Source organism: Scardinius erythrophthalmus (assembly GCF_964197995.2).
Source record: "Scardinius erythrophthalmus genome assembly, chromosome: 5".
Lineage (NCBI taxonomy): Eukaryota > Metazoa > Chordata > Actinopteri > Cypriniformes > Leuciscidae > Scardinius > Scardinius erythrophthalmus.
In genome coordinates, this window is record NC_138225.1 from 52968963 (window position 1) to 53075077 (window position 106115).

At 39.3% G+C, this 106115-nt stretch overlaps 1 protein-coding gene across 1 annotated transcript; it reads left to right on the forward strand.

Moving 5' to 3' along the window:
* Positions 1 to 3204: 3204 nt before the first annotated feature.
* pappaa (pregnancy-associated plasma protein A, pappalysin 1a) lies at positions 3205 to 105858 on the forward strand. The gene is made up of 23 exons (XM_081366194.1): positions 3205 to 4141; positions 6816 to 7108; positions 8131 to 8900; positions 12788 to 12933; positions 14458 to 14751; positions 15950 to 16142; positions 18204 to 18325; positions 27721 to 28219; positions 39535 to 39663; positions 40748 to 40839; positions 48816 to 49012; positions 65435 to 65542; positions 66709 to 66844; positions 66956 to 67169; positions 77361 to 77529; positions 83361 to 83544; positions 84674 to 84875; positions 84999 to 85194; positions 86604 to 86751; positions 87901 to 88016; positions 93714 to 93785; positions 94850 to 94948; positions 105525 to 105858. Exons 1-23 carry the CDS (start codon positions 3754 to 3756, stop codon positions 105627 to 105629), a joined length of 4872 nt encoding a protein of 1623 aa, XP_081222320.1. The 5' UTR covers positions 3205 to 3753; the 3' UTR covers positions 105630 to 105858.
* The last annotated feature ends 257 nt before the right edge of the window (positions 105859 to 106115 follow it).

Sequence of the window (106115 nt, forward strand, 5' to 3'; positions counted from 1 at the left end):
GACTTTTTTTCTCGCAATTGCGACTTTATCACGCAATTCTGACTTTATATCTCAGAATTCTGTCTTTATATCACGCAATTCTGACTTTATAACACATAATTGCGAGTTTATATCTCGCAATTCTGACATCTTTTCTTGGAATTGTGAGATATAAAGTCCAATTCTAAGGGGGGAAAAAAAAGACAGACTTTTTTTTTTTTTTTACAGAATAGTTTATATCTCACAATTCTGACTTTATAACACGCAATTGCGACTTTATATCATGCAATTCTGACTTTATATCTCCCAAATGCGTGATATAAAGTCAGAATTCTGAGATATAAAGTCAGAATTCTGAGATATAAAGTCAGAATTGCGTGATATGAAGTCGCAATTGCGAGAAAAAAAGTCAGAATTCTGACTTTATAAGACGCAATTGCGACTTTATATCTCGCAATTCTGACTTTATATCTCAGAATTCTGACTTTATTTCACGCAATTCTGACTTTATATCTCGCAATTCTGAGAAATAAAGTCAGAATTGCGAGATGTAAACTCGCAATTGTGAGATAAAAAGTCGCAATTATCTTTTTTTTTATTATTTTGTGGCGGAAACAAGCTTCCATACTAACTTGTAAAACTAGTCTAAGCAGTTTATTTAAGCAACCACAGCCACTGTTTAGAGTTTACCCAACGGTATTGGACAAATTAAGCCACACTGCCATTGAATACGTAGGCCTGGTTTCACAGACAGGGCTTAGATTAAGCCAGGATTAGGCCTCAGTTAGAAACGTGCCTGATCTTGAGTCAAAACAATGGCACTGACATATTTTAAGATATCTCAGAGCAAGTTAAAACAGCTCAAACATGCATTTTAGTCTGGGACTATAGACTTAAGCCTTGTCTGTGAAACCGGGCAATAATGTTACATTCAGTGACTTAGAGAACCCAACACAGAGCCATTTAAGTTTGAACATTGTCTTTCATATTTCTTAATGAAGAGGTCATAACATGTTCGGAAAATATACATGTTCAGTTCAATAACTTGACTGAATCATGAACAGCAGCAACAGCAAAAGTGAATAGATTTGAAAATGTTTTACTTTAAAAACGATTATAAAATGCACAACAGATTAGTAAGTTCAATGTACAATCAGATCTGTTCAAAAAAGTTTTTTTTGTCTTGTTTTCCAGTTAAGAATATCTGAATATCCTTAAAACAAGCTAATAAATCTTGAATTAGGTTTATTGTTTTTTTTCTTCTTCTTTTCTTTCCAGATTGTAAGGCATAAACCTTTTCAAATGTTGTTTTGCTTAAAACTAGGAAAAATAATTTCCCAAACTTCATTCAAGATATATGATCTTAAAAAGGTCTGAATACGCTCATATTTTAAGCATGTTTAGCCATTAAAATACTTGATTGAGGACATTATGATTATTTGTTTGCAGTGTGTTGAAAGTTTAATGACATTTTTAATTGATTGTCCAAATTTTCATTGAAAGCAACACTCTAAAAAATGTTTTGGTCAAATATGAACAAACCCAGCCATTGGGTTAAATTTAATTAATTTAATTAATTAATGTTTTTTTTTTTGGTTGGTTATTTTTAAATAAAAATGTTAACCCAATGTTTGGGTTTGTCCACATTTGACCCACATTTGGGTTAAAACAACCCCCTTTTTTGAGTGAATTATGAAGTATTACCCCATACTTTGCGACATGGAATTTAGTGGAGCTGAAGGCTTGCTCTGAAGATCAGGCGGGGTGAGCTGACCGCTGAGACCCATGCCATTCTTCTGTTCTGTCTGGACAAAGAAAAAAAAGAAAGAAAGAAGTGGTCTCACCACTGCAATGTGACAAAACTGAGACAAATATTTAACATTGGTTTGGCCCTGTTTAATGGTAGGTAGCAATTTTCTGCTGTCTGCGTGTTCGTTTACACCAAACAAACAGAGAACAAAAGCTCTTGTGGCATTCCTCACCAGCTCTGTCTCCACGCTCCACACAGATGGTCTGCCATACAAAGGTGGACCACCTCAAAGAACTGAGGAAATCAACTCGCCAACAATTTATGCAGGATAGCGCAAATTCCTAGTCTTTGTCCTTCTCCATCCCTTTCTCACCGTCATATTTGTTCTTCTTTTAGAGGGGTGCGTGCAAACGTGAAGTTTTCTTTCGCACCGTAAATTAAGTCCAGTCACATGTTACAATGCATTCACGTGATAATGTACTACTGAGGGTTACACTATATTTTAAGGTGTCATTGTTAGTGTAGCACTGAGTAATATTAATTAACAACATGCATTGACTGTCCGGTTAAGATTAGGGTTTGATTGAGGGTTAGTTGCATGCAATTATGCATGGTAAGTACATGTAACTGTAACAAGGACACTGTAAAATGAATTGTTACCCTATACTGAGATATTATAATCAAGTACATGTGCTTAAGGAGTAAGCTTGTTATTTTTTTTATTTTAATTATTAAAATGAACCTAATTTATATAATGCAAAATCATTTTCTGTATAAAAATCTATTAAAGTAAATGTTTCCACTAGCTTGCCTCGTGTCATAATTTTTAATCAACGCTTTACAATAAAGTCCCATTATTGTAAAGCATTAACTATCAATGAACAAAACATTTGTTAGTTTGTTTAATAATCTTTTTTAATGCTATTTAAAAAAAAATATTTGCAATTTAGTGCATTATAGCAACTAATGGAATCAAATTGTAATGTATTATCATAAATCATATTTCTAATTTATGTAGTGCATTTTGGTTCATTTTGATTCCAGTTAGGCTATAATAACACTGTCAGGTAACCCACACTAAAAACAAATTACTTCACGTTGTAACTGGTTTTATTAAATTAAGAAATATTATGACTTATTCAGCCTGACCATATTAGACCAAATAAGTTTTTTTTTTTGTTGTTGTTTTTTTTTAAACAGGGCTACTGTACAAGTGATCCAGTGCGACTCTCTTGTACTGCAAAAACTTTCAAATGAATGAAATTGTTTGAATTGTAGCCGCTAGAGGGACACACGCACACACACACACACACACACACACACACACCCCTTCCCAACTCTGGAAACACTATCCAACACTCTTGGAGGAGCATGTGTGTAAATGCTCCTGCCGTCAGAGCTTTACCTGTGACTTCAGCACATCACGAGAGGAGGATCGCAAGGAGAGAAACTCATGTAGGACCGAAACATGGGCTGGTCTGCTTCCATCACAGTCTCACTCTTAAAAGACTGAAGGATCCCCACCAGAGCTCACAGCATACATGAGCAGAGATCCGCGATGCTCTGGACACCTCCGGACCTCCTGCAGACCCTCTCACTGACTTCAACTTCAACTTCAGCACAAACAGCATGTGAATGTGCTCCATCCTCAGATATGACAGCCCGTCATGTTTGGACGTGTTCTGCGCTCACGAATTGTTCTTAAACATTGTTTTGCGAGTAGAGAAAGACAGAAGTGCACAGAGAGTGAATGAATCTCCTTATTCATTGATTACTGATCGAATCAAAGAACTCAAAAGAAGACTCACTTTTGCCTGCAGGAGTAAAAAGAACAACTCCAGCTCGTAGAGCTTCATGGATTTGTGTATCTGGAACATTCGTCTTTGACAAAAGATTGTGAAAGAAGAGGAAAAGAAAAGAAAACAACAATAACAAGTGGAAGGACTTTGGAGAGGAAGAGTGCGTCCGTGCGCAATTCTCTGGCCACCCTCCTCATCACTATCATCTCTCTAGTTTTTAATAAAATGAAAGTTTGGACTTTTCTCCAGTGTCTCGCCATCCTGCTCGTCCTGTGTGTGGGGTCAGACTGCGGGACGGTCCTGAGAAAGATCCGATCCAAACGCGAGCTGGTGAAGATCAGAGAAGCCAAAGCGGTCTTCCCGGGGGCTTGTGCCACACGGCTGCCCCGGGGCAAGCGCTCTTTGCCGGCACTGGACCGCCGGCTCCCTCGCCAGCGCGGCCGCTCCTCTCCAGCGGAGGATGCGAGCTCCTCTCGGGGGAAAGCCGTGTATTTCACGGGCAGAGGGGACCAGCTGAGACTCAAGCCCGGCGTGGAGATACCAAAGGGCAATTTCACCCTCCAGATGTGGGTCAAAGCGGAGGGTGGGCAGCGTTCCCCTACCGTTATAGCCGGTAGGAACAGATTTATGCATTTTACGTGAGTTTGAATGTTGGTGGAAGCATGTGAATGATGGCGCTTGACCGGGTGACTTTGACAGTATTAACTTCCAGATAAATCAACCAGTTCCAGTAATCACGTCAACGCAGAGGCTCCATTTAACTCATTTCTAATATTAGCTAACGAGACAGGAACATTTTGCAGCTTAGGTTTGCTGTTTCAGATCTGAGCGCGGGAGTCTTTGCGCGTTTGAAGAGGCACCGGGTTAACGCGCACGACCCTCGAATCCCTGAAAGACCCCAAATCCCCCCCACCTCCATTCAGCTCGGGGGGAAACACATGAGAAAAGTGAAGCTGTTCTCAGCGTGCAGATGTCTTAAACGCGCGCATCGGTTACACAAATTACCAATTTGCATTTACGTTCTCATCCAGTAGCCGCAGACTTCAGAAAGCGCAATTCTGAGTTTGCAAACACAACTGTTCTGTACGTTGACGCGGGTTTTTCAGTGAGTAAGCATTACACCATCGCTTTCGATTCCGCTTTCTGCCGACAGAGAGCGTAAAAGACACAAAACTAGTCTTTTTCTGAAAGTCATGAGCAGAAAAAAAAAATGCTGGCTGCTAGACGTGAGTTTTTTTTTTCCCCAACGCTGTCACGCACGACTAGAAAAGACCAGAGTGAGAATCCACTAGTGATCCGGCAGTGGGCATCACTGATTTACGCGGGGCTTCTGATGTCAATGCACCCTCCCCAGTAACCCACCACACTGAGATGGGATGACATCATCTGTTTCAGGCTTGCAGTGGGTTTGCATTGGACTGAATGCCTGACCAGCACAGTATCTCCCACAAACACGCATGTATCCGATCCATAAATACATGCATGATGATGCTGTACTGTGACATAATCAAAATGTAATACAAAAGTCTGACATCACATTCAATATTTGTGATTTTTCCATTTATGTAAACAAGGATTTAGAAATTAAGCGTTATGGCATTACGCACTGTAAGAAACAAATCTATAGAAAAACGGATAATTACCAGCAACTTTTACGTTAAGGTAATGACCTTCAACCCTAACGCAATGTGTCATTTAAAGTAGGGGTAGCCTACCTACAACACCTGTGAAAAATCAAGACGAAAAAAAAGACGACTTTTCTTTGTGTCAATTAAGATTCTGCACTATTTTCACTGATTTCAACAAGCTCTCACTAAGCATATTTATGACATTGACCATGTGAAATTGTAGGTCAGATTTCCTTGCTTCTGCTCAAGACGTGTTTTAACTGGAACGTTTTCAAATCATGCTGTTATTATAACATGGATCGTCAAAATCAGCCTATTAAAGGGTTAGTTCACCCAAAAATGAAAATTCTGTCATCATATAGTCACCCTAATGTATGTTTTTTTTATGTGAATGGAATTAAATATGGATATCATAAATCCATGCATTATGATGTTTTGACTCATGTAGATTTATTTTTGGCTGTGATGTACAGCATGCATTGAACTCTATATAGACTGGCTCGCCCATAGACAGGGAGGGCTGCTACCTAATAACTTCATGTTGTGTTAGGATATTTAAAAGAAACAAAACAAAAAGAAGTGATTGAAGTGGACTCTGGCTTATGTAGTCATGCTTAATCTTTTAAATCTAATTCATGCCTCTGAGAATGAAGACATAAGGCACTTGTTTTGAGGGAGGCCAGTGCTTATTTTCAGCAATCATTGTTCTTGTTGTTGTTTTTACGCAGCGTTAGTCTTAATGTCAAGACTTAATGTTGTTATTGTCTTGTTTTGTTTTTTGAGTCATGTTTTCAATCTATAATGCAGAAGATTGAAGAGTGTGTGGAAAGAGGCTGCTGAATAGGAGCATTTGACAGCATTTGACGTAGGGAACATAAAGCTAAATTCAGCTCCACAAAACGCTTATAAATGTCCTAACGCCAGTAAGTTCAGCACCCCGAACAGCGCTGCGCTTGTGTCTGCGGGACGGATGGTAGATTTGCCTGAGTGCTCTATAGACCATGAACATTATTTACAGTCATGACTTGGCAGTTGAAGAAGAACCTGAGACGGACATCACCAGACAGCAGATTGGACAGAAGATCTAGCTGGTTTAGATTGTTGAGATGGAAACCGTACAGGAAAAACCAGATTGTCTTAATTTGAACAAAACCGAATGTCCCCAACGGTTCAACACGCTAGATTGGCGTGAGAGCAAGAAAAAAGTGCTTAGCTGACACTGATCTTCCATAATGATGAGATACAAAATAGCCTTGCACAGCAGATCAGATCTGAGATACATTGCAAGCTTGACCGGGTAGGTGACATCAAAGGAAGGACGTTTATGCTTCAAGACGGTCAAAACATGGCTTTACGAAGATAACATACTGTACTGTACTTTTTTGTTGTATAAACTTGTGTAATGCATATTTAACCCCCAAAATCCCTAACCCAAGATAATATGTAAGTGTGCCACATGCAAAGTATTCTTTTGATCTTGGACTGGCCCGAAAACAGCAACAGCCTAAATTGCACACACTAATGTCATTTCCTGATCCCATCCCTTCCTCAACTACTCTGTTATTTTCTGTCAAAGCAAATTTTGCATTATTGTTTCCTGACTTGTTGCAATTGTATTTCCCTCCTGATGCATTTGTTCTTGTACATTCTCAACCACAGGTCTCTTCGACAAATGCTTCTATGCCTCCAGTGATCGTGGATGGCTGTTGGGAATTAAAGCTGTGAGTGAGCAAGGAAACCGTGACCCGCGTTTCTTCTTCTCCCTTAAGACGGATCGAGCACACAAAGTTACCTCCATTCATTCGAATGCCCGCTACTTGCCCAGCCGCTGGGCACATGTGGCTGTGACTTACAATGGCCTCTATATGAAGTTATATGTCAATGGTGCTCAGACTGCTGTTAGCAGGGAACAGTCAGGTGATGTCTTCAGCCCACTTACTAAAAAGTGTAAGGTAAGTTTAATTCTTTCAGCCTTTCAGAATTTAACTTTTTGCACAATACCCTGAAGAGTCACACACAAGCAATTTAAAAAAAAAAAAAAATATATATATATACTGTATATATGTATATATATATATATACATGTTTGTTATTAGTTAATGGTGAAGTGTGTAATTTCTGTTTCTCTAGGTGAACCAAACAGAACTGCAGAAATATAAATATTTTTCCAAAAATAGGTTTCCAACCAGGCTCATTGGAAAAAAATGTGTCTGTGGCAACATTTCTGCAAAATATAACTTTGCTTCTTGCACATTTCGTGACATTTCCATTGTGTCTAGTAAGTTGCACTACATGTGCTTTCAATTTAATCCAATTGGCTGTTTGGAAATGAAACGTCTGATGAGTGGAGCAAAAAAAGTTAATACTCTATTGTGTTTGAAAATAATGTTCCACCTACCCTAAACCTAACCTATAGTGTTAAAGGGATAGTTCATCCAAAGAAATCTGTCATCATTTACTCACCCTCAAGTTGTTCCAGACCTGGACGGTATGAATTTCTTGAACCAAACAGTTGATGAGCACCATTGACTTCCATATAATATTTTTTCCATGGAAGTCAATGGGATCCATCAACTGTTTGGTTACCAACATTCTTCAAATATCTTCTTTTGTGTTCAGCAGAAAGAAATTCATACAGGTTTGGAACAACTTGAGGGTGAGTATAAGATGACAGAATTTGCAATTCAATGAAATCAGTGAATTGCAGTGAGTTTTGCAAAAATGTAGGCAGAAGCACCTTTTTCCAATGAGCCGCTGTTGCTGAATTGATGTCATTCCAGCTAATTTTACTGATAGCACCACAATATACACAAATCAAGGGCTAACATACAGAGCTCTCCACATTTAACACTGAAGGATTTTATCAGAAAAAAGTTACACTCTTCACCTTGCCAGATCTTACATAACGCACGTACTGTATGCAAATACAAGTTAACAGATAAATGTAACGAAGTGTTCTGATCTAAAACTCAAGGTGCTGATGGTGGGTGGAAATGCCTTGAATCATAACTACAGAGGCTCTGTGGAACGTGTCGGTTTGTGGCGACAGGCTCTCTCTCAGAGGCAAATCATGAGGGACATGCATGGACAAGAGGACCCTGAGGACCTGGTTGACCTGGTGATCCGCGAGACCTTTGAACACCCAGCGCGCAAATGGCTGGCAGTGAAGGACGGCAGTTTCCCGATACCTGATGAGGGTTCTCGTGCTGGGTTGTGGTCTTTGGACACCACCCTGGAGCCTCCAGCCTGCGGACAGACGGTGTGCGATAACACAGAAGTGGTGCGCAACTACAATCATTTCTGGAGCTTCCGTCGCCCCAAAAAAGTACGATACCGTGTTGTGAACGTGTTTGACGACTTTCAGCGTAAACCCACAGTCACAGATCAACAGATTCACCTGCAGCATCAGCATCTGAATGAAGCCTTTAGCATGTACAACATCAGCTGGGAGTTGACTGTGCACAACGTCAGCAATTCCTCTTTGTATAACCGTCTGGTGCTCGCCAACTGTGACATCAGCAAGGTGGGCGATGAGGATTGTGACCCTGAATGCAACCACACCCTGACGGGCTTTGATGCTGGTTACTGCAAGCCCAGGACGCGATGCCCTGAACATAAACAAGGAAATGGCATCTGTGATCCAGAGTGCAACTGTGAGAACTATGGTTACGATAATGGAGATTGCTGTAACCCTAGCATCACCAATGTGACCAAGACCTGCTTCAATCCAGCTTCTCATTTAAGGTAAGCTGTGATTTATGACGCCAACTTGTTTAGTAAGCTGCACAAATATTTCAGAGATTGTCACAAAATCACAAAGACATTTCATTGTTGGTTGGGGTGAGTAAAGAAGAGGGCAGATAAAGGGCTTTTATTTTACATTTATTTTAAAGGCTTTTATTTGATTTGAAGTCGTTCCTGTGTGGTTTGCTCCCTGTGTTTGTGTGAGTTTTCTGCTTCAGTTAAATGCTAAACGTGGATAATTGGGCATTTAGGTATTAGAAACATTCGCATTCTTCGAAAACAATGTGTATTGTGGAAAGCACTATACAAATTAAAAAGCAACTTGACTTAGGTTAAGGTACAGGTAGCGGTGGGGTCCGTTGGCCTACACAAGCTTCACTTCAAGTCCAGGCATAAGTGCAACTTTCCTAGCGGCTTGGCTTCACATTTGTCAGTCAACGCTGAATAGGCATGTAACAGTAGTCATATTTGCCCGTTTTATGTCTCCTTTTTATCTTCAGTGTATTGCCATAAAGAGTTCTGAAAAACTGGCAGTTTATTTTAGGTTAGAAGTTTTTCCTTTGAGTTTTCCACGTATAGACGACACCATTGTCAAAACAATGCCCATTCACACGGATCCGCGAAAACGACTAAAAACGCTGTATTCTGCTGTCAGGCCAGTAGATGGCGATGAAACACTATAGACTAAACACGTAATATGCATGTGCATGACATCATCGTTTTCAGAGATTCACGTTTTTGTAGTTTACACGGAGACCGTTTTCAAAAACTTGCACTTTGAAACCCATTTTAAAAAATTTGCGTGTAAAGGGACGGCCAAAACGCCTAAAAAGTTTGACGTTTTTAGTTGAAAACGGGGTCGTGTAAACAGCCCCTTAGTGTGCAGTCCGGTTCCAGGAGGGCCACTTTCCTGCAGATTGTAGGTCCAACACACCTGCCTGGAAGTTTCTAGAGATCCTGAAGACCTTGATAAACTGGTTCAGCTGTATTTAATTGGGCTAGAGTTAAGCTCTGCTGGATGGTGGCCCTCCATGAGCAGGAATGGACGACCCTGGAAAAGAGCAAAATGGGGGAGTTCAGATTCATACCACTGCTACCTCTTGGTATGATGAAGCTAAATATTTCTTTCAAATCTCCAGATCATTCTCCACACTTCAGTTGCATTAAAAGTTTATTGAAAGGGATAAGCTGAAGAGCATGTATGAATAGTGGCCATGTCTCTCTAGGTCAAGGGTAGCCCACCCTGCCATCCTGCAGAGTTTGGCTCCAACCCTAATCAAACACACCTGAACCTGCTAATAAATGTCTTCAGGATTACTCGAAAATGACAGCCAGTGTGTTGGAACGGGGTTGAAACTGAAGGGTGCGGGAAGGTAGCCTACCCCTACCCTAAGCCAGTGTTTTTCAAAAATCACTTTTTCGCGTTTTTTTTTTTTTTTTTTTTCATTGATCACCCCCAGTACAATCAGTACAGTCTCTATGAGTTGAATCAGGTATGTTAGATGAGGGAGACATCTAAAATTTGCAGTGGTGGGGGCCAGGACAGGTATGGGAAGCACTGGTCTAAGTAATCTGCAAAGGCAATTGCGGTTTATTACTGTCTCTCACAACTCTTAATTTATTACAGTTGGATATTCACTCCATGAACACTTCAAGAAAAATGTTTTTATCAAGGATTTTGTCTGGTCCGTTGTATGATGATTTGCTCCAAGCTTTAAACACCACTATTTTCGCCAAAAGAAGAAAAAAAAAAACGATCCAAGGAAATTGGATTTCTAAGTCTGAGTACCTGAGGCCACTGGATAGAAAGCACAAGATGTTCACAATTCCAGCAGAATGTAGATGGTCTGGTTTAACTTTCGCTCTATGTGAATTGTAGCAGTGTTCATTTGTTTCAAAAAACAGGTATTGCCCAAGGACACATGTAGCAATCCAAAGCTATGAGATTTGTTTTAAAGAGGATTTATTGGCTTTAGAAGTAGTTTTTTGGTGCCTTTTTTATTTCAGTTGGGTGGACTACAAAGTAGAAACCACAATTTCAAGGAAGCTTATTTCTTGTTTAGAGTGGTCTCCAAGCAACTATTTTGTTTTCAAATTGTAGTCATAAACGATTGTTTACAGAAGTGCACGCAGCTTCATGGGAAACGTTTAAACACTCCATGTTGTGAGAAAATAGTGAATGAATTGATAAGTGAAAACTACCTTTTACATCTTTGTTTTGATCTGTATGATTCATCCAAATATTCCAGTACTGTCCTTGAATTTCGTCACGCCTTAATTGAGCTTCTCGTTCAAGAGAAAGCAATGTTTTCTATTAGCCGTTTTGAAGGCTTTCCAGGCCGCAGAATCGCATCCAATGGTATTCCTGGAGCTCTTTAAATGACTCTGTGTGCGGGCTATGAGGTGACATCAGTCACAAAAAACACGCAGGTGGTTTTTCCCAAATATTATCCCATCGCAATCATCAAGAGACTGTTTATCACTGGATATCCAATCCAGTAACAGAAATCAGCAGTTGGCCAATCCTGAGCATTCAATGGAAATATTGCAACTGATGGATGAAAGATGGTTTAGAAAGATTAGAGTGAGAAGAAGCAGAAGAAGAATTTTCAGATAAGCACCCCAAGTGGTTGTTTATTTTGTTTTGATTATGGGATGTCTAGGGAGACAGACTGATGGCTGCACTGCGAACATTCGTCAACATTCCGTCTTAATTGTGGAATTCTGGAAGAACACTGCGCTACATGCGTGGCACAACAATGACTGTGTGGTCGGAGGTTTATTTTTGTAGACCCGAAGCCTGTTACCACTTTTCTTGTTTGGAAATCTAGCTAACAGGAGACATCGGGTTGGAGTCTCTGAAAAATGTGAATGATATCTGCTTAAGTTGTCTAACATGTTTTAGGCATGTGTTTTAAGTTATTTCTCCATGCTTTTTGAAGAATGTATACAGTGCCAGATTGTTATTGCAAGCAAACAGCCTGTCTATAGAGAGAGAGATTTGTGTTTTATCCTCACAAGCTCACTGATCGGATCTGACGGCATATACCTTGGACACAATTGTGGTTAACCCTGAGCTAAAGTTAAACACTTGTGTGAATCCTCACCATGTGCACATGCGGTGCGCAGTAATTCATCCCTGGGTTTGGATCACGTTGTAGATGTGCAATAAGAAAAATGTCTGTCACGACTTTGGTCCAAAGGTGAAAGGTGATACTACGTTATCATTTGGCTCTGTCTCGACGTCCATGCTTTCCCCTTGGCTGTTGTGTGTGTTGGGTTAATTGATGAATGGGGTTTTCTGAGCTGTCACACGGGTCATCTCAGGGAGGTCCTTCATCAGGTGCTTTACAGTCGTGTGAACTCTAAGTGCCAATGAAGCCCATAAACATAACATAACCTTAATGGTTTAGCCCTAATGGAGTGCTCTTGTGTAAAACGAGCTCTTAGCATGTTAAGTTAAAGGAGCTACACACTCATAAAAGCACCTGTCTCTGGAAAGACACTTACATGCGCACGCCTGGTTTGGTCTGCTAGCTTGCTGCTAAAACGTTAATGCGGACCAGACAAGGGAAGCAGAGAACAAGGTTAAATGGATTCTTGAAAGCGATGTTAAGAGTTGCTATACAACTTCTCCACAGGCATAGTAGAGAGAGTGCTAATGAAAGAACAAAACTGCTGATTGCTATTGCAGATAAAGATTTTGAAATGTAATGATAATTAGTGATAATTTCATTAATGAAACTTTTTTAGTCAAGGGCCAAGATTTGCTTTTTTTTCAGCCACTTTGCAGTGAGGGAAATGTAGATTTATGGGTGTGTCATAATGAGTGCCAAATATGCAGTGGATGCATCAACCAAATAAATGATCTCTGTCTCTGGCTCCAGGGCCTATCTGGATGTGAAGGAGCTAAAAGAGATCCTCAAGCTGGACGGTTCAACGCACCTCAATATCTTCTTCGCCAATTCCTCAGATGAAGACCTGGCTGGAGTTGCTACCTGGCCATGGGACAAGGAGGCTCTGACACATCTAGGTACTGAGAAATTGCTACATAAGCATAGTCCAGGTCAAGAGTTTGAATTGCATTCCTGCAGTCATTTAATGCTGAAAATATCACTGTCACAATCTATTCCTATTCCTATACCTATACCATTTCAGTGGTTCCTACTCCCAAGACTCTCTGTTTGCTCGTCATAAATTACATTTTTTTTTATAGAGGCCTTGTGTAAATGATTAACGGAAGTAAACAACGGAAGTCGACTAAACAATGATAGCTATGAAGAGCATGCAAAAGAATATGATGAAAATTCAAGTACATTTCGGCTACATATACACTGCAAGAAAGTGCACAGTTCAGGAGTTTCCCAAAAGCATTGTAAGCCTACGTTGATCATATATCCATTGCTACCAAGTGTCTCTTTTTGTCCTCCCTGATTGCAATTACTTACACAGCACTGTAATTACTTCTTATAAATATTGAACACGAACACGACCAAACATGATGTTTTATTGCATGTCGATGCTTTTAAAATATTTTAGTGGTCAACCAAACATCAGAACACTGCATACTGTATGATTGCAAAGGAAGACGAGAAAACATCTTACTTTTGAAATAAACAATGATCAGGGCTGCACATCTCAAAAGCATTGTAAGCCTAAGTAGATCGTAGAACCATTGGCACCAATGGTCTCTTCGATCAACTTAGCTCACAATGCTTTTGAGCAGATTGATTGAACAGATGAGTTGAATGTGAGACTCAAATCTGGATTTCAAAATATCAGATCTTCCAACAAGAGCTGATCTGTACCAGATACCAGTGAAAAAAATTGGATTTGGTTGACAGTGTAAATGCAGCCTTCATTCCACTAATTCAGATTCACTCTATATCACTTCAGTTTTCTACAAAAACAAAATCTGCTCAAAAAGACAAGTTGAAGGATAACCTGTTGTACAGTAGAACGCAATGCAAGTGCGGGTCTAACATTTCAAAGGATGTCATTTACATGACATACAAGTTTGACTTAAATACATTTGAATTTCAAATCACATAGTATAAACTACACTGTAAAAAATTTGCTGTAGTTTTGCAGCTGTTTGCCAGTAACTTACTGTAGATTTAAATTGATGTTATTTACTGGCAACAGTTTGTTCAAAGTTAAATGAACATTAAACATTAACAAGTCTTTGTCTTTAAAGAATAAAATTATAAAATAACAATCTAATGCAAAGCATTCTGTGAACCAGAAATCTTCATCAACCTTTTTCAGTTTTTTTCCTTCAGATTTTGGTTCCCAGAATGCTTTGCATGAGGATGTTATTTTAGTTTTATTCTGTAAAGATAAAGACTTGTTAATGTTTAATGTTCATTTAATTTTGAACAAATTTTTGCCAGTAAATAACATCAATTTAAATCTACAGTAAGTTACTGGCAAGTAGCTGCCAGTAATACTGTAATTTCTACAGATTTTTCTAACAGTGTACTGTTACAAGAGACAAGCTTGATTATTTAAGTACAAGCACATCAGGGTTTACACTGTGTTTCTTCTCTTTTCATAGGCGGTATAGTCCTGAATCCGTCTTTCTATGGTACGTTTGGCCACACTCATACCATGATCCATGAGATCGGTCACAGTCTGGGACTGTACCATGTGTTCAGAGGCATCTCAGAGATCGAGTCCTGCAACGATGCGTGTTTAGAGACAGAGCCCTCGCTGGAAACCGGAGATCTGTGTGCCGACACGAACCCCACACCCAAATACAAGCACTGCAGGGACCCTGAGCCTGGCAACGAAACGTGTGGCAACCTCAACTTTATTCACACGCCCTTTAATAATTACATGAGTTACGCAGGTAAGAACAAATACATGGAAACTCCCCTTTCTCAATCTGCCTTTTACTAAGTAAATCACAAAGCCAAATAGTAAACAGATAGAAATACTGCTATAATTAATACATTGACTTATTCTTATTCACCACAACAGTGTGACTTTTTATCGGTCAGAAACTTCACCCCACTCTCACCTCATACTTGTAGCCTGCTTGAAGAGCACTGAAGGCTTAAAGCATTGGTAGACATTTCCAAAACTACTAAATGGGATTTATGGGATGCGCGCAATAAAAGGACAGTACAAAGCATCCATACATTTTGAAAATAGCATTTGGTCACTAAAAGTAGGGCTTTTATCCTTTTTTTTTTAATAATCAGTCTAACATTTTGCCTAAAAAAAGTCAAGCAAAGATAAAAGCTGAGAGGGTAGAGCTGTCAGGTTGGAATAGCAGTATCATTTGCATATCAGTGATAGGAGCCATGTGTCTTTATGCTCAGTGAGCTTGTGTATGTCGAGAAAAGGAGGGGACCAAGCACTGAACCTTGAGGCACCCCAGTAATGTGACGACCTCTCCTGGAAACTTTAACAAGATCTTATGCTTTATAAGTCTTTATAAGACAAGATTTAAGCCATGAAGTACCATACTGGTGATGCTCAGGAGGATATCACATGAGGGCTTCTGTAGCTGTAATTTTGGGACTAAATTCCAAAAAATTGTCTTACTAATGCTAATATCATAGCTAGCATTTTATGTTCCGTTTACTAAATACATACTGTTAAATAATATTTTCATGCTTTTTGCATAATTGAAGACTTGTTTGTAAAAGACATAAAAAAGTATTCATATTTGCCTTTGATTTTTCTTAACATATTACATGTCTCATATTTCATCTCAAACAGTGACTGAGGGTCTGTGTAAAAATGTATATGGATTTTTTTTTTTTTACACAGTATATTTTTGTTTATTTCACTCTTTATTTTGATTATAATAGTTCTTCAAATGTAATTAATATTTTTGTAATATTTTAAATTATGGGACATTTGAATTAACTTTTTTACTCAAGTTTGTCACATTGCTAAAAGTTACTGTTTCACATGTCAGTTCAGATTGCCAACTGTAAAAAATTGTTCTTTGATCTTCTCGACAGGAATGCCTTTTCATGTGCCATGTGCTATCAGAAACTATGTCGAATATCTGAACTTACACATTTTTTCCCCAGATGACGACTGCACTGATTCCTTTACACTTAACCAGGTGGCTCGCATGCACTGCTATCTGGACCTCATCTACCAAACCTGGCAACCTGATTACCGGCCCCCTCCAGTCCCCATGGCACCCCAAGTGGTAGAACAGGAAGAAAACTTCATTACTTTAGAGTGGTTTCCGCCCATCTCTGGCCACTTCTATGACAGGTGAACTCAGGTTGCAATGGCATAGCACATATCCTAGAGACTATTTTAAGTATACATGTAGCAAAATATATATCAGCATTTGTTGTGCTCTCTGGGACGATGCAATCTGATATAGGAAAAGACGTGGAATATAAATGTGGACGTAGGCAGAGAGGAGACATGTCTAAGCATGTTCTGTTTAGTAAATATTGAAAGAGGAGAAGTCTGAGACATTTTGTAATAGTTTTTGAGTACAGTGAGAGGGATAGATTGCAGGAAGTGCAAAACAACCGAGAATTCTCAGCGTCTGCCAAATAGCTAACACATGCTATCAATTAATAGCGCTATTTCTAAACTGCGTTTAACTGGCTGTGTCGTAGATACAGTGGAATTGTTCACATTGCCTTCCAAAATCTTCTTGTTGGCACTGGATATCCACATTTCATGACTCAGATCTGTGGAACTTTGTTGGGTTGAGTCTCTTTGTTATTTTGCATCAGTTTCCTTAGAGCTGAATGCAGTCAGAAATATATATTTGTGGGCCTGCAGACGGTCCACGAGGGACCATTATGTGAGAGACAGGTGGAATTCACTAAGGCGAGCGGCAGGGGAATCCCCTCAGAGGAGCATGTCCAGACATGTCGATCTGAAACTCTCCACTTGGACCATGTGACATTGTTTACTGTATATCCATATAACATTCTAACACCACAGTCGGACTGCTTAAGCAGCAACCAGATTTGTCATTGCCCTCTGACTAAAAGTGCTTAATGAGTCATTGAGGCTGATAAGCGAATTCTCACACCAGAGCAGTCTTGGGGTGTAACATTTTTAAGTAGTGTGACAGTAGCTTAACCTTTTCCAAAAACAGTGTACAGTAGTTTTTCCAGTAACAACCTGCTTTTTTCAGACGAGTAGTGGTGTAGCACAACAAAAAAACTGTGATTCATTTGGAAGACGCTTTTATCCAAAGCAACTTAGGTTACACCTAGTATTAAGATGCGTTTTGGGTCGATCGGATCACAAGTAGACGAGGGAGACACATTTACACCTGGTGTTTTAATCTGTCTCTTTTGTCCACTTTCAACCACTTCTGTCCTGATTTCTTCGAGGGGAGGGTCTATGTGCGGGTGAATGTCAGGGTTTTTTTCAGATCTTTTAATCTAATGGACAAAATAAGCTTGTGCATTTTACATATGAACACGATCGGAGACGACGGAAAAACACTTGGAGAGCAGCGGCTTTCGTTCCTGCTCTGACAGCCGCAAGATCACGCTTGGTACGTTTGTCGTATTCAAACCAAACTTGGGTCTTAATGCCGACAAAGTTTAAATCCCATCTGGCTAGTGCGCTTCCCATAATGTATTTTGAAGCTGTTTGAACACATTCAACCACATGAGGGTTTACACTACGAAAGCAATCCGGTCTAATGAGTTTTCGACTACCTCTGGAAGTGGTTGAAAGTGGACGAGCTCAAAACGTTGTATACCCTGTTTGCTCCTGTATTTAGCGTCGTCCACTTGTGATCTGATGGACCAAAACACATCTCAATACCAGGTGTAAACAGGGCCTTACATTGCATTCAAGATTCACATTTTAGGCCTTGTGTAGAGCTTGTGACCTTGGCATTGCTAGTGCTCTATTGCTTGAGCTATAGAAATAGGAGATAATTCGTTTTTTCTTCATTTTTTGCTTTTTATAAATATTTAGTTAAAGGCTGCAGTATTATGTTTTCAAAGTTAGTGTAAATGTCACTGTTCAAATTCACTCTAATCGAGATCCTTATTTTTTGTGCTAGAAACATGGTTTTGATTAAATTATAACTATATTTACAAATACTTTAAGTGCAGTTTTCTGACTTTTGAAATTTGATTGTGTGGGGTCTTCAAAAGGGCAGCGTGACTACACTAAACTATTAGTGCTGATTATATTGAGTGCACTATTTTTGGTATATTTATGATTTCTCCCACTCTGGCATGCTTAACAGTTTTTGCCCCCTATTGAAGATACCCATCTAACTTGCCATCTACTTGAATTTGCTGTCTCTAAGTTGCATTCTGTCTGTCTCTGTTGGTTTCCTAGAGAAGTGGGATCAGTATGTGATAAATGTTCAGAGGGTCACGTCCTTCTGCAGTACGCCTCCAATTCTTCGTCCCCGCGCCCCTGTTCCCCGTCTGGCCACTGGAGCCCCAGAGAAGCCGAGGGTGAGTTTATGTACCACCACCATCACATCATTTCTTCTAAACACACTTGCTTGCCTTTGGCTAGTCTTGCACTTAGTCAATGCTTTTTTAGAGAATCGACGTACTGACTGCATCACAGGCTATTGCGTGTGTTGTGTCTAAGATGCAATTGCCAAAAGTGCCTGAATATTACACATTTTTTCAACTATCCCGATATAGAGAATGTGTCATAGAGTTGATTAACTCGTCTACTGTCTGCATTCCGGATAAGTGTGATTTAGACTCAAGCAAAAGCCTTGAGAAAATATTTGTGGTCTGTGCATGTCCCTGGACAGACGCTTGTGTGAATTTCTGGTCCAGAATTTGTAATGCTCAACTGTCTCTGCAACCAAAAAAGAAAACCTCAATGTCTTTGGCCCATTGAAACTCATTACAAAAAGGTCCGTATGTCTCAACGGGATACTTGCTTAGCAGAGTCAAACAAGTGTGCCGGCTCTCCTGGTCAAAAGCATGCGATTGCCAAAGTCTCATGAGTTCATGGCGGCAGCATCCCAAAGGAAATGTTTGTTGTCTGTTGCCATGGCAAATTTGCATCCCAAGAGCAAGATTCTCATTTAATATTCTTCTGGTGTAATAGGCTATCCAAACCTGTAGATCTACACTACTTTTCAGAAGTTTGGAATAATTGATTTTTTTTTATGTTTTTGAAAGATCTTGTGAAATAATATTATTAGAATTTAAAATAACTTATTTATATTTTAATATATCTTAAAATTTAATTTATTCCTGTGATGCAAAGCTGAATTTTCAGCATTGTTACTCCAGTCTTCAGTGTCACATGATCCTTCAGAAATCACTCTAATATGATGATTTGATGCTCACGAAACATTTATGATTATTATCAATGTTGAAAACAGTTTTTATTCAGCAAAGATGCATTGAATTGATCAGTAAAGACATTTCTAATGTTACAATGATTTCTAAATCATCACATGGCACCGAAGACTGGTCCAGTTACTCCCTGTTGGTTTACGTCCCTGTTCAGAATCCCAGTGAAGGATTTCGGACTATGTGTGTTCTTGTGGCGGCGTCAACGTTGCCATGATGGGATTTTCAAAGTCTGTGCCCATGTAGAAAAACGAGTGGCTGTTGTGTGCCAGCCGAGCAACTGCCATTGAAGTGAATGAATTGCATGGAAGGCTTTCTCCAGGTAACATTTAGCTCATTGAAACAAACAGAGGAATGTTCTGATAGTACAATGGTGAAATCAACCCACGGCTCATAGTTGGCTTGGTGATTTACAGTGTTCTTGTCCAGTGTAGTGAAGAATGATAATTCCTCACCATGTCAGGGCATTGTGACACTGGCTTCTCACACTGATCTCAGCAAAGCACACCCTAGATCTCTAACAACACTTTAAATCTTGGATGAATGAATGCATCCTTTTTCTCTATTTTCGTGTGTTTTTTTTTTGTTTTTTTTTGCCTCTCGATATGTCTTCTGCTTGTTCTCAGTGTAACTGTGAACAGCTAAGTGAAGAGTTAGCTGGCGATGGAAATTTTTTCCTTTATAAATAGTCTACACAGCTGTGCTGCTCCAGAATTTGCAGACAGCTGCTTTATTAATTATTGTTTGTGAGCATGGCTGGCATAAAATAGCATTGTGTTAGGTATGCTCTTACTCTGCAAATCAGAGCATTCTTGGTTCTTGTGGGAGTTTTGGCGGGTGATATATAGCGTATATGTTTTTGTGGTCAAGTCAATGCTGTTTTAAAAGCATCAAGGTCAGTGTTTGGAGGGGTGCTTTCATGAGACGATGCGTTTCTTTGCAATTAAAATTATTCCCATGGTCAGGACGCATTCGTTCATGCCTTTTTGGTCTTGCAGTTTTGAATCAAATAAATGCAGCCTTGGTGAGACTTCTTTCAAAAGAAAATAAAATAAAAAATAACGTAATTATTACAAACCTTGAGGAAAGTTACTTTTAAAAGTAATGCTGTTACAATATTGCGTTACTCCATAAAAAAGTAACTAATTGCGTTACTTAGTAACTTTTTATTGAAAGTAATATCACCTTTTCTCACCTGGGCTGGGCTTGATTACTTGTTTTAATAACAAAAACACAAAAGTTCTATTTTTGGCAAATGTAAAGGCCATTTCACGCCGAAGGTGAAATGAATAAGTCTCAGGCTGAAGGAAGTGCAAATTCACACCAGTACTGTAGAGGGCGCCATTCTGGATTACAGAAGAATAGGACACGGGAGTGGAAATTTCATTACTCCGACTGCATCCGAAATCGCATTCTTCCCTAATGTATAGTAGACGAAAAACAGTATGTGACAAATGAACGATGTTCGAATTCACAGTACTCATAAAAGAGTAGGCAAAAAGTACCAGGATGAACTACTTCTTCTAGTGAGATTCTGAAGTGCATGGGAGAGGATTATGAATGAATCATACTACACAAATTCATACTACAGGTGAAACTCGAACAATTAGAATATCGTGTATTTCAGTTATTCAACTTAAAAGGTGAAACTAATATATTATATAGACTCATGCAAAGTGAGATAATTCAAGCCTTTATTTGTTATAATTTTGATGAATATGGCTGACAGCTTATGAAAATGTTCAACATTTCAGAGATTTTGAATTTAGAGTTTGCATAAGCTGTAAGCCATAATCATCAATATTCTAACAAACAAAGGCTTGAAATATCTCACTTTGCATGGAATGAGTCTATATAATATATTAGTTTCACCTGTTAAGTTGAATCACTGAAATACATGAACTTTTGCACGATATTCTAATTTTTCGAGTTTCACCTGTATATAGAACATGCTTTTTTTTAGAAGCCATTAAGTAATTACTTATTCAAAATAAGTGCCCACGATTTCAGACGCAGCCTCTTACTTCAGCAGTAAAACACACTTATTAGTGCGGTTGAATTGGATCAAGTGTCAGCAGCATAAACATTGGTTAATAAACTGAGATTAAATACATAAAGTATATTTGTAATATTTAACATGTATAATTATTGCAGGTTTGCAAAATATTCTGAGTTTGCATTTTACTGTTTTTGTTTATTTTGAGGATTACCGAATCTGTTTTTGTGCATGTGAGATGAGTAAATGCATGCTCACTTTAGTCTAGAACTATAATAATCATCATGTTCACACACAACGCCTCTGCACGTACTCACGATTCCTCTAAACATGAGGACAGGAGAGCTGTCAGTCAATACATGGGAAAACAAAGTAACTTGCGTTACTTATTTGAAAAAGTAACTTTGTTGAAAATTGAAAAGGAATGTGTTACTGTACTTGAAAAAAGTAATCCGATTACTTTACTCGCATTACTTGCAATGCGTTACCCCCAACGCAGGTTACTTTGTTTTCCCATGTATTGACTGACAGCTCTCCTCTCCTCATGTTGAGAGGAATCTTAAGTTCAGAGGCTTTGTGTGTGAACATGATGATTATTGTATAGTTTTAGACTAAAGTGAGCATGCATTTACAAAAACAGATTCAGTATTCCTCAAAATGATATAAATGAATATCTATGACCGGTATTGTGATTCAAATCACATTACAAATTCTAGCGCTTTAAGTTCACGAGGCATTGCATCTCTATGAAATTAAAACGATTCCCACGGTCAAGACGCTTTCGTTCATGCCTTTTTGGTGAGATGGTGTCTTGCGGTTTTGATTTATATCTCTAGCAGATGGAAAGGCTCATTATCAATTGGAGGAGTGTTTCCTCTTCAAAATCCTGCTTTGATGATAATGAACTCATGCAGACAGTGATGGATGCGGGTCAGCGATTGCTGTTAACCTTATCAGAGGGCACTTCACTTCAGAACAAATCATTTTACTGAAACGTTCTACGACTGGAGATGGGCCGTAATTTATAAGTTCCTTGATATGGCTCTCTGTTTTTAGGCAGCACACGTTCACAGTTTTAAAAATAAACACACGCGCTCTCTCACACAAACATTAACACTTGTTGCGGAGACATGCCTGGGCTTGCCGCTGCTTCAGCGTGTAAACGGCTCTCTGTTTTCCCTCTTGGAATGATGCCCTGTTAATCTCAGTCCCCTAAACGCGCCCCTCTTACGCCAGTACTCATCCTGCGTGACGTGCCCCGAAGACCCCAGCACAGCTGCTTGGCGATCTGTTTGTTTGTGCTTCTTTGCAGCGTCCACCCTTTTCTCCCGATGGCATTGCCGCTCCACCTGCCGGCCCTGGAGTTCACCGGGTTTGTGGCTCATGTCCTCAAGCCACTCCTGCTGTTTGTATTCGCAACCTTCATGAGTCGGAGTGCCTCTCTCGTAAATCTTTATGGCCGGGAGAATTATTGCAGACAAAGAAAGAAAAAAAAAAAAAAAAAAAGCACGAGAGAAAGTTAGAAAGGGGGGGAAAAAAACTGCAGATTGGGGAAAACATAAAACCCATTCTTGGCACTTTAGGCCACAGAAAATCACATGCGGTTTGTGCCGTTTGCAGACAACGGATGCAGACCAGCAGAATGAAGGGTTGGTTGGGCTGATTGAAGACTGAAAAGAAAAAAAGATTCATGTCTTAATGACTAACAGTCTATCTGCATCTGCTCAATCTACATTTTGTAGCAATTCGTCCAGATGTTTGAGGCATGTTTTAATCATGGCACAAACAGACAGTGCTCCGTCTCCATGCTTGTGCTCCGATATATACCCGATGTACGCTACTGGTCAAAAGTCTGGAATAATTGAGATTTTTTAAGTCTCTTATGTCAACAAACTGCCTTTATTTTGATCAAAAATACAGTAAAAACTGTGAGATATATTTTTACAATTTAAAACAGCTTTTTTATTTATTCCTGTAACGGCTAAAGCTGAATTTTCAGCATCATTACTCCAGTCTTCAGTGTCACATGATCCTTCTGAAATCATTCTAATATGATGATTTGATGCAGTTTTTTATTTATTTATTAATATCAATGTTGAAAACATTGTTTTTGTGCTGCTGAAAACCATGATACACTAAAAAAAGTTTAGGCTAAGATAAAAAAATAAAAAAAGAGAGAGAGAAACAATACTTTTATTCAGCTAGGATGCATTAAAGTGGCCTAAAAAGACATTTTTAAAGTTATAAAAATTTCTATTTCAAATGAATGCTGTTAATTAAAAAGAATTCTGAATTCTGTTTCCACATCAATTTTAAGCAACAAAAATTGTTTTCAACATTGATAATCATAAGAAGCATTATCAATAATTGAGCACCAATAAAAAATGATAATAACTCAGCACGAAAATAAAATTAGAATGATTTATGAAGGATGATGTGACACTGAAGACTGGAGTAATTATGCTGGAAATTCAGCTTTGAGCACAGGAATGTAGTAAAATAGGGAACAGTGTAGTGCTATTGTGTTTGACTATTTTTATCAAAGAAATGCAGTCTTGGTGAGCATTAAAGACTTAATTATTAAGATATTATATCGTAATTATTTCAAACGTTTGACTGGTAGTACATATTTTGCTTGTCTGTGTTTTTGTGGACATTGTGTGGTCATCATCACGCTAAGGGTTTTGTACTACTTCTGTGGTTAGTGGAGTAATTGTTATAATTGATGTTAGTATACGGTAGAATTTGGCAGATCTTTTAAGATTTGTACCATACAAAAATAAAAAAGGTGGCAATCGGGAAACATGCTGTAACTATCACACCACATTGGGGGTGTGCATCACAGTTTAAAAACATTTCACTTCCTGTTGCCAGTAGGTGGCACACACCCATGTGATCAGCCCCTGCGAACAAACATACAGCAAATGTCTGAACTAAATCATAGAAGATATACGACTTTTACTATTTTCCTTTTTTGTTGTTAGACATGTTGAGTCTTCTGGCTCAAATACAGTAACTGTTAAACAGTCTTTAATTGAGTCTTTGATCTCATTCAAGACTCAACATTTTAAACAATAAAAAGAATCTAAACTGACAAAAGTATTCTTTAATAATGACTATACATATACAGTACCAGTCAAATTTTTAATGTTTTTGAAAGAAGTCTCTTATGCTCATCAAGCCTGCCTGTTTTTTTTTTCAAAAAAACAAAAAACAAAAAAAAGTACAGTAATATTATGAAATATTATTACAATTTATGGTTCTCTTTTTTAATATACTTTAAAATGCAATTTATTTTTGTGATGCAAAGCTGAATTTTCATCAGCAAGTACTCCAGTCTTTGGTGTCTTATGATCCTTCAGAAATCATTCTAATATGATGATTTATGATCAATGTTGGAAACAGTTGTGCTGCTTAATATTTTTTTTATAACTTGAGATACTTTTTTCAGGATTATTTGATGAATAAAAAGTTAAAAAGAACTGTATTTATTTAGAATAGAAATATTTTGTAACAATATACACTACCGTTCAAAAGTTTGGGAACAAAAACTATTTTTTTTTTTAAGAAATTAGTACTTTAATTCAACAAGGATGCGTTAAATTGATAAAAGGTGATGGTAACGATTTATATTGTTAGAAATGTTTTTATTTTGAATAAATGCTGTTTTTATGAATAAATGCTGTTAACGTTTTACTCATCAATGAATCCTGAAAAAAGTATTCCAAAAAAATATATTAAACAGCACAACTGTTTCCATCATTGATAATAACTGAGTATCAAATCATCATATTAGAATGATTTCTGAAGGATCATAAGACACCAAAGACTGGAGTACTTGCTGATGAAAATTCAGCTTTGCATCACAAAAATAAATTACATTTTAAAATATATTAAAAAAGAGAACCATTATTTTAAATTGTAATAATATTTCATAATATTACTGTTTTTTTTTTTTTTTTTTTTTTTTTAACTGTAGGCTTGATGAGCATAAGAGACTTCTTTTAAAAACATTAAAAATTGTAATGTTTCCAAACATTTGACTGGTACTGTATATATCTCCAAATATAATACCTTATAAAAGGAAGTAATTATGTCTGAAAACATTGTTTTCAGCAGCAAGGTATTGTACAACCCTGTTTAAATGTAGGGCTATATTAGTTGGCAATCTAGTGGTTATAATATGGTATTACATTTGATTTATTATGTTGACCAAGTTTGGTGGTGAAGGCATGAATCCCCCTAAGAGTATTTTAAAGTTCTCGACATGTGCTTTTCAAACTATCCCAAATCCATTTTCTCTTCAGTTTTAGATATCTCTTAGTACATTGTTATAGGAAATGCAAAGTAGAAATGTTGACTTGGCAACTGGCTAAAATAAAATGTTTATGTATATATATATGTTTATGTTCAGTTATTTCACTTTAATGGCAATGAAAATTACCTAATAATTGTCATGAAAGTAAAATTATTGAACCTAAATATACGAGCTTGATAAAAATGCTCATTTTAGAAGAAAATTTCAGATGGCACTTTTGCATCTGAAGTCTTCATATATATATACTTGTTTAAGTAATAAAATCTTTAAGTTTATATTTCTTTATATTATTTATATATCTATATATTACTTTACTTCAGTTAACTTTTATTTGATCTCAAGTGAAGAATAAGGGTGTTTATTTATGGCTTTAATTTGAGTTTATAATCCTGGTCACTATCAGTCACATGGCTCCAGGAAATATGCAGCTCACTTCAGTCAGAATCTGTTTACTGTTTATCAGTATCATTTACTCAGCTTGACCTCAGCTGTTTTCACTAGTCTTTTTCCATCATCGTACTGAAGCAAACCTGTGCTCACAGTTCAATGCACCGCAATTACCTTAAGCGGGATGTTTTCAGCCATATAACGCCACCCCCCCCCCCACCCCACCTTCCCTTTTTTTCCATGAATGAGCACTTTCCTAGACAAGCTAATACCCTGATGGTATTAGCTAATCAAGTGAAAATGCAAGGCACTAATTCATGGGCGAATTGTCAGGTCACCTTGAAAATCATCCCACCGCTGCTGTGGCGGCTGAACCCTGACTTGAATACCTCCGGGACAGGGTTATTAGTCCACCATGGAGTCATTTAGATAAAAGATGACAGTTATTCAACTTGTGAAATGACTACCTGATGAATACATTCATTACAGCCGTTTAGGCACTCTTTTTTAAATGTGCTTGCAAGAAGATATGCTCCCATCTTGAAAAGTTCTGTGGCCGGTCAAATGCAGCGTAAGCAAGGTTAGAACGTAAACCTGCGGTATCGAAGACATTTTTATTGTATGTTTACTTCTATTCTGGCCACACACATACTCACAATAATAAACGTGTTGAGATGATGTGGCCTGGAAAGCCAAAAAACTCAGTGCTCAGTTGATTAAACACTGGAATTTTGTGCACTGCCCAGAAATGAGGTTAGCAAATGGAGTTTGCTGTTTCCAGTTTGGAAGTGCACAAAGGAAAAGCAGGAGAACACACTGTCTACAGTGCCCTGGCTTCTCCCCACATTTGATGAATGTTGGGGTACGTCACTCCCCGTAAAATGAGTTGCTGTTGACTCCAAATATGGCTGGACTGCAGCACATGAGAGGTAATTGCCAGGCTGAGATCGAAAGCCTTGTGCGGGCCTCATCCTCAGGTCGCTCGGTTTTCTGGTTCTTGCCACAGAAACGAGAGAGAATGTGGAGGAGAAATGGACAGACAAGATTTAACAACATGCATCAAGTGTGTGACTGTGTTTCTCATTGTGCATGACTCCTTTTTCTGCTGTACCTTATGATTTATTGTTCCTGCTCCACTTCAGATACTGCACAGTACTGGGATACTGGTCTTATTTTATTGATAATATGATGCAATGTTTCCTTGAAATGTTTACTACATCAGCTCTGCACACTGTCAGAAAACATCTGCAACAACTGAACCTTTAGGGGTACAGTAACTTGTCACTGGGGTAGTACCTTTAAAAATACAACTATGTACCTTGTCAACCCCTGGAAGGTCCATTTCAGTACTACTATGAACTTTTAAGGGTAAATAAGGAACAAAGTTGACCTTTTAAGGGTACTACCACATTGACAAGATGTCATACGTCTAAAGGTATACTTTTTTGCATACTTCTAAGACTGGATTCATTTAATTTTTTTATTCAATATTTGTATGCAATAGGAAGCGATCATATCCATGAAATTTAAGGCTCTCTGTTTGCTAAAGCTTGGCTTGGGGGCCGTAGAGTTATTATTCTTGTTTGAAAAACTGGTTCATATCCTTCGCTGAACAAGAAATCGGGAAGCCTCAAGTTAATCCCCTTCTACAAGAACAAAAGAATTCCTTAATTTTTTTATCTGTATCGTGAACAGTAGCCTTTCCTGTCATTAACTGGTAAAGGAATATTGTAAAAGAGACAGCGTACCACAAGTTAAAACTCTCTCAAACTGAACATTGATTTGAAATACTCTAATTGATTTTAATGCAATTGATGCATTTCTTAGGACCACCAGATGTGGAGCAGGCATGCGAGCCCAGCGTCCGCACGTGGAGTCCGCATAACGGCATGGATCTGCGCATGGTGCCGCCTCCCTGCCCTCTGCAAGGCTGCATGTTACAGCTGGAGTTTGCTCATCCGGTTATCCCTGATTCGCTCACGGTGTGGGTGACCTTCTCATCCCAGGAGGAAACAGTTCTGCCTGCCATCCACAATATCATCTTATTGACTATAAGTGGCAACAACCTGTCTCTGGGTCCCAGCAATTTGTTCTGCGACACACCACTGACCATCAAGCTGGATGTGCACGAGAAGGTGTACGGAGTGCAGTTTTTCACCATGGAGCAACATTTGGAAATTGATGCTACTCTGCTCACGTCCAAACCTGACTGTCCTCTGTGTCGAGAATGCGAGCCGCTGCTCTATCGGCTCCTACGGCAGCCGCCGTTCATGCACGCGCCCAACGGCATCATCCTGAGGGACTCGATGCGGAAATACGTGGATAGGTGAGTCTTTTGGATTCAATAATGCTGTAACAAATTGCTCACTTACACCTGATGAATTAATGAAGGTTGACCTTACTGTGAAGATGGTAACAGTTCTTTGAAAAAAAATATTGCTTTATTCCTGGTTAATTCTTTTCTGTCATTACATGATTTTAGGTCCTGGCTAGCATTTAGATACTCTTGTCCTGCCAGAAAAAAGTCGTATTGACTTTGGAACTTGTCTTCGATTTGGAACTGTTTTACCATAGAACAAAAGTAACGTAATTCAAAGTTGGAGTGTGAAATGTGCCTGGTCAGTATAAGGCACAGCAAATCCCTGCTCAAATATTGCGGTGTGTCTCTGTACTTTTTCAATTCTCGAAAGAAGCCAAGAGAAACAAAGAGAAGGATGCAGCTGCTGGTTGATTTCAGTCCAGCGCCTGGCTTCAGAATGCCAGTTAACATGCTCTGCCGTCTTGAGGTTGTTCTGGCCTCGACTGGGCACCTCTGGTTTGGGCAGTATTACACTAACGCTTCCCCGTTTAAGGCCAGATACTGGGTCTCTGGTCAGCGTTTCTGTATTGGCCACTTCTGGATGCATGTGAACTTAAGGGTTTACACATATAGTAGCACAACGTTCCAGAGTGTTTCCAATAGTTGTGGAAAATGTGCAGGTCCAAGATTTATCTACTACCAGCATTGATTATCTTTGCACAGACAATTTTTTCAGTAATGCTGACCCTTCTATTTCCTTTTGTTTTGGTTTTTTTGTGAGCAACAAAGTGCAGAATGTTTTCTGCACACCTGCATCCAATTTTATAGTAGAGGAGATAGGGGATGGTTGTAACATGGGGTTAGTTGTAATACTGTTGGTTTACTGTAGAAATTCATCACTCCAAATGAATCCAAACCAAATGTAGTACCTTAAACTTTGCATTAATTTACATGTGCATCACATCTATTCCGAACAAAACATCTTGCATCAGTTGTCGCATTCAGAAACGGAGAAAGCCACTTAATTTCATCTGTCACTGCAACTAACCTCAAGCATGACAGCAGTTTTTGCCTCGATTATATGTTAGAAAAGCTTATTTAGCAAATATTCAGTTTCTTCCACTGACCAAATCTTTCCACCTGCAGCAACGTTAAATACCTAGTATAAACACATGCAACTCAGCATGGTGCAGGCTTGCAGATGCATCTAATAGGCACTTTTTCCCACTTTTTCCACCTTAAAGGATTTTTTTTTCTTCGCTACACTGTAGCTGAATAAAGCAGACATGTTTTTGATCTGAGGTAGGTAAGGTTTTGGCTCAAGTAAACTGTGGTCAACTCACAGCTGGCTTTGAGAGTCTGTTTTCTGAGTGACGTTGATTCTGAGATCTGAATCAATTATAATCACTTTTTCTGAGTTCCCATGCTGAATGCATTCATTACCTCAGCTCTGATCCAAGAGAGATATTGATCTTTGGTAAATATGTTCTGACACCTCTACCTAATTTGGGTCACCCATGTCTCTCTCACTTGGCACTCGCTCGTTAATTTGAATAGAAAGCCTTCGGTTTTGGATTTATGTAATGTGGAACGTTAAAGTCTGTTCAGAAATATGAGAGTAGGGTTGAAGTAAATCACTCTTGGGTTGACCCTGCATGTGTGTGACACTGGCCTTCAGAACTCCCCCAGCCATCTGCTATTCCCCTTCCTGACCTGGCCCTCTTTGCTCTCATGGCTTCAAAGGGCACCCCTGCTTTGAGCTGACAGGACCCCCCTGCCAATGAGAAAGAGGCCAAGACAACTGGCCAACTCATCCGCTTTAGGGGCCCCAGCCTCCTGGAACCAGGTCCCCCTTGGTCTAAGACTCTCACCTCATGACACGGTTGTGTCAAGTCCACTGGTTATGGCATTCCAGAAGCTCCACCCTCCAACCAGTTAATAATGCAATGATTACATTGGTTTGAAGTTGTGCCCCCTAGTCTTTAATCTCACTGGGAAATTGCTTTATCCAGCTTACAGGATAAGTACATTTAATAGGAAATTGCATGGAGGCCAACTGACATTTCTAGATTTTGGAGAGTAAGTCAACTCTAGATCCACTAGGTCTTTTGGAACAAGGTTATTTCATAACCACTTCTGTAGGCAACTTTCACGTTCTCACGTTTCCTTGAAGATCCTCCTAACTCCTAATTGGTTTCGGACCAAAACGTTCCAAGAATTTGGCCTAGATTATATGTAAACCAGTTGCAAGTTGCATAGGGAATGTGCATGCGCTATACACCGCTGTAGAGCTTTTGACGTCATAGCCGACCGCAGTAATCCCTGTTTACCCGAAGTCATGTTCCGAAGGAAGATTTGCACTGTGGAAATGTTGGAGTTTCTCTCTAAATTCACCACTATAAGTTGATCTCCTTTATATGTGATTGACATAATTTATCAACCAGGACAACTAGGGATAACCCAACTAATGATTTATCTTCGTTGGTGCATTCACTTTATTACTGTAGTATTATCATCCCCAACTGAATCCCTAGAAATACAAGGAAAACCAAATCTTCTGTGGTTTCGGAAATATGACTGCATGCGGGCACTGGTGGAACTGGAATTCTTTGAAACGTAGATTGTTTGGTGAGAACTCCTGACAGCCTGGTGAGATGTGGGCATCTCATTTAAGACCCAGAAAACAACTAAACCTTGTCTGTTCTTTTGCAGAAAACCCTTGTGTTGCTTGCGTATGGTGTTTCTCTTGAGGAAGTCACTTGAATAGCTGCTTTCTCTTGTCTTCGAGCACTTCATAAGTCTTGATGTGTTTCTGTGGAAGTCTTCCAACAAGTATCTAAGTCTCTTTTTGGTCAAGAATTCCAGGTTGGCTTTTTATTAAACAAAGTACTGTCTGAATGGGAAGCTTTCCTGAGCATTCTCTTCCTCTCTCATTCTCTCTCCCGTCTATAACTTCAACACAGTTCCTATAAGTTAAACACAGAGAATGCTCTGAGGTGCAAACAGATGGTAGCATCACACATTTAACTGAGTCAGTGTTTGACCGATGAACTGCAAGTGCAATTCTGTTGACATGTTAACTTATTTCACACCATGTCATCAACATATATTTATGCCATAAGCATATTGGCGGGCCTGTTGATCTGTCAAGAGTGTCTGGCTCACATGACATCATACGACATATCATCAGCTGCACCAGTTCAGAACAGTTGAGGATACAATGCATTAATAAGACACAGATGAAGCTCTGTTGAAGGGTGGAGGCTGAGCAGACGATGATGGCATTCTCTGAGACTTCTTTCTTCAACACCTCAGCACATGTGTAACATAGAAAGTCTGGAGGCAGATGTCTTTTTATGCAATAGGAAGTGGAACCTTGTTATCCATAGGGATAGGCATGTTGACTCAGAAGCGAAAGCAATTATCAATTACATAATGATCTGATCATTTTTTAGCTGAAATTTAAAATGCATTTTCCAGTTTGTCAGACAGCACTTCAGCACTGCATACAGTATGTTAACATGTTAACTGCTCAACGCTCTATAGTGTGTATATTTGAGTATTATATATAAAGGGTGTGTTTTTCCTTAGCTTAGTAATGCATTGGTATTAGCACAGTTACATGTTGTTCACTGATCAACGCAACATATACTATAGTCTAGTGGCTGGCCGATATTGATTTTTATAAAAAAAATTATGGCTGATGCCGATATCTTAGAGAGCGGGGAGGCTGATATAAGGTCGATGTATCTGATATCACACTACTGAATTTAAAGATCATAAAAACACATGCATAACAATTGCCAAACAATATTTTACATAATATTTACTAAATTAGAAATAAACAATTTGAAAAATAATTATATGAAAATAATAATTTGAGCTCGATTAAATTTTTTTATCTGTAAGTATTCATACCGTAGATGGTGACTTCTTGATTCTGTAATCACATTATAGTATTTTTCACAATTAAATAAATAAAAAATATGAATAAAAAGGAATATGAATATGCATATGACATAGCGGCCAACTGGATATAGCGCTATAGTTTGAAATCAAGGATTTAAATTTTCGTGTATCATACTGTGAAAGTGCCCTTCAAACAATGTCAAGAGTTGCCTTCCCTAAAATCTATTTTATGTCGTCTTTTCCACACATTTGCTCTGTTTTTACTTAATTTTGTTGTCTTTCCCTTTTTTCCTCATTGCATGAACACTCTTATTTTTGTCCAGACTGAATGTTGACTTGTTGATCTTGGCAGACAATATTAAGGAAGCCTCATTTGAACTTTTGGTCTGGAATAAGGTATATTGTGAAAATCGGTTTGACACGTGCTGTGCTCTGGCCCGACTCATCCCAGAAACCTCATTCAACAACACGTGCTACAGCCTTCATATTGCAACTGGCATCTTGCAGGTTTCGTTTTCACGCCTAAAAGTGTCTGTCAGCTAAACAGGGTTGAGATCAGTGTGCGAAATACCTGTCAATATGCAGTAGGCCTATGACATATTACAATATTTCATGGATGCAAGCCAAGACAATCAGTCTATAGCCTACATGACAACACACACACACACGCACACACTTTTTGATAATCCGATATGCTATAGTATTCGTAAAGCAACATTAAGATGTAATATTTGTCGCTTAAATGCCATGTCATTTTACATTGTGGCCTAACCAGGTGCGATATGACAAGTTCACAGCAAAAATCATTGTCTCTCCTTGAAGTGAAAATATTGTGTCATGAGATAAAAATCACAGCCAATCAGCCTGGCATTCATTTACACACCTGAACATGTTTAAAATAACTTTACTTTGTTCCAGAAAAATGTGGGGTGTTGCAACTATTCTTCATCCCTTTCACAATTTTTTTGAGCACACACAGTATTTGCAGTAAAGATAAAGAGTCATGTAATTGAACATTATTACATTGCTTATTTAAACTAGCATAGACAACTTATACACTGAAGATAACAAGTGACTTTTATATGAACTTTTAATGTGGCATAGATAGCTATCTACTGTAAATCGGAACAGTGGAATATTTATAAACATTCATTGTTATACATGCTCTATTTGTGTATATTGATGATGTATCATGTGACCCTTTCATACACATTGCCCAGGACTTGCAAACTCAAAAACTGCTGTGTTCAAAGAAGTTTTCCCGTTTTAAACCTCTTTCCACGTACTGAAATCTCAGCGTTATGTGTGTACGTGCCTTTTACTGCGTGTTGTGTAATTTGCTTTTCTCTGTGCAAGTATTATTTGTGTTTTCTGTTTCATTTAATGGGACTTTCACAGACGTTTTTCCCTTTTCCAAAACACAGGAAAATTGCAGCTTAAACCTCTTGCCGGTGTCATTCATGTCAAGTGCTAATTTGAATGATTTGTTTAGCCTCTTATTAAACGTTACTGCTTCCCTGCCCATTAGAACAGGCACCTTATAACTCTGCTGATGGCAGCACAAACACACTTGGCCTCAGGTGAACCTGCGGCGTTCGTAATAAACGTAATATCCGTGGCACTCTGGTAATTTGGCAGTGTTGTTTTGTTAATCAGCAGAGATGTGCTTGCGTTTCTCTCTGGGAACGTGTCCAACGTAAATGCAAATAATGAAGGCTTTGTGTATTTTCCTCTCGCTCATGTTGGCTCTTTTATTAATGACCTGTGTAGGTGTAGTTTTGGAGATGGAAAGCTGAGAGACTTGGGGTTCCTGTCTAGTAGTTAATACACATGCTGTTTTGTAGCTTTGTGGGTGGGTTGTAGTTTACAATATTAGTGGATATGAGTGTAGAAAAAAATGTAGATGGATGTTTTGTGTGCATGGCTTTCTTTGTCTTTCTAGTGGTCGGATTTGTTTAGATTTTAAGAAATTACTAAGGGGTACAACAGTTTATCTGTTTATGATTGCTAAAGAAAGTCACAGATGTGTGTATATTTGTTGACTGTTTAACAATGGCGTTGAGTGCCCCCTCTTTCCCTTGTTTAAAGAAGTGCATTTAATTGTATTAAATGTGCACTTGAAGTTCGGTCTTTTTTTAAAAGTAAGCTAAAGTGTGCTTCTCTTTCACAAGGGCCCACAGAGACCTGAGCTTGGGCTCTTTTCTCTTGGTTCCTGTGAAGGGCCTGCAGTAAATCTTGGCATCTACTAAGTAGCATAGAGGAGAGGTTATCTACTTTCAATCACTTCATACAGTTTTACTGAGCAAATACAGATGTCCTCCAAGACTCATTTGAGGTGGACAGCCCTCCAGAAGAAGTGTTGAAGATGCGACTTGTGCTTGTTTACAGGTGTCCTCAGAGGCTGTTGGTCTGGCCTGTTTTGCTGGTTATCAGCCGCCACAGTCGTTCACCTCCAGAACGCCGTGACCCTTTCCTCAAAGCCCAGTGCTTACTGAGCAAGTTTTGGTTACATTGTCTCAGCACAACTTCATCCCTCCTGACATCCCACATGGTTTAGCTTGAGTATAGATCCACTTTCCTCTTCAGACTGACACAAGATCAGATGTCTCTTATCTCTGATCTCAACCACCACCAGCTGATGGTTCAAAGTGATAGCTCACGTGCTTAGAATCAGCACTAAACCAGCACTACAAGTTCTCAGGGTGTAGAAGGAGCAAGGTCGGATTGACAGAATTCATGTAGTGTAAACTCTGATGCCTTAGCATCCTAAACCTGACTTTTTCAGCAAGGAATGATCAGAATGCTGTAATTGACCACTGTTAGGAAGTGTCTGAGCTATGCTAGAAGCTATTTGCACTTGTATTGTGCATTAGGTGGACACCTTAAAGCAGGGGTGTCCAATCCTGCTCCTGATGGGCCACTGTCCAGGAGAGTTTAGCTCCAACCCCAATTAAACACACCTGAACCAGCAATACAGTGCAAACAGTCGGACGAACAGTGGCACAGTGCTCATTCAGTAAATGCACAGCTAAACAGAAGTGTTTTGAGTCTGGATTTGAATGTGAGACTGTAGGAGCACATCTGATCTCTTCTGGAAGCTGGTTCCAGCATAATAGCTAAAAGCAGACCCTTCTTGCTTAGAACCCTTGGTATTTCCAGCTGATGTGATAATAATGATCTGAGTGATCTGTTGGGTTTATATTCAGTGAGCATATCTGCAATGTATTGAGGTCCTAGGCCATTGAATGATTTATGTGACATCTCATTTTCGAGGGGACCTCAAGAAAAACATACTTCACATACATACATACTTACATACTAACATAACAAAGACAAAAGCTCTCCACCACACCAAAACCACCCATATATTCCCCAGTCCAACCATTAGATATTAGACAATAAACAGTTAAGGTCATTCACGTAGACAATTGAGGGAACAAAAAATATATCAAGCATGAAGAGAACAGTTGCAGCTTGTATGCAAATAATTAAGAAGAGACATCTTAAACTAGTGATCAATGCATTGGCACAGGGAGTCAATGGGGCTGTAATCGTTAGGCGATAGGGCTAAGTAAATCTGTGTGTCGTCTGCATTGCTGTGGTAGATCTGTGTGCCGTCTGCATTGCTGTGGTAGATCTGTGTGCCGTCTGCATAGCTGTGGTAGATCTGTGTGCCGTCTGCATAGCTGTGGTAAGAGATTTGGTTCTCTCTCATTATTTGGCTCATTGGGAGCATATACAGGTTGAACAGGAGTGGCGCAAGAGTTGGGCCTTGAGGGACTCCGCATGTCATGGATGTCCACTCAGACTTATGGTCTCCTATACTCACATAATAACCTCTCCCTCCTAAGACAGATGCAGGGTCGTAAATGCCACACAGCACAAACAAATGGCATAGTTTTAGGGATTATTTGGTTTTATGCTGTGCCAACTTAAGGTACCAGAATAACTAAAAAAAATGCCCCTGCACAATTAAACAAAATCTATTACAACTGTTGTGATTAAAGAGAAATGTGAAATTAAATGAAAAGTGTAGAGTGTGGTATTGCATTTAGATCTGCTTATGTTGCATCAAATTTCTTTTTACGATTTTTTTTTTGTGCAGCTTTGATCATTATAACCAATTACATGCGTATCTGCCGATGAAGACATTTTTGTTCAGAGTCACTCTCGTGAAGAACACTGTAGAATAAAGTGTTACCAAATTTTCTTCTAAAACGTACTCCAATGATCACTGTTTTATGTAGCTAGTTCAGTCATGAAACTCTAGGGGGTGCAGGCTGATCGGTCCTTTACCTGCAATCTGCAAGCAATCACATCATTACTGGATGGCAGAAGCTGATCCTTTCAGCCAATGAGATTGCTTGCTCAAAATGTTAATAGTCTGGTTCACTGGTTGTCAGCTTGTCCTGCAGCGGTTCCACTGAAAACCCCTCCACCTCCCCCAGCTCCACCTGCCTAAATCTGTTTTTTTTTTTTAGATTATGGTTTTATGGCTATTAGCTGTAGCAATAATCAACAGCAGCAGCAGAGTAGCAGAACTAGTCCGCCAAGGCCAAATACATTAAGATTGTGTTCCCACTTGGTATGTTTGTTTAGATTAGTGGTTCTCAACGGGGGCGGTACCGCCCCCCAGGGGGCGTTCAGAGAACAACGGGGGGCGTTGGAAGCAAGATTTTTGAAAGGGGGGCGTTCAGGTGTTAATGGGGGGTGTTCACAAGTTTAAATATGTAACGCAAATTTTTGTTCATTTACTTTTATTCATTTTAAGCATTTAGTAGTTGTAATAAACACTGGAAGTGGGCTATTTAAAAAGTGTTAGGACTATGTTTTTGTTAAATTATGTTGTAAAACATATGCGCAGAGTGTGATATCATATTGTGTGCATCTATGGTGCGCGTGAAAGAATACCTCAGCAGCGCTCAAAAAAAAAAAAAAAAACATTCGTCCGCACCCGCTCTGACCGCAAGTGTTGTAGGTAGGCACTAGGCATGTTTTTTGTGTTCATTTCTATTGCATTACGATTGAAAGCAGTATCAATAATGTAAAAAATATGATGTGCAGTCAAGTTCGGGTGTGTGTATATGTGAGTGTTCTCACCGCGCGCGCTTGCTGTGATTCGAGGAGTTTTGACGAGTTGTATTTTGACGACTTGATATTATTTCTTATTCAAAAGTTTAGAATGCCTAACATTCTAAAATCTTCCAGTTTTATGCGACATGTAGCCTATCGTTACTTTTGCAACGACTCTATTATTTTTCCAGTCATAGACCAGCGCTCAAGCACTGACTAGAATCCAGCGCTGACAAGAATCAGCAATCACGATCTCAAAAATGTGTTTGGCGCTGACAACAATCCGTACAGTACTAGAATCAAAGGTATGGAAAGTTGATAAGCCATTAAATTTGTATTGACTTAAGAAACACATATTTTTTCAAATATTTTAAATAAATCATGTTCCCATTCACTCTGGCGACGAATTTTAAAATTAATTGAACTATATTCTATTTATAAGGTAAAACTTTTACATTTTTAGGCATTAACTAATTCAAATCCCAAATGCCAAAATGTTTTCTTTGTTCACCAAGTAATTTACTGCAGGCATTATTGTTAACTCACAAGACAGTAAGGAGAAAATGACAATTTGATGGATAATTAAAATATATTCTGCAATCACATTTTGGTAATGTATTCATTCCGCCATCACATCTGAGTAGGAAACACTGCTTGGGTAGTTTCAAGATATACAAATAATTAATAATACAATAATAATGTAATTGTTCATATGTGTTTATTCTTGTTAAAAGATTTTTTTTACTGATTATGAACACAAATTAATCACAACAAACCCAATTAATTGTAATTGTATTAATTATACCATTGAAGAAAACAAGCTGATACCATGGTATTTTAGGCCTACAATTCTAAAATAATTTTTCATGAAAAATCAAGATTGTATTTATTTATTTTTCGAAAGTAAGGTTAATTTAAGCAGCTTCTTGCAATACTCTCCTAAATGCGTAAAAAAATAAAAAAAAGTGCAAACATTACCGCTTTAATGACCATCCTTTATATTTCAGTGCATTTGTTCTACAATATATGGCTATTACTGTCATGGGATTAATTTTATAACTATTATTATGTAGTAGTGTAATGTAGACAGACACAACTAAAAGAGGTTTGAATTTTTCTTTGTACACTGAATATGGATTGGCACTTTTAATTTTGAACTCTCAAAGTGCACCAGATTGATGAATTTAACATTAAAATGCACAAAATTTTCTTACGGGGGGGCATGCCCCCGGACCCCCCTAGAAGGCCTGACGTCCACTCACCACAGATTTACCAAAATCCTGTGAGAAATACTGGTATTGCTATGTCAATGCAATTTTTTTTGGATGAATCACTGTGGAGTATAGTTCAGTTGTATTAACAAAAGACAATTTTGCACTTATTTCATCTATTAACTCTCACTCATTCCTGCTCGCTCAGTAGTTTGGGGATGGGGGGCGTTCAGGGACCTGGATATTGGAAAGGGGGCGCTGGCCCAAAAAAGGTTGAGAACCACTGGTTTAGATTAAAATTAACCCTGGTGTGATTGCTCTGTTAGTGCGGTTCATTTGAATAAGTGTCAACGCTGCCATCTGAACCCTGGTGCGCATCAAACAAGCGGACCGAGACGCTGAAACGATGGGTCTCGGTCCACTTCCAGATGAAATATGAACACGGACTAAAGACATGTAAACGAACCAAAGACAGGACATGATGTCACAAGATGCGCCCCTAAAAAGGACAGAATGCTCAAGCATACCTGTTTTTTCTCGTCATAGTGGCGATGTTGCCCATCACAGTTCAGTACAGGCATCAGAACCGCGTCTCCTCGCAGTAGATCTTCATGTGTGTGTGACGGAGGGATTGGTTTTAACCACTTTACACATTTTATAAGCTCTCAGCTGGTCAAAATATCATCATATGTAAGCTACGTACAAGTGAAATATACAAATTATACAACCAATCAGGTTGTGAACATATCCCTTTGCCTTTAGGTTTCAGTATATTTAAATTATGGGTTAAAAATGGCAATATGAAAGCTAAGCTGACAAGGACTTACAGTGTAGGCTGAGATACTTACATTAATAATTACATGTTGTATGCCGACTCTGAGCAGCATTAGTCAGTCTGTGTGAATAAACATAAATGCCATGTCAAATGCAGCTTCTGTTCCACCTTTGCAATGTAAAGATTGCTTTTGATGATACAATTTTATTGGTTGCAGGCAGCCTATAGTATTTTGATTTAGTATTTAACTATTTTACATTAAAATAAGTATTTGACATTAAGAAGAATCAGTCCTAGTGACAAATATTGCCACTCAATGCAAAATTACATTCCTGACAGATGTGTGATGTTTTTTTTTTTGCATTTTTCCACAGGGATGTTGAGTATGGTGGTGTGTACACATACCAGGTCCAAACCGTCTCCAGTCGGAGCGAGAGTGAGCCATCACCTCTGTTCACACACCGCCTCGGAGCGCCGTACTGTGGAGACGGTCTCATCCAGAGGTGAGATTGATGGATGCGTTTCCACAGCCTTTAGAGCAATGGTTCTCAAGCTTCATTAGTCGAACTTAATTCTCTTAATTAACTCTTCCCCCACCATTGACGGAAATTTCCTGGTTTTCACTGTTATACGGTAGGGGGGCGCTATTACGCATCTTCTGAAAGAGGACTGATCTCCTGATCAGAAGACATGTGAAGAAGAATCAGAAACAAGCAATAGCATATGTAATCATATGCATTTGTATAAATAACGCAATCATCAACATTAATTAGCATATAAATCAAAACTGCCTAACGTTACTGAATGAAATGTCGCCCCAGGATGAGCTACAGGACTGTGAAGCTTTAGAGGTGTTGATGGACTCGATCTGCTCCATCTGTGTTTCGATCATCGCTCTGAATCCCATCTGGACGTAGTCTTTGACAAAAACAAGATTTTCTCAGCTTTTTGCATAAAAAAAATTCAAGTTTTGATAAAAAAAAGAATGCATAAAAGCTAGAATAAAATATTTTGTTGTTATTGTTGTTTAAAAGCAGAGGGTCTGTTTTTTTATTTCGATAAATTGCATGTTCAGATATGACAACAAAATATTCTGGGGCCCATGACAATTTTGTGAAAATTATCAAAAATGATGGCGCTGGCTGGCGACTTCAAAAAAAAAAAAAAATGCTGGCTGGGAAAGAGTTAATCTAACTTTATTAAAATGCTACAAAAATCATACCAGAACCCCCTCAACTATGATTTTATTAATTAGCGTACAGTTCTTGAAAAATCTGGAATCACAAAATTAATTGTGGTTAAATAGCTTACTTATATCAACTCTCCTAGAATCTGTTAATATATTTTATAGTTATTGGATAGTGTGGGTCCTCCGAGTCAAAAAGATTGAGAACTACTGATTTACAGGATCATCACATTAACCTTGAGGCTCATCCACTGCCTCAACAAAACATTTTAAAGTTGTTGAAAACATACTGTCATATATCTACTGCACGCGGAGGTCCAAGCTTTTAACAACATAGATTTATATCCACCATGGGAAATCATCATTATTATGTTTATTATGTATGCATTGATTTATTTCAGGTCCCAGGGAGAGGAATGTGATGATATGAACACTATGAATGGAGACGGCTGCTCCGGCCACTGTAAGAAGGAGCCGTTCTTTAACTGTATTGGTAAGTGTGGAGAGAAACCGTAAGTGCATCAGCAGCTCATTAGCCATCTGTCAAACGGCTACGACAAAAGTGTGGCACGCTTTTACACGCACTCAATGCTGTACGTCAGTTTTGGTTGACGGTTTTGCGAGATGTGCCACAGTCTCACTCCGGGGGAAAAAGCATCTTTGAGAGCAGCACTTTAGGAGTAATAGCTTAGCTGGGCTCTTTTATTCACTCCCTCCAGAGCCAAAGGTATTTTTTATCGCTAGCATTATGACATCCTTGTAAAATCTGTAAGACATTTAATTCAAAACGAACACACTAACAGATTTGTGAAGGATGCCTTGGCACCTCCTCCTGTTCTGTATTATCATAATAGAAGGCTTTCCGGTTTCTGTTTTTATGGTCGAGTTTGACGAAAGGTTACGTCATTGGAAGACAGCAGTAGGGAAATTTAGTTTACTTTTAGACACAAATGCAAAGCCTATCATAAGTGTAAAATAGACACCAATACTGCTCTTGATACACATCAATGACAACTATTCAGCGCAACAAACACCCGAAAGCAAACGTGTGAGTGGAAGTACTTACTTAATGTATTTCACATTGTTAGTCAATCGCAACAGGGAGTGTTTAGAAATACAGTAAGAAATACAGTCTCCAAAAATTGACTATTTGATCACAACGGCCAGAGAGAGGGTGTTTATGGAAAACGAATGTAACTAATAAAATGGTAAATGTACTACCTTTCAAAAGTCGAGACAAGGCGAGACACGGCAGGCAAAAACGTATTTTTTTCACTGGTCAATTTTGAGATTTTGGGCTGTTTGTCTTCAATAACGTGTCTTCTTTCAGACTTGTGGTGAAAAAAAGTCCAAACTACACATTTAGGTCTTTATTTTACTACACTTTGTCTATTTGCGTCTGTAGATTTCTCCTAAATTCAACAAAAGTTGGCGTTGTAAATCAACATGCCGCTCCGCGATCGCTGTCTGCACCCTGTCATCACATACACCGGTGGAAAGCTCTCTCTCCTGTACAATGCTGTCAGATCCAAATATGGCCATTTCCTTTTTATCAGCAACCAATCGTGAAAGTACAATGGGGCATTTAACTCTAAAAGTGAAATCTCATTGGCTGATGTCAATTTCTGACAACGTGATTCTGTTTCTGTGTGTTTTTGACAGTTTTTGACTGTTCAGTTGAAGGCCATAAATGCTGTTATGAGCTTTGATGTGTTTTAGGTGGTTTGTATTGTTGTTGCTAATGATTTGATAAGATATTGTGTCTGTAAAAAACGGGGCGAAAATTTATTTTTTTATGGCTGTTGACAGTTTTTTATGATTAATGGAGTGATAAAAAGAGATATCCAAAATCCCCTCTGTAAAAACCTTTGACTCTAATATGTCAACAAAATGAAACAAGAATTGTGAATCTGGCTTTATCCAATGTTCAGATTTCTCTTCTGGAAATATATGCAAATTAGCACATATTTAATGAGATAATACCTCATTTGCATATTTAAACTTAAATATTCTAAAAACTTGTAATACAAAAGATATTTGTCTTAATGTCAGTAATCAACTGGGCAATTTTCATGCTGATATCTATTATTATTATTATATATATATATATTTTTTCTATTCATCTGGGGTGTCTCCCCTTAAGTAGGATTTTTTTTTTAAATAAATTAATACTTTTATTCAGAAAGCATGCATTCAATTGACCAAAAGTGACTGTAAAGACATGAAAATGTCAAATAAATGTTGTTCTTTTTAATTTTCTATTTGTCTATTTTCAATATAATTTTCTATTTCTTTTGAAATTTCTAAAATGCATCAGTTTCTACAAAAATATGAGGCAACATTCAGAAATGTTTATTGAGCAGCAAATCAGCAAATCAAAATGATTTCTGAAGGATCATGTGACACTGAAGACTGGAGTAATGATGCTGAAAATTCAGCTTTGATCACAGGAATAAATTACATTTTAAAATATATTAAAAAGGCAACAGTCATTTTCAAATTGTAATAATATTGCACAATATTCTCGTTTTTACTGTATTTTCTTTTGATCAAATAAATGCAACCTTGGAGAGCAGAGGAGACTTATTTTAAACCGTGATTCCTCTTTGTAGACTGCTAGTGATATACAAGCACCATTTTCAGAATATCAGGCATTGCACGTTTTTGTCCGAGAGTTTATTTCTACATTTGCTGCAGGAGCCACATCTGTGTGGCAGCTTGAGATATTTGTTTTTGTGTGGAACCATCAGGCACCATCATGAATGAACCGTTTGTCTTTCTGACTGTGCAACTGATTGTTTTTTTAGCTGGATTCCGCTGAACCAAAAGATAATGTTTTCCTTATCTCAATATTGTGTTTGAATTAGGTTGTCCAGAGACAGTAAATTGCTCGTCTCATTGTATCTGAGGAATATAACGATATCGCGGGTTCAGTGTGGCACAAATGTGCATATGGCTGTGCGCGAGGCCACGTGAACGCTAGGTGTGTGTGTGTGTGTGTGTGTGTGTGTGTGTGTTTGGTCCCCCTCTGCAGCCCCTCGTTTCAACATCAGCAGAGCTGAGCAAAGGGGAGCTCTGGAATTTATGTGAAGGCTCGAGCCAACTTGGCACGGCATGCCTCCGTCCTCCTTGCTGGAAACCCTTACACTGAGAGACAGACAGACAGACAGATATCCCTTTATCACTAAATATATGCTCATTATCACTATTTTTGTCTCAGTCTTATTCTGTACAGAAGTAAATTGTTCTCAATTATGTGCTCAACTGACACTGCTTGTTTAATTGATTAAATTGGTAACACTTTACAATAAGTTCCCATTGTTTAAAGTGCTCCTATTTTGCTTTTTTTTTTCAGATATTACCTTTGATTAAGTGTGTAATATAGTTGTTTATGAATGTGCAAAGATCAAAGTGCAGATAAATGGAGTTATTGTCTCTCAAAAGAAAGAAGTGATTCTGAACGGCGTGAAACGAGTCGTCTTGACTCCTGCTTAAACCTACTTAGGTTTGTGTTAAATCTGCATAATGCCATGCTCTTCATCGGCTGCCAGTGAACAACGCCAACTTTGACCCTGAAACACTGTAGTTTATCTGAGACTGGAAGAGTTTGGTTCGTGTTGTACATGTCGAGAAGACGCTGTTTTCTGCTGACAAAGCAAATCCACTTTGATGCACTTCTGAAGGATGAGGACTCGGGCTCGAATTGATACAGTAAAACTGTTCACATGCATCAAAAGCAACATTCAGATTTGGTAATGGGCGTGTGGTTTCCGACACGCTGTAAGGAGCCGACCAATCACATCAGACTGGGCCGTCTGACCAATCAGAGCAGAGCAGGTTTTCAGAAAGGTGGGGTTTAAAGAAACCAAATCCTCCATCGAAACGTTTCAGACACTGTGAGAAAAGAGCTGAAGCTGCAATGTATATTATGAGAAAATTAAAGAGTCGCATGCATGATGCATGTACATCTAATATAGGAGACCTCTAAAACAAAATTAGAAGCTTTTAAAATAGCTTAATAGATGCCCTTTGAATTACAATGAGCAATACAGATAGAGAACATTTTAATAATGTATTAGTAAATGTAGAAATTAACATTAATGCTTTAGTGTTGTTATTGTTTGTCCATGTTAACCAATGGAACCTGTGGAGTGTTGCCATTAAATTGTTTAAATTAGTTTTAAAATGGTTAATTTCTTTACATTTTTTAAATGTTCTCTTTCTTGGTGTATTATGCACTGTTTTTATAATTCGTTTTATTTGCACCACTAATATTCAGTTTGTTGATAAACTGCCAGACAGACAGAGTAGGAGTGGATAAAGACACAATGTGGGAGAGAAAATGTGATTGGAGAATGCGAAATAGTGAGAGACGAACAGAGGAGGAACGGCTAAAACACTTGAATGAGGAACAGCGGCTCCAGGGCCTGGGAAACTCATCCCAAATATCCCAAAACTCAACAGCTCTCCTGTCTGGAAAACCATGATGGATCTGAAAGCTGAAGAATGCTGCCTCCGGTGGTAGGAAGGCATGAAGGCACATCTGAAACCAATGTCTGAGCAACATCTTGTCTGCCAAGATGCCTTCATCTGCTCGGATTCTGACGGCAGCGTAGATCCAAAATTAACACCCGTCAGTGGCAAATCTGAGAAAATACTCTGCAATTGATTGTTCGCAAAGACCCGCCCCCTTTAGTTACTGTTGCTATGTCCGTCAAGCCACGCCGCTCTCACGCCACACATGTTCTCACACAGTGAAAAATACATAACGGAGCAAAGAGGACACTGACAACACGCTGACAGACAGGACAGACCAGCTTCAGATCATTTTGTAAATAAATTTAAACAATAAATACCGTTTTGTGGCTCTTTAATGTGTCTGACAGATCGCTTATTTAAAGCTGCTCATGAACTCATCATCTCTTCCTTCTAGTTCATTTATAGCATCAAATAAACATGAATGAACATCAGAAGGAATGTTGTTTTAACCGCGGAAAGACGTCGGTACACTCGTTTTTCAAGTTCAAATCCTCCAACGTTAATCTACTAACTCTCCTGACTGCTTTGTCGGTAAAGAATGGCGTATTCGGCGGATGGCGGATTATGATTGGTCAATCAGACTCCCTGCAAAGGGTCAATTGGCCGGTAACTTTATTAGGACCTGCAGCATCATGGATTTAAATAGTATTTGAGAAGGACAATCTGATTCTGACTCCTGTAAATTACGTGAGCGTTTCAGATCAGAAATTAAAGCCTGCTAAATAAAACATCTGTTGCCATTCTTTACAGCTCCATGTGCCGGCACAAATGTTGAATATCGCTCTCATTAAGCCATCAAAGTGAACATTTTAGGAGAAAAATCAAATTTTTATTTTCTTCTATGACATGATGCTGTGACTGTAACAAAATTACCTCTTTTTGTTTGTCTCAAAATGCAAAATAGAGTTTCATGGCTAGTAGAAATATGTATTTGTTGAACTCACTCATCATTGGCTGGTGTGGGTGTGTAATTCACTGCCTAATGATATCCAGCGATCTTGTGTGCGTCGTCTAAGAACACAAACAAGGACATTAGAGTTAGCCAAAGCTAAAAGGAAGATGGAAACTAGAATAAAAATACATTCTCATGGTTACAAAACTAAATGAAATAAACAAAGCCATGTAGTTTTAGTAAATGATATATGGTATATTATAAATTAAAAACTTTTTTAATTACACATGATATGGTAATAAAACTACAGTTGGGTACAGAAGTTTTTTTCAGTTGACTCATACACAAAATCACCACCATCTCTACCTACATTTGAGCAAAACTGTCTCACCTATAGGCCTACAGTCACCGTGATTTTGCCAAGTAAGACATGTTCCATATTTTGTTGATCCTGGAACAGCATTTCTGTCTGAAAATTTAGTCCTAACCCTATCCATACCCATAAACCTTACCCTAACTTATCTCTAATATCAGAGGGAAATGATAAGTGAATAACACTGATGTAGAAGCACCAAACCTGGTTGTAAACTTATACATTTTGATGTTTGCATCACATAAGCAGCGCCATATGTGTGTCTTTTCTTCTGTAGTAAACTCGCTCTGAAGCTCACCTGATACAGCATTACACTCGTGATGTGAAGCGCTCGGGTACGAGTCTGTGAAACACGAGTCACGATAAAAGAGCTCAAAGACTCGTAGAAGCAAGATAAAATGGCATGCCTGTTTCAGCTAATGCATTTTTATCTCACATTTGCTCTTGATCGGGTATGTTTAGGGTTTAGTGTAGGTGGAACGTTATTTTGAAACGCGATAAGCATTCACTTTTTTGAGCTCTCACCGGACTTTTCATTTCCGAACTGCTGTGATGTGTATAACATCCAACATAATAAAACACTGACAGATTCACTTTCTGTTTCGAATAACACTGAACATGCTTTTAGCGACACTCACTGATCTTTGTGTTGCGGAAAGAAGCAGCAGTGTAATATCATGTTGCATGAATTTAATTTAAAGCAATATACTCACATAGTGCACTAAACTTAACTTTTAATTTAAAATTTTCTTCATTTTATTACATTTGATAACATTATTAAATCCAACTAATTTTAATGGTACTTGTAGTTTAAAACAGGATACACTGCAAACAATGCTTTTCTTACTTAGGATTTTTGTCTTGTTTCCAGTCCAAAAAAAAAAAAAAAAAATCGTACATCAAGATGCATTTACTAAATAAGTAAAATTAGATAAGATATTATGTTTTGTTTTCCGGGGGAAATAATCAAAATTAAGTGAGTTTTTGCTTAAAACAAGCAAAATTATCTGTCCATGGGGTAAGAAAAATAATCTTAATTCAAACAGAAACAAGATCATTTTTCTTACCCCATGGACAGATAATTTTGCTTGTTTTAAGCAAAAACTCACTTCATTTTGCTTTATTTCTCCAGAAAACAAGAGATAATATCTTATTGCATTTTACTACTTTATTATACCATGGTCTGGGTGAATACTCGATTCTGATTGGCTGCAGGGTGTCTGTTAAAAAGTGATAATGGACACCTAGGAAAGGCGTCCCGTCAATTTGCCTGATGACAGTCCTAAATGTTTGCGCTGGCTCAAACTCACTGATCAACTGCTGCGGTCGGGTCGCTGTGGCCACGTTGCTCGGCAACGCCTGTATACGGGAGATATTAAATAGTGCGCTCGACTTAATAAATAAAAACCCTCACGATTTTTACTCTAAAACACATTAAATTATTATTAATTGATTAAATATTTCTTTCTTTCGTAAGTAACCATGGTATAAGCGGGTTAATGCCCTTCGAGGTGTCCATTATCAGGTTTTAATGGACTTCGGCGGAGGCAACCGTCCTCCGCTGCGCGTTGGACGGTTCACGCCTCGCCGTCGTCCATTAAAACCTGATAATGGACACCTCGTCGGGCATTAACCCTTACGTAAATGCATCTTGATTTAAGAATTTTTTTGATATTTGGACTGGAAACAAGACTAAGTAAGAAACATTTTTTTGCAGTGTACCTTTTTCAGATCTTGATGGATAGAGTTGAGTGGTGCATTTTAGCCTGACCCATAAGAACTTGAGTATAGTAACAAGTAACGTTATATACATCATGATATCCTTACATTTGAAAGCCATTAAAATAATGAATATTGATGGGATATATATCGATATCAGTATATTGTGTTTTGTCATATGATCACACATTAAATTTGACTATATGCAATATAATGTTGGAGGGACAATGGTATTTAACGGATTATGTTTTTTTTTTTTTTTTTTTTTACACAAAACCCCTTGCAATAACAGCTGTTGAAGATTACTGCCAAATTATCTCAGACGATAAACACTACACACAAAAATGGTGTGTTTGCCATTTGTTAGCGAGAGAGAGAGAGAGAGAGAGAGAGAGAGAGAGAGAGGGAGGGAGGGAGAGGAACCAGTCAATGACTTTGTAGGAGAACGTTTTCCTTAAGAATATACTAAAGCTAAAAGCAAAACAAAACAATCAAAAACTAAACAAATACCAAAAGCCATCAATCATAGAGTGAAAATAACTAAAACTAAACCATAGTGTTATGAATAATTGAAAATTATATTAAAACTACATACAAAACTAATAACCTTAAATAAAAATGTCATGTGATTGATCTGCTGAAAGAACAAATGTATAAATGTCCCTAGTTTTCAGCATATACCGCTGTGATCTTTATTTCCTCTAATTATTATTCGGATGAATATGAAGCTGTGAGGACGGGGGGGGGGGGTTTCAATCTGCACACAGAAAACAAGAGAAGACTTTCTTTAGTTCAGGCTTTATTCACTCGTCATATTACTGTACTTTTCCCATAAATATTTTTGTTTAAATGTACAGTAAATTTAGTGTTTGTTTGATGCTAACATGACAAACTTGTCTTTCTGAAACATGAATATGTACACGTGTGTGTGTGTGTGTGTGTGCAGATGAGCCGAGCATGTGCTACTATTATGACGGCGATGGCGTCTGTGAAGACTTCGAGCGGGAGACGGGAGTGAAGGACTGTGGTCTGTATACGCCGAATGGTTTTCTGGACCAGTGGGCAACCACAGTGGAAGTGTCCCATGAAGATAGGCTGTACTGCCCAGCTGACGTGACTGCAGGATATCCTGCTATTACTAAGGTTTGTGTCCACCTAGATTCAGCCTTAAAGGAACACGTCGACTTTTTGGGACTTTAGCTTATTCACCGTATCCCCCAGAGTTAGATAAGTCCACACACACCCTTCTCATCTCCGTTTGTGCTGTAAGTCTGTCTGTTCACTGCTAGCCTAGCTTAGCACAAAGACCGGAGGTAAATGGCTCCAGCTAGCATACTGCTCCCAATAAGTGACAAAATAACGCCAACATTTTCCTATTTACATGTTGTGATTTGTATAGTCACAGCGTGTACAAATAACAAGGTCACATGAGACACAGCCATCTTCTAACCGTATACATACTGGGAACTATATTCTCAGAAGGCGAAGCACTGCTACTTGGGCGGAGTGATTTGCTGCAGCGCCTGAGAAGCCCCGTGGTGAGGAGCAGAGTTCGCTCAGAGTTGGAGTAAATCACTCCGCAGAAGTAGCAGTGCTTCGTCTTCTGAGAATATAGTTCCCAGTATGTATACGGTATTATTAGTCGTGTATTGCCGTTTGAGCTGCGCGCGCTGAAACTGAAGAGGATCACCGTAAGCTTTACTACATTAATTCTTAACCAAATGCATCCTATATGAGATAAATCAGATATAGATAGGCCTACACAAAATAAACACAACATTGCAACTTACATTTGCACAAAACAAAAGGCTGCGAATGCACACGCAAACTTATAGTCATGAGGAAGGTGTAAAATGGTCCCAAACATAACTCCGGCGTGCTCGCTATACGTTTTGCGGTTGAGCAGCACGCACGCGCATGAACCTGCTTAATCGACGATCGATACGTTTTATCGATTAAATGTATTATCGACAATTAATCAATCGTCGATTAATCGTTAACATCCCTAGTACGCACGGAGATGAGAAGGGTGTGTATGGACTTATCTAACTCTGGGGGATACGGTGAATAAGCTAAAGTCCCAAAAAGTCGACGTGTTCCTTTAAGATGCGTTCACATCGACAGTGATGGAGGTGTTATGGCTTTATGAGGAGGCCAGTCACATCAGCTCACTGCCTTCTGTGCATTACATCACTGTGCCTTTGTACTGCTCGACTTTGCATTGCCAGCCATTGCGCAAATGAACAATTCTCATTGACATCGAATGGTCGATTTGTTGTTATAAATTGGGGTCAGTTTCAATTATCTTTAGATTCTTTGAACATTCATGGACGAGCCACAGTTTTTCACCTGCTATCTGATACATGTCGCTCAAAAAAAACAATACCCTAAAATCTACACCATTCATATTTTCTTATATTCTATCATGCATGAATGTATTAAATACAGTATATTATGTAAAGAAAATGGTCTAGTTCTAAAACTATTCAAGACTTTTAACTCTGTAAAGCCTGACATATGAAATCCTTTTTTCTTTAAATGGAAAAGTTTACTTGACTTTTACGCAACATATTATATATTTTCCATGTGTGTTTTTGTTAAGTATCAAATATGATCCATCAGGCTTTTGGGGAGCGTTCATCTCTCAGTCATCATTGCATTGCATTATATGTTTTGCCCTCCACAATAAAAACTAAACAGAATCGATCATAAAACTAAGCATTGAAATGTCATCTTACTGTTTATTTTTGATTATGGAGGGCAAAACATATAATGCAATGCAATACAATGATGATTGAGAGATGAACAAATAAACCTCCCTCAAAAGCCTGATGGATCATATTTCATACTAAACTCGCATAAAAAAATGATGTATGAACAGTCAAGTAAACAATAAGGCATGTGGTAGATTGCGAGCTGCTTTTTCTGCAAAATTGGGCCTTTTGGAAATCGTGTGGACTTTTGCAAAAGATGGTCCTTTTCATGTAAGAACATTGGCTTGCCACAAATACTTGCCTCAGTTCCTTCCGTAAGACTGGAGATAAAATCTCCATAGCTGAGTGGACCGTAAAGATGTCTGTGAAATTACACGCCGACCTCGGTGTCAAACAGTCTTGGCCTGTTTCCTTCCAAGAACACACAGCGTAAAGTTTTGCTGAGGAATGGCTGTTTCCTAAATTATCCAAGAAATAAAGTAGAATATATTCTGAACATGTTTCCGTGGGTCGATACTCCTAAACATGAAGCACACATGGCTTTTTCCTCATCTCTTAGAGTGCCATCTGCCGTCTGTAGTGCGGTCTGAAGTCAGCACAACCCAAGGCGCATCGGCCAGGGCTGTTTAAAGAGCCTGGAATACTTTGAAATGCTCGTGTTGTTTTGTTTTCTTCGGCTGTTTGTTGTGTCCTCTCCTTCAGAAAGGGTTCTGACATGTCCCGTATACTGTACCTTCAAGGGCCCGTTCAGCCCTGTAGGGAAAGGAGCGTAGCCGATAGGGATCTGCTGGGATGCTTTCAGAAGACAAGAGAAGGAGAGGAAGAGTCTGTGTCTATTTGCCAGGAAGAACAAACCAATCTTTAGGTCATTTTCATTCACTGAAGACTTACACACTGTAATGTCTCTGCCCCCCCCACCTGACATTTTAAAGACCGTCTGTGTGTCTTACAACAAGAGAGAACACAACGTCTTTTCTTCTGTGTGGCCTGGAAGAGATGCTCTTGATTTAGGTCATATACAATAACTCTAGCCCATTTTCATCCATTTGAACTCTAATTAACATTTAATACCAATTAATCACAGAGATTCAGTGATCTGTCTTCTACATCACGAGTGCAGAGGAAGCGTAAATTATGAGAATGAGTTTCAATTAAAGTAGTTATCTTGTTTCGGGTTTCACACTGTTCATAGCCTTGGATTAACAATTACTCTTCGATATTCATAATCTGAGCTTGTAAATATTTTATTTCGGACAGTATTTCCTGAGTAGACTTTTTGGACAATAGCGGTAATTTTTCCAATATCTGTAATTACTCCAATTGGCACATTTTGTATTGTAAAGCAATATTTTAAAATTAAGATTATTAATGTATAGACATGTTTATATAAATATATACTGTATATCTTTAATATACCAACATTAGATGTGTTAACACACACACAAAAACCCCATTTTATATATACATATTTTTTTGTTCAAATTATTGTTTTATTTTTTATTAAACTCTTGACGTTAAATAAAGCTTTATAAACATCATCATAAAAATGCATCATTGTAGTATCTCAGTATCTTCGTTTACTGTAACTCTTGACAAGTTCAGATTTCTAAAAACATGCACATTAATAAGAGATAACAATGCGTTTTATTTAATAAACTCAATTTATTTTTCCATTTATCATTTATCATTTTTATGGCATTATTCGTGCCTCTCTGAATAGGGTATTCAGCTTCGGGCACATCCCTATTTTGCATAATAATATAATAGAATGCATGCAATGTGTGTGCTTGTATTTTGTTACCACAATGACGTAAAAACGATTATAATTTGGCAAGTGTTTGCAGTTGCTTTTATATATAGAGCATGGTTTCCTAAATACAACAGTGTGCGTTTGAAAGCATAGGAAGAGAGTCTTCGGGTTGTTACACACACCAGCTAATCGAGCATCGGAATTACTGCTGAATTATTTAAATAATTACCTGCTCCTAATTTTACCTGTCTCCTGGGCAAACTGCAACCGGGATCATTTGAGGTACTTCATACACCTGGCCAAGCACAAATGGGACTCCGCTGTAATAATGCTTAAACAGAACATCTTGTTCATGTAGTGGCACCATTAGGATTCTGCTTTTAGCTGACGCTGGTCCGGAGGGAATTCACCAGTTAACAGTAAGTAAGCACATGTTAGCATAGCGAGGTCACATAATGCAGCCAGCTGATCCCTAAGGCGCCCCATGTTCCTCAACGAGCGCTGACGCAAACTCCATTGCCCTGGGGGCGTCATGACGGCATACAGGAGAGCATTGTGCTGCTGGAGTCTGCGTGTGAACTGACTCTACCACAAAACGCTGGCAAGGTCTTGCAAGGTGGGAGGGTCAGATGAGTCACGCCCATTTCTTGTTGGGTCACTAATCGTCTTCAGCAATGCTTTGATTGCTGCAATGTGGCAAGATAACTTTGTGCAGTCATCTCTGTGCAACTAAACAAGGCGCCATTGATTCCTGTAGCTCAACCAGTAGAGCATGGCGCTGGGAATGCCAAGGTCGTCGGTTCGATTCCCAGGGAATGCATGTAATGATAGAATGCATACATTAAATGCGACGGATAAAAGTGTCTGCCAGATGCATAAATGTAATGGTTTGCCATATACTGTTGAGTCTTCTCCTGCTTCAATTATTCCAGATGGTTTCCCCATTAAAGACTGGATTTTAAAAGGCAACCTCCATTTACACTGCTGGCTGTTAACATGTCAGGGTTTTTGGAAGCCTGTTGAACTAGGGCTGTTTATGTGATGTGGAGTTAGCTCACAGACAGAGTGCTCTTGGGAAGCCATTGGCCAACCACACATTTTCCTTGTTTGCCCACAGAGGCAAGAGCCAATGCTTCAGGCCTGACACCCTAGACGAAGCCGTACCCGGCGCAGTCCTAGTCCCAGTTATGAGATCAGTGCTGTCATAAACCATCTGGGAGAAGTTGATATGGTTGAGGTTGCACTCCCAACACATTTCCCTTATTCTGTGGCAGATTTTTGAGCCTTGCTGCATGGCTAACAAAGGATGTTACCTCACATGGCGAATGTTGCGCAGGGTTCCCTCATGTTGGGATGGTGGTTTGAACCTCACAAAGGTCTCTCAATAAATAGCTTGCAGATGTTTATTGGCTAGTTGGCAAAGCCTCGTCTTATTTGTCCCAATTTTGCTGGAAAAACAAGTTCAAGTTTATCCAATGTGGGCAGGGAAAATAAACAAGCAAATATGCAAATAGATTCCAAATAAGAAACATTCATTTCCCTTGAAATGGTTTGTGTGAGGAAAGTTCTTTTGCAACAGTAGAGTTGAAAGTCTTTAAGCTTGGAAAACAAAGACAAAATGCCTCTAAATGTTCACAGTGACTCAAGAAGCCAAAATTGGCTCATTTTTAAATAGTTAGCGTGAACAACTGCTCAGTTGCACTTTTCATGCATATCACCATGTAGCAGATCGAGGGAAATGCTCTTCCTTTGAGTGATCTTGCAAAAGAAATGATTTTTCCCCAAAAAAAATACATTTTTGCTCAAAGACAAAATGACACTTAATACCTAAAAAAAAAAAAACCCTGCTTCTGGTTCATTTAAGCCGCACTGTTAAAGGGGGAATTCACCGCTGGCAAGATGGGCTTTAATAAAATGTGTCTGTCTATGCAGTAGAAACTCGCTGCTACATGACTAGAGAAAACAGAGATAAATGGCTGTGTTGTTCATTTTTTTGCCCAAAACTTTAACTGTTGCACTTTTGATTTTGGAACCGACTGTTTGTTGATCTGACTGTCCATTGGCGGGAATACAAACATGCAGAAGTTTGATCTGAAGTTTTAATAAAAGTTGTCAAAAGTCCGGTGGATGATGCAAAATTATGCATTTCGTGTCATCCGATGGACTTTTGCTGGCAAAAACTGTAAATGGGGATATCTGGGTCCAGGCAACACAGAACAAGAGTGCATGTTGTTCATTTATAAATACTACCGACAGTGTAACAATCCAAAGCTGGTTGCAAATCTGCAAACTAATCCTTTAGTCAAGTGATCCAGGGGCTGATTTGTTGCCAGGCCGCACAGCTGAATGTGTTTTTGTTGCACCGAGAAGCGTGGGTTCCTCTGAGAATTGAGGTTTGCGGTGACTGAGCACTTTGTTTTACCTTTGCAGAGGACACCTGTTGGATATCCACATCTTTTCTGAAGGATTGTTGATGCTGAACATAGGGCTGGGCGATATGGCCAAAAAATCATATCTCGGTATTTTTGGGTTAAATGGCGATATACGATATATATCTCGGTACTTTCTACATTTTCCCATTTGGATAAAGAAAATCTGTATTTATTTAAAAAACATGCCATTTTCATCCTGCCCAATGATATCCTACAATTAATGTTGATATTGGAGGATATGGAAACAAATATAGTGAATGTAATGTAGGCTATGCAATATATTATGTGCAAAAAGGTGGTTCATATCACATTACATTCTAACAAAAATAATGCTTTTGTTTTTAAATTGACTAAAGGCTAAACTAAAAATGAAAATAAAAACAAAATAACTTAAACTATTAGCCTGCGTTTGATTACCCCGTTATAATGGTCACTTTCATAAAAATATACTTGTAGGTTTAAAATTCCCCATATGGCATATGGCACATGTTGTTTCCAACAACAAATATTTTAGCAATATGTATATTTTAGTCAGAATTATTGCGCTACTATTCTATTGTGCTCCATTTGTTTGGCCCGCATGCGCGCGGCGTCGCTCATTCACGGAAGCTTAAATATTAGCGGAGATTCAATTGCAGAAGCTCGTCCTCTCCTGACAGTGAAATGGACATATTTGTTTGACTTTCTAACATTTACAGATGGAGAATATACCTGTGAAATGTAAGTTAAGCACTGAGGAAAGCAACACATCTCAAACGCATTAAACAGCGCAAGTATATATCTGTCAGTCAGCAACAGTATCTGTCAGTAAGCATCTGACAGGGCAAGCTGCTTTAAACTTGTTAACTATATCTTACCAGTTATTTTGAAGCCCTTAATATAAGCTTGTGTCATGTATAGGACAAATTGTAGGCTACTATGTACTTTCACTGCGGCAGCTCACACTGCGTCTTCCGCTGTTTTTCAGATGTGCTCGTATCAAACTACTGTATCGATATAAACGGTATTGCCTCATTCCATATCGTTTAAAAAAAATATATCGATATATCGTACAAACTCGATATACCGCCCAGCCCTAACTGAACATGCTCTCTTTTGGTGCAGCAAACATGGACACTGGTGAACTTTGGCAGGCCTTTATCAGTAGCTTAGTTCACATTAGGGGTGGAACATCTTCCCAAAATTACATATCACAATCTTATAACAAACAATCACGTTCCACGATCTGAATCACGATCTTCCCAATTTTGAGAATTTCCAGACTGGAACAAGCCTATGGACTTTGACTATAAAATTTGCACAATTTAAAATGCAGTACTGCATTAAACAATCAGTGGTCAAAATAGTCATTAAATATACATTGATTCGTATTAAAATACTAAAGTTATTCAGTCAAAAACTTTTGCGATTTTTATTCTTTCTAAATGTCGACAAAAAACTATTGCGAAATGACGGCGTTTCCAGTAACCGATGTTATGCGACTAAAATTTAATTTTTTCCTTTCACGATAAGTAAAATCATTCCAAAAACCATGGTAACAGAAGTTGGTAGGTTTATATACTATATCCCAGCCACCGCACTAGCCATTATTATTAATCGTCGAAGGAGATGTATGTGTGTTTTCCAAGCATTAATGGTAAGGAACGACCCTTATTATACTTGTGAGCGGCACATATGAGGTGTTTCTGGGTGTTTCTCCCTCAGATCTGCTTCGAGGTCTTGATTGTGGCATTTCTTTGAGGTTTAGAATCCATTATTCCTGTAATTATTTTGTCTTATATGAATTTAATAAAGAGCTCTGTCTCGTATTCTGTCCAAACACACCGCGTCATCTACGTCAGGTGACTTGTAAATGCGCAAAAACTGTTTCCATTGCAGTTTTGCGAAATATTTCTTTTTCGAATTGCCTGAAAAAACCCCTCATGCGAGTGTAAAAACTTTTTTGCGATAAATGGGAGTTTTTGCGAAATTGACGTGTTTCCATTGGGCGTATTTTCAATTTGCGCAATTTGAAGGGTAATGGAAACGCAGCTACAGACAGCAGCAGTGATTTGCATTAGGCTTTAAGACCGAATGCATGGATCTAAAATAATGACACGTATCTGATTTCTTTACCAACTGTTCATCCACTCAAGACATAACCAATACAAATACTTGCCAGGACAGACATTTTGACACATTTTTGCATATATTTGATCGTTTAGGTATTCCTAAAACCTCAAGTATACTCTGCTCTTCCGTGTTCTGGTCAGTCTCTTTTGCAGTTTTAATACGCTTTTGATGACACCTTTTTAAAATAAAGCATGTCCCGCAGTAGACTGCATTTTTATGACAGTCACGTTACATGATTTGACTGATCTGGATGTTAAGTTTAGGATTTTAAGGAGGGGAGAAAGCACACTGCTTTAAAGGAAAGAAACATGCATTGAAACATGCATTTAAAGGCATGTGGTACAATGATCATTTCATCTTGATTATCATGCTTTCATAATCGTTGGAAGCCAAAATCGAAACCAAAATTTGGTTCATCCCACAGATGTTAAATTGTTTTTCAAATGCGTCATCACTCATGAAAGACACATGATAGAGACACATGATATCATTTGGCCAGCCAGCAAAGCCATCCAGTAGACAGTCATTGCCGTATTTTAGCATTATTATGAGGACATGAGGAGATGTCACAATCTCTATGATTCGCCAAAAAAGTAGATTGTGGACGTCTTCAAGATCGATCACGGCATAAAATCGTTAAATTGCTCACCCCTAGTTCACGTTCATGCAATTTTTAATGAAGAAGAGGTATATTTATTTAGCTTGCTGTACATGATGGAGGGTTCAAGCTCAAGACTCCAGCCGAGCCCGAAGCTCCCCCTAGGACTTTCCTTAATTGTTTTTTGTGGTAACCAGCCAAGGAGGTGGAGTTGCCGGAAGCAGGACAGAAGTAAGCAGCGGCTTATACGCTGGTTCATGCACTGATTGATCAGACTGCGTAAACATGTCCCTCCCGAACGTTTGTTGGGAATCCAGTGAGCCAATGTGGAGCCTTTTAACGTACACTGGAACCTGACGGTGTAGCCTTAACCGAACTTTTGCCGAGTTTTGCCCATGCAGTCTGCGGAGAGACGGCCTCCCCTGTGGCTCCCAATGATTCCTCTCCATTTCCCTTTTATCTTAAGTGGTGATTTACAAACAAAATCTTGGGGTTTGGCTGTGGTTCTGTGTATATGTGTCTGTAGTAAGGTGGTGTTAGGGGAAACTACACAGCTGGTACACATTAGCTCTTGGACACAATTATCAAACCATCCCAGGCTTACTTTGTTTTCAGGAGTGAACGCTTGAGGTTGTTTGCTTGTAGTTAAATCCACATCGAAACATCCAGTTGCTGGGTCGACCCCGGAGCTGGGTAATAAGTGCAGTTCTTCCGCGTGTCGCCTGCTCTGTATAACACGGTGTGGGACGTGGTGACAAACACATCCGCAATTACATCACAGCGCAGAGACTGGCCCGGCAAACCGCACCGAGTTGAACTTTGCAGCTGTCAGTGATCCACCGCACTGACAGGACCGGCCTCACTGCACAAAAGATCTCAATTAAGTTTTTTCTTCAGATCGGTTTTCCTCAACCGGCTCCGAGCAATGAGTGTTGATTTTTCCAGCTCCTTTTATAATTTACAGCCTGTCCTCACATTCCAGTAACCTGTGGTTTGAGTCAATAAGTTGTAGATCATTTGTTTTATTGGTTTATTTAGCCCCTCATGCTGGGCTATTGGTGGGCCTTTCCTGTCGGTGGCGTTGTGGTTTTACAGTGATGTCACAGGCCTGCTATGCATCCGCAGGGAGACTTCCACCACCCACTGATAGGTAGCAGTTACTCCACTGATCTCATCAAATCAATGATAAATACACGTGGATGAGCCCAGAAGCCAGTCTGAAGTGTTGTACCTTCCCTTGTGAAAAACAAGAACACTTTAGCATACTTTTTTTTTTTTTAAGAGTACTTTTTAGTGCAAACTGAATGCAATGTTTTCGGGCACTTAAATGCATGTTAATTGCAATTAAATGAAAATTTATTACAGTTTAAATTTATATTAAAATGCAATTTGCCACACTTTAGAGCACTTTTTGCACCCACTTCAGTTGTACTTATGCACTGCCGAATCTACCAACAAACATTTATGGAAAAATAAAATACTTTACTAAAACTTTTATGTCATATATTTAAGTAAATTTGCAGTTATACATTTATAAAGATGAAATTTTATTTTAGTACATTTAAATTATATTAGCTTTAAATGTAAAATTGAATAACATTCTACAGCACTTAAGTACTTTACATGTGATTTAGTATGTTAGTCAACACTTGTTTAAGGTATATACAGACATAATGATTTAAAATGTACTTACAATTAAAACTTTTAAATTAACATTATTATAGTGTGCTTTTTAAAAGTGTACTTAGACATAGTCATGAAAGTGCACTCTCTTTAAGTACACTTAAGTGGCTTTTTATTTCATTAATATTATATTGGGTTTACCTTTATAATAGGTGTAATTAACTACTATAAACTTATTGTGTTGATGTATTGCAAAACACTTCTCCTGCTATTGAGGTGGGATACTGGTAAGGACAGGGCAGGTTTGGGGATTGTTCAATTATTAGAGATCGACGGATATGAATTTTTTTTTTTTTTTTATAACCGATACCAATACCAAATTATCTAATATGTTAAACCGATATTTTTTTATTGTTTTATTTCTGTTTTTGACAATTATAACAACAGCACTGAACTGAACAAACTGTTTGAACAAAAATCTAAACAAAAATGATACCCGATTATGGGTAAATGCGCAAATATCGGGACAAATATAAGTAAAAGTAATTAGGTATTACCTAATTATTGGTATCTAGTAATTATTGGTGTAATTACATTGCATGCAGGTATGTTTCAATATAAGCACAATGTAAAAACGCCTCGGTTACGACTGTAACCTCGGTTCCGACTGTAACCTCGGTTCCCTGAAGAGGGAACTCGCGTTGCGTCGAGATTGACGCTATGGGGAACGCCTTGCGTGATGATGTCTTGAAGCACATGTAAAATCAGTCCAATGGTGTGGCGGAACGTCAGAGGCGGGTGACGTCACGTACCAGGAAACTATAAATCCTGCCCGAAAACAGAAAGCGAAAGCTTCGTAAAGTCTGAAGTAGTCGCTGACAGGCATGAAGGAGATATGGCAAGGTGACGCAACGCTCGATCCCTCTTCAGGGAACCGAGGTTACAGTCGTAACCGAGGCATTCCCTTTCAAGGGAACTCGCGTTGCGTCGAGATTGACGCTATGGGGAACGTCTATACCAACGCCACCATAGCTACAAATGTCTGTCCTGTGTGAATCGAGTGAGCAGCACTAGGATGACAAAACCTGAGACCCTGGAGTAGAGTCTTGATCCAAAGAGTAAAATCTGACGAATGTGTGCGGTGAGGACCAGCCTGCCGCATCACAAACTTCCTGTAAAGAAACTCCTGATATGAGGGCCTTGGAGGCCGCCATACTCCTTGTAGAGTGGGACCGGACAGCCATAGGAGAAGGCTGTCCGGCCGCCTCATAAGCAAGTGAAATGGCCTCAACCACCCACTTGCTCATCCTTTGCTTAGACACCGGGGACCCTTTATTCGGGGACCCAAAACACACAAACAATTGATCTGATTTACGCCACAGGGCAGCTCTGTGGACATAGGCGTCTAATGCCCGTACTGGGCAAAGCAAATTATTCGTCTCCTGGTCCACATTTTGAAAGGGGGGAGGACAGAAGGCCTGCAGTACAATAGGTCTAACTACATTAGTGGGGACCTTGGGGATATAACCCGGTCTTGGATGCAGAAATGCCTTGACCATACCGGGTGCAAACTCTAAACACGACGGGGCAACCGACAGCGCTTGAAGATCCCCTATTCTCTTGAGAGAAGAAATAGCAAGGAGGAAGAGAGCCTTCAGGGTCAGAAACTTAGCCGGAACCTCCTCAATGGGCTCAAAAGGGGCCAGAGAAAGGCCTTGCAGAGCAATGGATAAATCCCATGGAGGCACCCTAGAGCGGCCAACTGGGCAGTGAACTGGGTCCAACCGACGGTCACTACACCATGAAGTGAATACTCTCCACTTCAGGGCATAAAGTTTCCTCGTGGAGGGAGCTCTGGACTGTAGAATGGTCTCAGTTGAGAGACCTGATTCTATGAGCTGGGCCCCCTCAGAGGCCAAGCCCACAGCTTCCACAGTTCTGGTCGGGGGTGAAATATCGAGCCCTCCGCTTGGGACAGCAGGTCCCTCCTGACGGGTAGCTCCAGAGGTGGCCCGTCGAGGAGAGACACAAGATCGGGGAACCAAACTCTGCCCGGCCAGCGCAGGGCTACAAGAATTAGGTGAATCCGGTCCCTGCGAACTCTCTCCAGAACTCCCGGGAGCAGAGCAATTGGGGGGAAAGCGTATAGACGTAGCCTCGGCCACGTCTGTACCATAGCATCGAGTCCGAGAGGAGCTGGATGCGTGAGGGAGAACCAAAGTGGACAGTGAGACGTCTCTCGAGACGCAAACAGATCCACTTGTGCTCGGCCAAACACCCTCCATATCTGCTCCACCACCTCAGGGTGGAGCCTCCATTCCCCTGGCCTCAGCCTCTGTCTCGACAGAATGTCTGCACCTAAATTCTGGTCCCCAGGGATGTAAGCTGCTCTGAGCGACAACAGCTTGTCCTGGGACCACAAGAGGATATGGCGTGCCAACTTGCATAATGGGCGTGAGCGCAAACCCCCTTGATGATTTATGTAGGCGACTACTGATGTGTTGTCTGTGTGAACTAAAACATGGTGTCCCCTGAGATCTGTGAGAAAATGCTTGAGAGCTAGAAATACAGCCAACATCTCCAGGCGGTTGATGTGCCATGATAGATGATGGTCCCTCCACAGACCCTGAGTTGAACGACCCTGTAGGATCGCTCCCCAACCCGTGAGGGAAGCATCCGTCGTTAGCATCTTGCGACGACAAGGAGCTCCCAGCACGGGACCTTGGGACAGGAACCAAGGTTTCTTCCACATAACCAGGGCACGTAAGCAGCACCGCGTGACCCTGATTTTGCGAAACGGGTTGCCCCTCGGGGAAAACCCCTTGGTCCTGAGCCACCACTGCAGGGGCCTCATGTGCAGTAGTCCAAAAGGTATCACGTTGGAAGCTGCTGCCATAAGACCCAACAGTCTCTGAAACTGTTTGACAGTGAGTGACTGGCCTAGCTTTATACTCTTTACAGCTGTAAGGATGGACTCTATGCGTGGCGGTGACAGGCGCGCCTGCATCGACACTGAATCCCAAACTACAACCAGAAAAGTGGTCCTCTGAAGTGGAGTGAGTACACTCTTCTTGGCGTTTAGCCGTAACCCCAACTCTTTCATGTGTGCGAGAACGACATCTCGATGCCGAACCGCCAACTGATGCGACTGAGCTAGAATCAACCAATCGTCGATCTAATTCATGATGCGAATACCCTGAAGGCGCAGGGGCGCCAGAGCTGCATCCACGCATTTGGTGAAAGTGCGGGGTGATAAAGCTAGACCGAATGGAATAACTCGATATTGGTAAGCTTTGCCCCCGAAAGCAAACCTCAGGAACTTCCTGTGATAAGGACGGATGGAAACATGGAAATATGCGTCTTTGAGATCTATCGTGAAAAACCAGTCCTCGGACCTGATCTGTGGCACGATCTGTCTCAGTGTTAACATTTTGAACTTGAGCTGCATAACTGACTCGTTTAGAACTCGAAGATCCAGAATGAGACGCAATCCCCCATCCTTTTTTGGAACTATGAAGTACCGACTGTAAAACCCGGTTTCCCTGTTGGAGGGAGGTACATATTCTATGGCCCCTTTCTCTAACAGAGTGTTCACTTCTTGTTCCATAACCAGAACCTGCTCGGGGGCCACCACTGTGGATAGGACCCCATAAACCGAGGTGGGCGAGACCCAAACTGTATTTGATACCCTTTTTCTACGGCCTGCAGGACCCAACGAGAAACATTTGGCAGTAGCTTCCACGCTGTCAAAGATTCTACTAGAGGTACCAGTCTCACGAGACTGGTTTCTGGATTTTGTTGTTGTTGAATAGTCGGTTCGTCGCCCTGTAACAGCGCACCGCCAGGGAACGACTGAACGGACTGCTCTAAAACCCTCCTCAGTGGGGGCGGGCATCTCGGGCCACTACGTCTTCGGGTGGTCCTTGAGATATGTGCTCGCCGGAGACCGCTGTGCCCTGGAACACCATAGGTGGCAGGGTTGGCAGAACGGTCCCCTGAGGGCACCGAAGAGAGACGGGCACCGTAAAAAGAGGTGTTGACCGCTCTACTTCGGGGGGGACTACCCTCATTTTCCTGAGCCCTCGAGCGTCAGGATTTCTTCCCCGCAGCCTTCTTGGCGATAATAACGGTCCGCAGATTCGTTCTACCCCTCGAAGGCTGCTGGGTTTGAGAGCGCCCTCCGTGTCCCCGTGATTTTTGTGGGGGAGCACGGGAGGAAACGCTTTGTTTCTGAGTGGCACGATGTGATGCATGTGAGCTCATTTTGGATGTGTGAGGCTGCTCCCACTCAGCAGCCTCTTGATAAGAGCGCCGGGGAAGGAGTTTTTGAAGGGCAGCTGCCTGCTTAGATGCTTCTTGAAATTTCTCGACAGCAGTATTGACAGCATTACCAAAAAGACCTGATGTAGAGACAGGCGAATCCAAAAGAATATTCTTTTCTTTGTCTTTGATGTTACTGAGGTTGAGCCACAGATGCCTCTCAGTGGCCACCAGGGCTGCCATAGACTGCCCGATGGATTTGGCGGTCTCCTTGGTGGCCCTGTGAGACAAATCTGTGGCTCTACGAAGTTCACAGACAACCTCAGGACCAATCCCCCTGCCCTCATCTAGATCGCTCAATAATTCAGCTTGATAGGCTTGCAAGAGTGACATGGTGTGAAGACACGCTGCAGCCTGACCAGCAGCGGAATAAGCCTTGCCCACCAGAGAAGATGTCACTCTGACGGGCTTAGTGGGCAGAGCTGGAGCCTTTAGGGAAGATGCCGTCGCTGGAGAGAGATAATTCGCGAGCGTCTCCTCCACCTTCGGCATTTCCCCATAACCATACTCTTTATAATTAGAAATGGACGAGTAAATTGATGTTTGTGCAGTGTATACTCTGTAAGAAACCGGTTTCTCCCATGATCTCGACACCTCGGTGTGGAGATCGGGGAAAAACGGCAGGCTCTTGCGCTGAGGCTGTGATCTAGTAGGCAGGAACCGTTCGTCGAGCTTACTTTTAGAATGAAAGTCCTGCCTATCAGCTGGCCACTCAATACACAATCTCTCAACTGCTCTAGTCACCACCTCTAAGAGCTCTTCAAATGCGTGAGACTGAGGTGGCGAATCCTCAGACTCAGCATCAATACTGACAACATCCAGGTCCTCAGAACTGGATAGTTTTTAATATTGGTGCCTCTGTCGGGACGGAAGGAACCGCAACACGTGCTTCCGAACCCCGAGAAGAGGCACTGGATCTATCAGGTGAAGGCTGAGATAGGCTGGGCCCGTCTCAAACCCCGCTGATACATCCATTTGCGAACCCCAGGTCTGTGATCGGCGCCGTGCCTCGGCAGCGGCGGGACCAGAGCCCTGGGGAACGCGAGCGTGAGCGTCCTCGCTAAAGAACGGCAGGCGGGATCGGAGCGTACGCAAAGGGAGCGCGTCACAATGCTCACAGCCAGCACCCTCGAGTGCTGACTGGGCATGCTCTTCACCCAAACAAGCAACACATAAAACGTGAGTGTCCCCACCCGTTAAATAACGCGGGCAGGACACACTGTTTGAACTGCTGCTTGCTCGCCATGACTTTATATATATATATATATGGATATGATATAAAGACAAACAACACCAAATAACGAGGCAGTTTTCACACAGAGCGCTACTGAAGACAGAGAAGCTTTCGCTTTCTGTTTTCGGGTAGGCTTTATAGTTTCCTGGTACGTGACGTCACCCACCTCTGACGTTCCGCCACACCATTGGACTGATTTTACATGTGCTTCAAGACATCATCACGCAAGGCGTTCCCCATAGCGTCAATCTCGACGCAACGCGAGTTCCCTTGAAAGGGAACATGTATGTACACAGTAATTGAACTACATGTGCACATTCAATACAATTAAGTACACATCTTTTCCACAAAGGCTTTCCATTACACTGGCGTATGATGTTTATCCATTGGATAGCATAAACACATTTTGGTACGCTTTTAAAATGTTGCCTGACTCAAACCAAGAAGAAAATGCAACATTGTAACAAATTAAGTCCCTTTTCTGAACAAAGCAAACGATCTACCGGTCTGAAAACGCTCTTAGTTCTGGTCCTCCAGTAGTCGTCATGGTTTCTCATTAGTTCACACCTGTTTCCTGTTTCTGTTGATTGACTTCCTGGTGTATTTAAGCCTTCTGTCTTCCTCGGTTCCTGGTGTTTATTAAATATTATTTCATCGTTTTTCTGCGTCATGCATGCTTGTTTGGATTATCACTACAGCTAAACAATGACATGTTGAACGTTTACAAAAGTTTAAAAAGCTTCCACTTCCTGTTTTTGTTTGTTTATGTTTCCTATCGCCAGACATGCCAGTCCAAGGTGTTTGACCTCTCTGATGGAGTGTCTCAGTACGCCTGGTTTCCATGTGATCAGGCTCAGGGTGTTTCCTGGTATCCCCAGTACTGGTTGAAGGTGAGATTTTTTTATTATTTTTTTATCATTATATTTGTATTTGACATGTTGGGAGATTTCAAATGTAAATATGCATCAAACCAAAGTAGTTAATACATTTCAGACTGTGAGCTGCTGAGGTATAAAGGTTTATTACTTGATTTAAGGCAAGACACCACAGGTGAATAGAGTAATAATAGTCATAAAAAAAAAAAAAAAAAGTTTTTAATGTAATTCCCCAGTTAATTAATCACAGTACATACAATTTTGTATCACAAGTTTTAAAATGAGGCAAGACAAGTTTATTTATATAGCACATTTTCATACACTATGGCAATTCAAAGTGCTTTACAAAAGGAATTCAAATAATCACAAAATAAAAGCAAGGAAAGTGAACAGTTATAAACAGTTATGAAAGGAATTAAAAGAGATATATGATACAGTTATAAAATGAATTAAAAGAGTAAAAAGATGATACATAGATAAACTTCTCATCTTGCAAAACACTGGTGTATCATATTTGTCATAACTCCCAGTTTTACTCTGGGATTTTCCCAAGGATGATTACACTGTGTCTGATAATGAGGCAATAATATCTAATTAAAAATGCACTAATATGCATTCATTTTTAGAACAGAAATCTGAACACTGGATAAAGCCAAGTTCAAATTTTATTGTCATATTGGAGTTTTTATATTGGGGATTTTGGTTATGTCTTTTTATCATTCCATAAATCTGACAATACAGTCAACAGGCAGGAAAATAAACACATTTTCACCATGTATTTTAGAAATAAAATGATATATGGACAAACCACTCCATACAAACCGTATATATTTGGTGTATATACAGTGAGTGTTACTGAAGTGGAGATTTCTGGCTTAAACCTTTAAAGATTGTTATTGTTATAAATCTACAGATGCAAATATATACATTCTAGTAGAATAAATTCTTTCCACTAGTCTGAAAGAAGACGTTATTGAAGCAAAATAGTCCAAAAATTGACCAGTTCATGACAAAACAATGTTTTTGCCTGTAGTGTGTTGCCTTAAGCATGTGATGTGATTTTGCAACAGTGGTTCTCTGAAGGTTAGACCCATGTCTCAACTTAAACACAGCTAGTGACTGTTACTACAGTTTAGAACAAGACTTCTGCATAAATGTAAACCAGATCTGGTCTCCAACAGGCATATTTCTCACACCCAATGGTTGCCGCGGCTGTTATCATCCATTTAGCCGCAGACGGAACGAGCTTCATCGACCAAGCCCAGTGCAACATTACAGTCCAACTGATCGACACCAAAGAGGGCATCCACAGCTTAGGTGAGATCTGGTGACGTTGCACAGTTTTTTTTGGCGAGTGCAACTATTTGACTTGGATTCTAATATTGGCAATTGCCTAAATATGTCTATTACTTCCGCTGAAATGTTCAGGTGACTGGCGTTTGAGCTGCCGCACCAATCCTCTGGTCATCCCAGTAAGTCATGACTTGAGCATGGCCTTCTACCACACCAAAGCCATTCTCCTCATGTTCCGCTCCGATCTCGTGGCCATCTCCGGTGTCGGCCTGCGCTCTTTCCAGTTCTTTGACCCAATCACCATCAGCGGCTGTCAGAGCAATGAAATATACAACCCCATGGGCCAGAGGTGAGCGATCAGGCTTATAGAGTCAAACCACTGCTTTCATAGACCTCGCACATTCTTAGAAGAAAAGGTTTGATATACAATCTTAAAAGGTTTTGTCAGGTGCTGTCATTTATGGATTAAGTTTTAATTTCATTTTATGAATTAAACAGCTCGTAAACAGTTGATAAAAAAAGAAGAAATATCCCATCAAATATGAAAGTATTATGCAATCATTTAAGACATTTCTCCTTACATAGAACCTTTTTGGCATCAAGGGTTCTTTAAAATTGAATCAAGAACCCTAAAGTTCTATCTATATCTATATCTATATCTATATAATATTTCTAAGGGTGTATGAGGTTTTCCTGTGGTGACTCATCAGTATCTATGCAGTTTGTGATGGAGAGTAAAACTAGATGGTAAAGTTTGTAGACAAACTTTGATGTTGGCTTAAGAAAGCCTAGCCGGAAAGTTTGAAGTAGTTTTAACAGCTTTAAGTTTGAAGGTTTTAAGTTTAAAGGTTTTAAGTTTGAAATAGTTTGAAGTTTTAGTTTAGTAGTTTTTCAAAGCTCAAATTTTGGATGGATGGATGGATGGATGGATGGATACTTTTAAAATGTAGATGGATGGATGGATATTTTTAAATTGTAGAAAAGTATGTTGGCTTTCTCCAAACAACACAATGAAGAAAATCTGAAACATTTAAACTAGAATGATGAATTTGGTTTTGAATGTAAACGAAGTCTTATGAGGAAATACATTTTGCTTCGCCTCACTGTAACGTTCAAAACTCAAAACTTTTCCAGAGTCCAAGAGCATTCACTGAAAACAAGACTGAAAGTTTCGAAATCCTCAAGTTTCTGATGTCACAAACACATTAATATAAATTACCTCCCACATTTATTCATAATCAGCCTCGCTCAGGCAGTAAAAAAAGCAGGACAGATGCAATTATTCCCAAACAGTAGAAGAACTAACAGTAAAATGACATAAAGTCTGTCAGACCTTGTGCTATTCTTCTGTATTTTCATCTTGTTTTCTGGGTAAAATAAGTATCTGCACACAATGTACAGGTAAGCTACACATATTTGAGAAAAAAAGTGAAATAAAGTCTTGGTTTCAGAGACATAAAACAAAACATATATGCCTAATTCAAGAAGAAAAATGGGGGTATGAAAAATAAACATAATTCAAAGGGAAAACAAGTTTATTTTTCTGCTCCACTGCCAAATACTTTTTTTCTTGCTTTAACTGTATTACAGCAAATAGCAAGCAAAGCACTGTTGCTCAGCCTGTTTGGAAAAAGGGTCAGAAAAAGGCTGGAATACAGTCATGAACAACTAAATTAAAAAAAGTTTCAAATGACCTCTTAAGATAATCTGTTTTATATTGTTTCCTAATGTTTCCAAGGCATAACCTTCATTTGAAACTGGCTGTACCACATTTACACTCCATATGGATACTACAAAAACACAACAAAACACAAAACTAAAGAAATAAAATTGAAATCCAAAATTACTTGTGTATATATAGTTCTGTTCTGTATACATCCATTCTGTCCTGAAGCTCATGTAAGAATGTGCAATAAACATAATTTGCTTGATTTATAGAATGAGGTCATTTTGAAAGAGTTCCATTTGCATTTAGTTAAAGCAGAAAATTATTTGCTGGCCATGAATAAGCTGCCCTTTGAATGCAAAGTGACGCTGTATCGACAGCAGTTTGATTTGCTTCAGGTCCATAGTGTACTTTATTGAGTGGTTGATTTTCTTCAAATAATGCTCAGAGGCACGCATGCGGAATATTCAGACCTTGCAAACTATTTATCAGTCAGTATTTCAATTGGAATCATCTGCGGATGTCTTTGTCCACCAGCAACATATTTCCTGTAATACCGCCCGATATGTTTTTAACAACAGGGTCCGTTAACATGGTTTGGTTTTATGTGTCCCTTCCCTTTTCAGTACTGTATGCCACTAAAGCATTAGTTTAATGTGTTCAGAGGGCTGCGTTTGGCTATGGGATTTGGCTCACTGGTTAATGGGTGTACCAGGGTTGCCAACTTTGGGACTTTGGCTGGAGTGAGACTCTGTAAAACTTCAGTGCGCGTGCGCGCGGATACATTTTTTGGCAACCCTAACCCTAATTTAAAAAATGTCAGTCCTTGTTTACTTAGTATAAACCCTAATTTATGAAAAAAAATAAAAAAAAATAATAGAATGAAAACGTGTTTTCAAAATGTACAATTAATTGATTGATTGCACTATAAAAAAATAAAGATAGAGGGGATTAAATAAAAAACATGCAAAACAACAACATCAAAACAATAAGAAATCTCAAAACAAAAGGGACACATAATAGTTACTCCACCTCCCAGAAAACCCCAACACAAGTTTCACACATTAGGCCTATTGTGCCACAGTGGCAGTGTTGGCCTGCTTCACCACCTCTGCAGGAGCTCGTATCTGAAGCAGGGTTCAATCCGTTCATGAACTGTAATGAGTCTGTCACGTGACAAATGAACGAAAGACTCGGAAGGTAAAGTAATTATTTATGTTCCCTGTAAATTATTTTTGACTGCATTATATTGATTTCTTAATTCAGAATATGATAAAGACTGCGTAGGTGGATGTGTTCGTGGAATTTGGCTGTTAAAAGTATAACATTTAAAGACCCTTAAATGAACGAAATGACTCGAAAAAAAATTCATTCATTTTAATGAACAAGATAGAACAAGCGAGTCAGTAAAATGATCCGATCTTCCCATCAAGTGTCAGTCTTGTTTAGGCCAATAACTGAAAAGGTTCGCTCAGCATCCGCATTTGAGTGTGGCAGACTCAACACAATCTGGGCAACCTTTCATAATTTGGGGAATTTTAAAATGCCACTTGCCCGATTTGACAAAACATAATTTGTACCATGAGCCTATTTTTATTGAGCAAATAGCTAGCCCACATAACGCACGTCAGACAACGTTCGCAACTATAGTTGAAGTCTGTAGCCTACTCTCGGCACACAGACTGATTAGGCAAGGCTACGTCTGTAGTGAAAGGCACACCATTTTGTTATCTGCTTACCTTGATTGTCATCCAAACTTTCAAACGCGCATCAGTGGGCTCCGACTCCGAACCTATGCTCTGAACTCTCTCTGAACTTTTCACACGCAACTGACGTATCAGGTGCAAGGTTTTCAGCGAATCAACGATCAGAGAACACTGCAGTGAGAACGTTGTAGGCAGATGTTACAGCTGTGTGCCTTAAACTCCCCTCCTGTCATTAATACGCTGTGGTCTAGTCATCAACAGTAAATTAACGGATTGAGAGGGGAGAAACATGGATTTTGGCGTGACATTTCTTGCGTGCGCGTGAGAGCGTGAGATTGATGCTGAAAGCGTGAGTGTCACGCCAGATTCGTGAGAGTTGGCAACCCTGGTGTACCATAAATTAATTTGCAAACTAATAAGATGAATTTAGGTAAATAGTAACAATGTTAAACTCAAAAATGCATTGTTTTGAAATCTTTGCTTAACTCATGTATACATGTGGTTTAAATACCGCATAATATCAATATATAATTTGGAATGCCAAAATCCTGTGTGCTTTATTTGTGCTTTGATATCGTGTACTGATAAAAATTAAGACACAAAATTGATTGAGCAAAATGCTTACAATAAGCTATTGGGGTAAATGGGTTGTCAAATAACTTTTTATAGGTGACCTTTTATATGTATGTTTTAGGGAAAGTGCATATCTTCTGCAAGTTTCTGGTGTTACTGGTCATCATTTGTTTTTACAAAAAGTTCACTAGTTTGCATTCACAAGTTCATTTTAAATGGCTCTGCAATGTAATAAAAACATGTATTACAACAAGTACACAATTGCATGTTATCAATACCAGTTTATAAAAAAAATGCATTCACAATAGAGAATATGACTTTCTTGTTGAAAATATAGCATATCACAGGACATAGCTGAAACTTCATGAGGTTTGTGACGTCTAAAATCATTAGATGCGTGGTGACTATAGTATATAAGCCTGTAGTGTATGTCTCCTGAAGTGCGTCATGGCTGAAAGCCCACCTCTTTCTTTCGTCCTACGGGGTTTACGTGCCTTTAGCTGTTTAGCTTAGCTGTTTGATCCTAGTGTTTTCCATTGCCATTATGCGATTTTACTTGTTAAGTGTGATGTTGAGCTACCGAGACTGTGTGTGTGGTGTGCTGCTTACACTCTGGTAAGTTTAATGCTGTGTGTTCAGGGTGTTGTGGGAAGTTTGGCTCGATTTAACTTGAGCTACAGCTATGTGTTTCAGTTTGGTGTGCCTTTAGGGCTCCCATCTGTGCGGCATTGCAGTTTAATATAACTCAGGTTGGAGCACCATCTGTTGCTGTTATAGCCACTATAGAAGCTATTGTATGACTTATATGTGCGTCGTGAGTATTTCGTCATCAGATCACGGTAGCTAATTTTTTTTTTTTTTTTTGTAAGAGCTAGATAATCTTGCATGCCTTCTAAATTGTCTAAATCTAAAATGTCTGTTTGTTGTTCTTAAGGTCCTTTTTGCATGCGTTAAGGCAGGCTGAGTGAGAGCAGTCACCTGAACGCAGCTCTCACCCAACCCCTCGTTCTTTGAGCCACGCTGCTTTTGGGGTCCAGTTACGAACCCCTGTTTTAAAGTGCTTGTTGGAAAAGTGGTAAGCAACATAAAAGGACACGAGAGGCAGTTTAAACATTTATTATGAGGCTAAATAACAAATGCACAAACTCACATATCTTAATCAACAAAAGGCAACAGATGAAACTGAGAACACAAATTATACTGTAATCAAAATATACTTAACAAATAAAACAAATAAATCAATGAAACATCAAACAGAACACATATTGTCAGGAAGCTGAGACAGCGGTTGAAGAAACCCATCCGGGGGTCGATTGGAAGTCTTACCACTGGCACAGATAGAACAGGCCAAAACAAAACCCTGAATGCCTGAATGGACATGGAGGTCCACCAGAATCGTTGCTTCTAAGGACCTTCGACTCGATCTCCCATGTGAGTTTGGAGACAATGAGTCTCTCAGGTATAATGCCATCGGGAGTGGACGGGGGTTCGGAACGGTCAAAAAATACGAGACAAGGCGTCGGGTTTGATGTTTTTGGAACCTGGACGATAAGAAAGGGAAAACTCAAAACGACCGATAAAAGTGCCCACCGAGCCTACGTGGAGTTGAGTCGTTACTTTAGCTGACCAAATATATTCGAGATTCTTATGATCGGTCCAAATGATAAAAGGTACCCCCGAATCCTCTAGCCAATGACGCCATTCCTCCAATGCTAACTTGACTGTTAGCAACTCTCTGTTACCCATATCATAATTATGTTTTTTTTTTTTTCTCATCGACGATAACCGCATCTTGTCATCCATGGATGAGCGCTGGGAGAGAACCACTCCAACCCCCACCTCTGACGCGTCAACCTCCACCACAAACTAACATGAAGGATCAGGGGCTATCAGAATGGGAGCTGAAAAAAAGCATCTCTTGAGGTTGGAAAATGCAGCTTTGACTGCATCGGACCACCTGAACGTCATTTTGATGGAGGTCAAGGCAGTCAGAGGAGCGGCTAGTTGGCTGAAATTGCGAATGAAACGCTAGTAAAAATGGGCAAATCCCAGAAAACTCTGCAGGGCCTTACGGGAATCTGGGATTGGCCAATCCACCACAGCCTTAACCTTGTCGGGATCCATGCGCACTCCCTCGGAATAGATGATATATCCCTAGAATGGAACTGACTGCGCATGGAATGTGCACTTCTCTGCCTTGACAGCCCATTCTGTAGCAGCCTTTGAAGCACTTGCCTGACGTGCTGAACATGTTCCTGGAGAGAAGTGGAAAATATCAATGTGTCATGCAGGTAGACATATATGAACTGATTGACCATATCTCTCAGCACGTCATTGACGAGTGCCTGGAAAACTGCAGGGGAGTTTGACAGGCCAAAAGGCATGACAAGATATTCAAAATGCCCCCTGGGGGTATTAAAAGCGGTTTTCCACTCACCACCCTCCCTTATGCGAACCAAATGATACGTACTACGCAAGTCCAGGTTTGTGAAGGTGAATGCTCCCTGCAACCGCTCGAAGGCTGAAGACATCAATGGCAAAATATAGGTATTCTTTCCAGGATGTTGTTCAGCCCTTGGTAATCCATACACGGTCACAGAGAACCATCCTTCTTCCCCACAAAAAAGAACCCTGCCACCGCTGGAGAAGAGGAAAGACAAATGAACCCGGTTGTTAGAGAATCAGACATGTATTTCTCCATGGCCTCCCTCTCTGGAGCAGAAAGTGAGTATAACTTGCCTTTAGGCGGAGATGTACCTGGCAGTAGATCTATAGCACAGTCATAGGGATGATGCGGAGGAAGAGAAGCAGCCCGGTACTTACTGAACATTTCCTTCCGGTCAAGGTACTCCTCAGGCACGTTAGACAGATTAACTGGCTTATCCTGTAACAAAGCACACGACACAGACGAACAGGCGAGTGGAATTATGGGAATCCTGAGAAGTTGTGCCAGGGTGTAGTCCATAAAATTACCTTCTGCTCCTGAATCCAGGAGGGCCTGGCAAAGATGAACTCCATTTGCCCATTGCAGTCTTACCGGGAGGAGAGTAATAGATGAGGATTCTTTCACGGCCAGTCCGCCCGACAGTAACCTCAGTCCTACTGCCGGGCTTGGTCTTTTACTGGATAATTTATCAGAAAGTGTCCCATTCCACCACAGCAAAGGCAAAGTCCCTTCGCCCTCCGCCGTTCTCTCTCCTCCCGGGAAAGCTGAGCTCTACCCACCTGCATGGGTTCGTGATCGAACGTGGGGCTGACCGCATTGCTGACACTGGCAGTAGAATACTCAGAGGTTTCGGGACCCAGAGTCTGACGTACACTTTGGTCCCGACGTTGTAGGCGCGTGTCCACGGGCAAAGCCAACTCAATCAGCCCGTCGAGACTCGTGGGAAGTTCCAGCGCAAAGATCTCCTTCTGAATGCGGTCAGCCAACCCATGCAGGAACATATCCCACTACGCCTCCTCGTTCCATTTGCACTCAGCCGCCAATGTCCGGAACTCCATGGAATCGTCAGAGACGGGTCTGTTACCTTGACGAAGGTCGGCGAGCATACGGGCCGCGTCCCACCACCGCATGATCAAAGACCCACCTCATCTCCTCAGAGAGTGCTTGGAACAAGGAGCAGCATGGATGTTGGTTCTCCCACACCGCCATTCCCCCTTGAGCCACACCTCATTTGTTCCTCCTGCCGATCCTTGCTGGTCAGGAATTCCTGTAGATCGGAATTACTCGCTGAATCCATAAGTATTGTCAGATCGTTCTGTCAGGAAGTAGAGGTAGATTCAGTAGCTAGTGAACAACTGTTTATTGAATAAACAACAATAATTATAGAAAGAGTCTTCATTAGGAGATCATTAGGATGGCAGGTAACAGACTCAGAGCAGCACAGGGACGCAATGGGCAAAAAAAGATCCTCTGTAGTCACCGCAGGAATGATCAGGAAGCCAGGGACCGAGAACTGGTTGAGAAAGGAAGAGTAGTATTCAAGGAACACAGACAGGACAGGACTTGACCACAGGATAACAAAAAAAGATCTGACAACACAGGATGGAATACACAGACATTAAATAGCCGAGCTGACGAGCCACAGCTGGCGCTAATGAGCTGATCAGCCACAATCAGCAGACACACCCACAAACACACACACGTACAGGGAGAGAGAATGTTACCCCTTTTCCTCCAAAAAAGAACTGGTTCGGAAACTGGTGCTGGTTCAAAGTTGGTTCAACTTGCGAACCTTCTCAGAACCTATTTGTTTTTCCACTGACTAGAGAGCCCAGCGAACGTCTTTCTGCAAATGTTTCTCCTGGCTTTGCAATCCTATATTGGGTTCAGAAGAAGACGTTTAGAACACATTTGTGCTGCTCGTCTGGATTACTATAGACGGAGGTTACGTTAGAGAAGAAGTTCGACAATAACCCAGCCCCCGACGTAAGCATGACATGGTAAAAGAACAGTTCTAGTCCAGCAAAGAGTTGGTGCCACTTTGGAACCAATTTTCCTGGCCGAGAACCGGTTCTTTGGCTGTCGAAACACAAAGAACTGGTTCGCGAGTAAGCACCGGCTCTGAACTGACACCAGCACTGCCTTGGTGGAAAAGGGGTATGAGTCAATGAATCCATGAACCATGACACATATAGAACACAGCTTGCCTTCAGTGGCTGACTGGACACCATGAAGCGTACGGGTATTCACCACTGCGTGCCTCATTCGGTTTCACTCTCGTTTCATATACTCAACCAGGAGCCATTAGACCAACGGGGCACAGGTACGCAGAACAACACTCAGAAGAGAAAACATACAGAGCACAGACAAGACAAGCACAAAACACAAATACAACACCCATATAAGGCTTAAGCCGTAACTGGTCCAGTCACGTCTTTGTCTAATGTCCAAGTGGGCTTGAAGGATCTGAGCGCCAGGTCTTTGCTGCACAACAGGCTTTACTTCACCATGGGTTGTCATTATAGCTGTGTCATTATTTGCAGTGAATTTTTTGAGTGTGATTCTGATTGGCGTGGTTTCTCTTTTGTATACCTGGCGCTGTCATACTAGCCTGTTCTTCATATAGGAAGCCTAAAGGTGATGATACACAGGGCAACTTTTTGAGCAATGTTGCTGGGCAATCTTGCTGAGCGATTGTTGCTTGGGCACTTTCCCATTGAAAATGGGCAAATCAATTTCTATCTGGATAATTTAGGTCAGTCGTGGGCCCTGTGTCTCATCTGGTTGCCCGTTGACGGCAACATTGCCCAGCAACATTGCTCAAAAAGTTGTCCTGTGTATCATCACCTTTAGCCCTTGCAATGATTATTGTTAATTTTCTTATTTTTTTTCTCTGTTCCATTCGACCAATGACAGTTGTGCTGGCTTCTGGTTTTAAATTATTCTTGGCCATTTTTTTTTAGCTTTAATAAAAAATATTTTTGTACGGTAACTCACGCCTCTTGCCTTTTCTCTAAGTGGATCGTACTTGTGTGCCTTTATTTGGGTTGTTTTCCCCGTTATTCCGGGGTGGCGTAGTCACTACAATCGAGCTGCTTGTTACATACACAATTAAATACATGGCTCAAACAACAACTGGGCTGCATAAAACATTTGAGTGATTCCAAGTACGGGACAGGAGTTACTTTTCATGTTCTCCTGCTTTAAAAAAAAAAAAGAAACCTTAAACCATGTTTCTTCATTTCTTGTTTACTGAAAAGGTCCAGTACCTCATGATTGCCCCTATGACCACCGCCAGATCTGCCAGGATTCTACTTGGTCAGCTAAGAGTTTAAAAATGCCAACTCTGCATTTACAAACTGACTCCAGTAGAGATTTATTTTTCCTTCCCACTAGCTTTTTTTCCCCTCTTTCTGTGGATAGAGTTTAGCTCTCAATTTGTCCAGCATTGTTCATCTGGCCACATGAATTACTCTTTATATAACAAAGAACAGCATAGACATCTGACACCAAAACTCCCCCACAATCCTCTCAGTTTCCTAACAAACTTTTTTTTTTTTTTTTTTATCTTGTGAAAGATAGATATTGACTTTCATCTAAAAAAAAGTAGATAGAAGCATCTGAAGGCATCCAGTTAAACTGCATTACTGTAATTGTGCTAAAAATCTGTGGTTTCATGAATAGGTACCAAAGCTGTTAAAAACTTTTTTTCTTCTTTCCAGTAAGTAGTAATAGACATTCAGAGTTCATTGATTTGAATAGAAGTTCTGGCTCAATGTCTGCACTTCTCAGAATGAAAAGCTTGAAGCTTTTTATAAAGATATTCATAATGTACATCATAATACATTGTCTTTTCATACGTAATTGTTACCAAAGTTAAAATGCATTACAATATTAGCAGATTCCTTGTTACATCTGAAACTGGATATCTGTCTTGTGTTTTAATGAATAGATAAAAATTATAACCATGGTTATAATCATTGATGAGATCATTAAATGCATTGTAAGGTGCATTGATGGATAATGTAGTAATGGTTGAGATTAATTGTGATGGCCCAGAAAAAAATAACATTGCCACATATTAATGATTGTAGTGCATTTATGTGCAGCTCACTTTTTAACCTTCTTCCTTACTCTCCATCTTTTCAGTTGTGTTCATTATTCGTGTGAAGCCATTGATTGCCAAGAGCCGTTGATCCGGAATGCAGAGGTGCAGTGCAGCGACGGCGGCTACTTCAACGGCGCTCGCTGCACTGTCACGTGCAACTGCGGCTACGTCCTACAAATCCACCGGGACGATGATATCATCAAGAGCCAGGTACTAGATAAAACGACAAAGATTATATGTTTGGTTTGTCTAAAGCTGGTCACACAGAACATTGCAAAGGAGTTTATATGTAGAGTTGTATCTCAACTAAGTTTAATGACTCAACGGAAAAATATTTAGAAGTGTGTAAGTGTCCCTTTACGTCAAAACTAGGCTAAAAATACTAAATATTCCTAGAGACACCGTTGAATGCATAGTTCTCAAGTTCAAAGTTAAAGAAACAGTTGTTACACTACCTGGACTGGGCAGAAAAAGGAAGCTATCAATGGCTGCAACAAGATTTCTGAGAAGGCAGGTTCAGAAAAACCCTTGAGTGACTGCAAAAGACCTGCAGCAAGACTTGGTGGCAACAGGCACTGAGGTTTCAGCTTGAACAGTAAGGCAAGTATTAAACACATGCGGTTTCCATGCAAGAACTCCAAGACCTACACCATTACTGACCCAAAAGCAAAAAGGACAGTGCTCAAAACTATATAAATAAGTCAAAGAAGTTTTAGTATTCTGTTCTGTGGAGCGATGAAACAAAACTGGAACTTTTCTTCCCGAAGGATCAGCAGTACGTCTGGAGAAAGAAGAATGAAACATGCTGAAAGAACACTCTGCCTACAGTTCAGCATGTGGTGTTCGGGGATGCTCTGCGGCTGCTTTGCATCCTCTGGCACTGGAAACCTGCAGTGTGTGGAAGGGAAGATGGATTCATTGAAGTATCAGTCTGTAAAAGTCATTTTGCCAATTAAACCTAATTTGCAATGGGGGTTGAAAAATTTCGATTACATCTGTAAAGAGCCAGCCGCAGAATTTCAATCACTTAAAACAGTGGGACATTCTAAAACGCTTAATGTAAAAAAATATATATATTGTACTCAGACAGTGATATTAAATATGCATTTTATTGACAATACATACAGTAAACAGGCTAGCAGATGTGGCCAGAATATGAATTTACATCGCATGTTAAGTGTTTTCTTTATAATGGGAATCTCTTCTTCATAATCTCTGTGAAAATGTGCACGTTGGGTTTATATTCTGCAGACATCTGCTTGCCTGTACATGTGTTTTATTAATAATGTGTGTACTGAATTTGGTCGTCTAATATCACTGTCTTAATTTATTAATCCACATATTATATTATTTATAATGGTTTTCTATGGGAAATGCTTAATGTGCAATTTAGCGCATTGAGTTCATATTGTGTGTGCACATGTTCACCTGTATATAGTATGTGTCATCAAATAGGCGTAAACTAAATTTGGACCTGGTTTCACAGACAGGGCTTAGATTAAGCCAGGATTAGGCCTTAGTTCAATTAAGACATTTGAATAGCTGGTGTGCATCTTGAGACAAAGCAATGACACAAGATATGTCAGTACAAGTTGCTTTCAGTTAAAACAGCTCAAACATGCTTTTTAGTCTGGGATTAGCTTAAGCCTTGTCTGTGAAACCAGGGGTTGGTCTTTTAATATCACTGTTTTAGTACATTAGTATTTAGTACAAACCTGTTAAAAATAATTGGTAGGCAATGGAGGAAAGCCTTGTTTTTCCCTCCAGGTGGGCGTTCCTTTTCAGTGTGTGACATCACATGAAACTTACATGACTTTGCCTCAACAGCGCATGTGATTGGGTAGCTGTACTAACCAGCGGACCAATGGCATAGCACAGCATCTTAAATGTCAGTTAGGTGGTTCCGAAATGCCTGAGCCAAAGTCTGTCATCAGAATGATTGGGTATGATGACCTCGCTCAAGTATCTCACACGATTGCGTTTCCAAACACCAGCATCCGAATGCAAGATAACATGACAGCATTCATTGATGTATATAAGTCATAGCACTTCCAATTAATTCCATTTCTGCAGAAATATGTTTTCTTTGTGGCAATCCTGTGCGGGCCTGTTCAAGATGCCTCAGATCACCAACTCTCATTGAAACCGGTTGATTTGTCACTGGTTGATTTGTCATTCTGTTTCCCTTGCAGGTAGAATGTCCCCTTCTGGTTTCAGTAATGTAATAGTTTGATCAAACATCGCCCAGAGCGATATGATCACGCCCTCGTGTTTGATTTCTTCATTCTTCGTCTCAGCAGCATTTATGAAGAGGTCATGCAATAGAATGTCAGAACATTGAGTTTCTGTGGCATCAGCATGGGAGCAAGGACAGTGGTATCAAGTTGCATCTTGTCGAGCTTCATTAGAAAGTGCACTCGCTTCAGTTGGGTCACGAAGTTCCAGGAAATCTGCTTTAGATGGTGCTATCTTCAAAACGATCTGTTCTCTCCACTTGTTTGTGTGTCCTTGTTTGTTTTCATCATTGCAAAAATTATGCACAGATGTTTAATGGATAACCAATATGAAATCCAGTCTCTTCTACAACAATAACAATATTAAATGTATCATCTAATTAGTGCTTAAATGATTTTGCCTGCCATTATCTTTGCCTGCCAACTTGATCTTTAAAATATTACTCAGTGTCTCAAAGAAGTGCTATAGTGGGCATTGAGGATTTGTTTAGAGCTACAATAGTTGTGTATATAACAATAACACATCTGGAATAATTTGCGTACCTATGGTTCTATAAATGGATAGTTCACCTCCGTCACATTTACTCGGTCCTTTATTGGCATCTATGGTTCTATGAAGGACCATGGAACCTTTCCATTGCACAAAATGTACTTTATAGTGGGCAAAGTTTCAACGTCTCTAAGTGGCGTCTTACCTTGTTCGGCTTCATACTGTCAGAAGCGAATATTTTGAGGCACGCAACACACTGCGTTCTCTCTTCATTAATCACTTCATTAATCACCGTTTTACTGGTGAAATGCGTCAATCCAACAGATCAGCTTTGGGATGTGCTGGAACAGGAGATTCACATCATGGATGTACAGCCGACAAATCTGCAGCGACTGCATAATAATATTATGACAATATGGACAACAATCTCTGAGAAATGTTTCCAGCACCTTGTTGAATCTCTAGAATTAAGAATTAAAGCAGTTCTGAAGGGAAAAGGGAGTCCAACCCAGTACTAGCTAGGTTTACCTAATGAAGTGGCCACATTTTTGTTTTATTTTAGTATGTTTATTTTATTTCATCATCATGAACATCATCATCATCTTCTTCCGCTTATCCGGGGCCGGGTCGCGGGGGCAGCAGTCTAAGCAGAGATGCCCAGACTTCCCTCTCCCCAGACACTTCCTCCAGCTCTTCCGGGGGGACACCGAGGCGTTCCCAGGCCAGCCGGGAGACATGATCCCTCCAGCGTGTCCTAGGTCTTCCCCGGGGTCTCCTCCCAGTGGGACATGTCCGGAACACCTTCCCGGGAAGGAGTCCAGGAGGCATCCGGAACAGATGTGGAGGAGCAGCGGCTCTACTCTGAGCTCCTCCCGAGTGACCGAGCTCCTCACCCTATATCTAAGGGATCGCCCAGCCACCCCGCGGAGAAAGCTCATTTCGGCCGCCTGTATCCGGGATCTTGTCCTTTCAGTCATGACCCACAGCTCATGACCATAGGTGAGAGTAGGAACGTAGATCGACCGGTAAATTGAGACTTTCTTCACCACGACAGACCGGTACAGGGACCGCATTACTGCAGAAGCTGCACCGATCCGTCTGTCAATCTCCCGTTCCGACCGTCTCTCACTCGTGAACAAGACCCAGAGAGACTTGAACTCCGTAGAACTCCAACACAACAGTTTATTTATGGTTAGTTTATAATAACTCTGATCCAGATGCATTGAATTGAATTGTACTTTAACAGATATTGAACAGGAGAAGTTTCTTGCATGATTCAGACTTCCTTCACAAAGGGCAGGATATTATTTTCCCGTTTTTTCTTCCGTTGGTGAGTTGTTTTCAGCTGCGCTCTGATGCACGCATGCCTAAAGGTCAGCGGTTACCTTCATACACCCTCATGTCCTTAACAAGAGTACAAAACCTTGTCTGATGTGATAATTATATCAATTGTAATTCAGCACTCGCTCTCAGTTCAGGCACTTTCGGGAATTCTGTGCAGATGTTCTAAACATATTGATTGAGTTTATCATGTGGAAAGCGTATGTTTTTATATGGAGAAATAAGTAAGTGAGTAATGGCTGGGTAAGAAGATATTGTTGTGGTGTATTAAATAATCAAAGAAAAAGCTGAAATATATGAGAAAGAAAGAATATCTGCTCAAGCGTATCAATATCTTGTGTGTGCAGTGGTGTATTACTAATTAGTGCTTTATAATGAAAGTATAAGTTATGTTATGGGACAACATTTGCAAGTAATGATTGTTACTAAATTGCTTAAATGTTGCAGTTATTTGACACAGTTTATGAGAGAGAGAGAGAGAGAGAGAGAGAGAGAGAGAGAGAGAGAGAGAGAGAGAGAGAGAGAGAGAGAGAGAGAGAGAGAGAGAGAGAGAGAGAGAGAGAGAGAGAGAGAGAGAGAGAGAGAGAGAGAGAGAGAGAGAGAGAGAGAGAGAGAGAGAGAGAGAGAGAGAGAGAGAGAGAGAGAGAGTAACTTTTTTGCAACTGTACAAAAAAGATCCATCTATATTTAATTTATTCAGTAATGAATATGCAGTGTTTTTTTTCACATTTGATTGATTACTGTAGTTTTTTATTGTAGTATCAAAATTGGAATAAATAATTTATATTTCACTTGTGTTCATAGTTCATACAATGCATTTTAGCAGGCTTAATTAAGCATGAAAATAACTGAAGGAAATATTTATTTGATGAACAAATTAAGCCAACTAATATGATTTATAGTCTTTTGGTTTCTCTACCAATACATTTAAAAACTACAAATGCAGTGAAAATACAGGTATCGGTTTTCAGTATCGGTATCGGCGAGTACCAAAAATGAAAGTATCGGTATCGGACTCGTTCTGGAAAAAGTGGTGTCGGTGCATCCCTAAAAATAATGGATCGAAGATGCTTTCTGTCATATTTTTCTCAGTGTTTCTTTGCAACTAAAAGCTACCAGGGAAGATATTATCCGCTTGTTATTTTATTGAAATCAGATTCCAAAGATAGTCTCTGTAGGTATTTCAAAAAGCACATTATACATTGAAGTTACAACAAAATCCTGGGTCAAATATGTTTTAAGGTCTGTAACCAGATGTCAGGTTGTTTTGGGGCATTTTTGGAATAACAGAGTTTTGGTCAAGAGTATGTGCCAACATTTTTGCACAGCGGTGTCCAAACTACACACATTGTCTTTTTATTTTCAAAACACTGTGCATCAAGTGAAGCTTTAAAGGAAGATGAATATGTGTTATCATTGGATTGTAGCTGTCTGAATCGAGAGCCTGTAAGTGACTGATCTGGATGGTAAGCTATCCACCAAACAGAAGCTCAGATCATTGTACTGATTGTCAAAAGGCCTTTTACTTGTTTAAAAGTCTAAACTATCAATCAGATGACAGTTTTTTTTCCAGTTTTTCATCATGTTGATTATTTAGAGGCCATTTGGGTATCAAACATGAGGCTTTATAGGGTTAAAATGTCATCTAATTTGGTAGGGTTTTGTTATCTGCAGAGTAAATGCTAAATATGAATTGTATATCTAAAGATTCAAACAACATTCATATTGTAATCAGAAGTATACCTTGCAAAGGACATTTGTGTTCCTTATTTTGTCATCAAAAGACACAATGCAAGACTTGGCACTTCTCATGCAAATTATTAATGCACTAGTACGGCTTTCAGACCCATGCCTGAGAGGAAGACGTGTCTTTTTGCAGCGCTACTGCTCCCTACATTGGTGTCAGCCCTAGTGCACTGTGTGGTCAGCATGACATATTGAACTCTCGCTGAAAATCTGACGTGTTTTCTGTGCAGACGGATTCAACCGTGACCATCACCTGTGCTGATAGGAAATGGAACAAGCAAGTATCGTGTGAGCCGGTCGACTGTGGGCTGCCAGATAAGTACCATGTGCACCCTGCCCAGTTTGATTTCCCAGAAGGCACCACCTTCGGCAGGAAGAGCACGTTCCAGTGCAAGGAGCCCGCTCAGCTTGTGGGTGAGAAATGCTGGAAAATCTCAGTGTTACTGAACTTTGATGCTGTGAATACCTGGTTAAACTGTCCATTTTTTATATTTCCAATATATTTTTAATTTCCATACACATTAATACGTACTTGATTTTAATGAGCATCCCCAGCATAAAGGAGGATAAATGCAATAACAAGAACTACATCAAGAATAAAACTTGATGAACTTGATAAAACCCAATATTCATAATAAACAATTCCTCCGCCAAGTACTTTGTGACGTGCAGCTGTGTGCGATTGCAACATTTGGGCATTGCGATGTAATTCAGTCATGTGTGGCCACAGGTATTTCTCAGAGGTTTGGGACGTGACTCATCCAGTCAGAATTTAGAGGAGCTTTCGGTTTTATAAAACTTAATTTAAGTCTTCTCACTACGGTTAGCAACTATTACTATACTGATAGTCAGAACTCATTTGCACTGGGATTTCTGTCGTTTTTAAAGAAGTGATTTCATGACAGTCACTTAATATATGTAAATATAAATATACTAATTTGTACTGTTAAATTATACATACACTGCAAAAAAGTGAAGTGTTATTTTTGTCTTGTTCCCCAAACTTAAGTTAACAATGTCTAATTATTTTGATTTTATATATATATTATAGTGAAATATTATTAATATATTAATATATATATATAGAAATAATATATAGAAATATTATTTATATATATATTATAGTGTTTTTAGTGTCACATGATCCTTCAGAAATCATTCTAATATGATGATTTGATGCTCATGTCGGTCACACTTTAGTTTGGGGAACACATATTAACTATTAACTATGACTTTTGCCTCAACTTTACTGCTTATTAATAGTTCGTAAGGTAGTTGGGTATGATTAAGGGATGTAGAATATGGTCATGCAGAATAATGCATTAATGTGCTTTATAATTATTAATAAACCGCTAATATGCATGCTAATGAGCAACTAGTTAATGAGAGTTGGACCCTAAACTAAAGTGTTACCATTTTCTTCTTCTTATAAATGTTGAAAACAGTTGTGCTGCTTCATGAAGACTGCTGATTTTTGTATTTTTTAATTGGAATGAACTATTTTATTCTGTGTTAATCATACGAGTCTGTGGTTCATCTGCAGGCACTAATAACACTCTGACCTGTATGGAGGACGGCCTGTGGTCGTTCCCGGAGGCTTTGTGTGAGCTCCGGTGTCCAGCGCCGCCTCCCGTTCCCAACGCCGTGCTCCAGACCAAACGCTGCAATGAAACGGGCCTTAAAGTGGGAACCCTCTGCAAATACAAGTGCAAACCCGGATACCATGTGGCCAAGAAGCCAAAGAGGTTCGCATATTATTGTTCACAAATCAACACAGGGACTGGATGACGCACTCAACCACTCAATGCATGCCATCAGGAGTTGTCTTCATCATCAGAACAGTCTCTTTCTCATCTATTTCCCTTCAGGAGAGCCTTCAAGAGGCAGTGCACTGAAGACGGCCGCTGGTTGGAGGGCTCGTGTGAGCCGGTGACCTGTCCACCTCCTCCATCGGTCTTCTATGGCATGTACCAGTGCACAGACGGCTTCAGGTTCGACAGCACCTGCTGGATCCACTGCAACAGGGCCAACCACTCTCTGGGACCGCCGCCGCCATGCAAACAGGTCCGTCTTATTCTGTAGATCCTTCTGTTCTTGGTTATATATCCGCTAACACTTTATTTCGAGGGTCCACTTTAGACATTCTACTAACTATAAGTAACATTGCAACTACATGTCAACTAACTGTCATTAGAGTATTAGTAGACTGTCTGTTTAATATCTGCTAACTCTTTATTTTGATGCTTCTCAACAAGACATTATACTGACTATAAGTAACTTTGCAACCTCAACGTATTCTACTAACCCGAACCCTAACCTAACAGTCTACTAATACTCTAATGAGAGTTAGTTGACGTACTTTTGTAAAGTTACTTATAGTTATCAAAATGTCTGAAGTGGACCATCGAAATAAAGTGTAACATTGTTATTCAGCAAGGATGCATTGCATTAATCGGCAAAAGGATTGGCAATAAAGACATATATACACTGCAAAAATTAATCTAGTGGGTTACTTAGTTTTTTTTTTTTTTTATCTTTTATGTTTTCCAGTACAAATATCTAAAAATTCTTAAATAATTTACTTGAGAAGGAAAATGAATTAAGAAATTAAATCTTGTTTTCTAAAAACAAACAACAAAGTTTCAAATTTAACTGTTTATGTAAAAAAAAAAAAAAAAAAATTACTGGCGGAAAGAAATCGTGTTTGTTGTTTTAAGCATTAACACTTAATTTTGATAGATGTTTATTTTTTATTTTTTTTTATTTTACTTTATTTAGTGTAGTGTTACAGAAGATCTCTATTTCAACTTCATCAACTTCTAATACATATATTACAAAATATTAAGCAGCCCAACATTGATAATCAGAAATGATTAAAATGATTTCGATCATGTGACACTGAAGACTGGAAATTGGAAATTCACCTTTGATCACAGGAACAAATTATATTTTACAAAATGTTCACATAGAAAACAATTATTTTAAATTGTAATATTTCACATTAGTACTGTTTTTACTGTATTTTTGATTATTTTATTTTTTAACCCTGCATCCTTGGTGAGCAGAGGAGACTTTTTTTTCTTAACCATTAAAAATGTTGCGGATCACAAACATTTGAACGGTACACTGTGAAAAATTATAAGATTAATAAGTTATGACAACTTTTGTTTTAACATTGCTTTAACTCATAAGCATTTTTTTTTTCAAGTCAGTTTAATGTATAATTTAAGTTGAAATGGCTTAAACATCCAAGTTGATTGAACTTAAAAATTTAGGGCAGCAACTTTTTTTTTACACTGTAATTTTTTAGAGCTGCTTTACAAACTAAAATTCTATTTATTTCATAATTGGAGAACTTTGCAACATTAATACTGTTATTTTTTCTTTATGAAGCATTCTGTAGTGCATAAAATGTAATATAAATAAATGTGAGACTCAGACAGGAGTGTGTCGTGTCTTCCCCGTCTCCACAGGCTGTTGGCACTAACATCATCCACTGCAGAAAGGACGGGAACTGGACCGGAAGCTTCCGGTTATGCCCTCAGATGAAGGGCCAATGCTCTCTACCTCAGAACCTGCATCCCAGCATCCGCATCAGCTGCAAGAAGGGCCACGGCATCGGTGACACTCTCCCTCAAACTCTCGCTCTTCCTCTCTCTCTCTCTGTGCGGCTCATTCGGAGCCGGGCACTTTTCTTCCTGTGTTGGGATAGGAACGTATGATGCAGATTTTGGTTGTGTTCATCATACTGACAGCATCAGAATTCAGGAAATTCATCTCAAGTTTGAAAGTGTTTCATCAAAATGTTAATATATATCTCTAATGTTTTATAAATTCATAACAATCCTGGGTTGAGAACAACTATTCTAGATTTTTGGGGAATCGAATACTATATAATTTTGTTTAATCTTTTTTTTTAGTAACATCTTACTATTTTAGTAATGGATTTTAGTCAAATCTATTGATACAGTATTGGTACTATACATCTCATTTCATGCCTTATCCTCTTTTTAATCAAAGCAATGACATTTTTCTTAAAGAAAACTTTAATATCATTAAGATTAGTTGCTTTGTGAGATAATTTATCACCCTTAAGCACTCCTTGTTGCCCTCAATTATATCATCAATGCGAAAGTAATTATTGTGAAGTTATAATAAATAAATAAATAAACAAATACATTTTATATTCTAAAAAATATATATTTTTAAGAAATGAACTTACTTTTAATCAGCAAGAACAAAAACATATCAAAAGTAACAGTAAAGACATTTATAATATTACAAAATATTTCTATTTCAAATAAAAGCTGTTCTTTTGAACTTTCTATTCATCAAAGTATCCTGAATTTTTTTTCAACAGTATTTTACATATTATTATAACATTTGATGTACTCTCTTTAATTAATAATAATAAAAAAACACATAATGGTCCTCAAAACAGGCTTAATTATCTCTATGCAAAATGAGAATTTTCTTCTGTTATGCAGTAAAATGAAGTGACGTGAGATTCACCCACATTTACCCTTTACAATATATCCTGCAATTTCCTGAAATAATCCCCTTTATAACACACCACACTGCCACAGTAAAGAACTAGACACAGTAATCAGTACTTTACGAAACGTGTGCATCTCAACATGACGTTCAGATCTCAACATGTTCTCTAATGATGAGCAGACAAACTGAGCATTTCATGCGTGCTTAGCAAGTCTATAGAGATGTTTATCGAGATGACACTCGAGCTTCTTTTCCTCTGTCTGTTTCCCTCAGGAGAGGAGTGCGAGTTGTCCTGCAGGGACTCTAACAGTGATGTGGTGAATCTGCCGAGTAACACGACAGCCGGCAGCATTATGAGACATCACTGGATGAACCCTCCCAAAGTCAAGGTTTGTGTTTTCAGCCGCTCAGCTTTACTGGCAGGGACGCTGATCCCGAGTGTGACTCAACGTTTGAGGTGACACAGATAGTGCAGCAGATATTGGATTGTGCCTGATGATTCATCAGTGTCGTTCATCAATGTCTAGGCTCGAGGCTTTAGGGTCAGACAGGGGCATTGTCTATGAGGAATTCACCTCTAAAATGCAATTCATTACATTCAGTGCCTTTTCATGCAGTTATAATGACGCATTCGTTCACACCATGAATGATAACTATAATGGTAACTACAGTATTTAACAGTGTCAATAACATTCTGTTTATTTAACATTTAATAACATTTCACGGATTTTCATGTTTAATGCTGTAAAGCTGCTTGCTTTCAAACAATCTATTGTATATACCACATGAGTGGTATTGCTGAATTGCAGAGCTCATGCAAACATCCACATCACCATGATCAGATGCTTTCTGAACGGCTGTTTTCTCACCGCTGTCATTTTTGTTGTATTTATCCTTATTAAGAGAAAATCGTGCAGCAAATTTTAACTTATTTTTACCTCAAATTGTCATTCTAAACCCCGCTTTTAACCCCGGGTAAAGAAACATTTCACTCAGCCAATCGAGTGCTTTTGGACAGTCACGCACTGAGCATTGTTATAAACGGTAGTTTCAGCGTTTGAGGGGGAAAATGTCAAACGGTGACATAAAACATGACAACTGTAATGAGGAAAACTGATCATTTCATTTTTACCTTTATAGTCTGAAAAGTCCATTTCAGATAAACTTGATAGTACAGTCGGCAGTATATAAGGATGACACTGCTAGCAAATTCGTAAATTATCCACTAAAACACACACACGCACACACACATTGGGTTTCCATGTTTTATGGGGACATTCCATAGACATAATGGCTTTTATACTGTATAAACTGTATATTATCTCCCCTTACACTAGCCCTACCCCTAAACCCATCACACAAAACTTTCTGTGTTTCTGTGCACACAAGAAAAAACTCCCCAAAAGGGCAAAATTTGCTGTTATTCCTCAGCGAACACATGCAGCGATTGTAACTTTGCATTGAATGTCGCAGTTCCTCCAATTACTGTTCATTAGCCGCAGGCTCAGGCATGCATGGCTTCCCAATTACCTGGCATTGGTAAAACAGGGTATGATTACAGTAATCTCTGAACTCATCTGAACCACAGCGAGGCAGAGGCCAAGTCATAAAAGTTAAAAAGCCGCCTGTAATCACTATAATTTAAAGAATGACCCTGTTACTGGCATTAGTAGAAAGACTTAATATACATTTACCTGTCAGAAGTGTTGCAGTGTTTTAGTGGTGACTGCTGGATTAGACTAGCGGTGTTACGATGGCAGTCTTCAGGCTGTTTTGCTCAACACCTTTCAGGCAGGAACATCGAACTTTGTTTCTTGCTCAATTCATCAAAAGGCTGGAATACACTACACAACTTTACAAATCTGAACAGATTTTAAAACATTATTATTTTTTTATTTTTTTAAAAAACCTGGGCATCATACATTAAATGACTGAGAATCAAATTTCAAATCTCATTCAGAAAAAATGCACCAAGGAGATGCATAAAAAATAAAAACATGTTGATGTTGTTTAAATGTGGCTTAAAATATCAAACATGTTTGATTTCCACTGACTGGACGGATTTATAGCCTGAAGCTTAAAAATGCCCATCATCTGTAGTCTAATCTAGAGAAAAACTGTAATAAATGAATGAATGAATGAATAAATGAATAAATAGAATTAGTTAATTGTTTTTCTATTAAATAGATTAAATGTGATTTAAAATAAATACTTTTTTTTTATTAAATATAAATAAATTGAAACTATATTTAAAATATACTTTATTATAAATATATAATCAATTGGCAATCACCATCACACATCTGCAGGTGATCGGTGCGTGGGAAAAAAGACCAAATGGGTAGGTAAAAAAACAAAACAAACCAGGCATCAGAACAGTGTGTGTGTGTGTGTGTGTGTGTGTGTGTGTGTGTGTGTGTGTGTGTGACAGAGGGATTCCTGCCGCTGTTTTGACTTTACTAAGCTCTTAACGTGTTATCAGTTCCATCATATACCATCATATGTATGCGAACACATTGCAGCACACAGTATAGTTGTGGATGTTCGACAAATTCCGTCGCAAAACATGTCCTAAAAGACGTTTTTTCTTCTTCTTTTAGGTTCAGTGTTAAAAATGACAGTGTGAACGCTAAGCGAACCAGGACTAAATGTAGATTTTTTTTGGTCCGGTCCAAAAAAACAAAGAGAACCGAACTAGTGTGAGCACACGGGGAATTTTGGGATTGATCTAAGATGCTAGAGAGTTGTAAACAAACTCACTGCGATCAAACTGATCGGCGTCCCCCCTACTTCTGTTGTGTTTAGATGGGCATTTGTGTCGAGTCAGGCGGTTTTCGGCAGAGAAATGAAACAACACGTTTCTGATTGATTTGTGTAATTGATATGATCTTCCCTGGGTGGTAATTCGAGTCTGGAGACAGAGTGTGAGGGGAAGAGGAGGCCAAATCGATGCGGCTGAAATGTTCCAGGGTGCTCGACTGAGGTCAGATCAATAACTGTTCTCTCAGCAGCCTGTGTCAATCGATGCTGTTTGAATTCCACCGCACCTGTTCACTTCTGCTCGCTGTGCAAGGGCACGATCCGTCCCGTAACCCCCGGGCCCTGATTGACACCTGCGCTAATGCTAATGGTCATGCTGTGTTTGTTGGCCGGTGCTGCGAGAACGTCCTATATATCCACACCAGCCGAGGCGTCCCGGAGAAGCAGAGAAGTAAGCTGGCGATTGCACACCGCTGCAAGCTTTACATTTAATCATTTAGCAGACGCTTTTATTCAAAGCGACTTACAAATGAGGAGAACAATAGAAGCAATCAGGCAAGAGGGCAACAGTATACAAGTGCTGTTAGTCTAGCACAGTACACATAGCATTTATTTATTTTTAAATCAGAAAAACAAAACAAGTAAGTGCTAGTATTAATTGGTCATTAATTGGTGTATTTAGACGTTTAAAGTCTAATAAGTCATCTTAAGTCTGAGGGCGCATAAGTCTGAACTAGTGAGTTTAGGTGCATTGGTACACTTTAGTAGCCATACGCATCCAGAGTCTCGTTTCCCATTCTCACTTTCTTTGTTTTATGTTTCCTGCTGAGTCGGTTGAATTACTTATTGTGACGAATCGGCCCTCGAGAACGATTCGTTTCAGGTTTCACTGCTGCCCTACTAAGAAGCTCTTCTTATTTTCTCACTTATTTGCTTTCCTGACATCAGCAAAATGACATTGCTGATGCATTCGGGTGCCTTGGCAGACCGTGGCCTTTACGTGATGCCGTCGATTGTTCATGCTGGGTCCGCTGAGGGGAGTACTAATATTAACCTCTAATTAATAAACCAAACCTTTATTAAAGGCCTGAGAGCTAAATGGGATCTCAGGAGCTTCGGGAGAACAGAGTATGGCCGTCTAATGTGATAAAAGCTCTTTCAGATGATGATGGCATGCTTTTCTGAGGGAAACAAAGCAATTCAATCATTTTATCAGTCAGGCTATCAGCGCATAATGTGTTCACTAAAGTAAATATTATATGATATAAAGGGCTGGGAACCCTTCAGGCACCAGTAAGGGTTTATTCACGAACTTCACCATTATCTACCACTGTCCTCTTGTGGAAAACACTCAAACTCAAGTTACTGCAGAGGGACTGAATCTGTCATTAATGTACTGTACGATTCCCCACTAATTTCTTTCTGATGAAGTCTTTTCTTCATACTGGAGGGTAAAATACTTTTTTCTTCTGCAGTCTGATGTTTTTCAAGAAAGAAAATATTGGGCAGAATTGATTTGGATTGGGACACGACTGATTGGAGGGGTGTGGTTAAAAAAAAATGTTAATGAGGCCATGTGGAAAATAAGTGCACTTAATTGTATAGAATGCACTTGTAGTGTACTTTGTGTGTATTAAAGGGATAGTTCACCCAAAAATGAAAATTCTGTCATTTACTCAGCCTGATGTCATTCCTAACCCGTAAGACTTTCGTTCATCTTCGGAAAACACAAATGAAGATCTTTCTGAGGAAATCTGAGAGCTTTCTGTCCCTCCATTGACAGCTACGCAACTACCACTTTGACACATCAAAAAGTTCATAAAGAGTTTGTAAAACGAATCCATTTGAATTAAGTGGTTTTCTCCACATTTTCTAAAGAGACTCGATCACTTTATATGATGAACAGGTTGAATTTAGGCTTTTATTCACATATAAACATTGATCAGCGAACATAAAATGAAGCTCAACTGAACCTGCTTGACTCGCGAGTACAAACCTCTTGCTAAAGCTCAAACGTACTGTGTAACACGAGAATAAACCTCATCGGTTCTTGCTGAAGCTCAAATGTGTAGTTTTACAATCTCTTTATGAAAGCGTCAAAGTGGTAGTTGCGTAGCTCTCAATGGAGGGACAGAAATCTCTCAGATTTCCTCAAAAAGATCTTCATTTGTGTTCTGCAGATGAACGAAAGTCTTACGGGTGAGTAATAATTAATGACAGAGTTACATTTTTTAGGTGAACTATCCCTTTAAAAACAATAAATAGGGTTCCCTGTGGTTCCTGCGCATGGTATACCCACAGAGGCAGTTTATTTATCAGCACTACGCAGTGAACCCTTCCCCACCTGTCCTGAAATGCTTCAGCGTTTTCTGTTCCTTCTCGTTCACTACCATTATTTTTCTCGCTTTTTTTTGCATTGATTTGCTGACTGGCATGAAATGAGAAATACCTTAGTTTGCAGTGGTGGGTACAGCACAAGAAGAGGCAGGTGCTGTGTGCGCTCGTGTGTGTGTGTGTGTGTGTGTTACCGCGACAGGGAATGTTTAGGAGCTCTAGAGGTCAGAAAGTCCTTTACTTTTGGCCAGCCTCACGTCAGCCTCAATGAACCCTCGAGGTTTTTTCATGAGAACATGTGCTAATGAACATATCCGTGTGAACACATCTCTCTCTGTTCAACACCTATATCTCTCCTTAACTTGATGACGAACATGCTGGAAACTGTCGTAAATTATGAGTTCACGCAATTATACATGTTTTGAAACTGATGACATTTCACAAGATGTTTAATCTGGATGGGTTCCAGAATTAGTTTTTTTTTTTTTTTTTTCTTCAAGTTGGCCAGACCTGATACGCTTGCAAAGGTAAACATTCTTGTTTTGCCTTTTTCTTTTTTCTTTTTGTGGTCGCAAATATGAGACCGATTCAAATTCTGCTGAACCGCAGCTGTAGCAAGATATAATGGTGTCATTATTCCGCACAATTCAGTTCAGTGTTGATTCAATTCAGTGGAATAATTGTGCAAAGCATGACAATAGTGTTATTATTCAGCTTCATCTGGCAGTGTCAGGACAGTCAAATCAATAACTGCTAAGTTTCACCAATTGAGTAAGAACCCAAACTCCATCAGGTGACAGAAATGGAGGATAAAAACTTGGGAGAAACCAGTTCTCCTCTGGCCTTGATGAATGAACATGGTGTGATATCAATCACGGGCATTAGATGGAAAGAAAGACTTGCAGTTGGCCACTTTGTGGTGGCGATATACTTCAAAATTACACGTTCTTCTTGTCTTTCTGAAAACCTCCTTGTTTTTTGTCTCTTTTCAGCACATAGTCTGCACCATGGGCCTGAAGTGGTACCCACATCCAGAAGTCCTGCACTGCATTAAAGGTTGTGAGGTAAGAAAGTCCAAATCCTCTCAAATGGCTCTCTATCCTGAGTCTTCCCTCCCTCACTGGCGACACTCTTGCCTTGACCTCCATTTGCAGAGGCCCAAGAAGATTCATGAAGATGAAGATGTAGAGGAACTCTACACTAAAGTCAGTATATGTACAAGTGACTGTGATGTACAGTGCTCTTTGTTTCTCCTCTGTGCTTGTCGATCACTTGGTTCAATCTGTTTGTAGTACAGATCTCCACAAATGTTCTCACCAACACCATATGTGCTCTTTCTTGATAAGAATGGATCTGCCAATGAAAAGATTCATTTTGGAAGGAGGCCATTACCTTATTGAAACCCATTTTTATTTTAGTCTTAATTTTGACCTTTTTATCTCAATTATGACTTAGTATCACATCATTTTGACTTTTTATCCCATAATTTTAATTTCTAGCTCATAATTTTGTATTGTATAATTAGGACTTTTCGTCATAACCATGACTTTTTTTTCATAATTATGACTTAGTGTCTCATCATTTGACTTTATATCTCTTAATTCTGACTTCGTATCACATAATTTCAACAATTTTATTACTTATTAATTACTTAATATATTTTATGACTTATGACAGAATTGTTACTTTTTATTTAATAATTTGTATTAATATCATAATTTTAATGTTTGTCATAATTTTGACTACAATATGTCAACTTTTTTGTGTCTCATAATTTTGACTTATGTCATAGTAAAAATGAAACTGTCAATTATGAGAGTCAAAACTATGACATAAGTGCATACATAAGTTTACATAAACTTTTTATTTTAGATTGAGTAATTATGCTTATTAATGGTTAATTCATGTAAGGGTTTTATCAGTACAAAAAAAAAAAATTTTTCTTCAAAATGGTGGGTGTTGGAGAAGATGACTTGAACCCATGGCCATGCTTATGAGACACAAACAATTAAGTATTGCATATATTTAGGATGGCAAAGCGTCTGTGTTCATCATGTACAGTAGATCAGCGTCTCTACGTTGCTCATGCTAGTGGTGCTCTGAGTTTCTCTCTCTGTTTTTATCTCAGCCTTTCATGGGTGACAATTACTGTGATGCCATCAACAACAGAGCCTACTGCAACTACGATGGAGGCGACTGCTGTCATTCCACTGTCAAGACTAAGAAGGTGCAGTAAACATTTCTCTCAACAGTGTTTTGTGTATATATGTGTATATTATGTATGTCTAACATCAAAACCTCACTGAAACTGACTCAATTTGGTCAGTTTTGGTCATTCTGAAATGCCTGAGCCAAAGTTTGTCTTCAAAGTTCTTCAGTATAATTACCTTCCAGAAATTTCTTACACAAGTGCGTTCCCAAACATCAGGTTTCTGCCTCCGATAGCAAGATAGCATGACCGCGTTTATTGCGTTTCACTGGCGCGCTCTGAGACGCAAATCATTTATTGTATATAAAAAAAATTGTATATGTATTATTGTTTTTCTCTGTCTCACTGGATGGAAATTATGCTTTATTCACAAATGTTTTATGTGATATTCCAATTTTGCGCATAAGTTAAATTTGCAACGTTGGATGGAAAAGTAGCTACTGACAAGTATGAGATGCTAGTTGTTACCCACTAACCGTCTGACACTTATTGCACACAAAAAACGGCAAACACGTTCTGGCAAGCTCTAATCTGATTGGCTGCCTATACGTATATTCTTGGAATGGTATTTATCAGTACGCCTGAAAGCAAAGTTGTGTTTACAAAGTATCAGGTTGTTACGATGACCGCTTCTGAGAATCTAATCCCTGGATTTACCAATGTCTGCCAGGTTAGTGGCATGCAATCTTTTAAAGCGATTCAGAGTTTTGTTTGATACACTTTTTCACATTCCCATTTCCCAGAATTGCTTTGCACATGAACTGGAGAGCGGTTGAGTGAGTTCTTGTCTATTATTATGGTATCATTTATTTAAGATAAAACTGCCCCTAAACCACTTGTAAAAACAAACTGTGATCAGTCAGTTTAAGTCATCCTTCATTTTTAGCAGGTGACAGACAACAGCTGAAATAATAATTGTTTTTTTATTATTATTTTAAAAGGACAGAACATGAATCATGAATTCCTCTATCTTGTTTTCAACTGGCTTTTGTCAGCCTAAGATTTGGCGGTGTCATTTTCAGCATAGTGCTAAAATAAAGTGTGAATGCCAAGATTTCACACACTGGAATTCCTTTGCCGGTGACAACACACATTCAATTAATATTCAAAATTATGATAATGGCATAAAATGCACAAGAGATAAATCCCATCTTATCCATCTTTTCGTCCTAACAAGCCACAACAACTGACAACACATTTTAACAACTGTTTGGTTTCTGCTTTCACATCCACACAGCTGTATATTAAAATCAGATATCTTTGGAATTGGCATATCATTTTCGCTTTCAGTTCAAACACTAAACAGAGCAATGGCATCAATGCCACAATGTTTACAGATGTTGATTTATTTTTATTACCATAAAATCACTATTGCATTTAAGAAATAAGTGCAGTAACTAATAATATTGCACATTTTGTCTCTTGGAAATGCCCACTTGACAGTAAAGCATCAAGCTTGTATTTGGGTGCAGTGCAGATGAAAATTTACTTTCATTAACAACAGTGATATATATATAAAATAGTATAAATACCTTATTTTTAAAGCATAAAATTTGAATATTCTGTTAGAACAGTGAAATTTACCATTGTTCTTCTACAATATCCATACATTTGTACATTGGTTTCTACAAAACTATGAAATTACAACACATTTAGTATAAATACTAATGCTAAAAAACAAATATGCGTAGTCCCTAAAATGACATGGTGGTGGAAAAAAAAATGTTTTGCATTCCTCCGAGAAACTTTGCGTTCGCTTGCAAAGAGCTCAAAAGGTTTTGCAAGCAAACGCAAAGTTTCTTGGGGGGAATGCAAAACATTTGGGAGAGAACGCAAAATCTTTGACATTTTTCATCCCATCTCCCATTTTCTTCCCACCACCATGTCCCTTTAGGGGCTCCGTACAAATAAATACTGTAATTATTCTCCTTAACCCTTGTAATACTTTTGTTCCATTAGGCTTTAAACTAGTTTTAATCCGAGAGATTCCCCCTGTTTCACAGACGAGGCTTAAGCAGGACTAAAATGCATATTTGAGCTGTTTTAAATGGAAGTAACTTTCACTGATATGTCTTAAAATATGTCAGTGCCATTGTTTTGCCTCAAAATGCACACCAGTAATGTTTTTTTTCTAAGGCATGTTTATAAAAGCTACTTAAATGCCCTAATTGAAGTAAGGCCTAATACCGGTTTAGTCTAAGCCCTCTCTGTGAAACTGGACCATTGGGTTTTGTAAAGGAGAATTCAGTTGCAAATTCAAGCTCTTCTCATTGGATCTCGCAGCGCAGTTTATGGCGTCACGTGATCGAGATAGTCCGCTAGTAAACGTATTTGCTCTGAGCTCGTGGAATATTCCATGAAATCACAGCCAATCAAAATGTATTTGATGTTCTATATGCACAGCTACAATGTTCAGAATTTGCATTCGTCTAAAGCGATTATGTGGCGTTGGCTTTATTTGAGAACAGTTTTTTCAGTAATTGCTCTCTTTACTCTCAAAGTCACTGTGGGTAACTTCCCTGTCTGGTTAGTTAGGCGGCTCTGGGTACTGTCATTGTCTTAAATATTTGGCATATGGTCCGAGTGTGAGTGCATGAACAGCGATGATTCACTGAATCCAGTCTACAAAAGGATGCTTTTTGGGAGTTTCACAATGTGCAGTGTACGTCATTGAGCAGACAGGGATCTTAGCGGGAGTTGACCATGCGCCAGTGTTGATAGAAGGTTAAATTGTTCTCCAGCTATAAGCCAGACTGCTGGTGCCTCCTTCTTTCTGATAGTATGTCACACACTTGGCAGGCGAACGTCAGCAGAATGGGACGAGATAAAGTCATCTTTTGATGAGCTCGAGCTTTTTGGTTGCGTTGCATTGCATTGTGACAGTATCAGTTTGCTCACTCCTGACGTCATGCACATGGACATCTTGTTTGATAGTTATTTGAGAAATTTTGTTGTAAATATTTCTCATTTTAGATAATCCAGTGGCCTTTGGGAACTTGAAGGACAAAATGCCCACTTATAACCCTTGAAAAACAATGTTCTGTACTCAAAAGATTGAGTCTGTGTCTGATGTTGGGAAAATTGGCAACTGAGAATCACCTGGCATCCTGAGCCTAGTTCAGCGTCCTGGCAGTCCTTGAAGCAAATTATATCAGCAGGGTTTTGCAAAACATCCTGTCCCTGGAAATAGCCAGGGTTTAGGGAAGAACTGTATAAAATAACTCTGAAAGAAGCAATCATATTGCGATGGATGGATTGCCAGAGTTGGATATGATGAGGGGGGAATCTGAGTTGTGGTGTTTAGCTCCAGGAGTTTCACCACACCCCCCCCCCCCCCAAATGTGTCCTATATTTGCACCACTTTATCTTTATCTGTTTAAATTCCCAAACTCATTCATACATTTCCTGGTCAGGCCCACAAACACAAGTGCAGATCAATGGAGTTCACGCATTAGTGCACAGATAAGCGGCGGTCTGCTTTGTTTTGAGCCTCTGATTTCAAATTGCACTTAACTTCTCTGCGCCATTCCTGGAGTATTTTGACGTGATAATCACTAGAGATAGTATGTGACTGTTTGTTGTCCCTTGAAATTTGCTCCTAGTCATCCCAACCAAGAACTTTTGTGACCTCACCACCTGATTTTCATTTCTCTCAGGAACAGACAAGGATTTCTTGAGGGTTGCGAGGAATAAAATCTGTTGACATTTTTTTAAGAGCGACTGGAATTTGGAAGACCAATATGCAGGGATCAGTGTGTCAGAAAATGTACTGCGATGTCCTGTATAAACCCTAAACAACACAATATATGAGGTTTGGAAGGATGGATTGAATTGGGGAAATTTCATTAGAAAATGTCACCTATCTACAAACTTCCACACTTTGGAAAGCCTGTTTGGTGACTATATACATTCCTCGATGTAAATGCATGATTAATCTAGATAGACACATCATTGCTTAAGGTGATCATTTCTGGTTTGTGTTCGACAGCATCAGTTCAAGTGCAGATAGGTAAACGTTATATAGCAGTGCTAAATTTGATCACTGAGAGTGATGTTAAATTGCCTGATATAATGAGTTAATTCAGTGAAGGATTCGTCAGACTGATTCAAAGTGAAATTGAGCCATTTGTTCATGAATCGAACTACACTGACGCTGTTTATGTTTGCGTGCTGGAATAATCGTGATAGAAGCGATACTCGTGACATTTCTCCATCCACTCACCCTCTTGTCGTTCTAAACACGTATGCTATTGTTTTCAGCAAGTCTTTTCACCTGGTTCTTTTCATACATCTGTCAAGCTCCAACAGCTGCATAATGCAGAGATGAATGCATAGTTAAATGCGTATGTTAATGTTGACTCAGCCAGACTCTTGGCCATGTTCTTCAACGAGGTATGTCTCGCTTTGGGCGACCCTCTCTTTTGCCGCGATGACTTTAAAGCAAAGGAAGCCGAGGCACTTCCCTGCTGCTTGTGTGTTTGTTTCTCTTCCTTATCTCACCCTGCCGTGCTCTCGTCGTGTTCTCTGAAAGGTTCGCGTATTAACATGTTCTGGATGGCTGGCTGTATATTATTCCTCTCAGGGACTTTGAAGGTGCGAGTCAAACAGCATCTAAGGTCACTGCAGGACGCTTTACTAATCACTACAAGCTGCTGGCATGAGGAAGGAGGCCACTGGGCATATTAGGGCTAGGAAAGAGAAAGCCTTCGGTTTTATTTAGAGGAGATTCCTTTCGGCCTGAGAATGGGAGGTTTTTAAACAAGTCAAAAGCTAGGTTTTCATTTTTAGCTTAAAGTTTGGTGAAGTAGAAGGACGTGACCTTGTAATGTTAGGTGTCAGTGGATCAGTTTAGCCTTTTACTTATGATCATATGGATGGTTAGAAATGTCAACAAATCCCTAACCATTGCGTTTCGACACATAGCTTGTTTTGCACCTACCACACTGAATGCTGTAGGATTTACTTTCTTGTTTCTTGTTTGTTTATTTATATAGCACTGTTAAATCACAACCGAGGTTGAACCAAAGTGCTTTACATGCAGGTTCTATAAAAGGATAAAAATAAGGACACACATAATATAATAGACAACATATAGAACATCAAATCTAACCATTATAGGCTAACGACATTAGATGCCGTTTCAACAGATTCTTAAACATTGACAGCGATTTGGCAGACCTGATAGACAGCGGCAGCTCATTCCACTGTCTCGGCCCTATTACTGCAAAGGCCCGGTCGCCTTTATGTAGGCGATTTGTTCTAGGCACTATAAGTAGTTTATGATTCTCTGAGTGTAATGTTCTAGAAGGGTTATATAGGGTTAAAATATTTGCCAAATATGGTGGGGCCTGGTTATTTAACGATTTATATACAAACAGTAATATTTTATATCTTATTCTAAAATGGACTGGAAGCCAATTAGAGACGCTAGTACGGGTGTAATTGATTCCTGTTTCTTTACCCTCATTAGAAGCCTCGCCGCAGCATTTGCACCGATTGCAATCGAGAATTACAAATGTCCAACCGTGATAAAATAAAAGTATGGATTACTCTTTCGAAATCTTTATTTGATAAAAATGGTTTCGTTTTTGCTAATAAACGCAGATTATAAAAACAAGCCCGGACCACAGAGTTAATTTGCTTGTCCATTTTTAGGTTATTGTCAATTAAGAAGCCTAAATCTCTAACAGTCTAACATTTTATTCTAACAGTTCAGTACTTTGAAACCATTCACTCTGAAATTGCCTGTACATTTCACAAAGAAAACAGCACGTAATACATTGAATTAAACATGACAGTTTGCAGTAGAAAGATAAAAAATAGTAAAAAAAAGTAGTAAAAGTAGTAAAAGTCAAATAAATAAATAAATTGTATAACACACTCCAATAACCTTTTACAGTCTACTCCATTGTACATTAAAATAACACAACAAGTGTCATTAAAATAATAAAACCATCAATTGTAAATAACCAAATTCAGATTCTCAGTGGCTTTTTAAGATGTATGAGGGACAACCTGAATTCAGTGGGTTCTTGTTTGCATTCCCAACACCCAAAACTGTGCCAAGGTAATAAATGGAAGCAGGGGAACTCCTCCAGGGGCCGGCCTGCAGTCGGGCGGGAGCAAATGTGTGTCTCTTACCTTTTTATAAGACATAATTATCAACGCATGCTGGTTTTTGCCCTGCAAAGTTTATGGCTATAAAACCACATTTCCAAATGAGCTTTTCAGTTTTCCCAAATTCTTTCCTTTAATCTAAGCTGTTTTAGGGAAAAGTGTCAATGAAGTGCCAACCGTGCAAGATTGGAGCAAGATTGCTGTTTCTGCAGCAAAAAAAATAGGGTGAGAGATTTTCCAAGACTTTCACAACAAGGTTTCCCCTATGGAGGCTGAGACTGAAGGCTGTGCCTCCCATGACTTTCCATGTTTAATGGCCTGAACACACGAGTACCAGTTTGAACTGAAGGAAAGCATGTTGTAAATGCAACGGACGCACCAACAAACCAATGTTCAATCCATAGTTAACTTTATTAACTCTTTCCCTGCCAGTGTTTTTTTTTTTTTTTTTTAAGTTGCCAGCCACGCCAGCATTTTCACAGAACTTTAATGGCCCCCAGAATATTTTGTTGTATGAATATCTGAACATGCAATGTATTAAAAGATAGAACAGAGCATCTGCTGTTGAAGAAAAAAGAAAAAAATTATTCTAGCTTTTATTTATGCGTTTATCAACACTTGAATGTGTGAAAGTTTTATAAAAAACATTTTTCAAAGACTACAGCGTGCATGAGCAATGCTTTTATCAATTGTTTCTGCTTTTTGCATGTGTTTTGAACCAGAGATTCTCTCTTTCAGAAGATGCGTTACAGCGCCCCCTACCATATAACAGTGAAAACATTTTTCAAAGACTACAGCGTGCATGAGCAATGCTTTTATCGCTTGTTTCTGCATTTTGCATGTGTTTTGATCCAGAGATTGTCTCTTTCAGAAGATGCGTTACAGCGCCCCCTACCATATAACAGTGAAAACATTTTTCAAAGACTACAGCGTGCATGAGCAATGCTTTTATCGCTTGTTTCTGCTTTTTGCATGTGTTTTGAACCAGAGATTCTCTCTTTCAGAAGATGCGTTACAGCGCCCCCTACCATATAACAGTGAAAACATTTTTCAAAGACTACAGCGTGCATGAGCAATGCTTTTATCGCTTGTTTCTGCATTTTGCATGTGTTTTGATCCAGAGATTGTCTCTTTCAGAAGATGCGTTACAGCGCCCCCTACCATATAACAGTGAAAACATGGATAGCAAGAAAATTCCATCAATGGCGGAGAGTTAATATTAATAATCTAATTTCCCGCTTAGTATATTTCATCAGCCTAATTGTGGCCTATTTATGTTTGACAGGCCATGTAGAAATTTAAACCATTACTAAAGAATATGTAGTGACGTGTGTGTTTAAGATCAGTTAATTGCAGTTAACATTAGTTAAAGCACTGTGAACTAACATGAACAAACAGTGAACTGCTCTATTTTTATAAATTAGCATTAACAAAGGGTAACACAGTATAATGTAATAATATTTTGCTCATAGTCAGTTCATAACTAATGTTAAGAAATTAGACGTATTGTTAGATTTGCAATAAAGCTAGTCAATAATAAAATAAGGCTTAATGTTGAAATGAAATGTTTATTTTGTTTCAAATAAAGAACATTTATTTTTATGGTTTCAGTTTTAGTTAACGATAATAATCATTCTCTGAGTTTACAGTGCAAGCAGAGTGAAACTGTTATTTCTCATTTCATAAAAAAAATCTTAATCTTACGATAACAATAGTAAAACAAATTGTTGTTTCTCAAACAATAAACAGATGTCATTCAAATTCTCTCTCAGTTTTGAATGTAATAAATGACGGTCTTACAAATGTCGTGACGTACGCGGCTGAGCCTCAGACCAACATTATTCTGGTCTGTTTTGAAGCTCTCCGTCTGCGCCCCGATCCCCAGCCCCCTTCAGCTGCAGTCTGACACATACGTGCGTTCTGCCAGGAGCCCTGCAGAGGTGGGGGGGGGGGGGGGGGGGTAGTGCGCCGTGACGTGTGTGTGTGTGTGTGTGTGTGTGTGTTCTGCACTGGCCTCTGCCCCATGCTGACATTCCCAGCCACCATCGATGAGCCCCAGATGTGGCAGCTGGTCCAGCCACCCTAGGGTCAAGGGCAGAGAAAACCATGTTAAATTTGCCACCCACATCTTAGTCTGATGATGAGATAAAGAGAGGGTGCTAAAGGAGAACTGGGAAAGGTTGTGTGTCGTGAGATGGGAGGGAAGACTGAAAAAGAAGTTATGAAAACTACTGCACACCTTTATTAGGGTGGTTGATAACAATCCTCGTTGATAACAAATGGTTGATCTGTTTTATGGGGTTTGAGGCACTCGTCAGCTGGTTTCCCATCCTGGCCAGTAAACAACCTTAGGGTGTTTTTTCAGCAAGGTTAGCAAAAGCCAATCTGAATGTGTTGGAACGTCAGGGAAGGCACACGGTTGGACAGGAAATGCCATGCAGGGCAATGACGGCTGGTTTTGATATGTGTCCGGTTCATGCTTGTAAAAGCTTCACAGGAAAGACTAAGTGCTGCTCTCACAAACATGTTTTGTTTTCGTTACTTAGTCATACATGCCATTTCCGTCTGGATCACTGCACTCTCACACAACAAAAATCTTTTTCTTCATCAGTACTTGTGTCTTGTTATCCAGTAGACATATCTTAAGATCCTTATTAAAAGTTGTTTTCTGTAACTGAAATAAAGCTACAAATATATTAAACTATAAATATTAGAAGAAAAGCTTAAATTTGAAAATGTTGAATTTAAAAAGAAATTTATCAAGATCATATAACAAAATAAATCTTGAATTAAGTATCCAATGCTTATTTAGATTTCTACTGCAAAACAAGACAACAATGCTGATTAAGAAACGCTCTTTGCTTGCATCTACATGCAATTTAATTATTGATTAAATTCAGTGATTAAAAAGAAAAACTGGGTAACGTGCCTGTAAAACGTTGTTGTTGGTGCATCAACATTATTATGCAGCTCTCTAGAATACTTTCATGCTTTTTATTACTTTATTATAACATTCAAATATTCATTATCTATAGCAAGATTATATATCAGCCTCTTGAATCAAACTGCAAACTCCCACTCTCTTGTTTCATACAAACATTAATGATTGCAGCGAAGGCCTTTGGGAACTTAAAAAGGAACTTAAAAAGTGAAATCATAATCAAGGACCCATTTAATACTTAGGTTAGTGTTCAGTGTTGCTCTTTGAGCATAAACAACATTTGCAAAGTTGCTATGATAGCTATGATGTAAAGGAAGGGCAAAGCTAACTAACTTTACAGTATTGATGTAGTGTTTACTGTAGCTTTTGTAAGCTCTTGCTTTTGTAAGACTGTTCACCGCCCCATTGGAAAATGATCTGTTTTGTGATCAATTACTGTTTGTATTAACATAGTTTTCTGACAAATATGATGTATATATAAGAACATTACAAAAAAAAACATTCCAATCTGAAACGTCCTGTGAAATCCGTGCTTGCAAAGTCTGTGCTTGAAATCCGTTGTTTCTTAATATTGTCAGGGTCTGTATCGGCCTTGAAATGGTTTGAAATTGATGCCATCGTTAATGTTTACATCTCACTAGAGCTCGCGGTTATGACTAATCACAACACACGGGGGCTGGCTAACCAATCACAGCACATTTCGTATTTCAGAAGGAGGGGCTTCATCGAAAATGACGCGTTCAACCAGACTGGGGAGAGAGGGGTTTTAATAATGTAAAATATGTGAAAAATAATGCATGGAAACATATTCTAATACAACCCAAAAACAAAATCAAGACTTCGTAAAAGGGTATAATAGGACCCCTTTAATATTACTGTAATATTAATGGAGTTTTCAACTTGTTTCAAGGTCGATTGTTTTGTACTGATGGACTACGTTTTTCTTACAGGAAGGTTTAAGCTAATTTACCTGTAAATTGCAGTACTCCACATATCTTTACTCCTATTATGAGCATAATCGCATTATCATAATCACAGTGAGCTACATTTTAAATCCCAATGAGCAACATTTCAACCTACCAATGGTTTACATAGTCACGTCAGAATGAAATCCGAAACTGTGTTCGCTGGTACAAATAGACATGTCGTTACTCCACAATCGATGCTATGAGTTCGAAAATCCACTTTGTTGTGCACCAAGATAAATTGGCATACATGTTCACGTCATGAACAAATCAGTCTTCTCGGCCTCTAAGACAAATGGTTAAGTTAACGTGCAAATGCGAAGTGCACATATGGTCCTAGTTTTGAGCGACTGGAGATGCAGTTTATCCCGAAAAGCATCTGAGTCCTGCCTCGAGGGAGACGCACCACAGCAGCTGGTGTCACTGACGCACTGCCAACATTCATTTGTGACGTCAAGTGCCAAACGCCATTCAAATTCTATTTTCAATCCCTCCAAGGGGCTCATCAATTTTTCAAGTCCAAGTGCAGAGCATGTCTTGACCAACATGTGTTTTTCTTTTCTCCTTCAAGGTGATTCCGTTCCCCATGTCTTGTGACATCCGAAGAGAGTGCGCTTGCCGGGACCCCAACGCCTTGGAGAACCGGAAGGGCGAGCACTTGCACTCACTTGGTTAAAACGCTCCACCAAGCCGGTGCGCGGACTGGGACAGGATTAGATATTCTTCCCAGAAATGCTGCTGCTTCACAGTTGTACCTCTCTCCTCTTATAGCTGTTCATCCTTTCCAAGTCCAAGTCTACCTGCTATCTCTTACAATACAATACGTTTGGAAAAGGATCCCAATGCCAAGACCCCAAAAAAAGGACTGAAGCTGGTTTGTGTAGAAGCATCAACATCACTCACGACGCCCCCCCCCCCCCCCCCCCAAAAAAAAAATTAAAGCAAAACGAAAGCAAGTGAACCAGGATGAAAAATACGAGAGATAGCTTTCCATACTGATGTGATTTGACCAAAGGCCGAAAATAGCATCATCTCGAAAGAAGAAAGAACAGTTTGATTTGTTTTATTTCGTCTCAGTCGTGTTTTAGGACGTGACCTCAGTCGTCCCTTGTGAAGCGGACTTGGTCCCAAAACAAGGATGGTACGGTTGGCTGGAAAGCAA

Coding starts and splice junctions, on each gene's coding strand:
- pappaa (XM_081366194.1), top strand. CDS start 3,754: ATGAAAGTTTGGACTTTTCTCCAGTGTCTCGCCATCCTGCTCGTCCTG. Junction 65,543..66,708: donor ATCCCCAGTACTGGTTGAAG/GTGAGATTTTTT, acceptor GGTCTCCAACAG/GCATATTTCTCACACCCAAT. Junction 66,845..66,955: donor AGAGGGCATCCACAGCTTAG/GTGAGATCTGGT, acceptor TGAAATGTTCAG/GTGACTGGCGTTTGAGCTGC.